This window comes from Xyrauchen texanus, chromosome 12, assembly GCF_025860055.1.
Source record: "Xyrauchen texanus isolate HMW12.3.18 chromosome 12, RBS_HiC_50CHRs, whole genome shotgun sequence".
Classification (NCBI taxonomy): domain Eukaryota; kingdom Metazoa; phylum Chordata; class Actinopteri; order Cypriniformes; family Catostomidae; genus Xyrauchen; species Xyrauchen texanus.
Genome location: NC_068287.1, coordinates 3,027,806 through 3,171,984, shown reverse-complemented (window position 1 = coordinate 3,171,984; position 144,179 = coordinate 3,027,806). Strand labels below are relative to the sequence as shown.

General features: G+C 40.1%; 1 protein-coding gene and 1 non-coding gene across 8 annotated transcripts; one reads left to right on the top strand and one right to left on the bottom strand.

Annotated features, from left to right (window-relative positions):
- The first annotated feature begins 70,610 nt into the window (after positions 1–70,610).
- On the top strand, positions 70,611–129,937 carry LOC127653449 (testis-expressed protein 2-like). Of its 7 annotated transcripts, none has more exons than XM_052140145.1 (12): positions 70,611–70,819; positions 102,865–104,449; positions 108,803–109,003; positions 109,764–110,055; positions 111,118–111,326; positions 111,483–111,626; positions 111,711–111,810; positions 119,268–119,388; positions 122,255–122,365; positions 127,257–127,466; positions 127,629–127,749; positions 128,959–129,937. In XM_052140145.1, the coding sequence occupies exons 2-12, from the start codon at positions 102,890–102,892 to the stop codon at positions 129,091–129,093; spliced, it is 3,204 nt and encodes a 1,067-aa protein (XP_051996105.1). In that variant the 5' UTR covers positions 70,611–70,819; positions 102,865–102,889; the 3' UTR covers positions 129,094–129,937. The 7 variants fall into 7 exon arrangements, with proteins under 7 accessions (XP_051996105.1, XP_051996104.1, XP_051996102.1 ...); XM_052140144.1 differs by having other exon boundaries at positions 111,115–111,326; XM_052140142.1 differs by having other exon boundaries at positions 109,764–110,082; positions 122,261–122,365.
- Positions 129,938–133,434: 3,497 nt separating this feature from the next.
- Positions 133,435–133,568, bottom strand: LOC127653497 (small nucleolar RNA SNORA50). The gene has a single exon (XR_007971816.1). It is a non-coding gene; the product is annotated as a small nucleolar RNA SNORA50 (small nucleolar RNA).
- Between the last annotated feature and the right edge of the window lie 10,611 nt (positions 133,569–144,179).

Here is a 144,179-nt window from a genome sequence, read left to right as displayed (position 1 = left end):
GTTTTTGTTGTCAGAAATGAGGCATCTTCACATCGGCTGTCCTGCGTCAGCTTTGATCACTTCTGCAGTGAAATGTTCGAGGAGAGCGGTGGCTGTGAAAGTTGACTGCGAGGGACCTCAGAGGCAGTGCTGTAATGTGGCACTCTTTTGCAGTAATTAGGATCAGCATGCATTATTCACTTTGTTTGTGTCTGCATCTCCTCTTGTCACCTTAACGGCTTTTCAAACCTCAGCGTGTGTTTGTGAAAGACAGACAGCTACTCAAATCAGCAAGAGCAACAATCAGTGTCTGTCTTCATTGAGTCCACACAGTTAATTACAGTGTGACAACAACAGACATGCCTTGTATACGAATATGCAGTATGCATATTCGTATACAAGGCATGTCTGTTGTTGTCACACTGTAATTAACTGTGTAAACACTATAAACACTCTTATAAATCATCTGTCAAGTTTCGGACATCATTTAGATGTGGTCTGCTACAGGGGGCTCCTCAGCTCTTGTGGCATTATGGGATAGTAAAGTGTCCAGTGAATGCGTACTTTGAAGATTCAGTGGATACAGTAGGTCATCCAGGTGTTTTTGCCGACTTTATCTTTAATTCTTAGTATTCAGACGTACCACTTTTTGCATACTGTAGCAGTGTTTATTGGTTCATTAGATCCTTCAGATGTCTATTCACAAAACTATTTTCAATTAAACTATATGGCTGTTTAGCATTTCTATATTTACATGCAATTAAATGGCAAACCATACATTTCTTATGTTTGATGCATAAAATAACAGAAAAACATTATTAATTAGTTCCCATTTGTTAATCTTAATATTAATCATCATTTGTGTCATGATGTTGTTTAAAACAAAAATAAGTCAATTTTATTTGTATAGCACTTTTCACAATGCACATAATTTCAAAGAAGTTGAATCCCAATGATCTATCTAATTTAAATGTTCTTCAAGCCTATACAGTAGATATAAAAACATTTGGATGGCATGTAATCTCCTTCAGTTAAATACTGATAAAAAAAAAGAGGTTATTATAATTGGTCATGGTTCTAGAAAGAGTCATCACTTAATAGGTGGTCCTGAATATTCAGCAGGTGGTGAGAAATTTGGGAGTCTATTGTGACTAATTTAAATTTTGAATACCATGTCAGGAAGCCAGTTCGATTTTGTTTATATCAGTTAAGGAACATTTCAAAGATTATTGTATAGCGTGGCTGCATTCAGTGCAAAATGTTGCAGCTAGACATTTGACACGAACGAGGTCTTTTAATCATATTACTCCAGTTTGAACTTCTTTGCATTGGTTGCAAATTCATTTTAGGTTTAATTTTAAGATTTTATTAATTACATATAAGGCATTACATGGGTTAGCACCTGAATATTTAGCAGAACTTTCAAGACATTATGAGACACTTAGACCTCTTAGATCTTCTTGTCTTGATCTGTTGGTTGTTCCATGATCCAGACGCAAAAGGTGCAATTATGGAACAGCCTGCCCAGGAATATTAGATCTGCTGAATCTGTGTCTGCTTTTATGTCTTGTTTAATAACTCATTTTTACTTGCTTTTATTACTATGTGAATGTGTTGGGGATTACTGTGTGTGTTTTTGATTTGATGTCTTGTGCTTAATCGCTAAAAGGTGCTACACTGTATACATACAATTATTATTATTATAAGGCTGGGAAAGATGGCAGTTGTTCATCCTCCCATCTCTACCAGTGAAATACTGTAGAACACATTCATAACTCTCCATTTCTTACACCAGACTCAGCAGCAAGGCTGGTTTGACATTCAGCTGAACCTGTCGAGGATGGGCGGATTCTTCAGACATGAATTATTCGTTAAAGAAGACGAAGATGTTTTTGAATACGTTTGCCTCATAACGCAGTAATAAAAAAACACAAAAGCCTACTGATTCCAACAAAGACTGCTACCAAGGATTCGTGTTTTCCAATCCAGTTAAAAGTTTTCAAAAGTACAACACAAAATGCACTGTACAAAACCTTACACTAGATCTACTCAATTAAATTATGGCAACAGATTACAAAGCAATATTTGTAATTAAATACAACTATGCCTAGAATTAAGTAATGATAAATTAATTTAATTAAATGTGACTCAACCAAAATGAGAAAATGCATATAGATCAAGCTAAACAAAACTTTAATTAATTTGATAAACAACAATAAACAAAACAATACTTTTTAAAAACATTTAAATTAATCATGTTCATGGGATTAATACAAATCTTAACTAAATTTTGTTTATTAATTGAATTAAGTTACAATTATTCATATGTAAAATTCAATGGAATCTGATTGTGGCAGGGCGGAGGGCGGGGTCGTGATTCTGCACACCCGGCCCCTAATCAGGCTAATCAAGCTTCAGAGAGGGATAAAGGCTGAATGGAAGCTGCAGTGCGAGAGAGAGATTTACGGACAGCTGTCTGACACCTTTGTGTGTTTGTCTTTTTGTTTCAGTTTTATATTAAAATATTATTTATATTGTCAAGCCGGTACTCACCTCCTCCTTTCCATTAACCCCTTTACACTTGTGCTGAATCCCGGGAAGGAAAGGGATGTGCCATAGTAGAGTCCTCGCCACTACCATCCACCCCAACGGAGCAGCCGTGGACATCCTCCGGAGGACGGGGAGCCTGGCCGCCTGGAAGCAGAGGAACAGCCGCTGACCATGAGGGGAGGAGGGGCTCCCAACCAACCGCCTGGAGCGGTTACCGCTGCCAGGGGCGGGGGAGACCCCTACTGTCCACTCTCTCTCCTCTCTCTCTTCCACTGCTGCTCCGTGTTGGCCTCACTCTCTCTTTTAAAAATGTTTTGTTAATTTGGCACGATCAGCGTTACGGCGTGTAGGGTCCACACATTTATTTATTTTTGTTTCCCTCCCCATGTCATTTCAAATTACTTAAAAATTGCAATTTGTAACGTGATCTAGCAGATTACATTTTTGGGGTAAATTTATCCAATTCCTTTTTGGATAACATCTTGATTACTTGTAACCTATCGCTATTATTTGATGTAACTTGCATTTGATTAGGATAATCTTTTATCATTTTAACAGAAAACTACAAAGAGAGGGGGAAATATTCTCAACTGCTAATAAAAAGAGCCTCACAAAAACTTCTTATGACATAAACTGAGACACCAAGTTCATTATGCATAAAACAATTACACTATGAAAATTAACATTAATGAAACATTATGAACATTAATGAACATAAAAACAACATGAAATGAACAAAAATCAACAGCAATGATGTTGCTAGGTCAAATTTTGTCATCTCAAAACACTGAAACACATACTTTTAACCCTTAGTGCTTATAGTTCATCACCCATTCCAAAGTTGAGGTACAAGATTATTATTTTTTTTTAACAGCAGGATATCCTAAAACAGTAGAATACTCTATTTCAAAACAGCAGTGTTCCACCAAATCACACAAGGAACCATCATGTCAACACAAGTTGTTTTCATGTCAAGTTTCATGCAGTGGAACATTTGACATTGAATCCTTTTCAGTTGACAGGATATTAACCTTTGGAATGCAGAGTTTACATTGCACAGTGACATTTTAGCCCCTTGTTGACTTAAAAGTTCAATTATCTCTGTTCATACAGTTGTCAAATGCTGACCTCTCCATCTTCTCCTGGCTAATGACGAGTATCAGGTCTGTGTGCAATTGCACAAACCACTCTTTCTCCTTCTCTTCCAAAAATACTTGAAGAATTACTGAACGTACACTGCCTGGCCAAAAAAATAAATAAAAAAAAAGCTGCGATTTGGATTGAAATAAGCAGATACTTAAGAGTCTATGATTGGATCATTATTGCAGTGATTAATATGTTTCAGCTGGCATCAATTATTTTAACTGATGCAGTGAGTGATGCAGGCCTCTAATTTCTTAAACAACCATGCCAGAAGACGTATCTCATAGTCATAGAAAAGATGTTACTGTGTTTCAGAAGTGGTAAATTATTAGCTTGTATCAAGCATAGAAAACAACTAAGGAGATTGCTGAAATCACTGGAATTGGGTAAAGAACTGTCCAATGCATTATTAAAACCTGGAATGATAGTGGTAAACCATCAGCTTCACGGAAGAAATGTGATCAGAAAGAAATCTTGAATGATCATGATCGGAGATCACTAAAACGCTTGGTGAAGTCACATAAAAAAATCGACAGTAGAACTCACGGCTATGTTTAATAGTGAAAGTAAGAGCATTTCCACACGCACAATGTGACGAGAACTTACAGGATTAGGACTAAACAGCTGTGAGGCTAATCAGAAAAAAACTACTTCAATTTGCTGGGGAGCATAAAGATTGGACTGTGGAACAATGAAAAAAGGCCATGTGGTCTGATTAGTCCAGATTTACCCTATTCCAAAGCGATGGCCGCATCAAGGTAAGAAGGGAAGTGTATGAAGCAATGCACCCATCATGCATAATGCCCACTGTACAAGCCTCTGGAAGCAGTGTTATGATCTGGGGTTGCTTCAATTGGTCAGGTCTAGGCTCAGCAAGGTTATGCGGAAATAAAATGAATTCAACGGACTACCTGAATGACCAGGTTATACCATCAAAAGATTTGTTCTTCCCTGATGGCACAGGCATATTCCAGGATGACAATGTCAAGATTCATTGCCTCAAATTTTTAAAGAGTGATTCAAGGAGCATGAGGAATCATTTTCAAACATGAATTGGCCACCTCAGAGTTCTGACCTTGTGATGTGCTGGAGAAGATTTTATGGTGTGTTTGGACTCTTCCATCAAGATCTTGGCCAAAAATAAATTTGGTGACATTGCATGAGGTTGTCAAAGACTTTTTTGGCAAGACAGTGCATATGTCATAGGTAGGCTGATTTAGAGTGAAAAATTTAAAAGATAAAAAAAAAGCGAATACAGGGATCAATAAATTATGAACAATTTACTTATGTTGCCAAATACACATGTAATCCACAAAAAGTAACTGTAGTCCAATTATTACAAGTATTCTAAAATGTAATTTAACCCAATTAAAAGTACTTGATTTTTGCAATCTGATTACGTATTCTGGATTACATGTAATGCATTACTACCCAGCACTGCATTTAGGGAGAATTACATACATTTCCATATAACACATTGTCATACACGCTTGTGCATCTCTCCCTTTGTAAGCCATATAAAACATTTCATTGAGTTACAGAGGTCATGAAATGCTCTTTTTTATAGTTTTATTATCTTCCCTGAGGTCCACTAATAATGTTAGTAAATGGTTTTTGCTCCATAACTTAGTAATAATTAATAATTTATAGTAATAATTTTAGTCATAATTTAGTAATATATGATAATTTTCCACACAAATCATCGTATCAAGGACAATTTTATTCCTTATGACATGACCCCTTTAAAATACAATTCAGTAAAAAAATATCTCAATTTCCAAAAACCCTGTAATGACGTTATGCAATGTTGAACCTCAGAACAGATTATGCAACATACAAATCTCTTTTCAAACAAATCTCATTTCAAGGCAGCAATAAAGACTTGAGGGACTACTGTCACGATGCTGGTAAGGACGAAGACGATGACGAAGGAGTGAAGAACCCAAGTGCAGTTTATTTAAATAAACGGGAAACCAAAAACACTAACAATAAACGTGAACTAAACATAAACATGAACTTGACATAACCTTGACATAAACTTGACATGAACTTGACATGAACTTGACATGAACTTGACATGAACTTGACTTGGCATGGCATGAACAAACCAACAAAGGTACATTAACATACATCAGTACTAGACAAAGGACAATGGTAAACATGAGGGCTTAAATACATGACATGGGGGAACATAAACCAATGATCAAACAGAACACGAACAACCTAATTAAACAATAAACCAATGAAAACAAGACATGGATGGAAACATGAAATCACATGACAAGGGAACCACATGACATGAAATAGGAACTAGACTTATCAAAACAAAAGACATGAAATCAAAACATAAACAAAAACAAATCTAAACATGACAACTACAGTCAGTTGCAAGTTAAGAAACCCCTTAGTGACAATATCCTTACACTTATAACTAAGAGTTTTCTTAACTTAAGGGGTTTATTACAACTGGGTCCTGGACTTAAACTCTGAAGCATTCAATTACAATAAAGTTCCTAGAATATCTCAAAATTGTTCTTAATGCTGCTTGGGATAAGAGATTCAGTGCATTGGTCAAACCAAGGATGAAAGCAAGCCCTTGAACCACCTTGAAGACCACCACCGTTAAATGCATTTTCTCATAGGGTAAATTATGCACATCTCCACTGAACAAGACAATGTCATGTGATCTTGTGCATTAAACATTTTAAATAAAGGAACAACATTTCACCACTTCCTAGATACAAAATAAACTGCAATGTCTGTGTGTTTCCCAACTTCAGAACAGATTATACAAATCTGATTTCAAGCCAGCCATGTAAAGTAGAATTGAGGGGCTGGACTGACAACTCTGAAACATTCAAATCCAAGACTGTTTGTGGAATACCTAAAAAAATGTTTTCAGCTGCCTGGATTCATTGCAAATGTTAAACCAAGGATGACAGCAATCCTGGATTCTGATTCGGAAACACCTTGAAGAACTGTTACAACTTTCACCCCCTCAATAAACTGTTAAAAGCTTTTTATCTGGGTAGACTATGTACATTTTGACAGAACAAGATTCTTCAAAATATGTCAAACATGTTCCTGTGAGTCAAAAAATGTCCTCACATTTCCTAAATAAAATGCATTTGCTTTGTTTATACCATTTGTTACAGGGTGAGCAATGTCACACTGTGGTTGTGGCATATGTCCTCAGGGACTTTTTTGTTTTTTTAATAATTAACATAAAATAATATTAAAATATATTATTATAACAGGGAAAATTAAGTGTGAAGGAGAAACTGGTGTTGTCAGTTAAAGGGTTGTGGTGTCCTTGCAATGATTAGGAACGGAAGGAGAGGGCATGATCCAGGTAAGGAGTGGGGTTTGGTAACCGCACACATTCCACTTCTGAATCGGTCGTGTAAGGGGTGGTGATTTCTCTGGTGGGTTGGTTTCCCTTGGCCCGTGATGAAATAGGGCATAGTGGCCAGGACATTGGCCACCATGATAGATAGAAAAGAAAGAGAATAGATAGATTGACAGTCAGACAGATAGTCAGATAAATCATCAGATAGACAGTCAGATCGTCAGAATATTAAAAAAAAAAGCGATAGAAACATATAGAAAAGAGTAATAAAAAAGAAAGTGATAAAAAGCCAGATAGATTGAAAAAATGAAGATAAATAGATAGAAAATTATTAATAGAGATAAATATTAATAGAGATAATTAGATTAAGTAATTGATAGATAGATGGAAGAGTGATAGATCGATTGAGATAAAAAAAAAGATAGTAATGGCATATGCGGAAATCGCGCGGGGGGGGGGGGTTCCAGGACTTGTCCCCCCCTAAAATATCAGTAAAATATGTGTATTGTAAATAATATAATGATATATTCTTAAAATAATTGTTTAAGAAATTAAATAATACAAATGCATACGGGGCAACAACAAAAAAAAACCTTCAAAAATTGCTCTTGAGAATTGTTATGTTTATTGTCCCCCCCAACATTTTGATGAAATTTTCGCCCCTGTGATGGATAGACCATCAGATAGAATGAGTGATAGATAGACAGACGACAGAAAAGACATAGATACAAAGATGGTTAGACAGAAAAGAAAGAATTATAAAAGAGAAAGAGTGATAGAAAATAGAGTGATAGCTCTGGCTGCGATGCCCTCACTTCACCACGGCCCAGGGAAACCAAGCTTCCTGAGAAACCACCAAACCTTTTGCGGCCACCAAACCCAAACCATTACTTGGACCAAACCCTCTCCTTCACTCGACCTTCACAAAGCCCCTAAATCACTGCAAGCCAGCAATTTAGACTTGAGAGATTAAACTTGGTTGACAAATTTGTAGCATACAAAATCCATTAAAAGTTTCTGGTGTACCTCAAACGTATTTTTAAGATTCCCAGGATAACTGAGATTCAGTGGGTACGTCAAACCAAGAAGGACGCAGCAAGCCTTGGGAACACCTTTTAGTCTAGTGAGTCCAGTGTTCTTTGGACTGTCACCTGGAGATACTTCTTCTTGTCTGGTCACAATCACTGCTATCACAAGCTGATCTATCTGTTCTTCATTACCCAATGGGTTAGGTTAAGTCTGGTCTATATTAGCAGTTTTGAAGAAGTGGCATAGGCCGGCACCTGTTTGTGGGCACCAATGGACTCTCGATTATGATGGGTCAGGAATTGATTCCTTATCCCCTTGCCTGCCCTAATTGTTGTTAGAATTATAATACCACAAAATCGTTTCTTCGTTTCCAGTGGCCTCGGGTGTTTCAGCCTTAAACTCAACTAGAAACCCTCCTCTGAGACAGCCTGCCCTAGGGGATCAATCCTAGATGTGTGTCTTACAGACCATTTTCTACCTTCAGTATCCTATCCAGATCCACAATGGGTTTTTGGGTCTGGTTCATCTTCTAAACTTTTAGAGACTCTAATTAAATATTGGGATGGTTATCAAATAAGTCGTTTAAAGAGGTTCTTGGTCAAGGTAGTTTAAGGTGTTCTTAGAATTATCTGAGATTTGACTCACTCTAACACACCTTACATTGTTTTGATGTTATGATTTTGGTGTTTATCTGATTTAAAATAACTTATTAGCTAAAAGGTTTTATTTAAGATTTAAACTATCCTGCCAACCTACATGATACTTGTTTGAATTATTGGAGATTTGACTCACCTTACCTTGTTTTGATCCGGTTTGTTCTGATTAAAAGTTTTGGTGAGATTTTAACCCTAGCCCTAACATTTAGGTCCATATATTGTAAGTAAATTGTGAAGTTCCAAAAAGCACATAGAGTATAAAAGTAATCCATAAGACTCCAGTGGTTAAATCTATATCTTCTGAAACGATCCAATCGGATTTGGGTGAAAAACAGATAAATAGGCAGAAACTGTGCAGAACCGATCACCGGTGATAACCGGCAAGTGCATGCCGGTTAGAAATTTGTCTGACTTGCTGTGATGTCATGATGACGTGTGTTAAAATATGTTCCGTGAGAGCAAGGCAGCCACAGTTGTAGCAGGCAGGCAACACGGTAGCTTTTTCCGAGTTGTGCAAACAGCAAGTACAATGGAAAATGACTCGCTGGTGACACAGCTTAATGCTCATTGGCTTAAACAATCATGATGTTTCATTTTCATTTTTGACTTTTATCATATTTTAGAAATGAACACAACTGATTCAATTGATCTGCTCATTAGTAGATGTGATTTCAGTCGTTCTACTTACACGAGACTGCAGTTGTATTAACCACGCCCCCTCTTTCCAAAATCCGGCACTCCAAAGATAACAAATTTGTTTTATTGATACTGACATCGATCAGAAACAGTTGTTTAAAACAAGTTGATTTGAGGCAGTAAGCTGTTTACAGAGTCTATTGCTGTAACAGAGACTGGTGAGATATCTTATGACACTTATTTCATTAATATCATTTTGCTTTCAATAAAGAATCGCATACAGCACTTTAAATAAGCATGACGTTGTAAACATGCAGTGCTGTGGGTCCCTAAGACTAGGATTGAAACCAATGTTCTATAACATGGGTATTCTTTTCCATTTGGTTTCAACAAAATAATCTTGTGGCCTCAAAATAATATACTGTGGCGTCAATATGCTGTGATGTTCAAATATGATGTGGCCACAACAAAACTAAGTGAACAGAAACCATTCCTTCCCAGGCAACAACTACAGAGCCCCTTAGAGTACAGGACAGGAACTTTTTTCTGAATTTTTTACATTTTTATATTCGTACTAAAACCTAATACTAATATAGGAAAACAAAACCTATGGTATTAAAAATCATAATTTTGTGGATATTTTGACTTTACTACAAATGACATGATATTTGTAGTAAAACTATAATTACCACAAGATTAACCATGGTTAATCTACAGTAAACCCATGGTTGCTATATGGATACAGTAGATTTAATTAAAAACGTGGTTTGCGCAAAAAAAAATTGTTTAATAGTTGCTACAATATTACAAAAGTAAAACCATGGTTTCTGAAAAAACAAACAAACAAAACAAAAACAGTTAGCCTACATCAATCATGTTACTACAATATTATTATAGGAAAAAAAAAAAAAATTCCCTCAAAAACAAATGTTAACATATACAACTTTTCAATTTAAAAACATGTTAGTATATGTTGAAATTAACATTAACCAAGATTAATAAATGCAGTCAAAGATTCATTGTTAGTTCATGTTAACTAATGTTAACAAATGTAGCCTTATTTTAAAGTGTTACCACAATATTACTATAGAAAAACCAAAGTTAAACTTTGGTATATGTAAAAAGCATGATACCCACAAAGCTATGATTTTTATTACCATAATTACAATTTTCCTGTATTATCACTATGGTTTCACTATGATTATCAAGGTTGAAATATGATTACTGTAGTAAAGCCATGGTACAAAATGTTCCCTTGCAAAAATCAAGAGTTCGTGAGTTCGCCGCAAAATGCTTTAAGAATGGAAATGCTTTTCAATTTAAAACTGCTTACTTGGATAGGATAGGATACAGTACAAGTGTGAGTGGGGGAAATGGAATTCGACTGTAAACTAAGATGTTTGGCGAGATTTCAATAACATGGTGCAAAGTCATATTAATTTGAGATTAAAAAAAAAACTGAAAAATGTCTTTAGGTGTGGTAATGGTATAAGCAGAATAATTAACTCCAGCATGTTGAATTATTATTTTTATATATATTTCAATGGTTCGTCGTCAGTTATGCCTTAAATATTTTCTTAAAACAGCAGTGTACCCAGATAACACGTTTGGATAAGGAGCGTTTCATCTGGAAAGCATCACATTTTAATTAATATCTGAAATATCTTTAAAAGAGCAGATTTGCTTACATTCTCAATAATAACGGCGTGACTATTTACACTAGGTGTAAACAGCACATGCCACACTGCGAGAATACTACTTAGAATAATAAATGTAAATTATTTTAAAGATTGATTGCCTCGCAGTGATTTGGTCAAAGTGACGGTTGGGGAATTATTTTGATCAGGGTCAAATTATCCATGGTTTTACTATAGTAATATTGTAGTAACCATGTTTTTTGGCAGAAGCAATAATTTTAATGCAAGTAATCGTGGTGGTACTACTTTATATGGTGTTAATATAGTAACAATGTTAATTTTATGGTTACTATGATTTTACTACAAAACACCATGATGATACTATGGTTACTGTAGTATAACCATGGTACATTTTTGGAAGGTAAGGTTAGGGTTAGGTTTAGGGTTAAGAATTGGTGTAGTGTGTATGTGGGATACATCTTATACACAAACATCAAATTGACGCCTGGTTAATGTATGTGTTATCAGGGAAGTAAGCTACTTTTTTAAAAGAGTAACTTGACTGTAGTTTAAGTACTTTAAGTTATGAGCTATAGTTTCAAAGTAGCTTTACCAACACTGCATTTCACCCTCATCCTCTCTAAATGGGCCAGCACTATTATCTGACATATCTGCTGTCGCAGTCCACCTTCAAGACCTGTTCAAAGCCTTGAGTAACAATTCATGATTCCTCCTTTGAAGTCTGAGAAGATCAGGTGTAAAGTCATTTCCTGTGTTACTCCATCGCTATTAAATACTTGTTGGTTTTGTTACTGTAAACCATGTAAGCATTTAATATGTTTGCCAAGAGATGAAAATGAGAAGATGCATTTCAGAGCTGAAGACACTGGAAAGAGAGGATGGAAAGGTTAGAAACATTATAGTACTAGAGAGAGAGAATGTGTGCTTGAGGCCCCTGTCCAGTACAGCTAATCCTGTGCAGGTGTACGTGAGTGTGTGTTACAGCGAGACGAAAGAGTGTGTGTGTGTGTGTGTGTGTGTGTGTGTGTGTGTGTGTGTGTGTGTGTGTGTGTGTGTGGGTGGGTGTGTTTGTGTCTTAGTTTGAATGTGAGCATGTGTTGAACACATCTGTTTATTATTCATGTGCTCTGTATGCAGTGATGGATTTAGGTTTGCTGAAGGGGGGGTTCGCCCAGGGCACCATACAAGCTAGAACGGCCACTGTCTGTATGCAAAGAACAGCTCTCGCTAAGCGCCTAGTGTCAGCCATCTCTCTCGGGCTCCCTTCAAGACAACGTGAGAATCAACATGTCAATCACTGATCCCATAACATGCCTGTAATGGTTTACAATCCATGTGCATTCATTTATTTCCAAGAGGATAGCAACAGATCTGCATACAAATACAAAAACAAGGTCAAATAAAAATGCTAATTCAAGAGCAATGGTATAGCAATATAGCCAAAGAGGAACTGGCAAAAAGGTGAGTCAGAGACCCAACCCTGGGGAAACCTCTGCCTGAAAAACTTTGATTAATCTCAGGGATTTAAGTCTTTTAAATGTATTCACCAAAAATATATGCTCACTGATTCGTTAAAAATAAGAGCACAATTATACAGGCTCAAATGACTGACTAGTTCAGTAAAGGGCATATTCGTTCAGTGGGTCAAACCAATGAGATGCTCCTTCACAGCCCCCACTTGAATGCTATTGGCTCACGCTTTAGTCTTTGTAGGCAAGAAAAGTCACTTGAAGTTTATGGAAGTGAACGAGAACGATTCGTTCACTTAAAAGATTTGTTTAAAAACAATGATTCATTCACAAAGTAAACTAACTTTAAGTTAAGCTCTTAATCTCATATTTTGATGACTGAAAGCTGTTTCATCTCCATAATTTATGTAAGGAGTGAACATCAAAACATTTGTATCATACATCCCATTTTATGAAATTAAACTAAATTAAAAAAGGTCATACAAGACTAAAAATAATACCATGTGCAAGAAGAGTGAAATATCAGGAGAGATATTTAACATAGTCACAAAGAGGTGCACATATCTGCCAAAACCCATCAATATTTTGATGTACAGTATATCATAAGCAAGTTTTTTTCCAGTGGAAGTCTGGGACATCCACATTATGAAAAAAAGTACCTGAGGGGATGACCAAAGTAACAATACACATTTTTTTTGCCAGATACACCAGTATTAGAAAAAGATGTTTTGCATGGCAGTCAAACACTTTCTCCACCCCATGTTCAATTAAAACAATTCCAGGGTCGTATCAAATTGCAAATTGTTCTTCTATAGTGCTATGTACTTTTTTCCAGAAAGTACATAGTGTTTACAAACCAGAAGAATTTCTATACATTCTCTTTAAGTGCAGTGGTGTGAGATAAATTCTGTTAATTAATTTAGAATTTAGTTTATGAACCCCCAGCGAGGTTCACTTATTCTTGCATACCAGTCGGCATTGTCAATAACATGACCTAGATCCTTTTCCCTACCACTTTTCAAACTCGCTAGAGAAGAAGCACATGTATCAGACATGACATCATATATATATCAACCCCCTATAGAATCGGTTTGTCAAAATCTGTTCAATTCCATTCATTTCAAATCTCATTTTACCTTAATCAGATAAGGATTTTATAAATGATGCATCTGGAGGTACTTATAAAAATTAGATCTTGGTATATCTTATTGATCTGATATCTGCTGGAAAGATTTGAATATATTTTCTGACAAAAGGTGAGATATCTGGGAAATCCCTGCCTTTGACAAGGCTGAAAAACCGATGTTGCACAGGGTAACTGGAAAGTCAGAGTTGGAAGCAAATGAGGATAACAAAGAGAAACATGACTGTATTCTATGATATGACTTTACATCTCTCCACACCAAAAGAATGCTTGAGATAATATAATTTTCCAAAATACACTTGAGCTTCTTAACATTTGTGATAAAGGTTTCGTGGACAACAAAACGGCGCCGCGATATGAAGAAAAGGGCCGCGATGTATTGCTATGTATTTTTGTTTTTCGTACATTTGCTTAGAAAGAAAGAGTAGTTTCTTAATGTGATTCATATGATCTAAATTAAGTTTGGCTCAGGCCTCAAGACCAATTTGTTTGGTTGGGGAATGTACTATGTAAATACTCTAGTCTTTTTTCCTCTTACTCCTGCCTTTTGCTTAACAATGCCTTTTTGCATGCTAAAGTATATGATATAAAGTATATAGTATATGATATTAACAGCGCCCCACAGAGTTGCAGAAGAGACGGGTGAATTTTCATTATCCGTCCAATAATTCTTAAACCATTCCTGTACTGCTTTACAAAATGATAGTTCACTCAATAAAGAAGAGTTAAATCTCCAAACTCTACAAATTTTTGGTCACCCAAAGTCATACTGTATCTATAAACTGAGCCTGATCTGAGAAAACAATTAAGCCAATTCGGCTAGAAGATACAGCATGAAGGCCGTGATTGGGAATTAAGATATAATCTATTCTGGAGTAAGAACCATGAGGATTGGAAAAAAGTTTATTCTTTACTGCCAACATTGAGCTCTCTCCAGACATAAGTGATACTGGTCTTGCTACAAAGTTCTTTAAGTACCAGGGAAGATCTAGGGTTAGTAGAGGTACCCAAAGCTGATTTATCCATTTTCTGGTCCATAATGCAATTAAAATCCCTGGCACAGACTCTGATGTCCTTACAATATTGGTTAAACAGAAGAATGACTTTAGATATAAAGTTAGGTGAGTCCTCATTTGGAGCATATACATTGAGTATAGTGATGTGCTGCCCATATAGTGAACCAGTAATTAGAACATATCTTCCATTTGGGTCATCGATTTGATGTTCTAAAATAAAAGGTAAATGTTTACTAATTAAAATAGCTGTAACCCTCTTCCTTGAATTTGTTAAGCAGGAAGATTAATATACCAAGTCCTACCCAGTCTCATTTCAAAATTAAATGTTCAAGATCTGATAAATTTGTTTCCTGAAGCATTGCTATAGTAATCTTCTCCTTTTTAACAAAGGTCAATATTTTTTTTCTTCTTGATCACATGCCCTAACCCTTTAACATTCCATGTAATAAATCTAACTGAGTTATACATTGCAACAGGATATAGAAAAACAAAAAGTATAGTTAAAGCATGTCTATTATATAGGCAAAACCAACGGACGAGATTTTCACATTTTACCAAACAGAATAAAAACAATTTCACTAGTATTGTTAACGCAACCTCCTCTCTGATTTGATCATAACATCCAGACAGTAAGCAGAACTCCATTTACCTACTAATCATCTCAGTCTCCTCTGAGACACATGGAATATTCTATTTCAGGACATCTTCAGAGAATGATTGTTGGCAAGTTTATTATCGAACACAGAACATGTTCTCAACCGTTTCTCAACTTTCTTTCAAGGTTCTACATCAATTCCACAGATGAACATTATAATTTGGCTCCAACTAGTTCTCTTTTCATCCTGTTGCTTTCATGTGTCGGTCTAAAGGCGAGCAGTCCGACGCGTGGGCCCTGCGGCATACATAAGACAGAGATTTAGACCCAAATCTCAACTCTCCTCTGAAGGAGTAATGAGGTGCTGGTCAAAAAAACAGAAGCTGGTCTACCAGTTCGCACCCCCTGCGGGCTCCTTTGAGATCCACAGGGGTGCCGCTGCTCCGCGGCCCAAGTTTTAATGATTCAATCGCACTTGTTGATTGGACGCTTGAATTGATCACCTGATCTAGAAGTTGTCAATCAAGAGTTGTTTCAAAGACCCTGTGGCAACTTGTTGACTTCCAGGGTTAGTGTACACTTTCTTTCCATCTGTAACCTATCTTTCCTTTTCTCGTCTTCTTCCATTGGCTTTCTTTTGCTCTCAGTGTGAATAATGATTCAAAGCGGGAGATGTCAGATACAAAAACATCTCTCATCTGCCCAAGTCAGATCTTAATGAAGTCTACAAAGGCAGAGATTGCTTTTAAACCAATTACCTTACACTGATATAAGATATAGTGTATATTCAAACATAATCCACACCTCCTCTTTAATTCCATTCTTTTCATCCTATGATTGTGTTCTGATATGACTGTGTTTGTTTTAACATCATGATTTTACTTGACTGCATGAATGAAATATTTTGATCAGAGCAGAATTGAAATGGAAAAGTGAAGGTTAAGAGCATGGCCATTTGCAGGATTTATTCTGAGGGTACGCAGAAAATTTATTAGGAAATCTGCCTAATAAACCTTATATCTAAGGGAGTCTGGGGGCATGAATCACAAATCGATTCAGACCATTTTGCAAGCCTGTTGGGCCAATTCACTGAAAAGTACTGACTCAAAGGAATTATTAATTTCGAAAATTGGGCATTGATAGTTCTTTTAAACAACCAACAGAAATAATGAACACATTTCATGATTGGTGAAATATTCTGAGAGTAAATATTTCTCAGGTCAGTTGGAGCGCTCATGGTATGCACAATGCGTACGGCCGTACAGCTGACGTAAATGTGTGTTTAAAATGATGTCTATCTTTAATTCACGAGTTCTTCTTGAAGCTTTATAGACACAGTAAAAAAAAGAAAAGCATTAGTGACATTATTGCTCAGATCCAAAATCCAGTGAGCCATCTACAAAGGCAGAATTTTAAGGCATCATGAAAGGCAAATTGAAAAGGAATCCCCCGCAAGCATTTCGCCATCTGACCAGTATGGGTCCCCCTTTAACATTTTGTCGGCATATGAGACAGTGGGTCTCATCCACTAATAATTGCGTGCATTTTGCATACTTGAATGAAATAAATTACATTAAACATGTCCTAACCCTCTACTTTTAAAGGAATAGTTAACCCCAAAATGAAAATTCTCTCATCATTTACTCACCCGCATGCCATCCTAGATCCCTTTCTTTCTTCTGCAGAACACAAACAAAGATTTTAAGAAGAATATCTCAGTTCTGTATATCTCACCAGAAAAGGAAACAGCCTTCCGTTATGAATTGTGGAGCAAGGATACGGGACAGTTGACAATCCTAATTAACGTACTATCTCAGCGACACCGCTCGACTACAATTGTTGCGTAAATGCATAGAAATTCATAGGGCAAAATTCTTCACAATAAACAATAAACACAATAAAAGTGTCTAAAATTACTTTGTGCAGGGAGACAATGAACGTTGATGAGATGTGCTTAAAGGCTCAGTTCTACGGGGGTGCATGAGGGGGCTAAGCACACTCAAATGAACCTTAGAGCACCCTCAATAGCAGACCAGGGCAAACTATTGCACACAGGTGCAATATTCTGCTCAAAGAAAAGTGTGATGCAGCCACTGTCGTGGAATATCGCGATGAATCTCTCTAAGTTGTAAGAAAACTCTCGGAGTCTTGAGTTCCAGATGCCAAAATTGTAGTTTATTGAACACCAACAAACATGAGACCGGCCAGCTGTCCGTTCTGACTGTCTTAGTCCAAAACCTCCTCTTCTATACAGTTTGTTATCTGGCATTACCTCATTTCTGTGCCCCTTTGTTATTTTTGTAACCAATGGATACTATTTGCCACCATTATCTCACAGAGCCTTTTGATATCTTTTTACTGGTAGAAACTTGGCTTTAGTCTATCTTCAAGGTCCTTAGTCTCATTATTTTGTTACAGCTGGGTGCTCTTTGTGGCCTCTGCAGCATCAACACTTTTAGTAACCTCATATGCTCTCTCCTGGGTCACACAAAGGCCAGGAAACTCATATAAGTATTTTGATATATAAGAAACATACTAGAATATTGAAAAATATACTATATATTCCCACCTCTGAGACTTAAAAAAGTCTCACACTCTATTTCCTTCAAACCAGAGTGCAGTCACACAAGCTAGCCTGTCCCATTTCATCATGTAGCCAAAGTAGGCCACTCAGTCCACTATCCAATGGCATTTTTATGGGGCTGCACTCTGCAGAACTTGGGACCAAACCTCTCCATCCACACTTAACTAGGAAGGAGTAAAAGATCCCAGTCCTCTAGCTAGCTGTAACGCTTGAGTAACGAGGCAGACGAGGAAATGCGGATCCAAACGCAGTTTGAACTTTATTAGACGAACAAAACAGGAAAACACAAAGGAACAACCCACGATGGGGAAATGAAACATAAAATAGCAAACTAAACACGACGTAAGCAAACAGGGGACTCGAGGAGGAAACACACACACCAGGTTGACACCAAACAACAATCGACGAAGACTGAACAAAGACACAGGGTATAAATACATAAACAAGGGGAAAAGGGGCCAATGAACGAACAGAACTCAAACAAGATAATAAGGTGATTAACAGAAGCAAACGGCAAACTAATGAGGGCAGGTGAAAACAATGACAGGGAACACGAACGCTAACAGAGGACTATGGAGTTACATAAGGGACTAAAGTGAAAACTAAGAAGTGCAAAAGTGACAAGATGGAAAACAAGAGGGCAACAGTGAAACAAGACAGGGTAACCGTTACATAGCCCCCCTCAAGGATCGGATACCAGACGATCCTTGACAACAAACAACAAAAGACAAAAATCCACAAGGACAACATGAGGGCACCAGGGGCAAACAGACAGTACAAGTGGGCACATGGGCAGACAGGCAGACCAGGGGGGCACACTGGGCAGGCAGGAAGTCCGGGGGGCACAGAGGGCAAGACAGGCAGGTCCGGGAGGTGCCAGGGGCAGACAGGAAGTCCGGGGGGGAAATGAGTCAGTCCACGGGGGCACAAGTGGAGATGAGGGTTAGGGGCCCAGGGAGGTATCGACCGGGCAGGGACAGGTTTTGATGGTCTGGGAGCGGGCCACCGGGCTAGGACAGGTTTGGGGAACCTGGGAGGAGGCCACTGGACGGGGACTGGGTCAGGAGTCCAGGAGGGAGGACTCAGGACGGGAACAGGGTCAGGAGGCCTGGGTGGAGGCCACAGGACAGGGACTGGATCAGGGGGCCTGGGAAGAGGCCACGGGACTGGGGCTGGGTCAGGAGGTCTGGGGAGAAGCCACAGGACAGGGACTGGGTCAGGGGGCCTGGGAAGAGGCCACAGGACGGGAACAGGGTCAGAAGCCCTGGGAGGAGGCCACAAGACAGGGGCCGGGTCAGGAGGCCTGGGAGGAGGCCACAGGATAGAGGCCGGCTTTGGTGGCCTGGGAGGTGGTCGTGGACCAAGAGCCGGTTCAGGGGACCTGGGAGAAGACCACAGGACAGAGGCCGGTTTTGGTGGTCTAGGAGATGGAGTGGCCATAGGGGAGGCCGGCGGAGCCGCGTGAGGCAGAGCCAAGGAGGACCTCTGAGGCGGAGCCGAGGGAGGTGATGGCTCGGAAGGCCCAGAAGGCGGAGCTGAGGGAGGCTCAGGAGGTGGAACCGAAGGAGGCTCAGGAGGCGGAGCCAGGGTAGGCGGTGCCGTGGGAGGCTCTAGGAGCGGAGACCAGGAAGACTCTGGAGTCTCTGGGGGCAGAGACGTAGGAGGCTCTGAGGGTGGAGCCGTCGAAGGCTTGAGTGGCTTGAGAGGCGGTGCCGGAGGAGGCTCGGGAGTCGGAGCCATAGGAGGCTCGGGAGGCTCTGAGGGCGGAGCCGTCGAAGGCTTGAGTGGATCGAGAGGCGGAGCCGGAGGAGTCTCGGGAGGCGGAATCATAGGAGGCTCGGGAAGCTCTGAGGGCGGAGCCGTCGAAGGCTTGAGTGGCTCGAGAGGCGGAGCCGTAGGAGGCTCAAGAGGCTCCGGGGGCGGAGCCGTCAAAGGCTTGAGTGGATCGAGAGGCGGAGCAATAGGAGGCTCTGGAGGCGGAGCCGTAGGAGGCTCTGGGGGCGGAGCCGCAGGAGGCCCCATAGGCGGAGCTGCAGGAGGCTCGAGAGGCCCTGGGGGCGGAGCCGTAGGAGGCTCAAGAGGCTCTGGGGGCGGAGCCATATGAGACTCGGGGGCGGAGCCCTGGAAGGCTCGAGAGGCGGAGCCCTGGAAGGCTCGAGAGGTTCAGGAGCCCTGGAAGGCTCGAGAGGTTCGAGAGGCAGAGCCCTGGGGGGCTCGAGAGGCTTGAGGGGCGGAGCCCTGGCAGGCTCGAGAGGCTTGAGGGGCGGAGCCCTGGCAGGCTTGAGAGGCTTGAGGAGCGGAGCCCTGGAAGGCTTGAGAGGCGGAGCTCTGGGAAGCTCAGGGGCGGAGCTCTGGGAAGCTCAGGGGGCGGAGCTCTGGAAAGCTTGGGAGGCTTGAGAGACGGAGCCCTGGAAGACTCGAGAGACTTGAGGGGCGGAGCCCTGGAAGACTCGAGAGACTTGAGAGGCGGAGCCCTGGAAGGCTCGAGGGGCTTGAGGGGCGGAGCCCTGGTAGGCTCGAGGGGGTTGAGAGGCGGAGCCCTGGAGGGCTCGAGAGGCTTGAGAGGCGGAGCTCTGGGAAGCTCGGAGGGCGGAGCTCTGGAAAGCTTGGGAAACTCGGAAGGCGGAGCTCTGGAAAGCTCGGGAAACTCGGATGGCGGAGCTCTGGAAAGCTCGGGAAACTCGGATGGCAGAGCTCTGGAAAGCTCGGGAAACTCGGATGGCGGAGCTCTGGAAAGCTCGGGAAACTTGGATGGTGGAGCTCTGGAAAGCTCGGGAAACTCGGAAGGCGGAGCTCTGGAAAGCTCGGGAAACTCGGATGGCGGAGCTCTGGAAAGCTCGGGAGGAGGAGCCCTGGGAGACTCGAGAGGTGCTGGCTCTTGGACGATCGAGGCTTCTGGTGCTGGCTCTTGGACGGTCATGGCTACTGGCACTGGCTCTTGGACGGTCATGGCTACTGGCACTGGCTCGTGGACGGTCATGGCTTTAGGCACTGGCTCGTGGACGGTCATGGCTACTGGCACTGGCTCTTGGACGGTCATGGCTACTGGCACTGGCTCTTGGACGGTCATGGCTACTGGCACTGGCTCTTGGACGGTCGAGGCTACAGGCGCTGGCTCTGGGACGGTCGAGGCTACAGGCGCTGGCTCTGGGATGGTCGAGGCTACAGGCGCTGGCTCTGGGACGGTCGAGGCTACAGGAGCTGGCTCAGGGACGGTCGAGGCTACAGGCGCTGGCTCACTGACGTCTGAGGCTAACGGCACTGACTCACTGGCGTCTGAGGCTAACGGCACTGGCTCACTGACGTCTGAGGCTACTGGCTCTGGCTGGGTTACCGTGGTATGTGCCGGCTTAGGTTCGCCGGGCGCTGAGGGCTGAGTCAAGGGGGGGTTTAGGGCATGGGGCTGCGGCAGGCGGAGGCTGGAGCACAGAGACCACTCACTTTCTCCTCTTCCTCTGGGCTGATGCGACTGGCGAGGCTGGGATGCTGTTCCTGGTCAGCGTGGGTTCAGGCTCGCTGGCCGTGGTTGACGACGACTCAGGCTTGCTGATGGTAGAGGCCGTAGGCGCTGGTTCGCTCACTGTGACATACGTGGCCGCTGGCTCGCTCACTGTGACATACGTGGCCGCTGGCTCGCTCACTGTGACATGCGTGGCTGCTGGCTCGCTCACTGTGACATGCGTGGCTTCTGGCTCGCTCACTGTGACATGCGTGGCTGCTGGCTCGCTCACTGTGACATGCGTGGCCGCTGGCTCGCTCACTGTGGCAGGCGTGGGTTCTGGCTCGCAGACCGGGGCAGGCGTGGGTTCTGGCTCGCAGACCGGGGCAGGCGTGGGCTCTGGCTTGCAGACCGGGGTAGGTGTGACAGGGGGAGCCCCGGACAGCTGAAGGGTCTCCACAGTGGGTGGAGGGGTAGGGTCCTCCTCCACGACGCCCACAGTGAGCTGTGAGCCGCAAACTAGTAGGGTCGCCTCCAGGAAGTCGCAGAGCGTCCAGCCGTGCGTTGCCTGTGGCAACCGCTCCCTCAGCGCCGCGTTCAGATTGCCCCTAAAGAAGGCCACCAAGGCTGAGTCCGGGAAGTCTGAGACACTCGCCAGGTTCAGGAAATCGTGGATGTGGTCTTCAATGGGGCGGTCCTCTTGCTTTAAGCAGAGCAGATGGTAGTTCGCACGTTGGACTGCTGGATCCATGGGTGGTTCGATCGTTCTGTAACACTTGAGTAACGAGGCAGATGAGGAAATGCGGATCCAAACGCAGCTTGAACTTTATTAGACGAACAAAACAGGAAAACACAAAGGAACAACCCACGATGGGGAAATGAAACATAAAATAGCAAACTAAACACGACGTAAGCAAACAGGGGACTCGAGGAGGAAACACACACACCAGGTTGACACCAAACAACGATCGACGAAGACTGAACAAAGACACAGGGTATAAATACATAAACAAGGGGAAAAGGGGCCAATGAACGAACAGAACTCAAACAAGATAATAAGGTGATTAACAGAAGCAAACGGCAAACTAATGAGGGCAGGTGAAAACAATGACAGGGAACACGAACGCTAACAGAGGACTATGGAGTTACATAAGGGACTAAAGTGAAAACTAAGAAGTGCAAAAGTGACAAGATGGAAAACAAGAGGGCAACAGTGAAACAAGACAGGGTAACCGTTACACTAGCGCTGTGCCTGGGGGTGGGTGACAAAAATCAACTCATTTGTAATAAGCATGTGCATGAAAATGTGAATCCTTGTGTGATGTAGAGTACAATTGATTATCCATTGAGTAGAAGATATATATATATATATGCTTTAACAAAACACTATTAAAAGTAACATAGTAATATTTATCCTTCGTTGCCAGAGGAACTCACAGACAATTCCGGTAGCCTGGAGCGCTATCTGGTGGTGTGTTGGAGCAGACAGCGGGTTTTTAAACCACAAGTTGAGTCTATTTGCTCTTGCAGCCAAGCACTGAGGTGCTCGTCGCTCCTTTCTTCAAATGTCTCCCTCACATGTCTTCTCTTGGCAATTACTTCATAGGTATATTATGCTTGATCATAATCATCAGTAATACTACTTCTATTTGGTTAGATACAGTGTACTAAAGATATACTTCACCAATCATTATAAGTAATAAGTAATTGGTTACATTGATAATAGGGGAATAAAATAAGTCAAAAATAACAAACAAAACACCCTCTTACTCCTTTCTTGAGATGCTACCTATTTTGTTATGTAAAATGAAAGTACAATAGTCATGCTATCTCCCTTTCTATCAAAAACATGAGAAAAGTGTTCAGAAATAAAATTCCCCTTACATTGTTAGTTTCTTGATTGCTTCTCAGTAAATCTCATCAAGTTCATCCAATCCTGGCCCAATGGTATATTGTCTGGTTGCTACACTTGTTTGCGTTGTCATCATTGATACGGCTACCATTTGCTTAGCCTCCGTTCTAGTCATAATTGATCTCAGAATGGGTATAATACAACATAACAATAATGCAAATAAGGTCAGTCCCATAACTACTATTATACCTATTTTCATTAGCCCCAACTTCCATGAACCAAAAAGATCATCAAACCATTGCCCAAACCGCTGATCTCTCACTACATTAGATTTAACTTCCTTTCTCAGGTCATGCAGTTTCCTCATCGCCTGGGTAAAAGTTCCTTCTGGAGATTTATTATTTGGAATGTATGTACAGCAATCTAAACCTAATCGCATTATTATTAAAAAACATTTCATCATCTAAATGCCATATTACTGCACAATTGCCCTTAAATTGTCCTACATTCGTTTTTCCTTTAGTTTTGTTAAAGCATTCATACTCCAGTTGACGATTTATTTTATATGTTAATGTGCTTTCTTTTTTCTCATTATCCACACGTACGTCTAATTTTCTGCCTTGATCTCCCCACCCTATCATCTTATACTATTTATCATATTCCGGATGACCCAAGAATGCCAAACATTCTGCTGGGCAGAACACTGTTCTCCCTGTTTTACCACAATTTTTTGGCATAATACTCAGCGCAATGCTTATAATCATACTGATTTGGGACTACTACAAATTTTTTCAATGGAGTGGGTGAGCACATTAAACAGTTTGTCATTTTTGCTTGCTTAGCTGTATATCTGGCCCATTTATACCAGTCATTTTGATTTGCATATTGTAATAGTTCCTCTGTTCCTGCTGACTCTATGGGTTCCATATCATTTTCTAAATTTATTGGCTTTTTCAGTCTTTGGGTGATTATTTTGACAGGTGTCTTTTGAGGCGGATTCTTCGGTTTGTTCTGCTTAGCCAAATTGCTTATCCAGATTCTTTGCTTTTCGGGTTCACCTTTGTTTAGTGATCCAGGCGTTCGCTTCTTTCTGATTTCTCGTGCTATGTTATCTAGTCTCTGCTTATTAGGGAGAATAATATTGAAGGTCTGAGATGTCAATTGTAGGAAATTCATCATACCATGGTCGTTGTGATGGTCCCTCACCTGGGGAGTCTGGGCCTTCCTGGATTTCCTCTCCGGTAGGCCCTGTATGGGAGGCAATACCTGTCCCAAATATGTTAGTAAGATCATTATCCACACTAGTACCTCCTTGAGCTTCCATTCTTTTCTCCATGTCCCACAACGCTTCATTGAATGACTGCGATTGTTGGCCTGCTTCATGTCCTTCAGTTGTTTCTGTATCTGTTTCAGCAGGACGATCACTTTCTTCTTGTCTTTCTCCTTCTTCACCTTCCTGGTCCTGTTCCTCTGTGACATGTACTTCCGTCTCACTTTCTATGCTTTCCTGCTCTACTGCGGCACTTACTTCAATCCCTCTTTCTGCCACAGCGTGCTCTTCCCCTACTTTCGCTTGTCCCTCTTCTACATCCTCTTCTCTTTCTTCAGATCCTGTAGCCGGTTCCTGTTGATCTTCTTCCTCGGGTTCTTGTTTTTGTGCTTGCTGCTCTTCTTTGTCTAAATCTTGCCTCGTATTCATCGTTGGGAAGTCCATATTCATAGTTTCTTCAATACAGTCCGTCAAGTGCTCTGTACTTTCTGAATTCACTTTCTGGATTATTTAGTTTCAGGTTAGCTTCATTGGAAAGGCCAACCAAGATCTCCAAGGCTGATTGTAGGGAACCCATTCTGCAGTATGCTTTCTTATAATTGTTCATCTGGTGATCCTGGTCCTTCTTGGGACGTTTCTCTGGTAGGCCCCGTCATTGGGGGCAACACTTGTCCCAAGTATGTCAGTAATAACATCCATATTAATATGTCTTTCTTATTCATTGGTATTGTAGGCCGCAATTGTTTTCCACCTTCTCTCCTTCAGCGGGTCATCCTGTCCTAACTTGCTTCAATGATGGCAACAGCATGACTATTTCATTTTATATGCATAAAGAACACTGTAAACACTTCATATGGTTACATGTTTTATATTAACTAACAATCATTACTTTCTGCATTCATTTGATTAATATATTAAATGATTTCCCTTATTAGAGTCATTTGCTACACACACATTTGTTGCATCTCGTTTCTAACACTAAATAACACATGGGTCCTCTGCCTCCTCCAGGCTGGAGCCAGGCATAGCCTGACTTTGTTCCAATTAAAAACATTAGATCATCCCTTTAGTATCTATACACAACATTTTTCAGGGTCATTCACAAAAAGGCTATAATTCTCCACAGAGGAGGTAAACTACCACAGGTGTTCCTTATCTTAAAACTCCCTACTCATTCACTTATCACATACATTTCATTTCCTCCTGTTTCCCAATGACTCTCAATGTCTGTATCACATTAATTAATTTTCCCTGCAAGCTAAGCTTTTTTTCATAGTTTCAGACTATATCAGAGTAATTCAGAGTATTAAATCAATAAAAGAATTATCAAATATATAACATATCATTGGAGGAATCAATTTCCTCCCAGTTTGGTCTTTCTGTTGCATTGGGCCATTTACATTGATCAGTACTTCATCTGGTTTTTTATGTACTTAATGGTAACACACAATATTATATTATTCCCCTCTCACAAATTGTTGTTTCAATTATTATACCAATTGTAGACAACCCTGGACCCTATTTCTTAATTAATTCCATTTATATTGTTACAAACAAACAAGACAAGCAATCACCACCATGTATCTTTTCCATTCTTCATTACTTTTACAATGTACATGAGTTCAATTAAAGCATAAGTAAAAGTAATAAATCATCTTCCAGTCTAAATTCATTATCATACAAACATTCCCATGTTTGTTTAATACTTCTATATAAAGTCAAGCACTCCTTTGTCTGCAACGGTTCTCAAAACTTTACCCCAAAAACCAATCTATAAATAATCCTCTACACAGGGTATGATCCCCTGACAACACAGTGACAGAATGCTTGGTATTTAACACTGTGATAAGTTATTTTAGTAAAGCGGTTATTAAAATGCAGCATTTATCCACCCCTTAAAACCCTTTCAAACCTTCTTGGGCGGTGACGCCATTGTCAAGTCTTAACCGTCATTGGGTCGTCACCTCTTGCCCCTGGTCTTGATACTGCTCAGTCCTCAATCCGTAATAATTTGGTATCAGTAAACAGATATTTTCTTTTTCAGGAGTATCACCAGAGAACCGACACAGCCAATGGAACATCTACAAATGCTTAAATATGGAGACAATTCAAAACATGGTTAAATTCAAAAAGCATTATTAAAAATTCATCAATCTATTAAAATTGTCCAAAGTAAAAGTAAAATATGCTAAAATTGAACTCATTTATAGATAATTAATTTCCATTCAGGTTTTATTTCTGCTACTTCAGCAAATGTTACACAAAACTATGTGGGGACTAACATCAGAACAAAGCCTCTCAAGCTTCTAGGAAGCTTAATTAAAAACATCACCTCAATTCAATAATAGTCTCTAGATAGTTTTTGAACCTACATTTATTCTTTCAGATGAATTTTCAACTTAATCTGTTTTCTTTAGTATAAACCCTTAACTTTAGATTGCCCTCTTAATATATAAAATCTTTAATCATTGATGAGGAGAGCTGTTTAAACTCCTTCATATCACTCTATCTAACATTAGTGTCAAGGCACATCATTTTACATATAAAAATAAAATCAAACCAAAATAAAATGAAATAAAACACTTATGAATATTTCTTCAAATTCTGCTCTTGTGTTTCTGTTTCAAGCAGACACTTATCAATTTTAGACTGAGAGTGAGGAGTGGGGCATTACACTGTTTCACAATAATACATTTAATTTATTCTTCAACAGTAAAAATAGTGATATTTGTAATAACTGATTATATTAACTGCTTTCAAACTTTCTCATTTCACACCATTTAAAAACAAAAACTACTCTCATCAAAAACTACTCTCATCTTACTTTCTTCTGTCCATTCAAACAACATACAAATAACCTTCTAATCTTTAATAAAACAGAACACAATGTCTTTTTCGACATTCTCTATATAATCAATACAACTTATGTTTAGCCTTCTGTTCATGCAGAGCTTTACATTTACAACACCTATCTTATTATTAATATATTATAATCCCTTTTTTATTATTAAGTAATAATTTATTATTACTACTTTCTCCATTTCTTACACTTTCTCAGGTGAAGGAACTTCCATTCTATCTAATAAAATAATATAAATCAAGTTTTTAAACTAACAGAAAAGTAAAAGATTAAACATAATAAAGTCTTAAAGACAAACATATCTAAAAACATATCTCTTTTCTTGTGTTTTGAAATAATTGCTCAGTAAGATACACTACTTACTTTTAATTTCTCATGACTCATTACATTATTTATTTATTTATTTATTTATTTTTTTATCCAAATGTTTCATCATCTTTTAACAGTTATCACTATTATACCTGTATTAACTATGGCAAACTAAAATAGTAGTAATAGAAATAGACACTCAATCAGCACTTTATAGCACACACTAAGCTCCTTTTTTTTTTTTTTTTTTTTTTATTATGAGGGTACTCTCTGGAAAATTTGGGGGAGTAACCCATCCAATAGGTAACTCTATAACTTTGCCACATGTTTGTAATATTTACTCTTCAAATCAATAAATCAGTGGTTAGCTGCTGGATTTAAATTTAGACCCTCAGAACAATTTAGACACGGCATTGAACCCCATTGATGGCATTCTGGAAAATCATAAAGTGATCGTATAAGACTGAAATCAACTTTTCCAGAGAAATTTTAATCCATATTATAAATGGCAAATCAATAATGATTACCAGCAGTAATGAGCGCAGGAAGATCAATCAGATCAATCACATCATTTTCAGTCTTCTTTGTCTCCGGATTTCCTCCTGCAGCATTAGTAACTTCTATAAAATCATCTTTCTCAGCCGTCTGCAATGGTGAGAAACTAGTTCCAGAATGAGTTAGTGAAACAACACACATAATAATAACAAATGAAACACAGAATAGACACATGAATATGAACTTATTAACATTCATATATGAGGAAGTTATGATGTTCAATTTAATCTTAACCTTTCTCTATGGGCTTCACCTGCCCCAAAGACTAATTTTTAAATGATCCAAATCATTCTTAAATTTATTTTCCTTTAATTTTAGTCTCAAATGCAGCTTCTCAGTGTATCCATGATCAACCAAGACCTATTCTGTGTATACCAAACAAAAATAAATAAAATAAAAATAAAATAGCTATCTATCTGCTTTCTATCTTTTTCTAAAGTCGGGCCCCTTTCTGTCTGTCTGAAGACATCAAGAGAGGCCTGTTTCCCCTCAAAGTCATCCTCAATGCCCTCATCAGACAGTTCCTAACAAAAATAAAAAATCTCTGCCTATCTTTTGTTGGTTGATCAAGTTTACACCGATAACGCTGCACTCACATTTAAATTGTTCTCCAGACATTTTTAAAATCATAGAAAATTCAAAAACAACTTTCTTGTGTTTAATTTAATAATGTTAAAATATTATTCTCTCATAAACTGGACCAGACAGAACATAACATGGACACATTAATGTGAAGTTTTCACATTTAAGGTTTAACTGCATAAGATACAAAATATAATTTTCTTATTTTATCATATCTTTGGCTCTAATAATTGTTATATTAAAGCATATCATTTGCTTTAATATAACAACACTTATCTTAAATACAACCTTGGTTTAAAATACAAGAATAAACATTGTCCAGTCCGCTAAGGGTTAACTTTTTGATTTCATGCACATTTTTGTATTAAAGCTATTTGTTTGTTTATACTGTATTATATTTATCCTTATACATACATACATACATATACATATACATACACACATTTACACAGACATACAAATATAATTTTTATCATTGGTTTTAATTCTACAATCATAATATTTATTAAGTGCCCTCTTTGTTTTTAATCATCAGATCTCTTCTGCCTCTTATATTGATGAAAATAGTCTAAACATATTTTCTTTTATGTAAATTGCATACATACTCCTCATTAGTTATGCAGCAAAGGATCAACCTCTCTATCTGGATGGATATTTATAGGGCTCATATAACATACACTTCCATACGCAATCACACTTCAGTCATACTTCCCATACTTTAAAACACAGATTCTCTCACAAACACAGAACCTTTCACAATTTTTACAAACACAAGGCCTTTATAAACACAGAGCTCTCAAAAAATATTATACTAAAACAAACCTATTACTTCTGCCCCTCCTTTTGCTCTCCTCTTTTTATCCCTCTCCTTTATTTCCATTAAAAAACACTCATTATTTACAGTGGTTGATTGCTATATCTGTTACTTCTTTTTATATTAAAACTCATGTACTTCCACCCACAGAGGTCACATCCATTTTGGGTCTCTGTTCAAGACAATTTCTACATTGGTGCTAATTCTCCTTTACTCTCCCTATTAAAAATCACCTTAACATTTTTGACTGTATTTAATTTGTTCATAACTCCAGAAATGATCACTAATTCCCTGTGTTTCTATTATTAATCTTTTTAATTCGATTTCTTTTCTCCTCTCAGTTAGTCTCCTCTCAAATTCAGTAACATCTTATTTCCACATTATGATTTCTGCTTCAGGAGGAAAACTGAGACAAGGAAAAAAAAGTATTGTTCTGTTTCTCTGTGCCTGCTCAAAGCCCTCCCTTTACAGCTCCCTGTTCTCACTCTAGCAGCCCCTCCCTTCTCTCTTTCCCAGCACTCAGTCTCCAGCGTACTGTGAGAGAGAGAGAATGAAAAAATCAACAACTGTGCTCATTTATCCGAGTCTTATCAACTATACTTCTGGATAACATCCAACTAAATAAACAAAATATTTATTACTACTAATACTTATTTATATATTTATTATACTTATTTTTATTTCTTATCTCTTCCCCTTATATTTATTTATTATCTTTTATTTATTTCTTTTTACTCTTTTTGTTATCCTCTTTATTTTCTTAACTTATATTTTCTCTTATTCTTTTATTTTATTATTTGCTTATGTTCCTTCTTTTATTGCTTATATGGTTTCACTTTATTTCTTCTCAAAACCAACTATTTGTTTATTCATGCTTTATGTTTGTTAATATAATCTTATTTTGTGATTTACAAAACCTTTCTTAAAACATGGTTATACCTCACATACTACTTATACATACATCTTGGGTACAAAGTCTAAACTGGATAACATGATTATACATTACTTATTTCTTATACATACAGCATGGTCACAAGTGTTTAAACTAATGCATTCATTTTTCTAATTATTTGCTTATCATGCATTATACTTTCATTTTTGATTACATATTATTTCAACATGAGCAATACATTGCTTTCACATAAGTAATGCATCATTATCTATGTCTATATTAGCAATACACACTTAAGTTTTGCATTCTGCTTTATATCATGCATATCTATGTTTCCCTATCCAAGTCTGCCCTCTTAAAACAACGTTTCCCAATAATGTGCCACTTCAGATTTCAAGTAAGGAATATTCGCCTCCTTGACTGACACTTTCAAATGTCCCCTGTATATATCTATCTCATCTCTATGGCCTGTTTTACAGAGTGTAGTTATGTGATCCACAAATAATTTAGGATCTATGTTCCTAACCACAACATCCAACCAGTTAACAAATGGCCACTCCTGTTCTATTTCTCCTAAATTCACCACTTCAGTTAAGGTTCTCATTAACTCCTTCTTTTTGCAGTTAATTTTCTCTTCTGCCCTGCGTAATCTATGTACTCTGATTCTTTCCAAAAATGATCGCTGATTCCCTTTAACTCTATCAGCTCTTTCCAATTCTCTCTCCCACTCTTCAGATCTGCATTGATCTCCAACTTTACAAAACTTCGCTTGTCTCTGCATTTTTCTCTAGTCTTGTTCACTGTAATGGAAAACTTTTTGCCTTTTCTTTATCTTTTTCCCAGTTATTCTATTTTTTCTCTTCTGAATCTCCCTTCCCTCACTCACAGAGCTGTCCGTTCAGCTGACCAGTGAGTGAGAGCAAGGCAGGGAGATATCAGAGAAGCCGGTGCCATTTTGCGTCTTTATACTTTTTCAACAATTGTTTTATTCAATTCACTGTTTCAATTCATTTTCCACTTTTGCTCTCATTTAGCATTTCCTTTGTGCACCTGATTCTCTGTATTATGCTGCCTCTGCACTCAATACATCATCAACACTGCAATCATGCATTTGAATAAACACAAAAACAGCGCATTTAGTACCGTAAGCACACATGCACCAACAACATAGTTAGTCATGCACATTATTCATTATCTCAAACATGCACATAGTTCAACATTTCCCCGTTTTCTGCACAGTCCGGGTTCCGTCAAACACTTCAATAAATAACTAAATCTAACACCTGGAGGAATTTTACGCGAATTTCAACCACCCGAGTTAGGATTTTCACCTGTACAGGATTTTCTCTGCCACTTCTTGGCCAAACGTTGAATAAATGCACCTAACCGGGAATTTTCACACGTCATCGCTTCTCGACTCACCTCCAGGCCTAGAGTTGCTTCTCAACTCTCTTTAGTCGCTTCTCGACTCTTTAAATATATTTTAGTCGCTTCTCGACTTTTTAAATATCTATTAGTCGCTTCTCGACTTTTTAAATAACCTTCAGTCGCTTCTCGACTTCTTAAATAACACTCAATCGCTTCTCGACTCTTTAAATAACATTCCTTAAATAATCCCACCCCAAGTTTTTGAAATCTGGAACTCGTCTCTATTTTAGCCAATTAGTTCGAATTATTCTATGTCCGGACCGGCAAAAGTCTTAGGAAAGTCACTTACTGGGACTCGCTACCACAGATCACACAAAAACACCTTAAGCAAAGATGCTTACCTCAGTTTCTGGCGCCGGTGTTTCTGTGCGTTTCGTGCAAGCCGTCCCACCAGCGACCTCTGTCCCCTTGACCTCAGTGCCGGCCCCACGAGTTGGGCGCCAAAGTTATGTCGTGGAATATCGCGATGAATCTCTCTAAGTTGTAAGAAAACTCTCGGAGTCTTGAGTTCCAGATGCCAAAATTGTAGTTTATTGAACACCAACAAACATGAGACCGGCCAGCTGTCCGTTCTGACTGTCTTAGTCCAAAACCTCCTCTTCTATACAGTTTGTTATCTGGCATTACCTCATTTCTGTGCCCCTTTGTTATTTTTGTAACCAATGGATACTATTTGCCACCATTATCTCACAGAGCCTTTTGATATCTTTTTACTGGTAGAAACTTGGCTTTAGTCTATCTTCAAGGTCCTTAGTCTCATTATTTTGTTACAGCTGGGTGCTCTTTGTGGCCTCTGCAGCATCAACACTTTTAGTAACCTCATATGCTCTCTCCTGGGTCACACAAAGGCCAGGAAACTCATATAAGTATTTTGATATATAAGAAACATACTAGAATATTGAAAAATATACTATACCACACGTGTCCATTCGTGATGCTGCATGTGCTGTTTAGTGCCAAGTCTATGAGCAAACCTTTCCAGTGATGAACTTTAGTAAAATCCCAATAGATCTTCACATCATTCGCACACGGAGTGGGCACATGAGCAAAACCAAGTGAGAGAGGGATATGTTTGTTCTTTGTGTTGTTTGTGAAATGCTGAAGTCCCTCGCACACCTGTATGTGATTGTTACTCTGGCAGTGATCATTTATCAGTGTCATGTAGTTTGATTCAGTTGTGTGCTGAATGAGGTGCCAAACAATCCATGGTAAAATTTTCCTAAATATGCAGCCATAGCCTAGTGAGCAGTGCTCTGACATATGGTGCAGATGCATCATGGGTGACCCGAGTTTGAGTCCCGTCTTGTGAAATCTTTTCCGATCCAATTCCTACCCTCTCATTTCCTGTATCATCTCTACTCTCCCTGTTTAAAAAGGCCATAAAATAATCTTTGAAAAAAAACTAAAGTACATACCGTCTACTTCTCCGCTCTATAACAACAAGAAAAAACCCACAAAATTATCAGACATTAAAACGTCCAGGTAACATGACAAAACGAGTGCACTACTTGCAATATGGTATTAACGAAGATCCGAGATAAACTAGAGACAATTGACCAAATATTATATTTGCCAACTTATTTTGTGCATTGTTTTGTTCTGTAAGGGAAGTTTTGACCAGCTACTTACTAAATTTGGAAGTTTGCAGCTATACATTAAGTATAATAGTCCAAATACAGCCATCTGTTACACCAATGTTAATAATGATTCCACTGCAACAGTTTACAGAATTTAGCAACTAAGCCATAGTTCATACAATATAATGTAATAAGATTGATTACCTGTAATCTTTAGCGTAGATGACTTGTTGAGCAATTTAAAAACAATGGATTGCATTAATTCATTTTAATGTTTAAATATGTCTTCAAAAACAAGAGTAAAAGCTGTAGACAAACACACTGTGATGTGCCATGTTTGTTTATGTTTGAGGTAGTCACGTGAAACTACCATGTAGACAGACCAGTACCAAAGTGTGTCCGGTTCACGATAGGCTACAGATTGCCCCGGCTGTGAACCAGTGGAGCACAGAATCGGCACAAGGACCATCACAATTTTGGTGGAAAAGGCATTGATTTTGATCTGGAACTGACCTGTGTACTTGTCATTTGCTGCCAGATAAGCTCCAGATGCTCTGCTCACCGTAAAACACACAAAATAGTGCAGGCTTCCACCAACAAAGACATTTTTTATAATTCTGATGTCATTTGGGATAGACTGTCTAATCAATCTATTTACTGTCACGGTTTTTAAATCCTATGTCTCTTCCTTGTCTCATGCTTTGTTTATTACTTGTGTGTGTGTGTGCGTGGATGTGTGGGCGTGACGACTCGTTACCGTGATCAGCGCTCAGCCGCAATCACTCCTCTTCACCAGCTGTTACTCATTTAAATTCCCTTTAAATACTCACCACTTTCTCATCTCCTTGTCAGATCGTTTGTTTGTGATGTCCGGTTGTGTTGATCCCTCTGAGTTCCAGTCCAGTTCCCTCGTTGTCCCTGTTTCGTGTTCAGTTGGCTGTTACCCGGATTCGTCGTGTTTGCGTTACTAAACCTTTACCCCGGACTTTTCCCCAATCTTCACATTTTGACTGTCAATAAACTTATTGTCACTTGCAACTTGCTTCCTAGCTTCATTCGTGACAGAACGATCTGACCACAAGATGGAAGCAGCGAGTAACACTTCAGACAGTCTAGAAGAATTCGTGAACCACTGCAGACTTCGTATGGAGAACCAAGAGAAGAATCTCAATGACACTGTTCAGGCTTTAGTGGTGCAGGTGTCCGGACTCACCCAGCAAATCCAACTTCTGCGAGCTCCCACTGCGCTGCCCGCACCGCTGATTCCTCAACCACCATCAGCGGTCCCCTCCCAGTCGGAGCCCCGCCTACCGGTTCCAGAATTATATTCAGGTGAACCCAGTTTTTGTCGAGCTTTTCTAACACGATGCTCAATGCATTTTTCTCTACAGCCCAGAACATTCTGTGATGAAAGAACCAAGGTCGCCTTTGTCCTGACGCTACTTTCTGGGAGAGCAGCACTATGGGGAACAGCGGTGTGGGAGAACCAGGACGAATGCTGCGCCTCGTTCCAAGCGCTCTCCGCGGAGATGAAGCGGGTTTTTGACCATGCTGTTTCCGGTAGAGAAGCAGCCAGAGTGCTGGCCGACTTGCGTCAGGGAGAGAGATCCGTATCGGACTTTTCTATCGAGTTCCGGACCCTAGCGGCGGAGAGTCAATGGAACGAGGAGGCGCAGTGGGACATGTTCCTGCATGGGCTGGCTGACCTCCAAAAGGAGATATACGCCATGGATCTCCCCACCAAGCTCAACGACTTGATCGCCTTGGCGTTAAGAGTGGACGCGAGGCTGTCCAGAGTGGAACGGCGAGTACAGACCAACCGTCCTTTGGGAGGCCAACGTTCTGGAGGCGGGGACGCGTTCAGCCCCGTCTGTGATCCCGAGCCCATGCAGGTGGGTCGAGCCCGGCTTTCCCGGGAGGAGAAGGAGATCCCAGGGCCTTTGCATGTACTGTGGAGGAGCTGGACATTTCGCCTACAACTGTCCTTTAAAAGGACCTGCCTGATAGTAAGTATGAGGCTACTATCGGGTGGGATCTCCGCCGAGAAGACCTCATCCACATCTACTCTCCTTCCGGTAAGACTCCAATGGTCAACCCACCGTCACGACTGTCGAGCACTTCTGGATTCTGGGGCCGAAGGTAATTTCATGGACTACACTTTTGCACTCAACCACCAAGTTCCCCTCAGGTCTCTCACTCATTGAATTGCTGTACACGCCCTCAATGGCCAGGAACTTCCCACCATTTCCCTAGCCACTGAAGACATCACTCTCGTCACATCAGGCAATCACACCGAGACCATCTCCTTCTACATACTGGACACTCCTCTTGCCCCCATCGTCCTTGGTCATCCCTGGCTCACCCGTCACAACCCTAAAGTGGACTGGCAGTCTAAGTCCATGTCGGCGTGGAGCACTCAATGTCATAAGTCTTGTCTTGTGTCTGCCTGTCCGTCTGTTTCTGTCCCTGTGTTTCAGGAGGAGACTGTGGATTTATCTAACGTGCCTGCGGAGTACCTGGACCTGAAGGAGGTGTTCAGTAAGTCTCAGGCGGCTTCTCTCCCTCCACATCGTCCCTATGACTGTGCCATAGAGTTATTGCCAGGTACGTCTCCTTCTAAGGGCAAGTTATATTCACTCTCGGTTCCAGAGAGGGAGGCTATGGAGAAATATATTTCTGATGCTCTAGCTACAGGATTCATCCGCCCTTCCTCTTCTCCAGCGGGGGTGGGATTCTTTTTTGTGGGGAAGAAAGATGGATCTCTGCGACCTTGTGTTGATTACCGGGAGCTGAACAACATCACGGTAAAGAATACTTATCCTCTACCGTTGATGTCTTCGGCTTTCGAGAGGTTGCAGGGAGCATCTATCTTCACGAAATTGGATTTACGTAATGCATATCATTTGGTCCGCATCAGGGAGGGGGATGAATAGAAGACCGCTTTTAACACCCCCAGGGGGCACTTTGAATACTTGGTCATGCCGTTCAGCCTGTCCAACTCCCCAGCGGTCTTCCAGGCACTAGTTAATGACGTGCTGCGAGACATGGTCGATCAGTTCATATATGTTTACCTGGATGACATATTGATTTTTTCTTCTTCTCTCCAGGAACACATGCAGCACGTCCGACTAGTGCTTCAGAGGTTGCTAGAGAATGGGCTTTTTGTCAAGGCGGAGAAATGCGTTTTTCATGCACAGTCTGTTCCTTTCTTAGGGTACATCGTGTCAGTTGAGGGAATGCGCATGGATCCTGAGAAGAACAAGGCTGTGGTAAATTGGCCAAGCCCAGAGTCCCGTAAGGCCCTACTGAGATTTCTGGGGTTCGCCAATTTCTACCGGCGTTTCATTCGCAATTTCAGTCAACTAGCCGCGCCTCTGACCGCCTTGACCTCCCCCAGAACAACGTTCAGGTGGTCAGACGCAGCTGAGGCTGCGTTTGCCAAACTGAAAGGCTGCTTCATTTCAGCCCCCATCCTGATAACCCCTGATCCGTCACGTCAGTTCGTGGTGGAGGTCGATGCGTCAGAGGTGGTGGTAGGCGTAGTGCTATCCCAGTGTTCTCCTTCAGACGACAAGATACATCCTTGCGCATTTTTTTCTCATCGCTTGTCCTAGGCCGAACGTAATTATGACATTGGTAACAGAGAGTTGTTGGCAGTCAAGTTAGCTTTAGAGGAATGGCGCCACTGGTTGGAGGGTTCGGGGGTACCTTTTATCGTCTGGACCGATCACAAGAACTTGGAATACATTCGCACAGCTAAAAGATTAAACTCCAGGCAGGCTCGGTGGGCTCTTTTTTTCGGTCGTTTTGATTTTACTCTCTCGTACCGCCCGGGTTCCAAGAACATCAAACCTGATTCTTTATCACGTATTTTTGATCGCTCCGAACGCCCGTCCACTCCCGAGTACATTTTACCAGAGACGCTATTCATCTCTACACTCACATGGGAGATCGGATCGAAGGTCAAGACGGCCTTAGAAGGGGTAACGACCCCGGCTCGGTGCCCACCGAACCGTTTGTTTGTGCCGGAGGGGCTATGGTCCAGCATTATTCAGTGGGGACATTGTTCTAATGTGGCTTGTCATCCAGGAGTTAATCGAACTAAGTTTTTAGTCAAGCAACGATTCTGGTGGCCTCTGATGGCTCCTGACGTTCACAGTTTTGTTTTGGCTTGCTCAGTCTGTGCCACTGGTAAGAGTTCCAATCGACCCCCAGACGGGTTACTTCAACCGCTGCCGGTGCCGTCGAGACCCTGGTCCCATATTGCTCTAGATTTTATTACCGCCCTCCCACCCTCCCAGGGGCACACGGTAGTTTTAACCGTGGTGGACCGGTTCTCGAAGGCGGCCCACTTCATTCCCTTGCCCAAATTACCCTCAGCCAAGGAGACAGCGGTGATTGTCATTGACCACATCTTTCGGCTACATGGCCTCCCGACAGATGTTGTCTCTGACAGAGGTCCCCAATTTGTGTCCAAATTTTGGCAAGAATTTTGTAAATTACTGGGAGCGACTGTCAGTCTGTCCTCGGGGTTTCATCCCCAGAGCAATGGTCAATCTGAGCGAGCCAACCAGGACTTGGAGAGAACGTTACGATGTTTGGTATCCAAGAATCCTTCCTCGTGGAGTCAGCAACTGTCTTTGGTTGAGTACGCCCACAACACGTTACTAGTATCATCCACGGGCCTATCTCCGTTTGAGTGTAGTGTAGGTTACCAGCCACCTATTTTTCCTAGTCTGGAATCCGAGGTCGCGGTCCCCTCCGCTCACGCCTTCGTCCAGAGGTGTCACCGCACTTGGACTAGGGCCCGTGAGACTCTACTCCAAGTGGGGTCGCGCACCAAGGCCAAAGCTGATCGCCACCGGTCTAGGCCTCCTGTATACGTCGTTGGTCAAAAAGTGTGGCTTTCTACTAAGAACATTCCTCTCTGCTCCGTATCTAATAAACTTGCACCCAAATTCATTGGCCCGTTCACTGTCACCAAGATTGTTAGTCCGGTGGCAGTCCGCCTCAACCTTCCTCCGGCGTACAGGAGAATTCACCCCATCTTTCATGTATCCAAAATAAAACCCGTCTTTTATTCCCGCATTAATCCGCCGGTTCCAGTCCCCCCCCGCCGCGACTCGTAGATGGGGAACCTACTTATTCGGTCAATCGTATTCTGGACTCAAGACGGAGGGGACGCAGATTTCAGTACCTGGTGGACTGGGAAGGTTACGGTCCAGAGGAGAGAAGTTGGGTACCGGCCAGAGACATTCTGGATCACTCCCTTATCGATAACTACAATCGGCAGGTAAGGGAGCCTGGGAACGCCAGGAGGCGCTCCTGGGGGGGGGGGGTACTGTCACGGTTTTTAAATCCTATGTCTCTTCCTTGTCTCGTGCTTTGTTTATTAATTGTGTGTGTGTGTGTGTGTGTGTCACTCTTCACCAGCTGTTACTCATTTCAATTCCCTTTAAATACTCACCACTTTCTCATCTCCTTGTCAGATCGTTTGTTTGTGATGTCCGGTTTTGTTGATCCCTCTGAGTTCCAGTCCAGTTCCCTCGTAGTCCCTGTTTCGTGTTCAGTTGGCTGTTACCCGGATTCATCGTGTTTGTTCAGCACTCCTCATCACTCTTCTCACCCCATTCATCTGACCATTGGAGCCCCTGCGTTACTAAACCTTCACCCCGGACTTTTCCCCAATCTTCACATTTTGACTGTCAATAAACTTATTGTCACTTGCAACTTGCTTCCTAGCTTCATTCATGACATTTACTGTTTTTCACAGTTTTTCCTGAGAATGTAAACTTATTCCGGCTAACCATTTCTTAAATAATGGTAATTAGAAATCAATGTGAGATTTTCCCCACTTGAATGCAAGCTCTAATTTTAACTTGTAAGTTTTTATACATTTTCATTTTAGATTAAATTTATTAAAAAACAGTTCCCTTATCAAAAGCTGCACTTAATGCTGCGCTTTTAAATTAAATTGACTAGAATTTATAGCCTCTGTTGGTGACATCATCAGAATGCGCCAGATCCAGAACTATAAATAGATGCGCCACAGATGCCTCGTCAGGTCTTTTGTCTTCAGACCACTCTGTGATGTGTTGTGCTTCTCAAGCCTGTCAAATTCTATATTTTCCTCTGATAGGAGTTAGATTCGTAAGGCAGTGTGCAGAAATATTTTCCTCCTCTTTTCTTCTTTCTTCTATCACTTAAGTGTGAAACACAAAGAAAATGAGTGAAAACCAAAACAAACGGTGTGTGTTTCCCTGTCTACGTGGTACTCTTGCGTTGGAGCGAGGTGGGTGTGAGCATTGTGAGCTTCTCACAGTTAAAATGCAGTGCGCTCGCCTCGCTTATTTCCAAGAGCCAGCCCCCACCAGGCCATGGTTGGTGCGAGTGGACAACACAGCGGCAGTCTCTTACATATACCATCAAGGAGGTCTACGGTCACGCCAGGTAATTGAAATTATTCAAAAATTATTTTGTATTTTTTTATGTAATACAACACAATATCCACTAATAGCATACGGTGATGCAAATTAAAACACTATATACCAGAAAAGGAAACAGCCTTACGTTATGACTGCTTTCATGAAAAAGATGGATATGGGACAGTTGGCAATCCTAATTAATGTACTATCTCAGCGACACCGCTCGACTACAATTGTCGCGTAAACGCATAGAAATTCATAGGGCAAAATTCTGCACAATAAACACAATAAAAGTGTCTAAAATTACTTTGTGCAGGGAGACAATGAACGTTGATAAGATGTGCTTGCAGGCCCTGGCACGACAGATTCTCCTTTGGGCCCAGGGCAAACTCCTGTCACTCGGAGCAGTATATATCCTTGGATGCCTGAATGTGGGAGTGGACTTATTGTCCAGACAAAAAATAAAGATGGGAGAATGGAAACTCCACCCCGAGGTAGTGAAACAAATCTAGCTAAGATTTTTCGAAGCAGAAGTAGATCTCTTTGCCTCCTAACAGACAGCGCAATGTCCCCTCTACTTCTTTCTTAGTCATCCAGCCCCACTGGGTCTGGACGCAATGGCACATACATGGCCCAAAATGCACCTGTATGCATACCCTCCAGTTTCTCTGCCCAAGACAGAGTATGGTTCTAGGAGATAATAGCTCTCCTCGACGGTCCGTCTTGGGCAATACTGGTAAGGATGGACCTTCTGTGTCAAGCGCAGGGGACAATATTTCATTCCCGGCCTGAGTTGTGGAACCTTCATGTTTGGCCCCTGAAGGGTACCAACTGAGGTACACTGGGTTTTCACCTGAAGTTATTGAGACCATTCTGAGTGCTAGGGCTCCTTCTACTAGAAGAACTTATGCCAATAAATGCGGTGTCTTTGCAAGGTGGTGTACTGCATGTAATGCAGATCCATTTAACTGCCAGATTGCTTCAGTTCTGCACTTTCTGCAGGAAAAATTATCAGCGGACACATGCCCCACCACTCTCAGGGTTTACGTGGCCGCTCTATCGGCTTGCTACGCCTTGCTCAACGGAGTGCCACTAGCTTTGGTCATGGAGCTAGGCGACTGAGGCCTCCCGTTAGGGCCAGGATCCCTTCATGGGACTTAGCTATAGTCCTTGAGGGTCCGGTTGAGACCCCCTTTTGAACCCCTAGAGTCGGTGTCTGACAAGCTCCTGACTCTAAAGATGTTTTTTCTTATGGCTATTACTTCTTTTAAAAGAATTGGGATTTGTCCTTCTTGCTATCCTGCTTAAACTTGGCCCCAGGAATGCCGAAAACAATATTGCATCCTCATCCTGACTACCTGGCTAAGGTTTCTTTTTCGACCATACATCACTCTTGAAGCCTTCTGTCCTCTGCTGTTTATAACGCCAGATCAGGAGAAATTTCACAGACTGTGTCCAGTCCATGCTCTTCAGGCCTACGTCCACTGCACTAGCCAGTGGCGTAAGTCAGGGCAACTATTAATCTGCCATGGGGGCCGTAACAAGGGGGGGCCGCCACAAAACAGACAATATCACATTGGGTCATGCTATTTCCCTGGCCTATGAGGCGTGCACCAGCAGGCATCAGGGCTCATTTTATCAGAGGGGTCGCTTCTTCTAAAGCTTTGGCGGGGGGTGTCCCTATACAGCACGTTTGTAATGCAGCAGGCTGGTCCTCTCTGCACACATTCATAAGATTTTATAGTTTGTATGTTCATATCACTCCAGGCTCTTATGTCCTTTAGTCAACACCACAAGCTCATGTCTGAGACCTCTCACACTCTTGTGAGCGCAAACAACACAACCGTAAGGGGTCCAGACAACCACCATTCCCAAAGCGCTGAATCAAGCGCAGCATCCATCATTCCCAAAGCGCTGAATCAAGCGCAGCATTAAGTGCAGCTTTTAATAAGGGAACATCTTGGGTTACTTTGCAGTAACCCTTGTTCCCTGAAAAAGTGGAACGAGATGCTGTGCTTCATTGCCGCACTGAGGATGTCCCAGGACTGCTCTTCAGACAAACACCTGATGATGCACCTGTGTGCATTGACGTGTTGCACACATATTCACAGCTGGTCACTCCTAAAAGATGTTCCCAAAGCGCTGAATCAAACGCAACATCTTGTTCTGCTTTTTCAGGGAACAAGGGTTACAGCAAAGTAATCAGAGACGTACTGCATATCTATTTTCAGACATGGAAACACACAAATAATCGATATCGTATCGGTTGTAAAAAATCTATATCAGTCAGTCTCTTCTAAAAAATTGGATGCGAGCACAACAATCAAAGATGTCTGTCTAACACGTTTACATACAAAAACAACTTTAGCTGTTGCGTCCTGCTCTCTAATCAGCGTATTGCATCATAAACAATGCATTTTAAAACACAATTTGAGAAAGCACATGTTGAGATCCCTGTACACGTTCTGTTCCATCCATGTTGCGCTTTATCTAGCATCCTGCAAGGACAGCCCCTATTGCAGCACTGGGCTCAGATTCATACCATTACCAAAGTGAGGTCAAGCCTAAGCCTCAAATACCGCTTCGCAACCGAGTTCAGCTGAATGTCACTACTATCCGGGAGTATTTCTACTGTACATTTAACTGTAATAAATGAAAAACCTTGTGGGACCACCAGATTTATGAAGCTTGAGTCCAAGGTGGTACTGTGGCACCGGTATACTTTGCAACACTTTGATATACTGTAGTTTCTTTTCTCTTTTAACTTTTTTACTGAAGATTTGAGAATAAATACTGGCTAAATCTTGATTTTATAACTTTATGCCCTTTGTTTAAAATGGAATGCATGTTGTTGACAGCCAGGTATATTCTTTGCAAAAAATTAATGATGTTTGCCCCCTCTTGTGGATTTTGGAGAAAATAAGGATTTAAAATGTGGTGATCACTAGCTGCTTTTCAAATATTGGTACAGTGCGAGCCAGGGCTATCAACTGGCCAGCCGGGATCAGTAGCCTCGGACCTCAAGCTGCGAGACTAAAATGTATCTGCATTCCCATCGGGCCAACAGCCCCGCGTTGCCCTAAAACCCACCTGTCATATGCCGCCCTGGTGCCAATGTCACACGACCATGTCACAATAAAGAGGGAAACTCAAGCTAAGGTATCATGTTATCTAGTTATCTAGAATATCAAGTTTATATAGTTTGAAAACATTAGCTAGATAGCAAGTTAAGTTAGCATTGACAACTCAATGACTGTAACTGCCATGGTGTTCCGAGTGGTCTCTCCAGTAACAGTAGGATGATGTCCCATCATACAGTGCATCACACCATGGAAAGTTCCTTCTTTGGGCACTGCTTCCATGCTTTTTTAACAGATTTGTACACTGCCAACAATTTTTACATTTACCATTGTGCGCTGGATACACAAACTGTTATATTGTACTCATTTTGTAAATGCAATTAATTTCCATTTGGCTAATTTTCCAGTTGGTGGTCCAATCTCTCTCTCTCTCTCTCTCTCTCTCTCTCTCTCTCTCTCAGAGAGCAGTTCTTAAATAGTACAGAAAAGAGACGGTAAATAAGAGACAGACAGAATTTGTTAGCAAATAGCTGTAGTGTGTTGGGCCGCTCATTTCATGTAGAGCAGCTATACTGAGCGTTTAGCTTCCTCCAGTGGCCGAGCTAGTCAAAATCGCGCGGCTTTGGGGGTGAAGGGTGGGAGCGTTGTAACCTAGAAACCCCTTCACTCTCCATTTGTTCCATGGGAATTTGCAATGTGTAATCTAATCCCACTTCAGTGGGAAAGTAGCTATTAAAAACAGCTTTTACATCCTTCACTCTACAAGTGGCTTCTGGATGCTTCCGTGGTTGTGAGCTTGTGTACTGAACTCTGGCATGTGGGAATCAACACTGGAGGGATGAAGTATTGACTAAAAAAGACTACAGGGGTCATCATTTTGCCTGGCTATCATGCTAGTAGTCTTAACATAAAATATTCTCCACATTGCAGCTTACTGTATATTTGCCAAGAACTACTCACTTAGGCTACGTCCACTATAACATGTTTTTCAATGAGAACGCATCATTTTCGAAACATTTACGTCCCTCATCCACATTAGAATGCCGTTTTCCTCCACAGAAAATGGAGACTTTCTTAAAACGTTCTCCATTACTGCATACTTTGGAAAACAATGACTTGAAAATGAGTTTTCATACTTAAATAGGTTAGTGTGGAAGTGGCCATAGATATGAAGAAGTCATCTGGCTGACATGTCAACTGACATACCACAGTTTGCTGTTTGTTATGTGAGATTTATGCCACGCTCCAGACTAAATCTGAGATGGGAATACTTGAGTAGAAATGTACCACTTCTGACTTCAATGTGTTCCAGTTCACACATCACGGCACATGTACACAACACAAGATGGCACCATGACTCAATAAGAACATTTTGTGTTCTAATGGCAATTATGACAAAAACATAAAAGTCACAAACAAAATGCTCACATTCTTATATTGCATGTTCATACATTTCGTGTAGCTAAATATTTGAGTTTGCTTGTACAGTTCACAAAACTCAGCTCTGCGTTATGCTCGTTGTTCGCCGCCATCTTGGAAATGCTGTCAAATGACACTTCTCGCTGAGGTCGTGGTAGATCGATCACAAATTTGACTTCACGTGATCAAATTCAAGCACCGTTACAGTTATTTTTATGTAATTCAGAGTTGTCTGATAGGTAGCTTACTAGGTTTTGGAACAGAGCTTCAGTATCTTGTGCAAAAACCTTCATATCTTTCACTGATTTGATGCTTTGAATTCTACAACTGCTTATTAAAATAGACCTTTAAGATGAATTTGTTTTCTGGAACACTGAACCTGTTCAGCCTGAAGGCTCTGATACACTCAAAGTGAAGTTATTTTTTGTTCTTTGCTCAGAGCTAGAGAGAAGGTCGAAACAGCTTAGCAACGGTATAATGTTGACAGGAGAGTGTGTGTTTCATATTTAAATGCTCATCTGAACACTGGGCCCAGCATCATGAGTGGTATCTGAATGTGTGCATGACACTGGGGCCAGCTTTTGGAGCAGAATTTAAATATGAGATACACGCTGTCCTGTCAACATGCTACATGTAGAGCAAGTTTATCAATGACAACATTACTCATTCTATAAAAAAAATCAACACGAGATCAATAAAAGATGCTGTTTTAACTAATCAGTGATGATTTAGAGTAATATATTGTATATGCAGTAGATAATGTGTAATTTGTCCTGTTTACATTCTGAATTCATGGTGCTAACACGCTATACGCGGCCATAATATGTACCGGTTACTTGTATTTTATGATGAATTTTCTAAAAGGAATCGACATAAGATCATAAAAAGGGTTTTTATACTTGTTATTAAAATAAAGGCATTGATACTTCTACAAAAATGGGTGTGTAAAAGGGTGTCAGACAGGTGGGGGAGATTGGGCTGAAGTTACATAAATGAAGCAGCATCTGAAAATGTCTTCATGCCAAAGATCATACAGATGTTATTAAGTTTTCACCAGCTCGGCAACTCTGCACTCCAGTGTGTTCATGTTGACTGATCTTGACTAAGTTAGGAAATTAAATGGAAATATTTTTTTTCTGTCAAAGTCGGTGGAGCATCAGGTCACACCCACAAATGACATGGACCAATGGCAGTAAGGTGTTTAACAGCTGGTATGAATTTTTTTAAGACAGATTTTGTTCGAAATGAAAGAACACCCATTTGTTCTGTGATTTTGCTTGCAGTATATTGAAGAGTTCACTCTTACACAATCTGTCAGCCAATCAGACTGGAGCTTGCTAATTTCATCAATTAGTATACAGGGCAGCAGAAGTGCAAGGGCAGCAGTCTCAGGGTGCGAGTAAGGGCTGATTAACTTGCTGTTGACTTGCTATTTTCACATTATTATTTTATTCTGTTGCAAAAAAAAATTTACAGAGATATTTTGTGCTTTGTTTATCATAAACCAGTAATGATTGAAGTGCTGAGACGTGAGATCTAGGAAGATGAGAAAAGAAGAATATTTCAAAATAAAAATTCAACATAACTTAACGCCCCTTACTGGCAGCTAGGGAAGTCATATATGTGTTACAGAGCTCCCCTTTCAATGAGCATCTTCTGACACCCAAGCAAGACAAACACAAACAATCACTCAAAGTCAAAGAGGGCAGGACAGGCAAGGAGCAGGCACTAGGACCAGTGGTGTGGGACACCACAGGGGATCTGGAGGTGACGGCGAGCCATCAGAAGATCACGGGGGCGCTTGTAGGCACCCAGGTGACCACAAGGTGCCTGAGGACAACCAGGAAACCACTGGGGATCCGGCGGACGATCAGGAGACCACTGGGGATCTGGCAGACAAACAGGAGACCACTGGTTTGGCGGAGGTGTTGGAGACACCAGGTAATCTGGAGATCCAGGTTGTGGCCAAGGTGGCATTGACGGATGTGGGGTGGTGACAACGGTCCAGTGGACTCCAACGATGGCAAGGGTAGGGCAACAAGGGACTCCGTTGGTGGCGAGGTCAAGGCAGCTGAGGACTCAGGCCAGGTCAAGGCAGCTGAGGACTCAGGTGAGGTGAAGTCAGCTGGGGACTCTGGCCATGTCAAGGCAGCTAGGGACTCAGGCCTGGTCAAGGCAGCTGGGGACCCATGCCGGTCAAGGCAGCTGGGGATTCAAGTCGATGCAACAGGGCACTCAGTAGAAGGCAAAGCAACAGGAGACTCAGGCAAAGAAAAAAGGGGCCCAGGTGAATGGAACCTGAGGAAATTCCATCAGGAAAACCGTTGGAACTATAGCAAAGGGCCTTTGTCAAAGGGACTTCCGGGAGTGAGGAAGGAATTCACAACGTCACAACAGGAACGGATGCCTTCCTGCTCAAGCTCACTGCCTACGGCGAGGGAACACTGGGTGCAGCTTTGGGCAAGGAAGTGTTGCTGGGTAAAGAGTCAAAAATATGTTATGTGACGTCTATATATTCCCTTCAAGTGAGGTCTGTAGAGTCAGACAAGCCAATATTGTCATAATAATTTAAACCTATCAAAAAATAAGGTTTGGATTAGCTATTTGGATAAGGCTAGGATCATCCCACTCAAATCTGGCTGAACATTCAGAAATGTTGTTGAAAGTTAATTCATTTATTCAGTTAATCGGGTCTGAGAGAACACATAATATAATGCTACCATGCAGTTTATAGTAATATTAACAAAAAATATATCTGGATAAATAGCCTTGATGTTAATTAAAACATAATTAATTAGTGTATTAATCACATCTCTGACAAATTTTCACTTTTTTTTTTTTGCATTGTTTTATTCAATTGGCATGGAGTTGCTATGTTTTTTTTAAGGTTCCGATCTACTGGCATAACAATCGCACACCATACAAATTATCCTTGTTAAAGTTCCTTGTTACTGATGTACCTTCTTCATTCTGATCGATTAATGCTGATTAAATTATTTTTGTTCGCCGTTGAGTGAAATTGATGCAAATTTGATTATGGTAATTTTTAAAAGCACTAGCTGATTTAACCTGGTATGAGTCCTTCTTAGGGAGCAAGAAGGGGTGCTCCGAACAAGTTGACTGTCACTGGTGCATGCATTCAAATCTACTTGGTTTATGGACTGATAAAAACAAATGAAGATTGGAAATGAGGCTTATAGATTGTATATTTAGAAATAAGGCTTGCATTATAAAACCTCATTGCCTCTGATACAGAAAAGCTGCACCCCTCTGAGAGAAAATAGAAAGCTCACCACCACTTGAGGTGTTCGTAACGTGTCTTATGAGCTTGAGCACGAACAGAAGGTAAAAAAAGTCAAAATGTGTACTGTCAATTAATGCAAGTGGAGCTTATTGATCATAATTAATGTACATTTGAAGCCAGAATTGCAACCTGCCTTGTTGCTTTTGTACCCTGATGAAAGGAACATTAGGCTAAGCCTTACTTATTTTTTATTAAAATTTTTTCATCACAAAAATAATAAATAAATCGGGGCTGTTAACAAAAGATGCGGGGCTTCAGCCCTATCAGCCAGAGTCTGGCCACGTGCCTGCATAAATTAACGAGACATAGAAGGCTACTATAAAACTGTAAAGATGATAATGCAGTATGCAATATATTTTATTAAACACAAAATAATATGCAGTGATAACAATTACAATAACCAAGATGTTTTTTCTTTAAAGTTAAGTTGGTTTTGCAGTAAAGTCATGATGGTGAAATGGCCAACAGCTCCATCTACAGTTAAATACTGTGTTACGAATACAAACCGACACAAACAAGGTGAGATGAACATGTATTCATGGGGAATATTTTAATATGCCCAGTTTCATTTAACCACACTATCTGTGCAAAAACATGTGCATTGCTATGACTGGGATACTGAATGGTCATTCTGAATGGCAAACTGTTGGTTCTACTGGGCTGCAGGTGGATATTTCTAATTTCATAAACCCTTGCCATTTGTGTGTGTGATATACATCAGCTGGTCAGTGAGTCGATTGTGGATGTGCTGTCTTAGGTTCAGACTACCATAAATTACTATTATAAGACTATCATGATAATAAAGCTTGCCATAAAAGAAGCTCTAGGATGCTGCCAGAGTCAATGTTCTTTCTCCATTATTCTTTTTGTTATGTCTCTCATTCCACTTGGGTCCATCCCAAGACATGGGAAATTGTCTCTGTAGCTGCCTGAATACCTGTCAAATCATTAGCTCATTTAGATACAGCAATCGACACCATCTCATGATGTGTGTCAGAGAGTTGACTAGCATTCAAACTGTGTTTGAACTGCAAGCTGTACTGTTTTCGGTGATGCTTGAATGAGGGTGGTCTTTGACAGACCTCACACTCTTACTGCATACTCTATTTGACCCCTGCAAAGCACACAAACATTTTGCTCACACACTGTGAGTTCGCTACTGGGCTTTTCAATTAAAGTCACAACTAAACAAAGAGAAAGTTTCCCTGTAAACTCCAGACAGCCACAAACAGACCCTTCTAAGCTCTGCTCTGTCTCTCTCCCTCTCACATTCTCTCTCTTTCACACCTATTCACCTTTAAACAAGGAGGCCGCAAGGGGATGCTTGGGAGGTATTTTTATAGCCACACTTAAAAATGTATTTTATGACATTCATATTAAGAATGTCATTTCATTAGATAACAAAATTTAAAAGAAAATCTATTTTATAAGATAGCACAAAAAACATTTCACCAAAATAAATAGAGCTCAGAGCAAGTATTGTGTTGATGCACAGATCTGGGGAAGGCTACAAAAAAAAGTTCAGCTGCATTGAATGTTCTCAAGAGCACAGTGGCCTCCATAATTCTTAAATGGAAGTTTGGAACAACCAGTACTTTACTAGAGCTGGCCGCCTTGCCAAACTGAGCAATCGAGAGAGTAATGCCTTGGTAAGAGAGGTGACCAAGAACCTGATGGTCACTCCAGAGATCATATGTGGAGATAGGAGAAACTTGCAGTTGGACAACCATCACTGCAACACTCCACCGATCTTGGCTTTATGAAACCTTCACATGAAAGCGTCCTTGGAATTTGCAAAAAAGCACCTAAAAGACTCTCAGACTGTGAGAAACAAGATTCGATGAAACTAAAATGTAACTATTTGACCTCAATTCCAAGCGTCATGTCTGGAGGAAACCAGGCACCACTCGTCACTTGCGATATACAATCCCAGTGGTGAAGCATGGTGGTGGTAGCATCATGCTGGGGTGTTTTTCACAGCAGGGACAGGGTTCTTGGTCGCCTCTTTTACCAAGGCCCTTCTCCGCCAATTGCTCAGTCTGACTGGGCGGCCAACAAGAATTATGGAGGCCAATGTGCTCTTGGAAACCTTCAATGCAGCCAAAACATTTTTGTAACCTTTCCCAGATCTGTGCCTCGACACAATACTGCTCTGAGCTCTGCAGGCAGTTCCTTTAACCTCTAATAATATATATATATATATATATATATATATATATATATATATATATATATATATATATATATATATATATATATATATATATATATATGTATATATATATATATATATATTTATTTATTTATTTTGTGTGTGTGTGTGTGTGTATTCTATTTGGTACCACAAAGGTGTTTGTTGTGTTATTATAGAAGAATAGATATATTATAGAAGAAATATATACTGATGAGCCAAAACATTATGACCAGCCTAAATGCCTAAATGCTGTTGGTCCTCCACGTGCCTACCTGCTGAGGCATGGACACTACAAGACCCCCTGCAGGTGTCCTGTGGTATATGGCACCAAGACATTAGCAGCAGTTCCTTCAAGTCCAGTGAGTTGCGAAGTGGAGTTGCCGTGGATTGGACTCGTTGCTCCAGCACATCCCGCAGATGTATTGAAATCTGGGAAATTTGGAGGCCAGGGCAACACCTTGAACACTTCATCATGTTCCTCAAACCATTCCTGAACTATGTGTACAGTGTGGCAGCGTGCATTATCCTGCTGAAAGTTGCCACTGCCATCAGGGAATATCATTGCCATGAAGGGGTGTACCTGGTCCACAACTATGTTTAGGTAGATGCCACATGTCAAATTGAATTCCAGATGAATAGCCGGACCCAGGGTTTCCCAGCAGAACATTGCCCAGAGCATCACAATCCCGTCACCAGCTTGCCACAGTGCATCCTGGTGCTATAACCTCCTCAGGTAAACTGCACACACGTACATGGTTGCCACATGAGCACTCTGATCGGTCTGCTGCTATGCAGCCCCATACGCAACAGGGTGTGATGCACTGTGTGTTGTTACACATTCCTCCCGTAACCATCATTAACATTTTATGGGACTTGAGCCACAGTAGACCTTCTGTCGGTTCGGGCCAGACGGGATGGCCTTGGTTGCCCTTCTAACCTCGAACTAACTCAGATTACCACAACAACAGTAATTATAGGCATATGCAAATTAATTTACATAATCTCTTACAAGTACATGTTTCTGATACAGTAGGTGAACAGTAAAGATAATTTTAGAAATATCCAAACATGGTATTCAGTTGCTCTATGCAAAAATTGATATTTAGAGACCAAAACATTTAGTAAGTCTTAGTTGGTCATATGATAAGGGTCAGAGGTGAATAATACATTGAGATTGCTATTCTCCTCAGTTCCTCTGGCTAAGCCACATGACTCTCAAACCCAACCCCGCAAAAAATCTTACAATGACATCATTCAGAACACAACATAGGCTGTCTTTCCCCAAGGTTGAGTCAGCCTCACTAGAACACAGGCCTAATCCAGCTGGAACAAACAATACGTTCAAACACACAAAGCAAAGTTAGGCAGAAATATACTTTAAGTTCTGAATGCTATAAACATATTTGTGTCAGAAATACAAGTGGTATATTATTGATCTAGAACTTAAACACAATAAAAGTCTTACTGTCATCAATGATCAATTAATTAATTGCAACTCGCATGTTTATTTGTTCTCTGGGAGCCAGGCTAAATGAGCAAGCGCAGTTACTGCATTCCTGACAAGGGTCAGACACTCAAATCACCTCTCAACGGTCAAATACACAATTGACCTGTAACATTCATGATTATAACATATCCTGAATAAATTGACATTATTGCACATGCTATTAATTAAGTCATTAACAACAACTAGTTGTTCAGTTCGGATCTGGAAACACTACATGGAATTTATGAACATGTGGTTTGTCACTATCTAAATTTTTCAGCGATTAATGTGGTTGTAGAGTGCAGTTTGTCGTCTCAGCAAATTACTGAACTGTGTGTTTATAGAACAGGATTATGCAATAAATGCAGTGTGTACAGCTCTGCTTTTGTTGACCATGTTTAGAGTACATCCATTCCACAGAATTCCTCAGATTTTCCACATAAATCAACACAGAAAAAGTGGAAGAAGTCTGCAGGTTATATGCAGGCCTACTAATTAGCCAAAGTGGGTTGTGATTTGGGAGCCGTGTAAATACTCTAGAAAAAGGTTAAAAAGGCCTCACAGTCCTGGGATTATAAGATAATATTCAAAGATTTAATTCAGTGAAACTTCACTGGCACTGATCCAAAGAGTCCCACATTCCTCTGGGGTCCATAACGGCTGGCTGTGGCTCCCTGCCACAGTCTCATTCGCTCTTACTAATTTTAGATTTAGTGTTACATTTATTGGGAGGGTTAATGCTGCATTCCATTAAACTCAGAAAGTCCGATTTTCCAACTTCCTCCCAGGAAAAGTGCAATGTAACCCCACTTGAAATTGCAACCAACTTGGAAACTTGTGTGGAAATGTTCAACTCATCGGCAAGATGCAGGTGCGTGACATCACACAAACATGTCGGAACCCAGGGAGATATACAAAGTTAGTGATAAACATTCACTTTAATTGAATTATATCGATCAATGAGTGTTCCTACAGCATTGCTTATCAATAGGGATTCTTGGAGACATCTCTGTTGACAGTCAATCCCCTGCTAAACTAACAAGAGCGTTATAGTTTTGTTTCCTTGCACATCTTCTTCCCAGCATCTGCCAATGGAATGCTCGGAGATCTGAGACATCAAGTCAGAATATCCCACATCCTACTTGAATGGAACGCAGCATAAGGTTAGGGTTAGGTTTAGAAGTAAGTGTAGGGTTTCTGTGGGACTGTAAATAAACACTATTAACACAGTGTGTGAACATCACATGTGACTTGCGAGACTCTGGGCCAACGGGGGGTTACCTTCTAGACACGACCATCACAGCTTGTGTGATCTTGTCCTTGCAAGGAATGCTTGGTCATAATTTCCAAGAAACATAAATTTGCGCTTTGTCAGTCAGAGGCTAGTCTTACATAGCCAGATGTTTTACTATCAGCATAGTCTGCAACACATTGACAATGTGATCACACAGGAACTCGTGTTGCTATTGAAAGTCCCAGTACCCTGACATCGTCCCCATTCTGCCGAGTTCTGATAAGTTACTCCCATTTTTATTACTGTAACATGAAAAACAACAACTACAAAAATAATTTACTCTTCTTTTGTTTAACAAGCACTATTTAAGCACAGGAAATTACATTTTTGGTATATAAAGCACTTCTTGTTGAAATGAGCCTTTTTAATTTAGCATTTTGATGTCACGTAATGTCACTTCAGCTCCCTGGGGCATTGTGGGATATTAAAGTGTCCAGTAGATGCACACTTTAGAATCTGCCCGACTGTAGTAGGTCATCAGGGTTTCTCGCTACTCTTTTATGAATACTGAGGATTTGACACCCTGCTCCATTGGCATGCTGTTTTTGGCAAACTATACAGTGGGGAAGTATGCATATTCAGATGCAGCGTGTGTAGCCAGCCAATCAGATTGGAATGCTTGATTTTAGCCAGCTCTTGACATTTTTGTTTTGATATGAACATACTGTGGGCAGTTAGTTATTAAACATCTGATGCATATTGTACACAAAGCTGGAAAACAAAGTTTACATGAGTGCTTTTGAGGAAGAACTACTCACTTGGTTTTCCACAAGTTGCCAAGTAACTGGCATGAAACCTTTGAAATATATTTTAACTATAGATTGTTTGATTCACTTAGTAGCAAGTAAACTATAAATCTACAGACAACGAGACTTGCCTTTAATTGTAAATTTGTTTCCAAAACTGATTCAGTAGTTCATAATTTAATGTAATCCTGCTTAGAGGATAGTGTAAACATTTGTGGTCCTGGGCGAAGGGTTTAAGGCTTGACCTGAGCACAAATACCCCCCAAAAGATGCCAGAAAATGAGCGGGGGTTGCTAGTGGAGGCAGCCTAAAACTAGGGTGTTAGGAGAATGGAAATTTGTAGCGGTGCTTATTTCATGTTATCGGGCTGTGCAGCGAAGCAAGCTCGAATGCTGAGAGGAGGCGAGGCGAGTTTGCGGGATGATTATGAATGAATTGGGACATGGTGCATGAGCCGATTCTTGCAGAGCCGAATTTGGCTCATGTCTGCTCGGATAGGGTCTGTGTAAAACTGTGGAGTGCTGTGGAATGGTCTGAAAAGAAGTTGTAATAAGAGTATTGGTCGATTGAAAGGAAGATTGCATGATTGCCCCCATGTTCCAAATGGGATAAATCATGCTACGGAGGGCTTATTTGAAGGGAAAACGATCAGGATATTCATGTTAGAAAATTAATGTAGAAGTTCCAACAAGAAGGATGTGGGAGCCAGGGTTTCAGTCCATTTAAGTCTGTTTTTATTCTCAGAACCTTAACACAAGTTTCTTCCCAACAAGGGCTTTTTCTTGTCACACACAGCTTCAATTATAACAATCTGCATAAACTCAATACAACAACATCTTTTGAGCGTGGAGCTTCTGGGTGTGTGGCTCATACTCTTTCTCTCTGTCTATCCTTCCACTGGCCTTTTAAATCCCGTCTCCGCCCTCACCGAAATGAGACACGGGTGTTTAATATCAAAAATCACTAGGTGATGACTTCCTCTCTCCTGCTTCCTCTCTTTCAACTGACAGACACACGACCACGTCCAGCTCCACATACCACCACCACCTGACTCAGTCCGGCCTGCTAACCCCCCTCCATTCCTGGAGAGAAAATCAGCAACAACCATCTGCAGTCCTGGCCTGTGTACCACCTTAAATTTGAATGGGTAAATTGCCAGGTGCCAACTAGTGATCCAACGAGTTGGTATCCTTCATTCAGTGGAGCCGCTGAAGCTGGGCGTGATCTAAGCAGAGAACGAAGGCCACTTACAGCACTGGCCACTCCACCCTCTCCAACTCATTCTCTGATGAATCCGTCTGCAAAATGAAGGGGAGATAGAAGTTAGGAGCATGTAAAAGTGGCCCGGCACAGAGTGCAGATTTCACTCTCATGATAGCCTGTTAGCATGCCTCCGTCCACTGGACCGGATCTGGTGCCCCCTTTTTAGTGAGATTGGTCAAGGGGCTGGTGAAGTCAGAGAAACTAGGCACAAACCTTCGGTAGTAGCAAGACAGCCCCATAAACTGTCTCACCTCCTTTTTTGTCTTGGGATGTGGGCAGGCTGCTATCACCATGTCTTATAAATTTGGGGCTGTACCTGCCCATGATCCAAGTGGAAGCCCAGATACCGTACTTACACCCATCCAATTGCGCAATTTTTCGTGTTTGCCGTGAGCCCCGCCCGCCTCAGCGACCTCAGGATGGCTCTTAGATGCTGCATATGCTTCTGCTGGTCATTGTTGTATATTTTAATACGTTAAATCCAGTGGCAAATAAAATTAAGACGCACCCAACCGATTGAGCAGTTTGTCAATTCGGGCATATGGTTACATTTAGACACTGTGTTGACTTTCCGGTTATCTACACAGAACTGGACTGACCTGTCACTCTTAGGTACAAGAACAACCGGGATGGCCCAATTGCTGTGTAATTGTTCTATTACCCCCATCATGAGTATTAATTCTAATTCGTCCCAAATCACTTTTTTCTTGTGTTCAGGCAAGTGGTACAACTGACTACGCACTACCACTCCCAGTGGGGTCTCGATATGGTATTGTATCAGGTTTGATTGACTGTGTAAAGGTAATCAATGGAAAGGAGGAGGCGAGAACCGGCTTTTCAATATAAATAATAGGTTTAATGATAAACTTAAAAGACAACACAAACACACACGTGACGGACATGTCCGCTAACGATTTCTCTCTCCCGCACGGCCCTCTGCAGTCAGCCTTTAAACCTCACAGAGGCATAATTAGCCTAATACGGGACCAGGTGTGTAGTATCACGACCCGGCCCCGCCCTCCGCCCTGCCACAGACTGGTAAGAGGAGAGAACACGTCCACAAATTCCTTTTGCAACTTGGCCATCCCCGCAGGCTGGGATGGTGAGAGGTGATCTCCACAAGGGTGAATGGATCGGCTTTGAACTTTACATCCGGCCCGAGCTCCGCCCTCTCCAGAACTACCATCGCCATGGACATGGGACAGCCTCTCTCCATAATTTAAGGAGGTTGAGGTGGTAAAATTGTGATCCCCAACTCGCATTGTAACATCAAAGGGTCCTTGCCACTTGGCGAGTAATTTCGAGCTTCACGTGGGTAGTAATACAAGTACTTTGTCTACCAGTGCAAATTCCCATAGCTGGGCACCCCATTATAGAGCTGGCTTTGTCTCTCTTGAGCTTGGAGCAAATTTTTGTGTGACAACAGACCCAGTGTGTCTAGCTTTGCTTGAAGATCAATGGCATACTGAATTTCATTATTCCTTTGGGAAGGTCCCTCATCCCATACCTCCCGTATGACGTCCAGCACCCCACAGGGCTGATGTCCATACAGGAGCTCAAAGGGGGTAAACCCTGTGGAGGTTTATGGGACCTCCCTGACCGCAAATTCTAGGGGTTACAGCCATTTGTCCTAGTTTCTAGCATCTTCGTGTACGAACGTACAAATCATATTTTTCAGGGTCCGATTAAATCGTTCAACCAGTCCATCAGTTTGCGGGTGATAAACGCTGGTGCGTATCGATTTAATCCCCAGCAATTCATAAAGTGTGCACAGTGTATGTGACATAAAGACTGTGCCTTGATTGGTGAGGATTTCCTTCAGAATCCCCACCCGGGAGGTCATTTTGAAGAGTGCCTCTGCAATACTGCAAGCTGAGATGTTGCATAAAGGCACCGCTTCCAGATATCACGTTGCATATTCCAACAGGACTAATACAAACCGATGACTGCGTGCTGACCACTCTAATGGCCATATGAGACCCATGCTAATTCTTTTGAAGGGGGCTTCGATTAACGGTAACTGGTGCAATGACGCTTTTGGGGTGGCCGGTGGATTCACCAACTGATATTTGCGGCATGCACATACCATCTGCGCACATCCAAAAGAATGCCCGCTCATTAAAAGCAGGCAGTGTTCTTTCTTGTCCTAAGTGACCCGCCATAGTATAATGTTTCCTGAAAGGCTCCTCAGGACTATTAGCTGGATTGTATTTTCATGAGTTTGAGTGTTCTGCATCACTCGATACAACTGGTACCTAATAATAGAAAAATAAGGATATGTGCAGGTGACATCTGGCTGGAGCTGCTGGCCATCGATTACTCTCACTCTGTCACAGGTGTGTTTAAGGGTTTTGTCACGTGACTGCTCTAGAGGGAAATCCCCCTTCCGGGAACTCCTTCATTGTGGGAATGACGGAGGATTCAACTCCTGCATCATCCTGATGCTGGGCAAACGTGGCCGGCCCCGGATCTGCCTCACCAGCCATCGCATCACACATCACACACTGAGATTTCAGTTTACAGGACCCATTAACACACAACGCTTTAGTAGCCTATTAAACCCAGGCCAACTGGTCCCCAGAATCAGAGGTTGGTGAGGCGGGAATTAACTGCGGCCTCCACTCTATGCTTTTCCCCGAAATTGAATAACGGCTGTCACTACTGGATATTTGTGAACATGCCCATGCACACACCTCATCATTACCAAGCCATGATAAAACGAGGTTTGATTACAACCAGAATCCACCAGGGCTTGGTATGTATTCCCTTTCATTTTTACCAGTATACGGTGCATCCCTGCTCAATCAGGGGCACTCTGTGGCATGTCGGGGACCCGGATCCAAGTCTCCACCTCCATAACTGGACACCGGTCTTGGACGTGTTTCGGCACCCCGCAAATCCAACAGACCGGCCCAGGCTTCCTGGCTGAACATCAACCTGGTAAGGGCAACGGAGAGGGGTAGGGGAGGGGGCTGGCGCATAATACATCCTGCGGAGGCGAGGCTCCGGTTGGGGTGGTAACACTCCCTGTTTCCGGGGAGCGGATATAGGGCAAGAGGGAGGAGAGATAGGGACAAGAGGGGGAGGAGTAGCAAGAGGGAGAGAGAAATCTGTACTGCTGCTCACCGACTCCGGGTAGGCCACCATCAGCTCGATGAGATCTCCCAAGCCACAGCCTTCCTAGGCTAACACCCATTTCATGGCATCATGGAGCTGCTGGGCAAATGCAAACAGGCAGCAGGCTTCGCTCAGGGTGAGGTATCAGACCCGCTGTTGGTATTGTTCCAGTGTGCATGCCAATCCGTTGCAGGACAGCTGTCTTCAGCTTCATCTATTCCAGGCGGTCCTCAGCTGGTAGTTGTTGCACCACAAGCTGGGCCTCCCCAGAAAGCAGCGGCAGCAGGTGGATAGCCCATTGTGTTCGCGGCCAGCCGGAGGGGGTGGCCAACTGCTCAAATAAACCCACAGATGCCTCCGGATCATCCTGGGGCCCCATCTTTGAGAGCAGCATTATAACAGTCTGCATAAACTCAGCTTTTCAGCGTGGAGCTTCTGAGTGTGTAGCTCGTACTCTTTCTTTCGGTCTGTCGTTCCACTGGCTTTTAAAGCTTGTCTGCCATCACTGAAATGAGACAAAGGTTTTTAATATCGACAATCACCAGGTGATGGCTCTTACCGCTTCCTCTCTCCCCACTGACAGACACACGATCATGTCCCGCTCCACGATGACAAACAAAATCGCTGAATGGATCGCATCCTAAACGAGCTGTGCTCGGTAATGAGGCTCACGGGAATCAACTGTGCAGGAGAACCAAATTGAAACACTGGGGAGTGTTGGAATGATGATTGAATTAAATTTGTATTGTTTTGCTGGGATAGAATTCGAGTAGCATGAGCCGTTTGTGGAAGCAGCTCATGTGATGGACCACCTCAGGTGCAAAGTTTAGATAAGAGAACAAATGAGCAGTCACGCAGAGCTGTTTCACATGTATACAGAGCCAAAGCATCCAGTTTGCGGAAGAAGCTTCATGCAGTCAGCCAATCTGGGTGAGACATTTAGATAGGGGAACATATGAGCAGTCGTAGAGAGCTGTTTCACATGTATACAATGCCAAATGACCATAGGAAGAATGACGTAAAACTGTAACACTTAACGTGTTAGCAGTCAATACTGTTAAAACTAATGAGCTGCTGTGGCACCTACTGTTCGATAACGAGATTGTTTGGATGGAAGAGCTGTTCTGATGAAGGCGAATGCTTTGATCCAAGTCACTGCATGGGTCTGTTCATGGGCAATGGGCATGGCTGAATGCTAGAAGACTCAATGCCATGTAGAGGTAAGCGGCTGTTTATATATGCTCACTCAAGCAATGTGATTGGTCGGATTAAATTACCTTGCTCCTCCCGAAACTTGTTTATTAAAGATTTATTATCGTGGCATAATGTATTCATCTCTTCAGATAAACCTGCCCCCACATGACACAATGAACTGTGCTTGGTCACTTTCTGTCAATGTGGGCAGTTATTCATCTAAATAATCTGCAAACTGGACCAGAATGGATGGTCAAAGAAAATGTCATTGTTTAATACTAGTGAAGAAAAATCCTAAATAACATGCTTATATTATTCCACAAACAACATACTGTAAAGCTTAAATGACTGAAAAAGCATAATGTTACACATGCTGCACATTTTTATTTCTGCCTGGAAAACATGTGGAAGAGAAAGAGTTAGAAAGAACGTGAGCTCATCACTGTGCATTTTCTTTCATATTCATTCTAGCTGTGAACATCAAAGACTTTCAAAGGCAACCAAGAAAAATATTCCTTCACAGCACACCTGATCAGAGCACAAGAGATTTGGATTATGATATGCAAATGGGGCTTTGTTATTATAGCTGACATTCATTATGAAAGCAAGCTTTCTCTCTCTGTCACTGTGCACATCGGCCACCCTTGTGCTCTTATTTAAGATCAAAAGGTTACACACAACAAAGCCAGGCCTTGTTGAAAAATCTTGAGCTCTGAAGCTCTTGGCCCTATGTGTGTGTTTTGCAGGGCTGGCAGTGTTGAGTGGTCAGCTGACAGCACGGCCATACAGGAACACCTGTGACATCAACGCACTGATAAGCTTTGCATCTTAAACATCTTTTTCATATGCCATTATGTTGGTAGAGCTTTTGGTGAAAAATGCAGAAAAAAGCCATTGTCATTACTGTAACGTGAAAATTGTCATTCTCTTTAACGCAATGTAATATAATCTCATTCCCATTACTGTAATGCAAAAAGTCTCATTCTCATGTAATGGTGAAAAAAAACTATTTTCATTACCGTAATGTGAAAAGAATTTGGTTCTCATTACTGCAATCCTTCTCATCGTGCCTTGAGACAGGATTGTAGAATGGCGGAGAGAAAATGGAAAAAGGACAAGCTACAGATTTCATATGAAATATAGATGTGTAGTGTGTGAACAGGTCAGGTTTGGGGAATGTAAAATTAATATTACTGATCGAAATCAATGATTAATCAGAAAGTGTGACCCGAACACCCATACATGTAAAAACGCCTTAAACCTTAAAAGGAAGGCTTATATAGTCCTTTATTCTGCTTCAAGAATATATAGATAATTAAACACAACGAATTATAATTAATTAGGAATATATACTATGCAGACAGGCTATATTAATTTTAATAACCCTGTAATGGAATTGACCGTAGGCTACACGCAACCAGTCAGTTCGATCCACCGAACCACTTTATTTGGAACCTACTTTATCCAATTCTCCAGAGGGGTTATTCCTAGTTATAAGCTAACTCATCAAAAGCACGTTAACTTACTTTGATAATATCAGCTCGTAGCTTAAAATTGCACATTAAAGAGGCTTTGTTTTGTAACCAACACACACAGGCAATCACGCGTATAATTGAGTTTAATACAAGGAACTAGGATATATCACTACACTTAACAAACAAACATTTAACATAGAACAAACATAAAATAAACAAAGTAAAAACGGTAAGGAAAGTAAAGAGAGGGGTAGCAAACTTGTTACAACAGTTAAACCTTAAGAGCCATTACGGAAGTTACACACTTTAACGCATTTGAATTTAGATGAAATAATACTTGCACAATGGACCTTTCTGTGGCTGAACAAGACTGCGTGTTTATTGTGCCCTCGTTAGCGTCCGTGAGATGGAGGATTTCTGTTGGGTGTTCCCGAGTGGGTCAGCTCATGGGAGTTCAAAGCATCTTAGGAGGAACGGTTGTTGTTGCTGAGAGAGAGTCCTTTCACACGGAGGGTATCGGATTGCTCTAGAAATGTAAAGTGTTGAGCTTTGTCCGAAGACAAATAAAAGACTGAGATAAACGGCAAATAAAATAAAAGACATGTCTGACGAAAGTAACACAAAAGAAAAGTAAAGAAAGCTTGAAGAGCTTGAAGAGATACTGAGGGAAGAAGCCAAGAGAGAGATTTAATGCCGGAGCCTAACTTTTAAGGCAGGGAGGTCACACCTCCTCTGGGAGGACTGGCCCAATGAGACTCCTCCGTTTTGGGCGCGAGATTGTTTCTTTGTCCTGTCAAGGCTCATTTACATGTCATTTGCATAATTTATGACCGGGTCAGGATTTTGGGTTTAATCACTCAAAAGACAGTAAAAACATAGCAGAATACATTTTTAACGTAACCATATATTTATATTCAGCTAGGGCAAGTCGTAAGGTTTAATTTGATACCAAGAAACGTGTATTTGGTACACTTAAAAGTGAATATACACTCTTAGACTCTATATATATATCCTCAGAGTTTTACTACACAACTAAACAGTCTTACTAGTTTGATATACAGCAGAAATACCAAAGCCTACGGGGATAAAAACATATTTCCTTAAACATAAGCCCTTCTGGGCTTTAAATGTGAGAAACGTGTGTGTCTCTCAACTTTTCACATTCCTTACTCATCTAAGGAGGGGGGTGCGGGGCGAGTCACATGAGTGGGGGTTTTATGACCCTTCGCAAGAATGTGTGCATTGCATTCAGAATCAATGACTTCATGATTCTCCGTCCATACCCTACAGATGTAAATATATTCTAAATATCAGAAGGCTGTGAGATCAGCCAAGTTTGTGTATCTATCAACTTAAAGACAATAATCATCACAGCCCTAGAGCACTAGTTAATACAATTAATGCTGTGTTAAACCCGGCTGTTTGCATTTATCCTACAGAGTCGGTAGCTATGTGTGAACATTTCTGCAAGTTCTTTATTAATAAGGTAACTGAGATATGGCAGAATATTCACCCTGTTGTTTATGACCCTGCTGTCCCATCAAATTATACTGGTGTTTTTATCTTTTTTTACAACTATTTCTCTTACTCAATTGCATGATGTTGTAAACCAACTAAAACCCACTGGCTCTTCCTTAGATGTTATTCCCCCACGGCTACTTAAACAAGTGTTTGATGTAGTTGGACCTACTCGTCTACATTTGATTAATAATTGCCTTGAATCAGGAGTTGTCCCTGACTATTTGAAGCATGTTTTGGTACAATCCAGACTTAAAAGGCCTAATCTTGATTCCTCAGTTCTATCAAAGTTTAGACCCATTTCTAACCTCTCTTTTTATCTAAAATACTGGAGAAAGTAGTTCTCCACCAAGATCGTTGGTACATTTCAATCAGGAATTAAAAAATCTCATTCTACTGAGACTGCTCTCTTAAAAGTTGAAATTATGTTTTATTAGCCACCAACTCCGGAGATTCTGTAGCAGTAGTACTTTTAGATCTGAGTGCTGTTTTTGACACTGTGGATCATAATGTTCTTTTGTCTCACCTAGAACAGGTTGAGAGCATAAAGGGTTCAGCCTTAAGTTGGTATCAATCATACCTTACAAATAGGAGTTTTTCAGACAATATAGGCCAATTCCACTCTGAGTCTGTTCCTTTGACTTGCGGTGTCCCCCGAGTTTCTACTCTAGCTCCCATACTTTTCTCACTTTATATGCTACCACTAGGTTCTATTTTTAATAAACATGGTATATCTTACCACTGTTATGCAGACGATACACAAATGTATCTCCCACTGACTCAAAAGAGCAATTTAGACCCCTTGGTATCTTGCCTTGTGGATGTTAAAGCATGGATGTCTTTAAATCTTTTAAGTTTAAATTTTGATGTCTTAACACCCTATGTTCAGCCCTACGTAAAAGATCTGGGAGCCCTTTTGGACAGTGCACTAAAACTCGATTGTACCAGCTTGTAAAAGCTAGTTTTTATCAATTGTGAGCCTTGGCAAAAATGAAGTCTTTTCTATCTTTTGAGAAATTTGAAAGGGTGATTCATACTTTAATTTCCACTAGGCTCGATTACTACAACACTCTGGGAATCGCCATTCTTTTTTAGGTTGCCTTCAGATAGTTAAAAATGTGGCTGCAAGAGTTTTAACAGGTTCTCGAAAGTGGGAACATACTGTATAACCCCTATTTTATGGTGTTTACATTGGTTACCTGTTCTCTAAAGAATTTATTTTGAAGTGCTCATATTGGTTTTTAAGTCCCGAAATGGTTTAACACCTTCATTTCTCTCTGACCTGTTTATAGATCAAGGTTCAAGTCTAGGGGTGATCGGGCATTCGCCGTAGCAGCTCCCAAACTTTGGAACAGCCTACCAAGTCAAATTAGAACTGCCCCCACTACCTATTTTTAAATCTGTATTTACTGTATTTGCTCTGTTTTTGTATTATGTGTGACTTTGTGCCTGTCTGATTATATCTGATGGTAATTTATGTTTAATTGTACAGCACATTGGTCAATGGTAGTTGTTTTTAATAGTGCACTATAAATAATAAATTGATTGATTGATTGCGATGTGAAAAAAAGTGTCAGTATTGTAAGGTGAGAAAAAATCTCATTAATGTAATGTGGAAAGAAATCCTATTCTCATTACTGTGACCTAAAAATTTCTCATTCTAATCAACACAATGTAAAAAAGTCTCATTCACATTACTGTAATGCACAAAGTCTCATTCTCATTAACTTAATGCAAAAAACATCCCATTCTCATTATCATAATGTGATAAAAAATAAACGTATTCTTATTACCCAAATGCTAAAATAATCTAATTATCATTACCGTAATGGGAGAAAAAAATCTTATTGTCACTATCAAAATGTGATTTTTTTTTTTATTACCGTAATACGGAAAAAGTCGGATTACTCCAAACTGGAAAAAAAAAATCTTATTCACATTACTTTAATATGAAAACAATTCCATTTGTTATGAAGTGAGGACAAGGCAGACGGAAGGTGCGGATCCAACTGCGGTACTTTATTTACAAGCAAGATTATCAGACAAACACAGGAACAAAATAAAGATCCACGAGGGGAAAAAGGAACTAAAACACGAGATAACATCAAAACATACACGAGAAACTAAAACATGAGATAACATCAAAACATACACGAAGGGCAGGGAAACCACGAACGAATAGACTGACATCCGGGAACATGAACCAGGAACATACATGTGCAGTGCACACATGAACATTGAACAATCAACAGGGAGTGAACAAAAAGCAGGGCTTAAATACACAGGGAGTGATGACTGGATTAGACACAGGTGAGAACCATGATGAGTGCAGGCAGTGAGGGAGGCCGAGAATTGTGGGAAATGTAGTTTTAGACAAGGACAGTGAAACACGGGGCGGACAACAAGGAAAACGTGACATGGAGCGTGAACGGTGACGGGTGAAATGGAAAACACGGAGCAGACAAGGAAACATGACATGAACGTGAATAGTGAGACACAGAACACAGGGTAGACAACAGAGGAACGTGACACCATTCCTAGTACCATAGTATGCATAATATAATTATTATGATTGTAATGCAGAAAAAGTCTCATTCTCACAAACGTAATGTGAAAAAAATATTTTTCTCATTACCATAATGCAATATACAAAAAATATCATTCTTATTACTGTAATGTAAAAAATTTGATTCTAATGACCGTAATGTGCCCGTAAACAGCTTTCATGTGTCCTCCATTCACACACATGCACACATCAGTGTTTCATTTAAAAGCAAGTAAACAGAGGTGACTTTCTGCTTTTGAGTCATCATCTGGCAGAGACGTTTCGCTGATGTAGTCTGACTGAAGTACTCACTTTATTAACTTCATAAAGCCCTGCTATTAGGGTGAGAGGAGGTGTTCAGTAGTTCTGTTTTCAATGCATCAGCAGGAGTCTGTGCGACTTTGATCTTCATCACGGCTAAATGACAGACCTACTGGGAGCACATCCGAATCAATTATTAACTTGCTCTCTCTCCTTCTTTCCATGAAAGTTAATGACAGCAGGTTTGTTTGCTTTCTTCTCTCTGATCCTTAATGAAAGCTCCTAAAATAACATCTATAACATCTATAGTGACAGAAAAAGAGATTCATTTGATTTCAGCACGAAGGATAATGTCACAGTGAACAAAAATTTCTGGAATATTTTTCCTTCAGGTTCTTGAGTTTGATTATGTTTTCAAAGTTTGAATACATCTGATGAAGTACAGTAACATGATGATTTATGCCGAAGCCTTCTGGTCACAAAAAAAACGTCAAAATTGTTGTATGTAACAATTGCTGGCAATGATAGGCAGACAAAGACAATGATGATGTGAAGAACAAAAGTGCAGTTTATTAACATCAACGTGAAATCCAGAAACCATGAACAGAAACAGAAACATGAATTAGACTAGACTAGACTTGACACGACATAACTTAACATCCAACAAAGTTACATTAACAATACTTGACCAAGGACCATGGCAAACATAAGGGTATAAATACAAGGACATGGGTAACCACATGACATAAACAATCCTACATTTTAGATACTAAAACATGAACCAATGACATGACAAGACTGATAATGAGTTAACAAGACAATAAACCACTGAAAACAAGACACATGAACATGGAGGGAAAACAGGACATCACATGACCAGGAAACCACATGACATGAACAGGAACTAAACTTTAAAAATAAAAGATATGAACACAAAACATGACCAAAAAATATAAATGTGAAATATCCCCCACAAGGGGCGGCTCCCCAAAAACTTATGGAGTTCAATATGTAGCTGGGGCGGGGGGACATGAGACCAGGGCGTAGCCAGTGGAAGGTGGAGCCATGAGAGGCCCGAGGGGCAAAACTGGAGAACCGGAACCCGGAGAGGAGCCGAAGACGTGCAGGGCAAGGGTGGAGCCGGAGGCTGGGAGTATCAAGGCAGGTTCACTCGACATGTTAGACGTGATAACATGGCAAGATGAGGTAGGAATGGAAGCATGGCCGCTGAGGCTTGCAACTTTGGCTCGGGGACGGACGAGGTTTGCAACGCAGGGTCGGGTACAGATGAGGCTTGCAATGCTGGGTTGTTGGCCGTGGCAGGCATGGGCGTTGGGTCATTGGCCATGGCAGGTGTGGGCATTGGGCAGCGCTGTTACGTGGCATGGAGCAGATTGAGGCTTGGCTGTGACAGGGCATGGAGCAGACTGAGGCTTGGCTCTGACAGGGCATGGAGCAGACTGAGGCATGGCTGTGACATGGCATAGAGCAGTTTCAGGCGTGGGTGTGACATGGAGCAGGTCAAGGTGTGGCTGTGAGACTCAGGATCTGGGGCAGATGTAGACTCAGGATCTGGGGCAAAAGGTGGTGCAAGCTCTGTGACGAAAACGTGGCACTCTGGCTCAGCGACCAGGATGTGGGACCCTGGCTCGGTGACCATGACGTGGGACGCTGGCTTGACAAACATGAAGTGGGAAAATGGCTCATCTACCATAACGTCTCTAACATTGCAGTCACTGTAGGTGTGTATAGTTCCTCCTCAGCCACTCCTACAGTGAAAAATGAACCATGACATGGGACCCTGGCTTGTCGACCATGACATGGGATGCTGGCTCGGTGACCACGACATGGGACGCTGGCTCGGCAACAACAACGTGGGACCCTGGCTCGGCAACCATGACATGGGCCCCTGGATAGAATACCATGACGGTGGATGGCTCTGACATGGCAGTCACTGTAGGAGTGCATATTTCCTCCTCAACCACTCCTATAGTGAAAGATGAACCATGACATGGGACCCTGGCTCGTTGACCTCGACATGGGACGCTGGCTCAGTGACCACGACGTGGAACACTGGCTCGGTGACAACGACGTGGGATCCTTTCTCAGTGACCACGACGTGGGATCCTGGCTCGGCGACCATGACATGGTTCCCTGGATCGAATGGCAGTCACTGTAGGAGTGCATATTTCCTCCTCAGCCACTCCTACAGTGAAAGATGAACCACTCAATTGTAGGGCTAAATCAGTGAAGTGAGCCAGATTGAGGGTAATTCGACTGTCAGGCATCAGGGAGGAGACCGGCTAATTCAGCCCAAATAGAAAAAATCCTAGAGGGCAATATTATTAAAGTCCACCCTGCAGGCCAGCGTGCAGAAGTCCTCTACATATTCCTCTGGGGACGATTCCCCTGACATAGATGTAGGAGCTGAACTGCTGGATTCATAGTAGGTCAGGTATTCTGTAACAATTGCTGGCAATGATAGGCAGATGAAGACGATGATGATTTGAAGAACCCAAGTTCAGTTTATTTACATCAATGTGAAATCCAAAAACCGTGAACATAAACACAAACTTGACATCCAAACAATGTTACATTAACAATACCTGACCAAGGACCATAGCAAACATGAGGGTTTAAATACAAGGACATGGTAACCACATGACATAAACAACCAATGACGAGACTGAGCTAATAAAATGTAAACTAGATACTAAAACATGAACCAATGACATGACAAGACTTACAATGAGTTAACAAGACAATAAACCAATAAAAAACAAGACACATGAACATGGATGGAAAACTGGACATCATATGACCAGGAAACCACATGACATGAACAGGAACTGAACTTTCAAAAGACATGAACTCAAACATGAACAAAACACATAACATGTGACAGTGTATTTCATGTACATATTTTTTAGTAATGTACATTGTGATCAAACACTGATTCAAGTAATAGTATAAAGCACTGAATTTAACATAACATACTGTATGTATGGTATCAGTACTTTCCTATATAGATGTTAGATGTTTAGTGAAATAAACAATGCTGTGTAGTAATGAATTACATGTTATCTGGATTGCCAAATCAGATTAAAAAATAAATAAATAAATACAGACCTGATACTAGCCACGAGCCATAATGACACTAAAGTTGAAGGGGTACTCCATAAATAAATGTTGAAATAATTGCATGAGTGTGGTATAGTTCATTTTAGTTTTGCTTATTGTTTTGTACTGGGCTTCAAAAGTGTACATGAATGCACTTTTGCTTCTATGACAAATTTTAAGATAAATATAAATGGTCTGATCTGTTACCACATATGGATAGCATTTGTAATGCCAAAATCAGATGTTTATTGTAAATCGGTATATGTCTCATCACAGTCATGACTGTTTTGTTGCTTGGAACTGCCCCCAAGACTTTCACCCACTGTTGCACTTGTGTATATGGTTAATTGACAATAAAGGGATTTGATTTAGCTTTGATTTGAATTGCGAGAGTAAGAACATTTTCAGTGCATTTTTTCTAGAACCATATCACCCTGCCTGGCAAGGTTGATGCTGGAAGAGGTACTAGTGATGCCAGCAGGGGGTGCTCACTCTTCATTCTGTGTGGGTCCTCATGCCCGGTATAGTGACAGGGACACTGTACTGTAAAAAGGCACTGTCTTTTGGATGAGATGTTAAACAAAGGTCCTGACTCTCTGTGGTCATAAAAAATCCCAGGGCATTTATCAACAAGTGTAGAGTTGTAACCCCAGGTCCACTGGCCTCTTTCCCTCATGGCTTCCCTATATGTATGATTTGGCTACATCATTATACTCTCCTCTCCACTATAAGCTGGTGGTCGTTCTGGTGTACTATATGGCTGCTGCACACTGGTGGTGGTTGAGAAGATTCCTCTGCTACTATGTAAGCACTTTGAGTGCCAAGAAAAGTGCTATATAAATGTAAGGAATTAATTAATTTAATCCATTAAGCAAGTTTTATTTGATGCTTTAAGCAACATTAGGTTTTAGATTACCTGGAAAATGTAATCCAAGAGATTGTTACTGTCTACATCTTTAGTTATGTAATTTGTAATCATTTCCCGATTACAAATCAGAAGTAATCTACTCAGCACAGGAAAAAAAACTTCTGAATTAAATGCAGTAGGCCTATGTTCCTTAAAGGATTAGTTCACCCAAAAATGAAAATACAGTCATTGTTTACTCACCCTTTGTTGTTATAACCCTATATGACTGTCTTTCTTTTTCTTAACACAACGGGAGAAATTGTGAAAACATGTTGTGTTCAGTGATGTCATCCAATGGCAGTTTATGGTGACTACCTCTTCAAGCTTCAAAAGAACACAAAAGTATAATTCAGTCTCAGTATACTCTGAAATTAAACAGAAACATACATGCAGGCAGCCACAGTCACCCCATGTCCTAAATCAGAGTTTTTGTCCTAACCAGCCATAACCAGCGGCGGTACATTCTATCAATCGTTTATTTTCTATTTTCTATTTTCGAGTTGCACAGGCAACTCTGTCCACTGTGAAATGGCACAGGTCCAAAAACATTCAAAGAAATAAGGCTGGGCATAGAAATGCATTGTGGACTACAGACTGATGTATAAACATTGCTTATGCACAAATGGGTATTGAAATGTGCGTAAGCAATTTCCCATGAACATATCATGATTTATATATAAAAAATAACTTAGTGTAAATATGTGCGCAACGTCCGGACACTCTTGGCTGTGCGTACGCACTCTTTTACTGGTGTGTGTGAACTGGTGACTCCAGCTGGACAAATAATGAACTGAACAGACTGATTATAAACTCTGATTTTCATTTAATTCACATTTAGAATAAAAAAGGTATATAGTTAAGCACTTAAAATAGAAGTAATAGATATCAAGACAATAGTAGGTTATATTATTTGTATGTAACTAATTGAAAAGGCATTCAACTATAAGCTGTAAAAGGGAAATATTGGTTTGGGATGTGCTGTGTTTGGAGAACTTTCCGGTGTCATCATAGAGAAGGAACATACAGTCACTAAAATGACAGCGAAGATTTCATAGTTTGAGATATTTTCTGGTCTATTACAATCATGATCTGAGATAAGTAGGCTACAGCATTTGAATAAAGATTATCTGTAATGCCATGCGCACTTGACTGACGTGAATAGCTTGGTAAAACGGACAGCAGATTTAAGACAGGCACTGCTCGCCACCTTCAATAGTCGAGTGGTCCATTGGAGATACATGTCTCATCAGAAACAGCATTATACAGCTGCAAACAGGTACAACAATTCACATAAAATGCGCATAAACTGTGCTGCCTGCTCCACTTCATCCTGACCCTCATTGCAATGAAACCCCCGTTCTAGACTAATAAAATAATTATGAAAAGTACATTTGCCATTCAGCTGTTTTTATTATTATTATTTATTTTATTAAAATATCAGTCAGAAATAAAAACGTAGTAATCCAATGATATCAGACAATGCTGCACAAATAATTGTAATAATGTTCGTCTTGTTTCCGGTACTAAATATTTAACTTCTGTGATTTATGCATGCATCAAAGAATTAAACAAATTTTAACTATAATTTAAATTAAATATATTTATATAATATAATATAATATAATATAATATAATATAATATAATATAATATAATATAATATAATATAATATAATATAATATAATATAATATAATATAATATAATATAATAATATATAAACGTGAGTCCCATCTGATCATCCAGCAGGGGGCGACTTTGTCCTGCGCTTTTGTCCAGGTCAGAGCCCTTCCAGTTGGTCACCAAAACAAACACACGCCCATTGTACCAGACATTATAATCAATCACAAAGCGGATTGGATTGAAGAGAGACGTGTATCAGTCGGTCGCACGGAAAAGATTGGGATTGCTCTAGTCTGTATTATTTGGACATTTCCTCCGCTCGCTTCCTTGATTCCTTGTTAGTTAATCATAAACAGATAAGATGAGGTGTACAGGGACACATCCACAGTGGACATATAATTGATACGCAGCAAGACGCTGTGTGTTGTTTGAGAGGAATCTCAGCTTGGTGAAGATGTTTACTGGTAAGTTTGCGCTCACGCCCATCATAATGTATGTGTTGTTGCTATGAATCACATTACTGTCTCCACATAGACGAGTAACATAGCAACCGCGCAGAAATCTGCTCTGTCTGTGATTATATATGAGAAGTGTTTCATTTTATTATCTCGACTGCATCTTTACACTGAAGTAGTCGCGGGTGATTGACAGACAGTTTATGTTTGCCTTTACAGAAAAGTATTGTGGTGGTACCATGGTATAGTGATGTTTTCAGATAATATACGCTGGCAATCTGATCATGAATGATAGTGATATTCATATACCATGGTATTTTCATGGCAGAAGATACAATGTTCAAAATAGTATTAGCATGGTTCTATGTCAATAAACCATACAATGGTACTTTAAGCATATGTTGCTGATGGGTTATTGTCGCCATTAAATACTTCAAAGAATGCTAGGGTATTAAAATGGTAGACCGAGCACAGTTGTAACACTTTTAGCTTTTTGCTATAAGCACAAATACTGGCGAGAATAAACTTTTTTTTTTCTTCACATGAGATGCCTTTATCTGTCTATCAAAAAGCATGACAAAAACCTCCAAACATTGTATATATTTTCGACAATGAGAGCTTTTGTAACAACTGTCCCCATGACAGACACTCATTTGTATTGTGGTAAAAAGGCTATCAGGCCTACAGGTTGATTTATTTTTTTAAATGTAAGTGAAATATACTAACACATTTTATACTCTGGGAGTATAAAATATTTCAAACATTTCTAATGCTTGCATATGTATCGATTCTTTTTTTTATCTTCCCCAATTTGGAATGCTCAAATCTCAATGCGCTCGTGGTGGTGTAGTGACTCACCTCAATCCAGGTGGCGGAGGATGAACCTCAGTTGCCTCCACATCTGAGACCGTCAATCCACACATCTTATCACGTGACTTGAGCGCCATGATTTTCTGTGGTATCAACACACAACTCGCCACATGCCCCACCGAGAGCGAGAACCACGTTATAGTGACCACGAGGAGGTTAACCCATATGACTCTACTCTCCCTAGCAACTGGGACAATTTGGTTGCTTATGCCTCCTACACACTACACGACTTTCAAAGATGTCGGATCGTGATACCGTTCATATTACACAACTGTCTGTCTTGTCACTAAAGTTGTAGCATTTTCAAATTACATGAGGAAGCGGCAATGGGTGTAAACACATTACAAAACATTTCACTATTGACGAATCCCCGACGACTATGCCTGGACTCCAAATTTCCTTTCACAACTGAATACACACGAAAAGTGATACAAAAACAAATGCATGATCATATGTGATGCATTTCAGAATATGATGTGTATGTTTTTAATCATATATTTTATTGGTTACAATATGAAAAAGTACCTCCTACTGAATAATCTACCTATTTGCTTACCTGACTGTCCAAAAGAATTTGCAATTTCTCTCCAAATCTTCTCTTTCTCCACCTTGTTGTGGTACAGTTAAGAGGAAACATCAAATAGGCACTGGTGCTCCTGCCAGTGTTCCACTCGTTTTTCCTCTCCAATGAGACTTTCTTGATACCGCAAACATGCTAGTTGATATGTTGCAGGTACATCAGGACTCCTCCCACTGAAACTTCCCGTGCCCTGTTTCTTGTTCTCTCATTGGCTGTAGGTCAACACTGCAGTTGTATTCAGTCAAAACATATTCCACATTGCACGATTTGGAATCGCAGACAGGTCCAGATATTTAACATGCTAGATCTCTCGCTGACATCGGCGATCTCTCAAATCACGTATTTGATAATTCATACATTGCGAGCTTTGATTTGCCCATGATTTCGGGCTTTTGTCGGCAATCTCCATAAAACAGTCGGCAAGCAAAAATCGGGCTTAAAATCGTGTAGTGTAAACTCTGCATTAGGAGACCTGGCTGGAGTCACTTCGCACTCCCTGGATTTGAACTCGTGACTCCAGGTGTGGTAATCTGAGACAATACTCACTGAGCTACCCAGCCCCCCATATTTATCAGTTCTAACACTTAAGCTGAAACTCTTTTCTTAGTTTTCCTAACCCTGATACGAGGCATCATGTGACATCTATCTACCATCCATCCGTTCATCACCGTATAATATGTCTTTCTATCTGGCTTTCTACCAATTATTTAATTAATTAATTTGTCTTGCTAACTTATCAAGCCTTCCAACTGAATAAAAGCTATCAAAACTCTAGTGGTCCACCTTGCATGTTTGCCTGAACTTGTATTCTAGCATGTCCTAAAATATGGTAAGTAGACAAATCAGTAATTACAACCAGCAAAGTTTATTTTCACTGTCAGACTGGAGTAACAATCTATTCTCACTGAAAGAGGTGTTAAAAAAAGAAGCTAACATCTCAGACATCATATTGTCAGATTTTCACCATGGGAACAATCGTTTTTCCAAAATACCATAGTTCTGTTTTAACTTCTGATCCACCACTGTTGAAACAATGAAATTAATATTGTGAAAGCCTCTTAGAATATTTGAAGGAGATTGCATGTTAATTCATTTGGATTATACAGCAGTGAAAATAACTCTAGAAACTATGGTATTTGGGTAGATACTACAGTTTATGCTACAGTACTACTGTATGGTAAATTTGTTGTTAGGGAAAGTACTTAAAATATGAATATTCAAATACATACGGTAATAAAATAATATAAAATCTTATAAAGTCAAATGGAATGACAGAAAACTCTGTGTTGTTTTATGTATAGAGCTAAGGGAGTTTGTGTTTCTCGCAGCTCTAAAAATAGCACTGATCCCTTTTGCATTACAAATAGATTCAGAAGCAGGAAGGCCGGTGATATGTTAATGACCTGTTTCTGCCGTTATTTAATCATTCTTTTAACAATTTGAATGTGCAAATCATTAAATGTGAGATAAGATACTCTGACTAACCTTCATTTAAAGCATGGCTTACATTTGAAATAGGTTACTTAAGTGTGTTTAGTCAGAGATACTTTAAGACACAGCCAGACTTATCTCACAGTGAAATCGGAAACAATAGGTTGACATTTCTTTAGATAAAATCAGTTTGTGCTTACTGAAATGCAGAACACTGCCCCCAGTGGCCAAAGCAGTAACTGTTGTTGGCCGTATGCAAGTGTATCTGTCTGCTTCCGGCAAGACGACAAGGAACACCCACTCCACGACACGCCCTCCTTGGATCATAAAGTGATTCTGTTGTCTAGAAGAACTATTAAAAATCCTAGGCAATCGCTGTATGTTTCATGTTGTCTTAATTGTGTAAAAATAACTTTTAAATGACTTGTCACATATCATATTATTAAACCAAAGATATAAATGAGGAAATTAAACATTCCTCTGTTCTGCTTTCTCCAGTTAGTTCACAAGCTAGCCAGTTAGCATATTAGGGTAGCATACCGCTGACGACTTCGATTCAGTTTCATCACATTTCTCTTCACAGTCACCACCTAGTGAGACAACGGTCTGATTGTATTCAATAGAACTTTTAAGTTGTGGTATGTTTAATATTTTTTTAATGTTTCAATCTTTACAGACAGGGGCGGACTTGGAAGAGAAAGTTGTTCGTTAACCCAAAAGTTGTTAAGTGGTGTTGCTGGCCCAAAAGTTGTTGGATGGGGGGGGGTATGTTTATCATTTTGCAGCCCTCTTCAGCCAGTCGCAGTCCATTTTAGTTTATCGCTGCACGTTCAGGCCCATTTCGTGGCCAGCCAACTGGGAAAAGTCCCGGTTCTCCTTATGGCCAGTCCGCCCCTGGATACAGACATTGCCTGTCAATCATCGTGAGAACGTGTATGCGCATTAGCAAGCTGGTAAAATGTCCTTTTTTTTTTTTTTGTGTAATCTGAGGTAAAGAAGCACAAATTATGATACCAGTGTTGTCAGATTTTACAGCTGATTTGAAATATGTCCTTTAATCGTGATCTTGACCAACCATTTTGGAGATTTCAGTCTTTCCTCATTCAAGTAGATAGAAGCTGCACTGTCATGACTGGAAATGGCCTCCTGAGAGTGTTTCAAAGATGGCTGACAGTGGACTGACTTGCTAGAAAGACTTTGGGTAGGTGTAGGGTTTTTGCAGGACTCCAAATAAACACAACAAACACAGTGTATGAATGTGACATCCAACGGTTGCAAGACTCAAGCATTTTACTGGTTATTTGAAGGGGACATAACATGCAGTGGGCGTGCCTTGTAGTGGGCATGTGTTGTAGAGTTGGTGGAATAAAAATTTAATGTTAAAGGGAAAAATAAAGCCTCCAAATCAAGCTCGTTGTAATCGCAATTGCTTTCTGGTTTCAACGTGGTAAGAGATGCCGCTTGTCAGTGAGTCAGAATAATATAGCCAATCCTAGGGTACCGGAACACTCGGAAACAACATGCTGACTTTTACTTATGGTCATGTTGACTAGAAATAGTCCCTGACGTGGAAACTAAGCTTAATAGTTGATCTCCACAGGTGCTTCATATTGTTTGACATGCTCTCTCTCTCACACAAATTGAAGTAATTTTATTTTCAGTCATTTGTCCAGTATCTCCTGCAGTGTGGGTGCTGCTCACATATAACTCATTAAATTTGCATGATAGTTTGTCTGTATGTTTGTGTGTGTTGAGTGACAGACAGCAGTTCTGTCAGTGACTTGCACACTTGAACCTGCCATATGTAACATGTCACAACAAACAGCCTGAGCTGCACTAAGAGTGTGTCTGACACTGAAAGATGAGGCTCAAACCATGATGTTTTTAACAGTCGTTAATTTTCATACTGATAGTAAATCACCTAATTTACTGTACAACTGCTTGTTTTTGCAAACAACAGGACATGTAATTGAGTTTCAACAACAATTTAAAGAATGCTGTCTTTTGTTTAGCATGCTTTTGTAATCACGATGTGTGTCTGTGTTGTCCAGGTTGATGATGCCGAATGTATGCACACACGGTTGCAGGTTGAGATTGAATGCGGCTGAGGTCTCGACATGAGTGCTGTGATTTTGAACTGTGTTCGCATTTGTAATGCTCAGCCCTGATGTCATGTTATTCCACATAGGGCTGTGAATTAGCATGATGTAATCGGATATTGACAAGATCTGACAAATACCCCAATGGGGATTCTGTCAAATATATGAAATGGTAGCGCAGTATTTATCATGCACTAAAGTTTTTAGATACTAATCAAATTATTCTAACGTTAAAATCATTTATGGATGTGCCAGACTATATGTTAGGCTACTGCTGCTGCTAATCGGCACTGGAAGTTGTCTGCAATTATTTCCCCGTTAAGCGTTTCAATATTTAATTTAAACATTTACATTTTGGGTTACATTAAGGTTACATTTAATTACTGTCATGTTGATGTTACTTTTTGAAATCTATATGAAGTAAATGAATTGGTTAAAAGGCAGATATCTGTAATTTAGCTATACCTTTCATTTAACATCAGACTGTGCATGCTTTCACTCACAATGAAAAATGTCACTATGCAAGAGGAGCAAAAGTATGGGAATGTGTTCACTTCTGTGGTGGTGCAGGAATACCAGGTCCACCGGTTCTACCGGTTTGCAAGTAACTTCATGCATGTCAGGAATCGAGTTCATGGATTAATTGCCTCATGTCCACGTATACGTGTTCTAAAATGTATGTGTATGGTCTAATGGTGCATTCAGACCAGAGGCATCGAGAGCATCAAATCGACCTGAAGTAATTAAGTTTCTATGGCAGTCAGCGGCGAGAAGCAGCACGCCTTGTCTTTGGCGGTGTGGCCGTCATTATGGTAATGAGCTTTGACATGGTTCGGCGGCAACCTATTGGAGTATAGAAGTGCTCCGCTCTAGAGAACACGACATTGTAAACTTTGGTTCCCACCAAACATTAGTTCCGAAGACAAAATTGAGGAGAAACAGATTAGTGGCGGGTTTTCCCATAATATATGATTTGTCCCTGTTTGCTTACAAGGATATAAATAAAAAATAAAAAAACTATGCGTGGACAAAGGTGTCTGAAATTGTTGGTGTGCCAGGTGAGTTGATGAAGTGGATATTATGGTTTATATAATATTATATTAAAAGATTTCATGAGGATACGTTACTTGTTATACGTCGGCAAAATGATACCGGTCGACATTTCTGGATGTTTTCCTGCACCTTTAAATATAGTTCACAAATCTAAGCATTCCGAACGAACTTTGCCGCCAATTTCAACTACATCAGAGTGTCCACGAATCTTCCATATCATTGTTGGCAGGGCAGCCAGAGCGAATTTTGCCGCTCTCGTCACCGCCTCTGGTCTGAATGCACGGTAAGCAGTAAATGGCTATTGTAGGCAAAATATGCCTATTTGTTTCTACATTATTTTTACCCTGCCATTTCATCAAGTTCATCTTTTATTCTGTGAGTGGGTGTCATGTTTTAGGACAATATATTAGGGTTACATTTCTCATATTCCTATGTTTTTCTATCCTAGTTATTTTTTAACTGTTATTTGCTAACTTTCTTAACTGAACAGCTGTGATATTTTGTAGTAGATTAGGATGTACGTGGCAAAATCTGTTCATCTTTTCAGCTTATTTATAATTTTTTTCCATAGACTTGGCTTACCTGTTAATATTTTCAATAATGTGCTCAATTCTTTAATATGTTAGGTGACTTTAATTTGGTGAATTCCATGTAGAACAGGCCTAGGTTTGCTCTTATTTGTCCTGCAATGAAAATTCATTCAATTGTTTTCAATAAATATAGCAGTTATACCTATAACCTACTCTGTAGACATGATGCTATTGCTTCACAACTAGATAAAAACAGCACATACACTGATGAGCCAAAACATTATGACCACTTACAGGTGAAGTGAATAATGTTGATCATCTCATAACAAGGCCACATGTTAAGGTCTGGGTAGATTAGATGGTAAAGGAACAATCAATTCTCGTAGTCAACATGTTGATGCAGGAGAAACGGGCAGGAGTAAAGACCTGAGCAACTTTGACAAGGGCTAAATTGTTATGGCCAGACGACTGGGTCAGAGCATCTCTGAAACGACAAGGCTTGTGGGGCGCTCCCGGGCAGCAGTGGTGAGTACCTACAGACAGTGGTCCAAGGAGGGACAAACCACATCTAATGGCGACACTGTGTTGGGTGCCCAAGGCTCATCGATGCGCTAGGGCAACGAAGGCTATCCCGTCTGGTCCAAACCAACAGAAGGTCTACTGTGGCACAAGTCACAGAAAACTTAAATTATTTTTACTGGAGGAATTTGTCACATAGGGCTTCCCCTAATAGTAGACCAAATGTTAGTCGTTGAGAAGAGTCTTGGTCGACCATGTTTTGATTTGTCGGTTGGTTACAGAAAATAAAACTCCACAGGAAGGGGCGAAGTCACACGGTCAATGAAGGACAGACATGATCGTTTACACGATTGGTCCATTACATTACACGGTAATTAGTTATGTCGGGCAGGAACTCCAAAGGGTAGGATCATTTATAGAGGGTAAAGGATGACCCCAAGAAGGTGACATGCAAACTCTGCAAGCAAACGTTCGACTCTCATTCATCAACTTCAGACATTGCTTATCATTTGAAACATGTAAGTAGCCTAATGTTAGACATTTAGCATGGCCGCTCACTCTAACTTTAGATAACCTAGATAAATATGCACTATTAGGCTTATCCAAGTGTTCGTGGGGAGTGGGGAAGCTAAATTACTACCTCACTTACTGCATGTTTAACTTAATATGCATTTCTCTCTATAAATTATAAAATATTCAGACTATCTCTTGCTGGTTTTTCTGACACATTCAGAATAATTACCGCTTTTGCCTGTGTCGCTGCAGTGTGTGCGCTTGTAAAATTTATATTTTAAAGGTTCATTATTACGGTTTAGTATTTCTCTGTAATGTAGAACTGCAATGTTAGGTATAACATTATTCCTCAGACCTGGAACTCAAACCATTTTCTGATGCCCCCCCAAAAAATATATATTCAAGTAATTAAATTAATATCATAAGCATGCGACAACTAGTCGATTAGGAAAATCCTTGGTCATGGGCAGCCATAGTGTCACAACCCACAGTTTATCGCACACGAGTATGGGGCTGTGTAGACTCCGGTAGGAGTGCCCATGATGACCCCTGTCCAACGTTGAAAGCACCTACAATGGCACGCGAGCTGGACCATGGAGCAGCGGAAGAAGTTTGCCTGGTCTGGTGAGTCCCGTTTTCTTTTACATAACGTGGACGGCTGTGTATGTGTCTGCCGTTTACCTGGGGAAGTGATGGCACCAGGATGTACTGTGGGAAGACGACAAGTCGTTGGAAGGAGTGTGATGCTTTGGCCAATGTTCTGCTGGGAAGCTCTGGGTCCACAATTAATGTGGACATCAATTTGACATGTGCCACCTACCTAAACATTGTTGCACACCAGGTACACCCCTTCATGCAGCGGTCTTCACTGATGGTAGTGACCTCTTTCAACAGGATAATGTGCCCTGCCACAATGCACATATTGTGTGGGAATGGTTTGAGGATTATTATGAAGAGTTCCTTGGTGTTGCCCTGGCCTCCAAATTCCCCAGATCTCAGTCCGATTGAGCATCTGTGGAAATTGCTGGATCAACATGTCCGATCCATGGCAGCTCACAGGACTTGAAGGATCTGCTGCTAATGTCTTGGTGTCAGATATCACAGGACATCTTCAACAGTCTTATAGAATCTATGCCTCACCAAGTCTGTACTGCTTTTGGTTTTGTTTTTTCTAATATTTTTAATCAAATTTATTTGTATTACTTGGGTTAGGCCTATTACTTGTGTCACGTAGGAATATATTTTCATAACTGGCTCAGCAGTGGAGGCAGGAGGGTTGATGTAATCGGATATCATGTTTTTTTTTTTTTTTATGGAAAAGAGTAGCAGGAACATTCTGCTAAATATCTCCTCTAGTGTTATACAGATTTTTAATGATAGGGTAAAAGGCAGACTTTTCATTTTTAGGTGGATAATTACTTAACATTTGTGTTGTTAAGTGACAATAAATGGAGTAGAGACACTTTGTTCTGAGCGTCTGTTTAAGACTGCTGATTTTACTGTCTGTGTTTGAGGTTTTTGCAGTATATGTTGAAACTCAAGCTTATGAAATGTGTTTCTAATTTTATTTTCCTCTTTCTGTTTATTTTTTATTCCCCCTCATTTCTCTTCATCTTATATTGAATGGAGACTTATGATTGTAAAGACATAAAAAAAACCCTCAGTGAGGACACGGTCCGATGCAGAAGAGCGAGTGCTCTTAAAGCTATTATGGCGCATATTCTTGGTCTCCATATTTCTGTTTGTATGTGTCTGTATCTCTGTGTAAATGTGTATGTGACTCAGCAATAACTGTGCTCACATGGCTCAGATGAGTTGAATTGTATGCACACATAAATCTGGGTACAGGCCAGTACTCTTTAATAAGTAAAGAAACTTCTAACTACACATTATTTCAATATAAATGTATAGCTTATTAAGAAACACTATTATTAACTAGTATACTGGATATAGTAGCAGCAAAATTAACAGTAATTCCACTATAAGTCATCAGGAGAAAATAAGTAGTTTGTTTTTGCAAAATTCTTTTGTGAGGATTCAGATCTCTTTTTGCTCAATTTAATTGTAAGATATCAGCTCACATTTCATTCACACAGTTATTTATTGGAACCCATTCAACTTAAATATTATAATTTTTAAACAAATAATAATATACTAGTAATATATCTCATTCATGCACCTTAAACTTTTGAACCCTCACGCTTTTATTTTGACATTCTGAACTCTCCAGGAAGTCTTGTAAGTGTCTGTTTTTAGGCAAGTTCACAGTAGTTTAATTCACTTCTTTTATAAATGATAAAATGCTCCTCCTGAACCGAACTTTTGAGCATCTACATCTGAGATGTTGTTCGTGAGTAGTGTTCAAATATTGCACACCACGTGAAGATTAAAAGTGTGTGTGTGTGTGTGTGTGTGTGTGTGCGCGTGCATGCGTGCGCACAGAGTACAGAGCAGCGCCATTCACTGACGCTGATTACTTATTTAATCACAGCCTTTTGTGATTCACAGAGCTATCACACATCTTCAAGTGGCTTTGAATAAAATGCACGTGTCATATGAAGTGTTTTTATGGTTCTTTTATGTCATTTTTGGAGCTTGACAGTAACAAACATTACTAACACACCGTATCGGATTTGGATTGGGCCCGTCGAACCGATACCGATCAGTATAAAAGCTTCAGTATCGGATCGGTGCATCCCTAGTTGTTTGAGCTTTTAATGTTATGTAATTTTGTCCTTTCAGCGGTGGGGCTACATTTGTAGGCATATTCAATTCTGGTGTTACTGATGCAATTCCTGTGGGTGGAGTTAGTGCCGTGTGTTTAGTTACATAATTTCCCTTTTTTATGCCCCTTCCGGTATCCTTGTGTGGATGCCAAGCAAAGTAATCGTTCTTTTTGGCTGAACATGACCAGTGATCTTCCAAGCTGATGTTGCTCCCACACAATAGTTTTGCATTACCTCGCAATAGTTTGCGTTCTCTTGCAATAAGCTTCGCTTTACCTTTCAATAGTTTTGCATTCCCTAACATTAGTTTGTTTCCTTGCAATAAGTTTTGCATTACCTCGCAATAGTTTGCATTCTCTTGCAATAAGCTTCGCTTTATCTTTCAATAGTCTTACATTCCCTCAAAGTTATGCGTTCCCACGCAATACGTTTTCTGTTCCCACACAATACGTTTTCTGTTCCCACGCAATAAGTTTCACTTTACCTCGCAATAAGTTTAGCTTTACCTCGCAAGAATTTGCATTCGTTCACAAAGTTTTGCCTTCCCTTGCAATTAGTTTTGTGTTCCCTTGCAATAGTTTGTGTTCTCTCATAATACGCATTTCTCTTTCTCACAATAAGTTTTGCACACAATAGTTTGTTCCTTCGCAGTACTTTGGTCCCTCGCAAACTTGTGGTAGCTCACAATATTTTACGTTCCCTCGCAGTAGTTTGCATTTCTTCACAATAATTTTTGCGTTATCTTGCAATAGATTGTGCTCTCTCGTAATGAGTCTTTCCTTTCTCAAAAGAAGTTTTGCATTACCTCGTTATAATTTGGGTTCTCTTGTAACAAGTTTTTCCTTTCATTGCAATAGTTTGAATTCCCTCGCAATATGTTTTGCTTTACCACGCAGTAAGGTATGGTTTACCTTTCAACGGTTTTGCATCACCTCACAATAGTTCGCGTTCCCTTGCAATTACATTTGGCTTTAACTTTAAAAGAAAATAATAATAAAATATATATTATTATTATTGTATTACAGAAATAAGTACAATTACCAATAATAGTGCATATTTTGTCCCACTGAAATGCTCATTTGACAGTAGGGAATTTTCTTTGAGTTGGAATGCAGATGTAAATGTACTGGTATTAACAACAGGAAGGTTATCTATAACAGTTATTAAGGTAAAACTTTAACACCTAATTTATATAGTGATAAATTATTCTTATTACTCATAAGATGACAGTCAACATACATTTTGCCTAGGGCTTCTTAATAGAATAGGCATTTCTAGAACTGACCCAGCTTAAAACCTTTGATTCTATTTTGCATTTGCCCTTTATGAAAATTTGCCATTTTAATGTTTTATAGTTTAAACGGTGGTTTTTGTTACAATACCATGATGACCACTGGTAAATCCAAGAATGGATTTTCACTACCAGCATTTCCCCTATTGTCACTGCACCACTACTGAATTATGAGCGATGCTGTTGGGATTCACATGGTTCATTTAATATTCTTGATGCAACATAACTCTTGCCAGCCCCAGTCAGTACTTTGTACTCTAAGAAAGAGACCCCACCACTCATTTCAAGTGGCCTGCGATATAATTTCTGAAACGTAGGATGGCAGGTGACCAGAACGTCTCACTGAACAATCAGTTAGCGCTTTCTTCACGAATATAAATGAGACATCCCCTGTTATCTGTATGCTTTGGTGCACATTTTGCTCAATTCAAAAGCAGAATGAAACCACACTACATGGCTGAATCATAGCAGCACGAGGGCAGAGCAGGTGCTGTAATTCGAGGACTGAGATGCAATGCGTGGATTGTGAATCCCGTTTGAATGCGGTAGTCTGTTGAACAGGGTTGTCTGTTGTAAAACTCTTCTGTCTCTGTAATGAAACTAGTTTCAAACAAACAGCCCCTGCATCCTAAACAACACAAACAAAGAAAACAGGAGAAAACGGCTTTTCAATTCAAAGATCGCAACGCTTACAAAAATGTACCATGTATTTACTGTAGTAACACTAACTGTACTGAATGAACTATGGTTGTTGTGGCAGAAAATCTTTCTACATATATTTAGACTGCTGTTTTTTCATTACACAAATGCCAGATTTCTTTATATAGAAACCATAGTTACTAATCGTGGTAGTGAGGAGCCGTAAATGGCTTTACATGATTGCCATGAACAATTACAAATATCATTGTTAAAACTATGAAGAACTATGGTGCTTTTTCATAATTATGGACCAAGCTAACAGTTTTCCATCTGTGTAAAATCTGTTCTCGTATAATGCACTCTGATTGTAGGAAAATGTTGTTTTGTTTACCTTCAGAAATTCCAAGACATGACTGTGTCAGAATATTTCAATTTAGCCATATAAAAAAGAGGTGTTCCATTTTTTTCACACAAATGTTACTGTTGTTAATATCATAAGAGTCATCTGCATCCCAACCTCAAACTCAATGCTGTACTGTCAAATGTGCATGTCAATGCATATAACATGTAATATTATTGCTAATTGCATGGGTGCTACCAAAGCAGGTGATGGTGCCACATTTTCAAAGGGCCCTTTGAGGGCACAAATAAACCCTGATTTTGTGTTTGACACCCCTGTTTTAATCCATTCTTCAACCAACCTGTGTTAATACAGGTCTGGTGTTGTGGACTTGTGGACAGCTGAAAAAAATCCTAGGGGAAACACTGTCTACCATGGTTAGATGTAACGTAATTTTTATAAAACAAACTATTACATTTTTGTAATGAAAAACAGTATCCATAAGCATTAAAACAATTATAAATACAAAACTTAAACATTTTAAAACTACCATAGTGTGCATCCGGAAAGTATTCACAGCGCTTCACTTTTTCCACATTTTTTTATGTTACAGCCTTATTCCAAAATTGATTAAATTCATTATTTTCCTCAAAATTCTACAAACAATACCTCATAATGACAACGTGAAAGAAGTTTGTTTGAAATCTTTGCAAATTTATTACAAATAAAAAAGATCACACACTCAAAATTGAACTCCGTTGCATCCTGTTTCCACTGATCATCCTTGAGATGTTTCTACAATCTGATTGGAGTCCACCTGTGGTAAATTCAGTTGATTGGACATGATTTGGAAAGGCACACCCCAGTCTATATAAGGTCCCACAGTTAACGTGCATGTCAGAGCACAAACCAAGCCATGAAGTCCAAGGAATTGTCTGTAGACCTTCAAGACAGGATTGTATCGAGGCACAGATCTGGGGAAGGGCACAGAAAAATGTCTGCAGCATTGAAGGTCCCAATGAGCACAGTGACCTCTATCATCCGTAAATGGAAGAAGTTTGGAACCACCTGGACTCTTCCTAGTGCTGGCCGCCCAGCCAAACTGAGCGATCGGGGGAGAAGGGCCTTAGTCATGGAGATGACCATGAACCCGATGGTCACTCTGACAGTGCTCCAGCGTTCCTCTGTGGAGAGAGGAGAACCTTCCAGTAGAACAAGCATCTCTGCAGCACTCCACCAATCAGGCCTGTATGGTAGAGTGGCCAGACGGAAGCCACTCCTCAGTAAAAGGCACATGACAGGCACCTGAAAAACTCTCAGACCATGAGAAACAAAATTCTCTGGTCTGATGAACCAAATATTGAACTCTCTGGCCTGAATGGCGAGCGTCATGTCTGGAGGAAACCAGTCACTGCTCATCACCTGGCCAATACCCTACAGTGAAGCATGGTGGTGGCAGCATCATGCTGTGGGGATGTTTTTCAGAGGCAGGAACTGGGAGACTAGTCAGGATCGATGGAAAGATAAATGCAGCAATGTACAGAGACATCCTTGATGAAAACCTGCTCCAGAGCGCTCTGGACCTCAGATTGGGGTGAAGGTTCATCTTCCAACAGGACAATGACCCTAAGCACACAGCCAAGATAACAAAGAAGTGACTATGGGACAACTCTGTGAATGTCCTTGAGTGTCCCAGCCAGAGCCCAGACTTGAACCCGATTGAACATCTCTGGAGAGATCTGAAAATGGCTGTGACTGACACTCCCCATCCAACCTGATGCAGCTTGAGAGGTCCTGCAAAGAAGAATGGGAGAAACTGCACAAAAATAGGTGTGTCAAGCTTGTAGCATCATACAGAAAAAGACTTGAGGCTGTAATTGGTGCCAAAGGTGCTTCAACAAAGTATTGAGCAAAGGCTGTGAATACTTATGTACATTTTAGTTTTTTAGTTTTAATAAATTTGCAAAGAATTCAAACAAACTTATTTCACGTTGTCATTATGGGGGTATTGTTTGTAGAATTTTGAGGAAAATAATGAATTTAATCAATTTTGGAATAAGGCTGAAACATAACAAAATGTGGAAAAAGTGAAGCGCTGTGAATAGTTTCCGGATGCACTGTAGTTGTAACAAAAATGTATGATATTCCCTCACCCCCTCTTGTAGCATAGTATAAATGTAATAGTTTTTTTTTTTTTTTTGCAAGTGTGACCTGCCGATACCGATATTTTAATTTTTTATTTTCTTTCTAAGAACTATTATTGACCGCATATACAAACAAAATCTACCTTTCTTCAATGCAACATTTTATTTTCATAATAAAATAAATTATTAAACATTACAATTTCCCCCAAACTGCACTAAGTTACAGGATCTTCTCTCACTTAAACAACTCTCAAAATAAAGTGCTCTGTAACTGGAAAGAGGTAGAAATAACAATTAACTGCAAATGAGTTGCTTTATATAACAGATGTCATTTTCCACTATTTTTATAAATGGACCTTTTTCTCTTTATTACTCGTCTTACAAAACAATTCCAAAGATCTGAAAAACTGAAGTGTCCAATACGCTCAACTTACGTTAGATGTCGGAACGGCTTGTAACCATATCTGTCAACACTCCCGTTTTTCCCGGGAGTCTCCCGTTTTGTTATTTCTCCCAAAAAAAACTCCCGTAATTTGGATGGCCCAAACCACGTTATATGAATAATCACATCAATATATTATTCCAAGTTGGTCCAGTTGCCAGATCTTGAATGAAATTCATCCTACTCACACAATCGACACATCATACACATTATAAATCATTTATGACCACAATCTGGCAACATACAACCCATTTGCGCTGTTGATCTCTGCACAGGCAGTAGACGCGGAATGTTAAATCAAGCATCACTGGTAGATGGGAGAAGAAGACTCAGCTGGTGCTCCGGTGAAAAAAACAAAATATACATGTACATTTAACAACAGCTGGATGGAAGAATTTAATTTCATATCCCGAAGCCATATTGACAATGCCCACGCATTTTGCAATGTGTGTCGCACTGATTTTAATATCGGACACGGTGGGAAAAATTACGCTACTCGGCACATTAAATCACAACGGCACAATTTCTATAGTATTTAGCCTGCCTCTACCATCCAGCACCCCACTTCCCCTCTCCCGGATTTGTGTACCCAAATGTTGACAGATAACAGGCTGCGTGTGTGACATGACAAGAGATTAAACAACTCTGGCAACGCGACGTCGGAAAGTACCTCCTACTCTGTATCGAGGAAATGTATCCGATTTCTGAACCCTTTGTCCTCAACAATGGAGAACAGCTGGTCATCCAGGGCCATGAATTCCATCATTTTCCTCGTAATTGCTTTGGTATTTTTGCTGCTCATCCCAAGGAATGATAGGAGAGGCTGCTGACTTGTGGCTGGCTCTGTGCTCTGGCTAGCTTTAGCCGCTTTCTCTTTTTAGCTTCTTTTTTAAAATGGGCATTTTCAGCTGGGTGATGGTGTTTTAAATGTCTAATTAGGTGTGTTGTTCCGAAAGTTATTGTGGTGGTTCCCCCACAGTTTACTTTGGCCTTACAATTATTACACATTTCAAACTTTATGCATTCTTCACTCACAGTGAAGATCTTCCACGCCAATGACATGTTTACGTGTGGCTGTGATGTTATTGTCTGCGCCGCTGGCAACAAAATGGACCGGCTTTGAATCGGATAGACGTGAGGCTGACCGGCCGGTCACCGGTCCGCCCGAGCATGCAGAAATCGGCTAATTCCGGTCCCTGGCCGGTCGATCGGTGCATCTCTAATAGTAAATACAGTTAGTGTTACTATAGTAAATACATGGTAATTTTTTTTTTTAAGGGTGGTGATGTATGAAAAGAGTTTTAATTTATTTCTTGACAGTGCTGTTTAGAATGTTGGCTGTTTAATGTGGTTTTGAACTGGTTTACTCACCGAGGTTTTTCATTGAGGTTTGCACCAGAGAATTCTGTTTCAAATTCAAACTAGTTCCGCGACTCGCACTGTGCTTATTGCTGTTTGTGTTTTTGTTTGTTTTTTGGTGGGAATGGTTTTGCTCCATTTCACTTGACATGACCTCAGGTGAAAGATTTTATATAATGATATAAAAAATTTATATAATTCTATGTGGTAATTGACAGCATGTTGCAGATGCTGTCATATATATTTAAGACCTTATGAAATGTCTTGCCTGTATTGACACATTTACTATTGAAGTTTGAAATTAATCAACAGGTTACTTTTAGAAGAAACCCCTCTTACTTTTAACTAAGGATTTAGAAGTGTTTAAACCAGACTTTACATAAAGTTATCATGGAATCAGTTTGTGGTTAATGGGCTCTCCAGACACATACACTTAATGAGCTCATTATATGGAGCACAACCTGTGGGACTCTGAACTCGCACTCCGTCTCTGTATCCATAATTACTGCTGCTCTTTCTTATCCTCTATTCATAATTAACAAAAACATTCATATTCAGAGCACACTTTTGAGGTTTCATCGTTTTAGATGAATCACCTGTGTTAAGGTGGTTTTGTTCTTGCAGTGTATCTGCAGTCAAGTCCAGATTGAGGCTAAAAATATGGAGTCTCATTCACTATAACTGTTCGTACACACCTCTTGTAAATCTGATGGAAATTTAGTGTGAGAATATTTCCACGCACATAAGTATGCAATTATTAGTGAATGAGACCCATCGTTTTGTGCGTTTATTATAATATAAAAGCCAAAATTACAACAAACATAAGCAGATATTAAATATGTTAAAGGGGTCATGACATGAGAAACCAAATTTGCCTTGATCTTTTGGTATATAAGAGGTCTTTGTATCATTAAAACGTCCTGCAAGTTTAATATTTTAAGACGTCCTCCCCATTCTAAACGAATCATTTATTTAATCAAGCTCAAAATAGAGCTCGTTCTATGGCAAGCCCTTTTAACATTTAAAAGCTAGATTGGATATGTGTTGCAGATATCTGTAATTCAGTTTTGCCTAGTCAAAAAGAACATTTCAGATATCCAAAACTACATTCTTCCTATCCATAATTGTCATTTCAGATATCCACAAAGACATTCTTCCTAGGACAAATGACGTCACTTTTGCCATTCATTTGTATGGGGTTTATCATTACAGATATCTACATGATTCATGGTTAGAAGTGACGTGTCGGTTAGAAGTGACGTAACAGCGTTTGCATATGACCGCCTCCAGCACAAGATAACTACGATTTAAGCGCAAGACAACTACGCTCATTTCGTATCGCCGTGCGCCTCACAAGTGTTCAGTCGATGGACAGCGAGCTCTGACAGAGACTACTTGTGCACAGGAAAATTACGATGCCACACAGATGTGCTGTTCCTGGCTGTGGTCAAACAAAACCTCTGAATAAGCTGCCGAAAGATCCAGACGTCAGGGAAAAATGGATGCAGTTTATTTTTTGCGGACGTTCCAGTCACGGCAGTGTTAACTTAAGCGTTTGTTCTGTACATTTTAAGGATGACTGTTTTGAGAACAAATCTCAATATGATGCTGGCTTTGCCAGAAAACTGTTGCTCAAAGATAAGTCCGTGCCGACTATTCTGGGAACATCGACGCAAACTGTAAGTAATCTATTTTAAACTTTAAACTACTTTTTAAAGCGCAATTTCATTCATTATGAATAATCACAGTGTTTTTACTTAGTTTACTTGCATATTGTTCTGGCTGGGGGCGTCAATAATTGATACATAGGCACTGACGTTAGCCAATCATAACAGTGGGCGTTAACACTGAAGTCTTAAATGGAAAACGCCCCCAAAACAGACTGTTTGAATCAGAGGATGAGAAACAGGGTGGGAAAAGGTCATAAATCACTAGATTTTAAAAGTTTTTCTTAAAAAAAAATATATTAATACTATAATTGCACCTAAGGGAACATAATAATACAATAAAAAAAACCATGTCATGACCCCTTTAAAAGAATATATGGTTTATTATTGCTGTGATTTTAAAAAATAATGCGTCACAACTATCCAAGATGTGTCTCTTGCACACTCAACACAACACTGAGGCAGTCAAATCTTTTTTTCAAATGATGTCAATTTTAGTCCACATGAAATCAAAATTTACTGTTTCATTTCTTAATACACATTCCTGCTCTTATTGAGAAAGATTCAGTACGTTATTCCCAAGAAAGCATGTCTGTTTTCATCAAGATGTAGCCTAATAACATTCTCCCCCTTTGAAACAATTTTTATGAACCAATAATATCATAGCAAACATTTCTTGATCCAATCAAATCCTACTGGATAAAACCAAGTCCCACTCTATGTTTTCTCCTGCTGAATGTTCAGTTCTCTGAAATGTGTCACACAAAGGAAGTTAAACGCGTTGCGAATACATTTAATGATTCGGATTTCTGGATATCATCTTTGTTTGGTGTAATAGTCCCACTGGCACCGTCTTGTTAAAAGTAGGTGATTGAGCTCATAATAAGAACATCTCATGACCTTAGACAGAGAGACCAACTGGTGGTAATGCTAATAAACTCATAATCTTGATGACCAAAGTTCAGGCATGAAACTCTGTGGCGCAAGCTAAACTTGTTTGCCAGTTGGATCGCACACAAGTGACATGCTAAGCCAATAGGTCACATGGTGTTTCATGTGTCGTGGCCAAAAGCAGACCTTACCATTTAACTGATAGAAGAAAAAGCCCTTTTGAGCTAAAATAATTTTCAGAAATCCAAACATTGATATGCTAGGTCATTCGATTAAATGAATCCACAAATAGCTAGTCTTGGTCAGTAAGGAAAAAGTAGTAGGATATGATTCAATGTGAGATGCTCCAAAAGCATCTGTCTGAACGGAAATATCCATAAACTGTACACTTATTTTCAATATTTGTTATGTTGACTTTTTAAATGCTAGGCTTAGTTTGCCTTAACTTTGTTAGTTTTAAAGGTTAAAAGTTAGGAGATCATATGTATAGGCAGGTGTATGAACAGTATTCCAATGGATTTTACAACATTGCTAATGCTAGCTTCTTAACTATGTAGAGAGCATGGCTAGCTTTGAATGCTAGAGTTGAAAGCTAAGAAAGACAATAACAGAGTAATAGCCTGCACCATCAATACAGATTTTAATGACTTAAAAAAAAAAACTTAAATGCATAATTTAACAAATTAAACTGTTACGATTTCTATACAAACCATGTATCTATCCAATAGTCAATTAGTGTAATCATGTTACCTCTTCTGCGATGGATTGGCGACCTGTCCAGGGTGTCCCCCGCCTTTCGCCCAATGTTAGCTGGGATAGGCTCCAGCCCCCCCGCGACCCTGTACACAGGATAAGCGGTTGACGATGGATGGATGGATGGATGTTACCTCTTCATCTTGGTTAGTTGGTTAGTTCATTGAACTAGATTGAACACACCCGGTCTTGAAGAGACAGTTCAGTCATCACTTACAAATGAATTGATGTCAGTAAATGTTTCCCAATATAATTAAGTTGTCTTCTGTCTTAAATGTATTATTTAAATGTACCCAATATTTTCTTGACACACTATCACTTTTTACAGTGTAGTTAAATGTGGCTTATTATCATTATGTTTTTGATTTTGATAAATGATGTTGTTTTCTAAATGTTGGTATTTAGTGTAAATGGATCTGTTCAGATGCTGTCACCCTAAAAAAATATATTTCAATGTTAGCTACTTTTTATTAGTAACTTGTAGTGTAGTTACTTCTTCAGTAGGGCAGTTTAACTATAAATTATGAGTTGCTGGTAGCTTTGGAAGCAACTGTTTCTAAGTAGCTAAACCAACTCATTCTGTACAATATACAGTAATACAGAAGCCACATGAACAATTGCTGCAATCAATCATGCAAGCAACAGCTTGTTAGAGTATTTGGCCTTTATGAAGGGTGTGTGAGCGCGTGTGTCAGATTGCTGTCATCAGCTGGAAAACAACAGATGACTTGTAATGCAATGATCAAAACATGACTGTAGAGCTCCACTTATTGATGCCCTGGTTCTCTGTGTGTGTATTTCTGGCTGTGTGCAGCAAAGCAGTTGCGTTTTGCACAGAAAAACAAATAGATAATAGATCTACATTAGAGCTAATGTATGCTGAGAAGCTGAGCATTGCTGCACCTGATCTGTCTCACTGCATTGGTCTCACTTTTCCCCTCTGTCTCTTTTGGTTTCTTCTCAGATTAGTGGTCAGATTATGTTCACACTTCAAATCCTTTACACGTCTGTAGATTCAGCAGCTTTCATTTGTCTGATTTAGTCATATTTTGTGTGGTTTGATAGCAGTGACGTGTCCGTGTCCTAGTTCTACAGCGCGTGGATATTTGTGCAGTTCTCGTGAGGGAAACATTACACTTTATACTCTCATAAACATCTGATCCTAGATGGAAGGTCTGAATGGTGACTGAGCTGTACTGATAGGACCTCACTGTTTCACTTTCCTGAGCAATGACTTGCCTATAAAAAAGCCTAGAGCTGAATGATTTGGACAAAAATCGAATTGCAATTATTTTGAAAATCTGCAATATAATACACATACCCCTCCCCCCACCAAAAAAAACAAAACTATGCAAGTTCTCACTGCTACCATCAGGCAGGCGGTATCGCAGCATCAGGACCCGCACCAGCCGACTACATGACAGCTTCTTCCCCCAAGCAATCAGACTGTTGAACACTTGATCTATCAGGATCAATAATTAGCACTGCACTTTATTCATCTATAATCTCACACTGGACTGTCAACATATTCTCCTCAATACAACTACTATATATATTTCATATACTCTTACTTATTGTATATTGTGTATTCTATATTGTGTGTATTGTCTACTGTACATTGTATATAATTATTGTGTTGTGTAAGTATGTGTACATTTTGATATGTAAATTGTGTTGTGTAAGTATGTTGTTTACTGTAATTGGTATATGTCTCATCACTGCTATGTTGCTCGGAACTGCACACAAGAATTTCACCTACTGTTGCACTTGTGTACATGGTAGTGTGACTAAAGTGATTTGATTTGATTTGAAATGATTCCTTTTAACCATAATCTGCATGTTTGGACTATTTATTTCATTAAATATCAGCCGTTGCGGTCATACTTCTCAATTTTGATTAATCATTCAGCCCTAAAAAGCCTACCTGTTCTAGTTTGATTTCTAGACCCAGATATCAAAGTATTTGAATGACTGCTGGTTAACTTTTTAACCCCTTAAACTCAAAACATATTTTGACTGCAGCCTTCCATTTTTAATACCCAAATTTAAAGGGGTCATGCAATGCTCTCTTTTTTTTTTTATAATGTCATTATCTTCCCTGATGCCCACTGATAATGTTTGTAAAGGTTTTTTGGGGGGGTTTTTTGCACCAAAATAATTACAATTATTTAGTAATATATGATCATTTTCCACCCTCTCTGTAGCCCTCTGTCTGAAACACTCAGTTTTGACCGATGTGCCTCCGTAAATCTTCTATGCAACTGCCCACTGTTATGATTGGCTAACATCATGCAGCCCCTTAAATACAGCCATATTTGAAACCCAGTCGGAAGAGAATGAACCAGCTCAACAAAAACAACGAAACTACTTTTCAGGGTTTACACAACGCACATCCAACACATTGAACTCCTGGTGATGTAGATCACCAAGTATGAGGGAATTATTATGCAAATATACAAATAAGTAAATACAGAAGCACTCTCGTTATAGAATGAGTGGAGCCGGAGTCCTTTAAAGGAAACACATCTTTAATGCAGTTATATTTAATGCGTTATAGCTTCAAACTCTGAAACTGGCATTTCTCTGTGTGTCAGCTATGAGTTGCGCGAACGTCCTGATCTAAGGTGAAGAGGTTGAAACAGCACCCAGCTGAGGCGCAATCTGTCGCGGGGACACTCATCTCTTGAGTGCACATGTTTAGGGCTGGGTATCGTTCAAAAAATTTAAATACCGATATCTTGACTTTGAGACCGGTTCCTAAAAGAAACTTTTTTTTTTTTTATACCAATATTATGAAATCCATTTTATCAAGATTACAAACATTACACATTACCTCAAAAAAAACTTTGGTTTTATTTTTTTTTACAGACTCAAAGACTCATCTCCTGAGCCTTCTGGTCTCCTCATGCCAGGGTCGGCAGGGGCAGAGGCTATAACATTAATGTGAAGAGGGAAAAAACTAAAAAAAACAAGAAAGCTAAACCGTTAATTCAGCCAACCCTAAGGATAAGTACGGTTTAACAAGATAACTAGTTTAATGTGAGTTAAACTTGATCAGTTACTGTCAACATTAATGCATTTTTAGCATCGATTTAGCTAGCTATCTATAGCCATACATCCAAACAATATCTAACGTTAGGTCCCAGTTTATAGGACTATGTCACCGTGCACAGAAACGTTAATTTAACAAGTACACAAGCATGAAACACTACAAGTTATTTGATTTTGTTTGTTGGTTTGTTTGCTAAACATTAACCTTACCTGTCGGTGTCCCAGGCACCGGCTAAGTCTTCTTGCAATCAAAGACGGAGCAACTTTCTGCTCTTAAATTTAAACTTCATCAGATTGTAGTGTTGCCAGTCTTCGCAAATATTGCATTGTGCGCTGTTGGCATTGAGCCTGGTGAAATGTAGCCACACATTTGATCTTTTCCACATCTTTCACATGTATGGGGGTTGGGACTCATACACACTACAGCCTCACTTGTGAGCCGTGACTCTGGGCGTAACCGGTGTAAACTAGTGTTTTTCCTTGATTCCTAAACACCGCCAATCACCGGCACTTTTAGATTTGGGCACATCTAGCTTGCTACATGCTTATCACTGACATTGACTAGATTAACCTCTTAGGTATTGAAATTTGGTACCGAGCGACAAGACATTTTTTGATACTCTATTATTTAGAGGCAATTCGGGCAATGCTTAAAATGTATCGAACTCGATACCCAGCCCTACTCGCTTAATGCAGCTAGTTTATAACGTGATGGTTTGCGATTTATTGAATCATACTACTTGTCTCTCACATTAAAAAGTGCAAAATAGCCATATTTATTTCCAGTATATTCATAGCTAATTGTCTCTGTGACTACATCTCTCAGCATGCAATCAATTTCAAATGCATGCAGGCTTGCTTTATGGTCCTCAGATTTACTGTTCAGCCTATCAGAAAGATGCATCCGTGCCTGGCACGATGACATTTGGTAGGGCTTGGGTCTTATAGAGTGGTTGCTAGGCTGCAGGCTGTCAGGTGCTCAGCATCTCTTCTGATACATCATTACTGCTGTCAGTGTCTCACTCGGAGCACGAGATGAGACTGATGTGAGACGAGCAGCTAGTGGTCATTTTGATTCTTCACATCTGTGGGGCTGTATTCTGTCTTAAGCTTTTGGATCTCAACTGTATATGGAAACAAATCAACTCTACATCTCACACACTTTTCTGATGCTGCTCTGTGCTGGTATATTTGACTGTTATAAGGGTCATTCAGTTCAAATGTTAAATTATTAGCCAAACATTGGTGAAGATTTGATTACTTCTGAATTAAACAATAAAAAAGTGAATCATTTTAAATAACAGTATATGAATTACAGGAATAGTTCTTCCAAATATGATAATTCACTCATTATTCACACACACTTTTGCTGTCTCAAACTAGTATGACTTTCTTTTCTTCTATAATATTTTTTTTTTGTGAGAAACAAATGATAATGTAACTTTTTCACTTTAAATCATGATAAGAAGCTCGATTACACTTTCTCACCCTTGGATTTTTCCCTATAAAATCTGTTTTAAAATATAATTTTTTTGTGTATTCGGTGTTTTAAAGTGTAATTCAATTTTATCATAGAATCAAATTAATTCATTGACTTTAATCAAATGAAAACAGAACATTACTTTTCAACATTACATTGTATTATTTTAATCAAATGACTTTATACAGATACTCACAGCACAATCCAATTTAAAAAAAATAAAAATTCAAATACTGTGATGCACAACAGAGCTTCAGATTATTAATGAAAGCATTGATGAAAACTTATTCAATATAACAGTAGCCTATCCTTGTTTTTGAGATATTGCTTATTATTGATAATAAATACTCATTATTAATAAGAATTACGATAATATTATATTACTACATTGAATATTACATTTTACTATGTAGTGGTAAAATATTTTTTTTGCAAGTGCTTCAATTTTACTTGTCTAGTTAAATGAAGGTTTTAGTTTGGTGGAAAAATGAATGAAGCACTTAAATTTGTATGTTTTAAATGAAAGCTTCTCATCTCTGGATAAGCAGTTCACTATGTAGCTCAATGTGTGTTTAAAACTGCAAAAGGCTGTGATTTTAATTGTATAATTATACAGTAAATAGTCTGCTTAATGAGCACTCTACTTTTTTTTTTTTCTTCATCCTCTTTTCTCCCAATTTGTAATGCCCAATTCCCACTAGTAGTTCCTCGTGTTGGCATGCTACTCCCCTAAATCCGGGTGGCGGAGGACAAGTCTCAGTTGCCTCTGCTTCTGAGACTGTCAATCTGCGCATCTTATCACGTGGCTTGTTTTGCATGAAACCGCGGAGACTCTCAGCATGTGGAAGCTCATGCTACTCCCCGTGATCCATGCACAGCTTATCACGCACCCCATTGAGAGTGGGTTCCACTACTCATGACCACGAGGAGGTTACCCCATGCGACGCTACCCTCCCTAGCAACTGGGCCAATTTGGTTGCTTAAAAGACCTGGCTGGAGTCCCCTAGCATGCTCTGGATTCGAACTCGTGACTCCAGGTGTGGTAGTTGGCGTCAATACATGCTGAGATACCCAGGCCCCCGAGGTCTCTGCTTTTGAGGGGTGGCACAGTACTGGTAAGCAGGAGGTTGCCAGTTTGATACCCACTGCTACCACCTGTGTCCTTGAGCAAGCCACTTAACTGCAGGTAGCTCCGGGGGATTGTCTCTGTAATTAGTTCACTGTAAGTTGCTTTGGATAAAAGCGTCTGCCAAATGCATAAATGTAAATGCTTTATTTCATCTATACCCACAGAGCGCACATTATGCTAATGACGAGGGGTGTTCAGTGTATGAGCACCTAGCTTCACACATTCACTTTGAAATGCACGACACATGGAAACTGGCCTATTTATTTAATTAAATCTCAGCCTTTTGTGGTTTATTTATCACACTAGGACATATCACAAATTTAACTTGATAATTTTGCATTCATACATTCATTTTATCCCAAACATGTCAAATTCCATGACACCCAACATTTTATCGTTTCCATGAGTGAATTCCACAATTCTGTCCAAGTTTTCCACATCACGGAAATCATAGGGCCCTAGATTTTTTGTGAATAAGGGCTTTCATTTTTATCTGTTTTTCTTTCTTTTTCCAGTTGGAGAGGAACATCATCTGGGTAGTCGTAGTGCTGTTCTTCTCATTAATATCACCAACTGTCATAACATTTACATTTCATACAATCATAAACCGTCTTAATGTTTCTGAGTTGTTGCTCTCTTGTCTCTGTTAGTATCTTGTGTCATGTGTTCAGTCTGTCTCAGCAGATTAGAGTCTGAAGTGTGATTACTGATTTAATGATTCTCCATTATGATAATTGCTGAGATGTTGTCAAGTTTTGGTGTTCTCTTTTTTTTTGGACACAGACAAAATATGCTACCAAAAAGACTTGGAGGGCCTGGTATTAGTCTAGGTCTTTTGTCTGGGTCTTCGGTTGTCTATTGTTGGTCTGGGTCTTTAGGGGTTTGTTATTGGTTTGGGTCTCAAGAGGGTCTGATATTTGTCTTGGTCAGGGTTTGGAGGGTCTGCTATTGATCTGGGTCTTAGGCCATGTGTTATTTCTCTGGGTCATGTCCGTAAACACAGAAAAGAAGTACCGGCTCATGTTCTCGTGTTTTGGTTGGGAAAGCTACGACTACCCAGGATGTCTGGTAGCGGTCTGGGTCTTTGGGGGTCTAGTCTTGGTCTGGGTCATTTAGGGTTGTGTATTGGTTTGGGTTTTATTTATATTTATTTTGAAATTACCCCATGCCACATTGTTACGCTGCAGATATATGATAGTACATTTCAATTAACAGAGATGATATTAAATTTTATGGGGAACCACCTTACTGTAACTTGTACCTATAGTGGCTTTTAAAAATCTGCTGAAATGACAATGAAAAATGATAACTTGTGCATTTCTGCGACTGGGGTACAATAAATGATAGAACAGCAACACGCGCACACACACACACACACACACACACACACACACACACACACACACTTTAGGGAACCTCAAAACTACAGCAATGTTATAAAATACTCAGAAGTCAATAATATTAGCAATATTATTAGTTCAACTTCACCAGAAAAGGTAGATACACAGTGTTCGGTAAACACGAGTAATGTTTGATTCATTAAAGCATGACAGCCAAACTAAACTTCAACAATCCCACCAGAAAACGTATCTAAGCAGTATAGCAAGTGAACAACATTGCCAAACAGATAAACATCCATCCATCCAGACTGCTGCGATAATGTGTGACTGACTGAACACAGCGTAACTTGAGCTTCCCCAGCAGAAACATGAGAACATGAGCCGGTACTTCTTTTCTGTGTTTACGGACGTGACGTGAAGACACAAGGATGAAGAATGTCAGCCTGCAATTTTGCTCCAAATCTGACCTGACCCAATTTTCCGTAGTCCAGCTTTAACTAATTGCCAAACCGTTATGTAGGCATTGTTTTAGGCTACTTTTGTAGGTAATGCAGTCTAAATCTTGCCAGTTAATGCAGTAATTTAATTTGGGTTAACTTTTAATGTAATTAAGGTTTGTGCAATAATGGTAAATAACGATAGATATAAAACAAATAAGTAGTGTTACCATTGCAATACATGGAGATCGTGCATAATGTCACCACTTGTGGGCAGGGCTCCGTTGAGTGGTTCATGGAGGAACCCCAAGATTTGCTGTTCACTACTGTTGGAAATGCTGTGGATGGGACAAATCTTCTAAGAAGTGGATGGAAGAGCAGTGGTGTTTCAGGAGGGGAGTAGTGTATTAGAATATTCTGTTTCACTGGGAACATGTCACATTGTGGTTATTAAATGGGTTGCAAATGCCATTTCATGTTCACTTGTCTGATGTTCTGGAATATTTATATGCAAATAAAAGTCTTTAATTTTAGAGTAGCTGTCACTAAAGCAAATCCTTTCGAGTTCAAACCTACACTGTCTGTATTTTGTAAGAATCTGTTCTTGAACAAGACATACTCACCATCTAGGTTCATTATTTAATTGATTTAATTGAAGCACTGTGACTAAATCTTGTTTTAACACTGACTAGGTCCACAAGCCTTTGATCCAGCATCTACGTGTGTAAATGTAATGAATTATAGTTTTGGTCATTTTGGCACAAATTTGGCCCCTGAAATTAGCTAAATTAACTTTTGGACATTTGGAAAAACGTTTTCTCTTAGTAATAGTTTTTGGGACATTGTTAGTCTGACCCAGTAAAGCTTCCATCCTGCATGTCTTTTCTTTAACACAAAGAAGCACAATAATCTTTAGATCAATCTTTTGCTTCATCATTTTAGTGTGAAAGTGAATCAGGAGTCGGAGCGCTGGTCTTATTGCTGAGATTGACACAGACAATTCTGTGCTGAATATATGCCAGAACTGCAAACCAGATCCGCAATGCTTAGACCTCTCTCTCACACTCATTCTTTAAGGGCATGCTGGGAATAGTTCACATCTTAATAATATCCTGTTTCACATCATTCCTTTCATTCACCATTTTTTTTTTTCCAACCAAATTTTTCAGTTTGTTAGGTTAGGAAATTCAAAATATATCAGTAGTTGGCATATGGGACCTGGGTAGCTCAGCGAGTGTTGATGCTGACAGATTGACGGTTAGACGTGGAGGCAACAGAGATTCGTCCCCCACCACCCAGATTGAGGCGAGTTACTACGCCACAACGAGGACTTAAAATGCATCGGGCATTCCAAATTGGGGAGAAAAGGGGAGAAAAAAAATTTATTGCATTATATTGTGATGTGAAGTTGCCTAACCAGCTGTCCATCAGTAAATTAACATGGTAACTCATTACATTAAGGTCCATTTGTTAACATTAGTTCATGCATAAGGTATCATGATCTATTTTTACATCATTTATTTATCTTTGTTAAGATGAGTTAATAAAAATACTATTGTTCATTGTTCGTTCATGTTATCTAATTACCTTTTTGTAAAGTTTTTACCATTTAACACTTTATATTTGGTGTGTTATGGAAACTCAAGTTTACAGCCAGGAACTAAAGTATCCAATATAAGAACTTGGTCTGCCTCTGGAATTACTTTCCTTTTGGGCTAGGTGTGCACCAACACAATATACCTAGTACAGGTATTTACTCTCCAATATCACATCAATGCAAATACTACAGAGTAGTATCACCTAGGCCACAGAAAATAGAGTATATTGGAATATGCAGTATAGACATACCCTTAAACCTAAAGTCAGATATGAGTATGCATTGAGTTCATTTAAAATAAACAGGACTGTGAAAACTAGAGCTGCTTCTGGCAGGGCTCGACATTAAGCATTGCCATGTGCTTGTCCTTAGGACTGGTAAATTCACTTGTCCAAGTAAAGAAGTTACTTGTCTGGAGAGGGGGAAAAAAGACATTTAGGTTATTGTTAAAGGTCATTCTTAAGTTACATGTCAAAATGTCTAAAATTTCAGAAGATGCCCAACCTTAATATACAATCGACTCAATTCTCTGTGACAGAAATGTAAACTGCACTGTGTAGGGGAAGAGGCTATTGTCATATGGTAGTTATATTGTGTTACGGACAGTAATTAAATAAAGAAAATCCTCCATCGCCACCATTTACTGCAGGGATGTTCACAGTTCTGTGGAATGAGATCAAAACACAAACTCATTTGTTAAATATTGTAAAATTTAAGTTCTCAAGTAATTATTCAAGACTAGTAAACAGTCAGTAATAAAATAACAATTTAAAAAACGGCAATGAATATAAATAAATGAAAAATAATAGGAAAAAATACAAATTAAGAAAACGATTAAAAGATTTTGACAGCAGTATCAAGTATTCAAATACATATTCAGAACGAAATGCAACATAAAACTACTACTGGTTTTTACTGTATGATTAGCCTATAATAAATTAAATAAAGCTAAATCTAATTAAGTTATCCAGCCGTTTTCTTGTTGGTTGTTTGATTATGAAAGACACACTAGAAAGCAGCTGGTCTGTTATGCTAAACTTACTCTTAAAAGTCCAACATTTTGATACAAATCTGCTTTTCCCCAATGTTTATGTTCACTCTAGGCATAACTCACTGTGTTAACATGACTACCTCAACAAGACGCCATTCTGATGGAATTTTGAAATATATTTGACCATTCAGTCACGTATCTGCATTCTCAGAGCACTTTAAGCCACCTGTAAATCAAACTGTGCGCCCCGCACAGATAGATCGCTAGCCAATTATAAAATGACGTGCTCTGGATTATTTTCAACAGCAGAATAAGAGGATGAACTTCTAACAGGCCAAGGCTATAACAAATATAGCCGGTTATTTCTTTTGTTATTGGCATTTAAATCAGGCTACTCTTTCAGAGTAGAAATAAAGTAAAATTCCCTTTCACTTGCCCCTTCAAAAATCCACTTGTCCCGGATAAGTGGTCAAGCGTTGATGTCAAGCCCTTTTCTTGCGATGTGCCCTAGTTGAACACACCGTCTCTCAGATACTCTTGATGTGATGTCTCATCTCTTTACTGTCACTCAGTGCTTTACCCTTGACTGCTTTGATTAGCTCTAAATTCAGCATTCTCTTTTGCTTCGTCTTTTTTTCCCTGCTATTAGAATGCTTCAGATGCCACTCTTCCCAATGCAGCTCTTCAAAATCTGTGTTTATTATATACTTTTAATACAGTGCCAGTCAGTACAAAGAGATGATTTGATAGATGTTGAAAACTAACTCAAATTGGTGTAATTAGTGGGATTATGGTGTGATTAATTGCTGTGGTACTTTGATGATGGGAATAAGGCTAAATAATTGCAAAACATTACTTGTGTGTAGCTATGATAGCAGGACGTTGAGACATGATTATTTCAATGTGTTTTGGAATTGTTATAATTTTTAAAATAACCATTAAGTTCTCCTCCCTGTGGATTGGAGGCCAGCTGTCCTTTAGAAGAACTGTTACAGCAATGCTCTCTTGAACTCACTTTAAAACTAAATTAATTTGTCTTTTCACCCTGATGTGGAGAACAGAAAATCAGTTTGTCTGAGAAATAATGTCATAGTTGACCTTAATAAATGAAAGCCTTTGTCTGTACATGGTTGCGCCACATAGAGCTTTGAGAAGAAAAAGTTTATCTGGCTATGTGTTTGGCCCTCATGAGATCTGTTTTAATTAAAATGCTGCAACAGTTGTATGTATCTATAGACAATTGTTTTTTTTTTTTGAGGTTTTTGCTCCTGAAAGAAATGCTAGGACAGTTTGTTCCAGCTTGAAATTTTGGAAAGATGGCCTTAACTGGTTTTAGATGGACAATGCTAGTCTGTTACTGGCATTAGATGGGCAATGCTAGTCTGTTCCTGGCATGTTACAGATAAACAGATAACTACATGAATTTGCTGGTAACCAGTAATAGTTTTAATAAGTCATTTAAGCTGGTCACCAGTTGAACCAGTGTAAGATAAAAAATGTGCTCATGTGTGCTCGACTCCAGTGCTCAAGTTCAAAAGTCATAACTCCTTTCTGTATCTAATCTTTTGAATCATTCTTGAATTAAAAATATGGACAATCCTTCACATTATGTAATGGAGTACCTTCTAACTTGCCTTACAACAACAAAAAAGCTTGTTTTTTATTTTTATTTTACATAGGTAAACACTTGACAGCATAAAATGCTTGAGAAAAACATGAATCAGTCCAAATGCAAAGCCAGCCTTATCTGTTGTGTAGCACGTCTTACATTTTCATTGACCAACACCTTCAGACACTTCTAGAACTTATTACATTACACCATGTCTCCATATAAAACTATATCTGTCTGAATAGAGCATAGGTTTAATATGAGATTCATTGTGCTTACTCTACAGCCTGTGTGAAGTCTCCAATAGAAGTTCAGCTTGCACAGTAGTCAGCCCTCTTTAACAATGATAACAATAGGTTAGACAACATTTCTTTGTTAGCATTCTTGTTTAATTGTTTGAATCTGGTACAAACCGCCCACCCCATTTCATGTAGGGGTACGACCTAATCATGTATGGCACAAATAACAAAACTGCATAAACATCCTTGTTTTAATTTAAAACATGCTCCAATCCACTCATATGCTCTGGTGTATATGAATTGTATGTAACCTGTCTCTTCCTTGTACCCACAGGTTGTAAGCTCTTTTGAGTGGTGCCATGACCAGTCAGGGAGGTGGCCATGCAGACACTCTGAAGCCCCTATCTTCCACCTCTTCTTCTCGGCCCTCCACTGCCCCAAAGTTACAGGTGCAGCGCTCGCTCTCCCGAGATACAATTACCATACACTTTTCTGCCAAAGGAAATGAGGAAGAGGAGGAGGAAGAGGAGCTCTACAGGCTAGCCATTTCCCCTTCCAGCCTGGAAACTGAAGATGAGAGTGTAGTCACAGCTCAGGAGGCCAGCGAAGAACTTATCTTGGAAGGGTTGGTCACAGATATGGGTACAGGGGTGTCATCCCCCCCAGTGTCCCAAACACATAGCTCTGCCCTGGCTATCCAGAACCCCTCCACCAGCCTGTCTTGCTCATCCACTTCTAGTCCCGTTAGCTCCTCATGGCCCTTGGAACAAAAATCAACTCCCCTTGTACCTTCTACCCATTCATCCTCTTCCAGCTCATCCCCAGCCAAGGCTTCTGCCCCACCCTCGAAACCCTTGTTCAGCCTGGTCAAGTCCCTTTCTACTGAGGTGGAATCTCGGGAGGCTCCCATGGTTGCCCCCCAGGCAATGAGGCATCGTCATTTGATGAAGACACTGGTTAAGTCTTTGTCCACTGACACTGCCAGACCTGAACATGAGACTCCGTCTACTCATCGCCCCCCAGAATCCCGACTCAACTTACACCTTTTCAAATCTTTTGCCCAACCTCGTGTTCCAGCTATTAGTGGAGACTCCAAAACTGCTCCCTCATCCCCCCTCTCCTCACCTGAAGGGCGCTCCTTTTTCAAGGTTCAGGAGGTAGAGGCACGTATTGAAGACACAAAGCGCCGCCTGTCAGAGGTCATGTATGAGCCCCTTCAGCTGCTCAGCAAAATCATTGGTGAGGAACCTGGTGTCAACTCAAACACTTACACCTCTACATCAACTGGGGTTTCCTACCGATCCAGAAACCTTTCTTCCAGTGCCTCTGAACTCTCCAACCTGTCTGCTCTCAATGGTCACTCAGAAAGCAACAACAACTACTGCATCAAGGAAGAGGAAGACCTGGAGGGGGAAAGTCCTCTAGATGGGGCAACTGTTGAGTTGCGCCTGCAAAGGACACCCTCTCTGGGCTTAAACAGATATTTCATGTCGACCCTTGCCCGTCATGAAGATGAAGAGTTCTGTGAGCTCAACACTGAAGACTTTGAGCTATGTACTGACACAGAGTTGGATGGAGAAGAGCCTCATTCATCCCAGGTCCGACGAGGAAGTACAGAAGGATGCAGTGAGGAACCAACTGAAGGAGGGGAGGAGGAAGAGGAAGATGATGAGCCTCCAGGGGTACCCCACAATGGACTGATTCTTCTTATATCTATAGTTTACGGTTACTTTGTGTTGCCACTGCCTACCTATGTGCATTGGGTGTTAATGGGAGTGGCAGCAGGTTTCATGCTGGCGATACTGATGGTGTGGTTGTCCACAAGACGCAGACCTTCATGGCGCCATCATGGCAGCTGGAGAAGGAGAGAGCAATGGAACGGGATTCCTCTGGATATCATAGAACCGATCATCTATAAGGTGGGTCTTACCCTGCTAGCAAAGATGATTCTGGTACTGTAGTTAAGGGTACAGTTTCAGGGTTCAGATCTCACACAGATTACCAGTATTTCTTCTCATCAACTGTGCAAGGCTATCATTAAAAACTGCAATAGAAATACTCCCACACAATTCACTGCAAAACCAAGCAATCTCCTTTCGGTCAACAATGTGAATTTGCGAGGTCACCAGACTTGAACCCCTTTATCTTCTTAGAAAAAAAAAATTCTTTATCACCGGAAGGCCATCTGTTTAAAAGTACCAAATTAACCAAACTCAATGCAGAATAATAATACTGAAGACCAAATTAATAATAGTACAGCTTTAGAGAATCAAAGCCTGTCAATAGAAGTCCCCAAGAAACTTTAGAGGATTCCTGACATATTGTACTCTGCATATGCTTGCTTGCTTTTAAAGGGTACACAAAATTACTCACTGTTCCAGATGTTAAGAACTGTTGAAGGTTTGTGACCGCTCCTGTTTGTGCAGTACAGACAAGTCTTTTGAAAGCTGCTTTTTTGATAACAAGGCCCTGTATGTCAATTTAATTTATTGATTAATGTTGCTGTTGTGGAGTTTTCTTAGATAAATGCAGCAGTGTACTTGTACCCTTCTCAACAGAACCAATAACATTGACTCAACCAATGGCTTGAGTTGGGGGTGTTGGTGGTATCTGTTCGATCAATGGCAGAAGGAGATGTATTCTGAAAGATGTTTTAAAAATAATGTTTATTTTTGGAATTCTGTTTGGTGGCGCTAGTGACGCTGAAATTTCATGCTGTCTGAATGTGGTAGAGCCTAGCTAGTACCTTTATCACAAACAAACAAGTGAAAATTCAGTCCTTTTCATTTGAAACTCGATAGATGAGTCATGTCTCCAATTAAATGGTTTGAATGAAAAAGTATGTTCATTTTTTGTAATGTATGATGCAGCTGTGTTGTTACAGGCATCTTGCTGAGCATCTTCATCATTGTGCCTGATCTGTGTAATATTATCAGGCCTGGCTTTTGCATTTGACTATGCATCCTTCAGCCAACAAAGCCAGGACAGTCCTCTCTCTCTCTACTTATTTATATTACAGTGCTGTAATGAATTTGTTCATTTGGGCCTGGCTGTCTGAGCTACTTTAACTAATGGTCCCATCAAGCAATGCACTTCAGGGGTGTTTTTGTCCATTCTGGTTTTTAGGGGCCAAGCACTGAAGGAAATTTGGCACACTGATTGGGGAGGGTCTGACAAGACTCCAGACCAATTTAGGGGTCTGCAGCTCAGACTGTGTAGTGGCACCAACTGCTCAAATTTAATTTCATCAGTTCATTTCATAATTTCATTAATTTTATCAACACTAAAATGACAAAAAAAAAAAACATTTGTCAAAACTATAACTACAAAATCAAACCAACAGGTTAAATGTTAAAAACCACTAACTTTTAATCAAAATCAAATATTTTCAAATCTGCAGTATTTATTATAATCCAATTAAATTGTGTCTTAATATAGCTCTCAAAGCCATTAAATGCACAGATACACTTAACAATCATTACACACTAAGATTTCTCAAAACAATGTGACCATGACCAATATGACAATGGCATAAACGTAATATATTACTGTTATCTACGTAAATTAAAGAATGCAGGTAAAAAGAATACCATCAATTAAAATAAAATCCTGGCTTAGAAGCACAATAATGTTCACAAAGGTTATAGATTTGAAGCCTGCATATGGTAATCCTTAAATAATGGTTTATCTGCTGACAACATCACACTTAGTGCAATGTTATATACACAAATGAGCCAAAACATTACACACCACGTGCCTCTAAAAACACTGCCAACCTGCCAAGGCATGGACTCTATAGGACCCCTGAAATGTTCCTGTAGTATCTGGCACCAAGACTTTAGCAGCAGATCCTTCAAGTCCTGTAAGTTGCAAGGTGGAGCCGCCATGGATCGGACTTGTTCGTCCAGCACATCCCACAAATGCTCAATCAGATTGAGATCTGGGGTATTTGGAGGCCTGGGCAACACCCTGAACTCTTTATCATGTTCCTCAAACCATTCCTGAAACAATGTTTGCAGCATTATCCTGCTGAAAGAGGCCACTGCCATCAGGGAATAGCATTGCCGTGAAGGAGTGTAACAGGGCTGCAATGATGTTTATGGAGGTGGCACGTGTCAAATTGACATCCACATGAATGGCTGCACCCAGGGTTTCCCAGCAGAACATTGTCCAGAGCATCACACTCCCTCCACTGGCTGATCGTCTTCTCACAGTGCATCCTGGTGCCATCACTTCCCCAGGTAAACAGCACACGTATATTGCCATCCACGTGATGTAAAAGAAAACGGGACTCATCATGCCAGGTGACCTTTTCCTTTGTTCCAGTGTCCCAATTCTGACGCTCGCGTAGGTGCTTTCGATGGTTGGCAGGGGGTCATATTGGACACTCTAACCAGTCTGGGGCTACGCAGCCCCATACGCAGCAGGGTGCGATGCACTGTGTGTTGTGACATATTCCTCCTGTAAACATCATTAAAATTTTCTGTGAATTGTGCCACAGTTATCCTTTGGTGGTTTGGACCAGACAGGATAGCCTTCGTTGCCCTCACATATCGAGCCTTAGGTGCCCAACACCCTGTCGCTGGTTTTTCACTCTTCGGACCACTGTTGGTAGGTAATCAACACTGCTGACCGGGAGCATCTCACAAACTTTTCAGTTTCAGAGATACTCTCGTCGACTGGCCATAACAATTTGGCCATCGTTAAAGTGACTCCGGTCTTTACTTCTGCCCATTTCTCCTGCTTTCAACACATTGACTAAGAGAACTGATTGTTCGCTTACCATCTAATCTACAAAGACCTTGACATGTGGCCTTGTTAGGAGATGAGCAACATTTGAGTAAAATATTTGCCTCACTTTCATATACAGTGAGGAAAAGTATTTGATCCCCTGATGATTTTGTATATTTGCCCACTGACAAAGAAATGATTTTTATGGTAGGTTAATTTGAACAGTGAGAGACGCATGTCAAAAATTTTATAAATTGAATTGCATTTTAATGAGGGAAATAAGTATTTGACCTCCTCTCAATCAGAGATTTCTGGCTCCCAGGTGTCTTTTATACAGGTAATGAGCTGAGATTTGGAGCACACTCTTAAAGCGAGTGCTCCTAATCTCATCTTGTTACCTGTATAAAAGACACCTGTTCACAGAATCAATCAATCAGATTCCAAACGCTCCACCATGGCCAAGACCAAAGCGTTGTCCGAAGAAGTCAGGCACAAGATTGTAGATCTACACAAGGCTGGAATTGGCTACAAGACCATCACCAAACAGCTTGGTGAGAAGGTGACAACAGTTGGTGCGACTATTCGCAAATGGAAGAAACTCAACATGTACAGGCCCGTCTGAAGTTTGCCAATGAACATCTGAATGATTCAGAGGAGAATTGGTGAAAGTGTTGTGGTCAGATGAGACCAAAATCGAGCTCTTTGGCATAAACTCAACTCGCCGTGTTTGGAGGAGGAGGAATGCTGCCTATGACCCCAAGAACACCATCCCCACCGTCAAACATGGAGTGGAAACATTATGCTTTGGGGGTGTTTTTCTGCTAAGGGGACAGGACAACTTCACCGCATCAAAGGGACAATGGACGAGGCCATGTACCATCAAATCTTGGGTAAGAACCTCCTTCCCTCAGCCAGGGCATTGAAAATGGGTCGTGGATGGGTATTCCAGCATGACAATGACCCAAAACACACGGCCAAGGCAACAAAGGAGTGGCTCAAGAAGAAGCACATTAAGGTCATGGAGTGGCCTAGCCAGTCTCCAGACCTTAATCCCATAGAAAATCTGTGGAGGGAGCTGAAGGTTTGAGTTGCCAAACGTCAGCCTTGAAACCTTAATGACTTCGAGAAGATCTGCAAAGAGGAGTGGGACAAAATCCCTCCTAAGATTTGTGCAAACCTGGTGGCCAACTACAAGAAACGTCTGACCTCTTGAATGCCAACAAGGGTTTTGCCACCAAGAACTAAGTTATGTTTTGCAGAGGGATCGAATACTTATTTCCCTCATTAAAATGCAATTCAATTTATAACATTTTTGACATGCGTTTTTCTGGATTTTGTTGTTATTCTGTCTCTCACTGTTCAAATTAACCTACCATTAAAATTATAGACTGATCATTTGTTTGTCAGTGGGCAAACGTACAATATCAGCAGGGGATCAAATACTTTTTTCCCCTCACTGTATACTGTATACAGTACATATTTTGCTTGGTTGGGATATATTTTGTTTTAAAATATCTGAATATGTGTTCTTGTGTGCCCAGGGATGGATGAATGAGATTTACAGCTATGACCCAGAGATGTATCACGCCACACTTACTCACTCTGTGTACGTGCGTCTGGAGGGATCCGTCCTGCGACTGTCCAAACCCAACCGCAACATCCCTCGCCGGGAAACCTTCAACGAGCCTAAACCTGATGTCAGCTACATCAGCCAGAAAATATATGACCTCACCAACAGCAAGGTGGGAGATTTCTTTAATATAATTATCTTTTTTTTATATATATATATATATATATAATAAATAAATAAAAAGTTAATATTAGAGGTCGACGATTTATCAGTTTTGCCTATTAATTGGTGCGGATAGCTACCAAGAACTATCGGTTATTGTAAAATTAACCGATAGTAAGTGGGTTAATTAATTCCCATCGTAAGTGGGTTCTGGAGTATGACCGCAGCCTCTGGAGGTGAGATATAAACAATCACTCTTTGTAGCCTCTATATCTATGCCCATCACGGTAAGGACGTTTTCTTAGAAAGAACAACACATTTAATAAATCGATTTTAAAAACTGTTCACCTATTTATCGTTAATCTTCTTTTCCCTCCACATTAGTTATCAGTATCAGCAAAATCAAATATCAGTCGACCTCTAGTTGATATGGTGAGCCTCAAAAGATTCCTTAAAAAAATTATACGCATCCATTGCTGTAATTATTTTGATGAAAATTAGATGATTTGAATAGTATAAAAGACCTTTTATGTAGTTTGCTATATTTTTATATTTGAGCAGCCATGTAGTAAAATATCTATTATTATGTTCTCTGAGCAAGTAGCACAAGTATGAAATTAATTTTTCATCATCCTTATCAGTTTTCAATATGCACAGCTGTGGTCTTCCTTCAAGTCAAATCTGTGTGAAACCTTTACATTTGAATGTATAGACTAGAGTATGAAACATGCTAATTAAGGATATTTTTCAATTCTGCTTTTAAATTACAGATCTACCTGGTGCCTCCCGGCCTGGCCAGGAAACGGGTGTGGAATAAGAAATATCCCATCTGCATTGAGCTCGCCAAGCAGGATGACTTCATGGCCAAAGCCCAGGGAGACAAGACTGAGGCTGTTGAGGAGAAGCCCCCTGCTGCACGAGACAGGACAGAGGCAGAGGTCGCGAGTGAGGAACCAAAGAGAGCGCGCACAGAGCCGGTGCTGTATCTGTTTGGGAGGACAGGAAGAGATAAAGAGGAATGGTTCAGAAGAATGCTGTTTGCATCCAAACTGAAGTCTGAAGGCAAGAAACCCTCAGGCCGGCCTACCAGTAAGAGTGAACGTCAGATGAAGCTCATGTGTGAAATGGCACATGTTCAGTTGTTTCAATAAGATATAGTGTGATTGTACAGATGTACTGTAGACCTTAGCAGAGGTGTATGGGAACGAAGGACAAATGTTTCATTACACCATCAGAAAAATGTGCGAGAATTGTACCTAAAAGGCAAAAGTATACTTCTGTTGTCTGCATAGCTGATTGTCCGCAAACCGTATACGTGACGCAAATTTCGTTATCCGCACAGTCTGAGCAGACTGTCCAGATTTCCTCAAAATGCTGACAGTCCTCGTCTGTGCACATTTTCAGCCCATGCGCCTGCCTTTAACTTTACTGAAGAGTAAACTTCACAACACGGTCGGCCGTGTTGAAATATTGTGTATACTCTGTCCTTTAGGGGTACAACAGCTTGTCACTGGGGAAGTCCCCTCAAAGGTTCACCCACTGCACCCTCTACATGTCAATCAGAATGTATTTGTACCTTGTCTCGCCTTAAAGGGTACATGTTGACCCCGTTTCCACCTGGTATTAAGATTTGTTTCAGGTGATCGATCACATCGAAGCACGGACACCTGTTTTTTTCGTGCTTGCTTTGTCTTTTCGGACTTTGTTGTGCTTTAATATCATGCAGTAACACACTGACATAGTGACTGATGTATGTCATCATGAGACCCTCCCCTCCAAATCTGAACACAAATGGTCACAGGAGATACATTTAAGCAACCAGTTGTAAACGGTGATCTCACCTCAAAACATGTGATCAGATCTTTCAAGACACATTGTAATACCAGGTGGAAACGGGGCCATTAGTACCTTAATGTGTAAAGAGGGTAAAGTAGGTGTAGCTTTGATTGTACTGCCCCGGTGACAAGCTATTTTACCCCTAGAAGCCAAAGTAAACTTCACGCATCCGTGGTGCGGATCATTCCATGCACCGTATGCATGGCGTACATTTTGTCATAATCCAGTCCGCGCGGCGTGACCCTGCATTGTTGCTGTAAACAGCATTATCATCTTCTCTCTCAGCAGGTTGTTTGTCTCATAGTCGCAGCAGCAGTCATGGCAGTCTTGATGAAGTTCTCCAGTCTCATCCCAGACAGAAAGATCTTGGTGCTAGTGTCAAACAGAAAGTTCTTGAATACAACGTCTACATGGCCAAATATGTCAGTCAGTCCACAGGCAGCCCCGTCACAAGCCCTGTGCAGAGTGCTGGGAGCAGCCCGGGAACTGTTAAGAAGGTCCAAAACATCTCACAACATGCATCTTAGTGAAGGATCTAGTCTTTAATTTAAGCCTAATAGCAATTAAACCAACCAGTGTCAAGTAATTGGGTGGTTACAGCATAGCTCGCTAACACTTATTTCTGAAGAATCATTTCCTGTTGTTCCTTATAGTTACCAGCCAGTTGTGTGCAGGAGGCAGTGTCTGAGGCCTGGGTCAATGCACTCTTGGGTCGTGTCTTCTGGGACTTCCTTGGGGAGAAATACTGGGCAGATGTGGTTTCCAAAAAGATCCAGAAGAAGCTGAGTAAGATCAGGGTGAGGACTATCAGATACCTATCAGGCCAGACAGACTGACTGAGTATTCCATTCAAAACAGTAACTTTATGTTTTGATTGACAGCTGCCATACTTCATGAATGAACTGACTCTCACTGAGCTCGACATGGGCATTTCTATTCCTAAGATCCTCAGCTCCTCCAAACCATCTGTAGATCACAGAGGTAAGACCTGGTCCAGGCCCTGGGCTTGCTCCATGCTCCTGCTTTGTGTTTCTGTATTATTAGTGTTGTTTGGAAAGTGAAATATCACTATTACTATTGCTCATATTTATGCTAACTTTAAAACTTTAGCGTGTAACTCGTCCTACAGACATGAGTGATACCTTAACTCGTGTGGCTTGTTGAGGTGTGGTGTACTGTTACTTCTCTGTGCAATGATGTTTGCCAGGCAGACGATAAAACGGCTGTAAAACACATATCTATCAAATAGGTTTTGATAAACCATTTACTTTGAAAATTAAAACATAAGGATCATTTTAACATATCAGGGCTTTTGTTTACAAAAGCTAATGAAAACTAAGTGGAGCATTTAGATCTTCTAAAGCCCATATCTTTGACAATATCAACCTACATTAGAAAACAAAGGCCAATCGGAGGAACAAATTGAGAATGCTGACACACAGCCGTATAGAACCAAACACATTCATGATATATGCATGTGTGCAGGTTCACATTATCACTTTTTACGATCACTACAGACCCTGAACAGATGAGAGACACCTGTTTAACGCTTACAGAATAGTGAATAAAAGCCCATTTTTGTGTGAATTTTCTTTTGAAGATTTGTGTAAAACGGGTTAAGGCAAAGGAGGAGGCGAGAACCGGCTTGGACTCTCCTCCGTCCCTGGCAGCGGCCCTACCACTCCAGGTGGTCGTGGAGTCGCTTCCCTCTTCCCCTCGCGGACGTTGGTCCTCTCGACCCTCCGCATTTCTGGGAGACGGCAGGGCACTCCTCCGCCCCTGGTAGAGGCTCCATCGTTCCAGGCGGTCGGGGAGTCCAGTCCCCACTCGCCTTGCGGACGCCGGCCGTTCCCCACGTCTGGGCGGTCAGGCTACTCCGTCCCCCGGCGGATGCCAGCTGCGCTCCCCTGGGTGGACTACAGTGTCGAAGACTCCGTCCCGGGCATCCCTCGCCCTTCCCGGGTTTCGGCATCAGTGTAAAACGGGTTAAGGGAAAGGAGGCGAGAATCAGATAAAATTGTTTAATTAAAAACTTAACCAAATACACATAAACACACAGAGCAGCTGCATGTGTTGTTCCAGGCCAGCCCCTCCGCTCTACAGTTTGTTTTTCATCACTGATTATTCTTTAATAAGATTGACACTACTTCTGAAACAACTGCTGTGATATTTCTACGTCTGTAGACTCCACACCGCAGCTAAATACATTTGATTGAATGAGACACAATCAAATATGCTCACCTAAACTGCAGGTTCATGTTTTGGAAAGCAGTGTGACTGAACTATTGCAAGAAAAACTTAAACGTCTTGGCCCGGTCTAACCGATGAAAGCTGAATGCTATTGCATGCTGCTGAGTTTTGCACAGAGAGCGCTCTGATAATAAAACTGCAAGACGATTTGATCAAAATCAGGCAGAGGGCCAGATAAAAGTGATTGGCGGGTTGCCTGTTGAGTTTACTTTAGGCATACACTAATTTGAGTTATGTTGATTATTTTACTAAACTTTTTGGCTGGGCTTGATAGAAATGTTTTAGTTTTTCTGCTCTAGATTCATAGGCACAATTCATTTGCATGGCTGAATTTTTCAAAGTAATTAATCGTTGCATAACTGTTCTCGTGATTTAACTGAACAGTCTTTGAGATGCTGGTGCAGGGCTTATATCCACCTCTTGAGCTGCCAGAACAGGTCACATTAATTACTGCAGACAGACACTATCTGAGAGACCCAACAAGCATAATGAATCTTCATTCATCTACTGTGTTGTGATTCAGAGGGTTCCTATGCAGCGTTCACTGCTCCCGACACACTTAACACGGGGTATCTGTAGATTTTCACTTCACTTGACTAAGTTATTTATTTGTATTTTTTTGGAATGTCCTGTAAAGTCAAGTTTTCAAACAAATTAGGGAGTTCAAGTGTGATGATATCACATACTTGTGTATATAAAAAATTGAAAATTACTATACTTTTATATTTATATATACATGAATACACACACCTATATATGGGTGTATCTTTAACTTCTGGCACTGTGACTTCTTGAAGATATAATGTCATAATTATAATTTTGGGATGGTTGCATTTTATTTCACACTTTGTTTATATGATTATAGTTGAATACATGTTATAGTTAATATTTTTAGCATAGATTTTCATAGTTAAATATTGAAAGTTTCGGTCTGGGACAAGGCTAAAACAGTGCAATCTTGACATAACATAAAAGGCATTTTAAAAATACCAAATATAAATGATGACGGTCTGTTAAAAGTATTTCATATTGTGTTCATATAACAAAAAAATATATATTTTGTTAGAAAAAAATCAACCCCTGTGTGATTACCTGCTTCTGTTGCAGTAATGAACTGTAATGCTGCAGTTGTTATTTTAACTCTATTCCTCAGCTGTAGTGTGGTAGTAATCGGCTCCAATCGTGATGCTGCCATACATGCTATCAGAATGAACCTACAAGTATTTCACTCACATTCAAGTGTTTTGTTGTCAGAGAAAAACAGTTTCATTCTTGTATATTTCTTTGGAAACTCTTATTTTGACACAAATATTCTCTCCTCTGTGATGTTGAAAGTTTACATCTTCTCCCAACTTGGAAACTTGGGTGGGTGACCTTAGTTGTAGGGTGGCCAGATTCCTGCTTGTGGAAAATGGGACAGACCCCTCCCAGAAAAAATGTAATTGTCGTATTCTTACCTTGGTGCAGATCAATTCGAATTAGAGAATGCACCCGCATCTGTTGTCACCTTGTACTTTTCGCTGGCAGCAATTTTTCTCAGTGTGCCTTTCAAGAGTTTATAATAAAATGATTGTTACACTGAGTCGAGATTTATCCGGTGTCCATGCGGTGTTCATTTATGAGAACACCCGCTCCACAGATGCAGATGTCCCAGGCAGGCATAAAACAAACTCTACAACCTTGGCTAAGACTCCAATGTTGATGGTCTTGCTCTCCAGCTCATGAAAACGTCTGTCCATCTATCAGACATGACCATATTGTTCATGTTCCACTCAGTGATGCGACGAGTGACAATGATTTTCACGCAAGCCCATTCATCATAGAGTGTGGTTTCTTCAATCAAACAGAGAGCGGGGATTCTGGAGTAGAAGTGTTCGAGGCTACTCTGATTGTCTTTCCACTCTGGGATGTCTCTCAGAAGGGCCCACTCAAGTTTGTCTGTGTTCTTCAATGAGCGGCTCCAATTTTGGAGGTAATCCAACGATGCTGAATAAAAGTTTCTCACTGCACAAAAGAAATCATCCCCTCGCATGTCACCAGCTTCAACCAGGGCATCCAACTGCTTTTTAATGTCAGAGGTTATGAATGATTCCTCCAACCTGGCCTGCAAGACTTTTCTCAGGTCATGAATGTGCAAAGCCACTCCTGAGGCTGATATGTGGTCTTGCTCAACTAATTCCAGTGCAGGGTTAAAAGTGGCTGTTTGCTTGAATGTGAAGCCAATCCAAAGTTCAGTGACAGGATCACTGAAAATGTGTCTTAGAAACTTTGGGCATTTTTCTAGAGAAAGGCAGTATGCATGCAGACCACTGAAACTGTGTAAGATTCTTTCAAGTGCTGGACCAAGAGAGAGGAAATGTGTGTTGCCATGCTGCAGTACCTTCTGATAGTCCAGTTGCACAAGAGCCTCAACTCCTTTTCACCCAGTTTATTTAAGCCAAATTTCATGTAGTACAGATTTAGTAGTAAGCATTAGCAGATGGGTAAGTTTCCCTGTCCTAAGTCAGATGGGAAGAGTGTTGGGGAATCTGTTTATGGTGTAATGATGGAGCATCACCCCTACAGTGAGTGCTCACAGTGTGTGTGTGTGTGTGTGTGTGTGTGTGTGTGTGTGTGTGTGTGTGTGTGTGTGTGTGTGTGTGTGTGTGTGTGTGTGTGTGTGTGTGTGTGTGTGTGTGTCTCTTCATTCTCAAGAACTGACCTTTAACTTGCTCGGGAGGAAGTGTGTGTCGTGACGGCATGGCTTTCAAGAGGGTCAAGGGGTTCATTGCGTCTCCTGCATGAATTAAATCAAGGCAAACTCACATAAGGTGCAGACTACTGACTGTGTGCTGTTGGGATAAAATGAGTAAATCATAAAACAATGTATTGCTTGTCTTCAAATGTGAATAAAATGATTCCCACCAGATAGGTGCATCAACACCCTGGTCTGGTGATGACAAATATTACTACACTAAATGTTATTTTCTGAGAAACACAAAAGAAGACATTAAGGAATGTTCATGCTCTTTTTCATACAATTAAATTAAATGGGCATACAAAAAAAAAGTTATTTTGTTGATGCGCGTTTTGTGTTTATTTGGTAAATGTGTTTCAATCATAGTTTATGCTAATTTCTTCTTATAGAATAAAAAATGTATCCCCCTCAAGCGAGCTAATTCTTTTATGCACATTTTGGAGATATTACTCACATCTTGGTGTTTCCATCAAGCAGTTTTTATGCAATATCTCAATGTGCAAAAGAAACAAGTTGATCGAAAGCCAGCTATTGATTTTCAAATATGGTACGTTGCATCTATATGTGCATGCGTGACTGAAATTTGACTGGAACGGCAGAAGGGAAGTACATTTTATTCCATTTGCTTCTGTTGGCTTACAAAGCATTTGTATGACTTTAAAAGACTTTGAATATAGCATACAAGTAGTATTGAATACATTTATAATATTTCTATGGTGCTTTTTTGTCCTTCTTGGAGCTTAAGATCAACTTTGCGACAGATTTGACGTCAATGAATACCTAACACAATTAGTTCATGCATGTCTAAACCTTTAAACCCTTACTGTCTCACCTGGTGGCCGCGATGAAAGAAAGGTGCCTCTGGTTGTCCCTTGCAGGGTACTCCGCCTAGCAGGCTCCATATGGTTAGGATTAGGGTGGGCTAATCCCCCCACTAGGGTGGGGTTAGGGCATCTGCTGCCTTCCAGGAACAAATTGAGGCCCCTTTGTACTCACTGACGGGTCCAGTGGGAGGGGCCAGTTGTGAGTATAAGCATCAAATGTAAAACTCTTAAGATACATATAGTCATTTGTGGGGTACCATGAAATCATTCTGATTGATGATTCCTAACGTACTGTTTACATGAATGCTACATAAAGTGATGGGATTGATGTGAGCGTATATATGTATCAAGCATCAGAACTGCTATTGTGACATGTGTACATGGTACGATTATACAGCTTTCCCTTTTTTATTATATATAACACTTTTTTATTTCTGACTTCTTTACAAATCAGGACATGATGTTATACACGGCATCTTGTAGATGTAATAATCAAATAACAAAAAATGTTGAATTCAAAATGTTCAAATATACCATCTACTCATAGCAACAATTAAAACATCCAGCTTTGAAAAATACTGCCTTTGAATTGAGCGAAGAGGTCAGTTCTATTGACTGGTTTCATGTGATATCATTATATGATTTACTGTACAGTATATGACCACAATTCCACATACCTTCTGTGTGCTGCATTGTGGGATACGACAACAGTCAGCTAAAGTTTTGTTTCTATTTATAAAGCTTAACAAAGTGATTCTGCTGTTTACATACCAGAGCCAAAGTCATAAAGTCAACCAGTTAAATGTATAATACCATGGCTGTGTAAGATGTGTGACGATTGTAACATATTTAGATTGTATGACCAGTATATATTTAACATTAGGCTATAAAGTTGGGCATTAAAAAACACATACGATTTTGAAGCACAGAATTTATTCAAGCCACCAGACTACAATATAAAAACATGTACACAGCAAGTTGATATGGAAAATGCTGGATTTTTTTTTTAATTAACTACATTAACTATGCTATAAAAGAGACAACATACAAATGATAACATAAATAAAACACAATAGCAATAATTAATCATTTGCATAGGTTTGTTTGCCTCGGTTGCTTTCGGTGTTCTTTTTTTGAGCTAAAAACAGATCTTACTTTCATATAGTCAGGATCACAACAGACGTTTAGTAATATAGTGACTGAATCAGACCAGAAAACAACACGAACATTTGTATCTCCTGAATTAGTTTTTTACAGTGATATACCACTGGGTGGGTGTGCTTGCTGATCACACATCAGACTGTCCGGTTTATGGAGATGAATTGTGAATAAAATATATTTAAATGTCCGTGAAAGTCAAATCTGGCAACATTTCTGCTGCCTTCAAACCTGTACACAATTTTCTTGGCACTTAGATCAAAAGCAACTTTTGGATACTTTTATTGACGTCATTTCACAGGTGTTTCTCCATTCACCGCTGTTGCTTTACGCTGATGGTCACAAAAATGTCCAATGTGATAAGTGTGTCGTTGTGTGTGAAAAGTCATAACTCCATTACTACGTCAGTACTGAACATGCGTAGATTGTTCCAGTTTCACAAAGCAATCCGATCAAGTGTTTACATGGCAAAAATTATCTTTTCAAATGGATTACAAAAGGTTTACACCACCCCTTACAATCCAAATTAAATTTAAATCGGATGTGGCCAATTTAATCCGATTGACGTGGTTACATCGTGGTTTATTAAGATTGAGTTTCTAGTCCAGGGGGTGTTCGCTGTCCTTTTCTGCATATTGCGGCGCCATTTGTTGGTCTGTTTTACATAACGCGGTGACTCATTTTAGCTTACCACGGCCCAGTCGTCACGTTACGTGGCTGACCCACCAGCCCACTCGGTTCTCCCGATGGCCAGTCCGCCCCTGATCGGCCCCATAGTGCGTCGGCCAACCAGGAAAATGCCCGGTATGCCAGATTACCTGTCCAGCCCTGTTTCTAGTCCACTCAGAGATTATTTCATAAAACAGTGGTGAAGGTATTTGGGATCACAAAATATACTTATGCCTTTGGACGAGCACATGGCGTGTTTGAACACCAACTGCATTTTAAATTGGTATATTGTGATTGTAGGTGATGGAGGAAAAATTATTTTCCGAGTACTTACTGCCATCTATTGGAATGAACTAACTGGTTTTTCAGGGACTTAAGGCCGAAACATACTCTACGCTAGTACATGTACACAAAATATTTAAACGCTGCTGAAGCTCAAATCGTATCTGAAAATGTCATATCCAGAGATTGGCGAAACTTTACAAAGCCATTGCATGACTCTCCATTGGGAATGAATGACTCCGGTCTATCGTCTGTCACTTGTCGGATGCAGTGAAAAGGTGGCTTTACACATCTGCACTGCTCTTACACATTAGTTTGGAATGCCATAAACAAGCAGAGTTATGCTTTGAGCTATCAGCACTCTTGGAACGCCTCTCATCCAATCAGATTGGAAGACCAGAAATAACTGTTGTATTATATTTTTCTTTTGTATTGTAAAGTGATATGGCACACATATTCATGATTCTCCTCTTAAAACAGTACTGCTATTAAATCCCAAATTGTACCTTCCTTTGTAGGCCTTTGGTTTGATTTGGAAATCTCCTATAATGGTTCTTTTCTTATGACACTTGAAACCAAGATGAACCTGACCAGGCTTGGAAAGGAGGCAGAAGGTTTTGGTGAACAGGGCAAGGAAGGGTAAGAGTATGAATGTCATTACAGTAGACAAATTAATGTTTTGGATTCTTTATTTCTTGTTTTAAAGATTTAGCACTGTACCAAATGAGATGTCTTCTTCTGCTGAGATGATTCTTCTCTTGTGTTTTTATCATTTCCTCTTTCTCCTGTTTTGTTTGGACTCGTGTCTTTGTGGATGTGAACTTTTAATGGTGAGTTAAATCAGGGCTTTTCTGAAATATCTAATTAAGCCGGCGTCATACTAGCAGAGTTTTCTAATGATTTTCATGTATGAACTTGATTTACATTTTCACTGGCCAGGTAGGAGGAGACTGAGTATGTATTAGCGTATGCTAGCGGTAGGTCGTTAATCCGTTGATCGTTGGGACTCTCTGCTGAGATATTCACTTCACAAACTACTAAACAGCATCCCGCTTGTTAGAAAGTCATGGGGTGACCAAGGCATTGATCAATTAGCTTCAGGCCAAAGTCCAGTTCGTAGATAAAGGTGAAGTAAGGGTTTTACAGAAGGTCAAAAGTTCAATATTGTTCTGCCGATAAAGAATGTCTTCCAATTAAATGCGAGCGTGGACAGCGCATATGGAGGAAAGACTTGTTGCTCTTTGGAGCAAACATGCCTGTTTGTATGACAAATTATATTATATATATTATAATTATTTTATATTTTTATATATTATTTATAATTATATTATAATCTATATTGTTGTTATAGCATTTATGAGAATATACTTAATGATAATTGTACTTCTTATGTAGTTAAAGTAATAATTGATTATAATTGATCAATCGTGGCATCCTACCTTCAAATATTCTTGCATAAGATGGTTTATCTGTAATCAATAGCCGGTCATTACTGCAAAATAAACCTGTCGTTGGCGACATTATGCCTTAACGTTCTGTTAATATCGATTTATGAACTTACACATGTGTAATAAACGTGTGTGGTCTTGTCCAAACCTTTTGCCTTTCTGCTTTTTTCCATTTGCTACTGAAAATGATAAGGCACAAATTGCAAATGTTGCCATGAAACACTGATTGTTGTTCATGGTTATTGTTCGTGTTTACACTGTGCTCTTGCTCTCTGCAAGCTTTGGGTTGATTGGCTGTGAAAATGGGCCGTGATAGTGAAGCATTGAGAAAAGTCTAAGGCACTCATTTAGTGTGACACATATCCTACGTTCTTAATCGGTGAGTGTGACAGGCCCACCCACTGAGGATGGCAAGATTAACAACAATGGTCGCTTAGTGTAACACCCAATAATCGAGTTATTCCAAGTCTGCTAGTATGGTGCTTGCTTTATACTACAATTGCTGCACGCTTTAGTACTTCAGTACTTCACTCAATGCACATATTCACTATTTTGCCCTGCAAAGGCAAAATGCAGTAACTACATATTTAGTCCAAATTTAGTTATGGTTTCTCATATTATGATCTGTCCTATGACAGATGGGTTTGGCGCAACTATGCTCAGATTTAGAACAAAAATGGAGTGTGATTATATTTTGATCCACATTTGGCTAGAGCATTTTAATGACACCATTTTTCTCAGTTTAAATTTAGCTGTAATTACTGCGTTTTCCCGCATAAGGCAGTGTAGCTCTGTTTTTAAACCCTAGTAAGTTGCTTTACAGTCTAAATGGGCAGCTACCGGCAGAATCCTAACTAAAATGGAGTCCGTTAAAGCTGAAGTGTGTCATTTTTGCACCACTAACATCAGTATTAAACATGGTTTTCAACTTACTCTGAATACAAACCCCCACCCCGCCTTCTCCTACACTTGACATAGATTGAGTCAGTATTTTTGTGTCGGGCTGGACAGGCTGCTCAAAACAAACATGGCAATTGCTAAAGCGCCAAAGAGACACAATGTTTAAAATTTTTCGAAGAAAATCAACCTACGAATGGCTTACTTAGGCCTATAGTTGTCTTTGCGTAATAAGCTGGTATAGAAGAAAGTATTTTAACATTAAAAAAGTTAAACATGGGGGCCTGGGTAGTTCAGCGAGGATTGACACTGACTACCATCCCTGGAGTAGCGAGTTCAAATCCAGAGGATTCGTGGATGATGCAGAGAATAGCGTGAAGCCTACACATACCCTATAACTCCACAATAACACGCTCAAGTCACGTGATAAGATGCGCAGATTGGCAGTCTCAGATGCGGATGCAACTGAGATTCATCCCCTGCTACCCGGATTGAGGCGATTCACTACGCCACCACGAGGACTTGGAACGCATTAAGAATTGGGCATTCCAAATTGGGGTGAAAAAATAAATTAATTAATGTTACACACTCCAGCTTTAACACTCAAGTAACAATTCTCACAATTTAAAAGAGTTTAATGTTAGCATGTTGCTAACTAACAGCTTTAAGCTTATCATGAGCACATCAGAACACAAATATTTGGTGAAATTTTAGATTAAGTAATTTTCTATTTATACTTTTCAGGATGAATGAAAAATAATGAAAATTTTGCTCGACTCTGTTGCAATGCATTCTGTGATGTTACCTTGTGTGAATTTTGCCAAAGTTGAGGTAGGCTAATTTTACTGCCTACTGTGTGGGTCAGGAATGCATATAATATGATACCTAAAATATATTGCCTTGTTAGGCATCTACTAGGTTTGAGAACAGAGCTTTTTTATTACCCGATAAAGAAACTCTCTTTTTCTTATGGTCTATTGGCATAGCAAGAGTAAATTACCATGTGTTTATGTGTGCTTTGAGCGTTTTGCACATTTTAATCATATGTTGGATTGTACAATAACATCCTCTATATTCAATTATGTTGTCTTGCGTTCAGAAAACCAGTTTTAGATATGTTGCATGAGCCCTTAATGTGTCTGTATCTGTGCATGTATCAGACCCAGACCACGCACTTACTTCCTGGCAGACAGTGATGAGGAGTCATCCAGTGCGGGATCATCTGATGAGGAGGATACTGCTGAAGTGCCTGAAATTCCAGGAGTTGACAGGTGTGATGGGCAAACCTCCTTTGATTTTAGCCTACTAGTCACCTTTGTGATCAAATGTAGTTCTAAGTCTTGATTTCATGTGATAATTTTACATGGATGGTCCAAAAAGTCACATGACTAGGGAAATTTCATTTCACTGTGCTGCGGTGAAAGATGATGTCTGTGTCAATGCTCCATAAAAGAGAAAGTGAAATTGGGTGATTCTCACGAAAACTAGCCCTGGTCATATTTAACTGCAAATCAATACAAAATAAATATAAAATATACAAGTTTATTTTTTTCATAAATAAAATAAAGCCTACTTTTAGGATTTAAGATTAAAGGCTTGTGGGGTTCTCCCGGTCAGCAGTGGTGAGTATCTACCGACAGTTGTCCGAGGAAGGACAAACCACAAACTGGCAACAGGGTGTTGGGTGCCCAAGAATCATCAATGCAGTAGGGATACGAAGGCTGCTGAAACGACAGAAGATCTACCATGGCACCAATCACATAAAATGTTAATGATGGTTATTGGAGGAATGTGTCGCACCCTGCTGCATATTGGGCTGCGTAGCTGCAGAACAGCCCGAGTGCCCATGATGACCCCTGTCCACCATCGAATGCACCTACAAAATGGGCACGTGAGCGTCGGAACTAGACCTTGGAGCAGTGGAAGTAGGTCGTCTGGTCCAATGAGTCCTGTTGTCTGTACATCACTTGGACGGCCGTGTACACGTGCAGCGTTTACCAGGGGAAGTGATTCCACCAGGATGCACTGTGGGAAGTCGATAAGCCGTTGGAGGGAGTGTGATACTCTGGGCAATGTTCCTCTGGGAAACCCTGGGTCCGGCCATTTATGTGGACGTCAATTTGACATGTGCCACCTCCATAAACATTGTTGCAGACCAGGTACACCCTGTGTGGTATTCCCTGATGGCAGTGGCCTCTTTTAGTTGGATAATGCACCCTGCCACACTGCACACATTGTTCAGGAATGGTTTGAGGAACATGATGAAGATTACAAGGTGTTGCCTTGGCCTCCAGATTCCCCAGACCTCAATACGATTGAGCATCTGTGGGATCTGGATCAACAAGTCCGATCCACGATAACTCCATCTTGCAACTTACAGGACTTGAGGGATTTGCTGCTAATGCCTTTGTGCCAGATACCACAGGACACCTTCAGGAGTCTTGTAGATTCCATGCCTCGGCGGGTCTGCTCTGTTTTGGCAGCACATGGAGTCATAATGTTTTGGCTCATCAGTGTTTGTTTCTTTTGAATTTGGGGTAAAAAGGACCAGGACATTTTCTTGACAGGTTTTGTAAGAATTACGCAATGATACAAATACATCTACTATATTTCATGTATAGAACATTTACTGTAGAGTAAGGTTCGGGAACCTTTTTTCACTAAGGAGCCAATTTTTATATTTTTGATTACCGTAATTTCCGGACTATAAGCCGCAACTTTTTTCCCACGCTTTGAACCTCGCGGCTTAAACAACGACGCGGCTAATATATGGGTTTTTTCCGCTTTCTTTCCCGCTTTCTTTCCCGCTTTTTTTTGGTGGCATGAAGCTTTCATTAGACCAATGAAATTGCCGAACGGGTTAAGGTCAAACAACTTTTTTGTTTACTGTTTAGATTAAATCGAGCGTGCTCAAACTTCCCATCATTCTGATTACGGTAGTCATTTTGTCACCCTCAAGACACGGAGAAATGCATATGATGCAGCTTTCAAGTTGAAGGCGATTGATCTGGCTGTTGGAAAAGGAAATAGAGCTGCTGCACGAGAGACGTTGGAAACAGCAGCGTGATGAATTGACTCAGTGCAAAAAGACAACTAAAGCTGAGGCTATTCTTCTCCGACACTGAAGGAGATGACTTCAGTGGTTTCATGTGCACAAGAGGAGGAAGATAGTGACCAATGACTTTCTTGGTAGGCTACTGTTTACTGCTAATTTTTTATTTTTTGTTACAAGCCGTGTGTGGCAGCGGGGCGTGGTCAAGCGCCCGTCCGGGAGAGAAAAGCGGTAAGGGCGCTTACACCTGAGCTAATGTCTAACACCTGTGTCTAATTTCAGTAAGCGTGGGGAGAGCGGCATAAAAAGGCAGCAGAGAGAGTGTGAGAGAGAGTGTGAGAGAGAGTGTGAGAGAGAGAGTGAGTGAGTGAGTGAGCGAGTGAGTGACAGACAGACAGACAGACAGACAGACAGACAGACAGACATGTCAGTCTAGTGTTGGCGCATAGAAGACCAAGAATTGAGAAACTTTATAAAATTGATTGTAAACATTGCTGTGGCCATTAAAAGCCTTACCTGGAACGTCAAGTGCCCTGCTTCACGTGTCCTTCTTGGGAACACTGTCACACTGGCACCAGCCAGTTTTCAGCACTTGATGTAAGCGCCCTTACCGCTTTTCTCTCCCGGACAGGTGCTTGACCACGCCCCCGCTGCCACACAGTGTATCGTTAAAGCCTATTTATTTTTGTTACAAGCCGTGTTTCGTTAAAGCCTGTGTAAAGTTCATTTGTTTCAATGTACCGGTAGGCACCTGCGGCTTATAGACAGGTGCGGCTTATTTATGTTCAAAATAATAATTTTTTTAAAATTCAGTGGGTGCGGCTTATATTCAGGTGCGCTCAATAGTCCGGAAATTACGGTAATGCATTTTTTCGAAATGAATAATTTACTATTTTCAAAAACAAAGTTTTTCAATAAAATAAAATGTTTATATTGCCCATAGACTACTCAAAAACAAACAAATATGCAAAAATGAATAGGTAATATGTTGCAATATGGAATTGAGTACACGTGTTTGTGCTGGTCTCCATAAAATTCAATTTTATAATTTTTCAGGAAAATTTTTACTTCCCTTTTGGGCTTGGCAATATGTAAAAAATATTAACGATAATTGCCTTGATAATATTGCGATATCCGATTATATGGTCAACCCCCCTTCCAAGGGTCAGTGAATATTTTTGCATTATTCATTTTGCTTTTTAAAATAATTATTGAATCATGAAAAACTTAAACATTTCTAAATTCAAATTGCACTTTAAACAAAATTAAAAAAAAGGAATTAAAATAAAGTGATTAAAGTTATATATATATATATATATATATATATATATATATATATATATATATATATATATATATATATATATATATATATATATATATATATATATATATATATATATATATATATATAAAACCACCTCCCCAAATCCAAACATTTACCATCTCCAATGGAGATTGTTGTCATGGATGCATCTGTCAATGACACCAGGTGAAAAATTGTGAAAGAAAATAAAATGGAACAAAATTTTAGGTTGAAGGTGAAAGTATCTTGTATTACTTTATGATTTAATCATTTTCGTCTTTGTTTCTTTAATACAAATAAACCTGTATATATTACTGAACCCGCAGAGTTGCGTTCACAATGTGGAAGAGTGAACTGCTCCATGGAAATAAAGTGAAACTCATAGCACCTCACGAGATGATCGGAGATCATTTGCAGCATTCTCATAGATTACATTATTCTTACAGTTTTCAGACGAATGAAACTGAGAAAAAGGAGTGATAACTCTTTACATGCTCTTGATCCATGAGACAGGGTCTTGCTGCATGCCTTGGAACAAACAACGAATCAGACACGAGCATTGACTGCTTTTGTTTGTCTGTTCTTGAAAATATAATAAAGTGTGTTTCTCAAAGCGCATTTTTTTGACTACCAGCATTTCTTGTCATGTGTCACTCTGAGACATCTTACAGGTCACCCATCTGTTGCAGGTAGATGAGCAAAATTACTCTGCATGAAATACATTTGGAGGAGGAGCTTGCAACTGGATTGAGCCTTGTCGCATTTTGCGGGTGTCAGGTGCTATTTCACACCCTGGGCGAACATAAAAAATAACAAACGTTCATAAAATCGCTCGTAGAAAATGCTCTTAACAGCTAAAATCAATAGTTATTGGGAAACAAGGCTCAGAACTTTATGTATGTGCGTGTCTCGGAGAAGCAATTTCATTGCACTTGTGAACAGCGGAGCTTACTGCGCACATATATAATCAGACACGCGTCAGCGACTTTTCTTTCATCTGTTCTTCAAAATATAATCCTGTTTTGTCAAATGCACATCTTTGTGTCTAATTTCTTGTAATATATCACTCCGAGAAGTCTTACAGGTTGCCTTCTACAGTGGCCGGTACATCAGCAAAATACTCTGCATGAAAAATCCACATTTGGCGGGTGTTCATTTCAAACCTTGTTCACCAGGAGTAGGCTGTACGTCAAATTTGGGAGAAAGGAAATCAAATTGTGTCATTGACTTCAAGCTTTGCAATCGCACCCACACTTTCTGCTGGAAAATTACCTCTAGAAAGTTTTAAATGATCATGTGTTGGTGAATGGAGAGTCACCCGGCGAGCCACTTGATTTTTAACAAAGATCCACAGGATCCCGACCCCTGCTGTAGAAGCCCCCCCCATATTTAATTATTTCAATATGGGGGGGGGCTTCTACAGCATTAAATAAAACTATTTAATTACGCTACATTAATGTTTGCCTTATTGTTAATCTTATTGACCAACTGAGCAAAATTTCACTTTGTATTTTCCCACTCACATTTGTGACTAAGAATAAAGGATATACTTTTACAAAGTTGTTTAAACCTTTTGTAGTAAAGACATCCAGTTTGTTTCACTATGTTTTCCAAGTAAAATACATGTGGTCATTTATGTGGTATTAAATGTAATCATTCTCAGGCAAATATCTCTAGAGATGTGAGATTTAGTTCCCAACACCCAGAGTGCTGCGATAGGATCTGTAAATGAGTCAAAGTTATTGTGTAGGTTAGTATGATACTGCATGAATAACTGGAACTGGAGCTTCTCTCTTCTTCACAGTTTTGTTGGGGGTCACCGGCCTAGTAAAATCATGCGCTTTGTGGACAAGATCACAAAGTCCAAGTATTTCCAGAAAGCCACAGAGACCGAATTCATCAAGAAGAAGATGGAGGAGGTGTCAAATACCCCTCTGGTCCTGACGGTGGAGGTGCAGGAGTGTCGAGGAACTCTCGCTGTCAACATCCCACCACCTCCAACAGACAGGATATGGTATATCATATGCTGTTGAAATGACTGAATCCAGCACGCCACCTGCTGGCAACTCAATACATGTGTAGTCACATTTCATGTCCATGTACTGTACAAAGATTAAGAATGGAATTGGTTTTAAAATGCATTTAAATCAGAGTTCAGTGAAAACATGTTTTTCAGGTATGGTTTCAGAAGACCTCCTCATCTGGAGCTGAAAGCTCGGCCTAAACTGGGAGAGAGAGAGGTCACATTCGCTCATGTCACAGACTGGATAGAGAAAAAACTAGATCAGGAATTTCAGGTAACCCTGTTTGAAATATAGTTCCATAAGAAGCTCAGCAGTTAAATTTACTTTGCATATGTGATTTATGTTTTCTGTATCAGTCAAATTTTTTGTCACACACAAATTGCACAAAACAAAAGTAATGGTTCATTGTACCCACGCAACATTTTTCCACGATTCACGGAAGCCCGTTTTTGTTTTCCAGTCTCCAGCATTTTCACTCGGACCAGCAAATGCCCTTGAGATGAGATGTTTAGCGTATTAAATTTGTAAAAACTGACAAATAAAAAACATGTGGCTCCATAGCGCCGATATTTTACAGAGTCACAATGTCTGTCTTTTGACAGAACCTCAAGAGACGATGGCCCAAGGTTAGTTAAGTTGATATCATTAACTACTTTGAGTTGTTATGACATCCACCAACTGCACAAGCTGAGACTGGACTCATTTTTACTCAAACTGACACTTAAAATGGTTGTTGTTCTCCATCTGGATCGCTCGTTTTGGTAGTTTTCCGATTTGCTTCTTATGGAGTCCAGAACCAGAAAACAGTCAAATGCAATGAGAATCAGCATGGCGCTGCCCAGTGGTTGGTCAGGAAAACTGTGGATAACACAGAGGTAATGTGTCTGATTGGTTGATACACATTCCAAAGTGTTCATTTTAATTATATGGCTTTGAAGTAGTTATAAGTTTGTTGACTACATTAGTTGCGTATCACTTTACCTCGTACTTACAGACACTTTCAAAATAGGAACTTAGGGATGTTTCTAAGAAAGTACTTAATTGTTAATGAAACACAAAAGCGTTTTTTATGGATGAAAATATGAAAAATGTCTTGAAATGCATCTATGTGAGGTAACTGGTATAAGCAGTCTCAAGACTACTAAATTTTTTGAAACATTTAAGCTAAAGTGTCATTTCAAATAATGATTGTTTGAATAGCTTACACATTTACCTGTACCAATAGTCCTGTACCAAACTCACTTTTCGGGGAAAGTAGCGTTCATGCCTTATAGTTGTCTCAGCATATTAAGCTAAGATAGATTTTTAACACCAACAAAAATATTACACACATCAGCTTTAATACACACACACGGTTACATTGTATTTTCAATAATTCAATGGTCCATTGTCAATTACTCTAATTATTTGTTTGCTGTTTTAAGGGAAGGTTTTTATTTATTTATTCTGTCATTATTTTGTTGCTTCCATTGCCTTCCACAGAAAATATTTGTAATGCCAAACATGGATGACGTCTGGCTACCTATTATGCACTCTGCCACGGACACACGCTCCAATGCCAATGCCTTGAAGGACGAAGAACCTTTGGATCCTGAGGAATCCATTAATGACATGTGAAGAGTCATTGCTACAAAAGATTAAATTCGAAAGTCCCACAAGGGCAAGAAAATACCTGTTCTGACAGGTGCCATATCAGCCATTAAACAGAGCTGTGAATAATTTGAACACATACATAACTACAATAAAGGACAATATTGCTTGCCTGCTTCTGATTTATATTGGGCCATTGTTTTGCCTTCAAGAGGGTCATAAGAGTTGTCATAGGTGACAGAAGAACAGTGTCTCCAAATGCACATGCTATTGACCCTCAAACAGAACAAAGAGATTTTGAGAAAGTATGAAATTGCACTTTGAATCAAAAGCATACATGAAATGGGAGTGAAGCAACTAATGGAGAGGCAGCAGAGAACATAGAGGGGTACATACAGTATGTCTGGGTGAAATGTACACTTCCTCTTTTGATTTACGCCATCTTACCTCAAGTCCTGGGAGACATATGGCAGTCAATGCAAAGAGGTCTACAATACCTGGAGAGAGCTATTCATTACTATTCCTATTGATTATAGTCGTTTGGTTCCATCTTTGCTCATAGGCTGTACACAAAACTACCGTAGCTACCAAGTGATTAATGACGTCATGACAATGCTGATTGACCCCAGAAAGACGTGTATAGTCCCAAAGCAGTCAGGCAGCAGAAAGGGAGTTGATTTCACACTTTTAAGAAGGATAAAAAAAAAAAAAAAACCTGGCCACTGTTAAAGCATCTACTTCAATTCAATGAAATATTTGCAATTTATACATTGCTTGCAAAAACAAATATTTTGGCAGGTTATTTTTAATTGGCTGTCAACGGAGGAAAATGCTTTTTGCACCTACAGGTGAAACTCGAAAAATTAGAATGTCGTGCAAAAGTTCATTAATTTCAGTAATTCAACTTAAAAGGTGAAACTAATATATTATATAGACTCATTACAAGCAAAGTAAGATATTTCAAGCCTTTATTCGATATCATTTTGATGATTATGGCTTACAGCTTATGAAAACCCCAGAATCTCAGAAAATTAGAATATTACATTAAATCAATAAAAAAAAAGGATTTTAAATACAGAAATGTCGGCTCTCTGAAAAGTATAATCATGCATATGTACTCAGTACTTGGTTTGGGCCCCTTTTGCATTAATTACTGCCTCAATGCGGCGTGGCATGGATGCTATCAGCCTGTGGCACTGCTGAGGTGTTATGGAAGACCAAGATGCTTCAATAGCGGCCTTCAGCTCTTCTGCATTGTTTGGTCTCATGTCTCTCATCTTTCTCTTGGCAATGCCCCATAGATTCTCTATGGGGTTCAGGTCAGGCGAGTTTGCTGGCCAATCAAGCACAGTAATACCATGGTCATTGAACCAGGTTTTGGTACTTTTGGCAGTGTGGGCAGGTGCCAAGTCCTGCTGGAAAATGAAGTCAGCATCTCCATAAAGCTTGTCTGCTGAAGGAAGCATGAAGTTCTCTAAAATGTCCCGGTAGACGGCTGCGTTGACTCTGGACTTAATAAAGCACAGTGGACCAACACCAGCCGATGACATGGCTCCCCAAACCAACACAGACTGTGGAAACTTCACACTGGACTTCAAGCATCTTGGATTGTGTGCCTCTCCCTCCAGACTCTGGGATCTTGGTTTCCAAATGAGATGCAAAATTTGCTCTCATCAGAAAAGAGGACTTTGGACCACTGAGCAACAGACCAGTTCTTTTTTTTCTTTAGCCCAGGTAAGACGTTTGACATTTGAAGCCCGTGTCCAGGACCCGTCTGTGTGTGTGGTGGCTCTTGATGCAGTAACTCCAGCCTCAGTCCACTCCTTGTGAAGCTCCCCCACACATTTGAATGGCCTTTTCCTGACAATCCTCTCCAGGCTATGGTCATCCCTGCTGCTTGTGCACCTTTTTCTTCCACACTTTTCCCTTCCACTTAACTTTCTATTAATGTGCTTTGATACAGCACTTTGAGAACATCCAACTTCTTTTGCAATTACCTTTTGAGGCTTTCCCTCCTTGTGGAGGGTGTCAATGATGGTTTTCTGCACAACTGTCAGGTCAGCAGTCTTCCCCATGATTGTGAATTCAACTGAACCAGACTGAGAGACCATTTAAAGGCTCAGGAACCCTTTGCAGGTGTTTAGCTGATTAGAGTGTGACACTTTGAGCCTACAATACTGAACCTTTTCACAATATTCTAATTTTCTGAGATTCTGAATTTGGGGTTTTCATAAGCTGTAAGCCATAATCATCAAAATTATATCAAATAAAGGCTTGAAATATCTTACTTTGCTTGTAATGAGTCTACATAATATATTAGTTTCACCTTTTAAGTTGAATTACTGAAATTAATGAACTTTTGCACGATATTCTAATTTTTCGAGTTTCACCTGTATGATGGTTTAGAACCAGCCAAACCTTAATTCCCTTGATTTAGAGCAAATAATCAATTATCTTTCACGCTTTTACTTCAAATCAAGACTTTTTTTATTTGTATAGCTTCTTACGCAACACACATAATTTCAAAGCAGCTTTACAGAAAAGCATGCATTAACAGAAAATGAAACCGTAATATCTATAAAGTCTTAGAGCCCCCAAATGCTTGGTCTACACATAAAATTTACAGAGGATCTTTGCGGACCATCTTGGAGGGTCTTATATTTGATGTTGTGCATTCTGTAACAGTTATGGATGCATTTGATAATCCTTAATGAACTAGGTCAAAAGCAGGCAGTTCCGAGATTTGAACCCATGTATGATTTCATTGTCATATGCTACTAGCAGAAAAAAGTTTGTTAGACACCACAGACATACTAGTAACATCATCATCATCATCCTCCTACAGTTACTGCTGCCTGAGCCCTCGGTGTGGCGTTGGATTATGCAATTAGATCAATTTCACTGTGTTCAAGAGGGACACCTGCCAATAATCCCTCAGTGTTCCCTACTCAAGCAGACTATACTAGTGGATAGGGTTCAAGAGTTTATGTCTTGCTCCTGCAATGGGCTAGATCAATGGTTTTCAACTAGTGTCGTGACCCAAAAATGGTTTGCCAGTCCGCAGAGAAAATCAATGCTAAATGCAAATAATACAATGCAACTAACCATATAATCATGCATAGAATGGCTAAATTAATAGTCCTGTCAATGTTTAAAGTGGAGGAGAAAGGTTAAAGGAAAATAGAACCCAGACTACACTAGATATGGGTTCACTTACTGACTACAATAGTAATGTTTCCATCCGATACAAATTTATGTGAAAAAATCTGAATATCGCAAAATAGTTTGGCAAAGCAAATTTACTTGCAATTGGTGGCAAATGCCTTGTATCTGGGAACAAAAATGTGCCAGACAGTATATCATTCAAATATTTGAATATAAATACTTTGGCTCACATGACTGGAGGTGTCATGTGTGGGGTTTTTTATGCTGGAGATTTCATTTGGATCTGGACTTTTCCATACAGCTTTAATGGTAAATCCCAAAATTTTTATAAATATAGCTGGAAATCCAAGTGGTGAGATTTGTGGGACGAATCAAAATTCATACTTATGTCTTGTTAATCATTTTAGGTATACACAGTTCATGGTAATATTAATGCATTTCAGTGTTTGATTTTAATGGCATTTTGTTTATTTATGATTAAATCATTTTGGTAGTGTGTTGGGCCTCCATCTGATAAAATTGTTAAATGCTAAATCTGGGCCCTGAAGAAGAACCAGTTGAGAACCAATGATCTAGTGAGCACATTCCATTTCCAACTATGATGTACTCATCTGGAGAAGCTTGTTGAATGTACAAATAATTGCTTAACTGTTTGTCCAACATATTTGGCACCATATTTTGTTTTGTCAAGTATTGATATCTGTGTTGTTAATCATGGTCTTATTTACGGTACAAGCAGCATCATGTTGGTAGTCTTTGTTTGTGGTAAGAAAACTTTTATCAGGTTATGATAAACTAAAATGACATCTAAAATGATGGCCATATCAATGTAAAAACATAATTTAAATTGCAGGTCTGAAATTACAAAGTGTACATACACACGTAAGGAGGTTTGTATCTTAGCGGTTGCCAAGGTGGCCTCTGGTACATGTTTTATTTTAGCCCAAATATCAATATTACATGTGCTTTGATTGCAAAAACATTTGTATTACCATTTATTTTTCAATATTGCATACATAATTGATCTCTGTACTCTCTGCCAATTGCTATTTCATTTGCACCTTGTCAAAATGTTGAATTATGTTCAGCCATATTGTGACAAAATGATTGTTTGTGGAGATTGATAAACAGCTTTTGCAAAAATAATTATTGGGCTAGATATTACTTCCATACCAGTCTGCACAGAAATAGTAATTGAGAAGAAACTGTAGTTTGCTTTTAAAAGAGCAACTTGGAGGGAAATCCAAGAGGCTCCAGTTATAACAAGCCTTTACTTTTGCACTGTTGCTTGGCCCATTGAGCCATGGAAAGGCTTCACAGGTTCAAATACAGTGCTGATACATGTAACACTAACACAAATGGAAGACACAAACATTCAAACTACTCTTTTTATTGATTAATACACCAACACTTACATCTATCCACAGTTTTATTCAAAATGCTTACATTGAAAAAAAAAAATATTGGACAGATTCAAATCTACAAAACACCAAGAAATTAAAGCTATTTATTGGACAAAAAAAAATTCTCTAGTTCTAAACACTTTGGCACGTAATCATGGATTTCTGAAGGACTAGCTTTTTTTCTGCTCGAGTTTCATGAATTTGGTCCAATGTCATTACAATGAACAAGGCATGAGTAATACACAAACAAACCAGGAAATTCAGTCTTCGGGGCTTTCCAGATCCACCTTATGACCCTGTTAAAATAAGTGAATTCAAAATGAATAAACAGCTTTAACAAAGAATTGAAAATGGTTCATTATTAGTCTGGTCAGCGATTTCAGTTGACATCATTAAATATCAGCAGTCTAACGCGTTAGAAACATCATTCCAGATAAACGTAAAAAAATTACGTTTTAAAGGATACAGGCCTGTTCTTACCGTTAGTCACCGAAGCACTCAACTGCAACCATTAGCCATCCTAATGGAGAAAAAAAAATATTATTTTCCATAACCGAGCAAACATGATAAGGCCTTAAGTGCATTTGAAATGAATATTTTCTATAGATATATATACATACTGAAGCTGAGATCAGCCATACTGCAGACACGTGTTCATGAGTGCCACGTGCTCACCACGCATACATTTGAATACAAAAACGCAACAAAACAAACAAATAAAATGCAACAAACATATTTTTGGCGTCGTTCTAATTATTTTAAAGGACCCTAATTTTATTTAATAATTTTAATGTTAGATAAGGTTGTTTGTCTGCAGATATACTCACCTGATTCAGCCTGATAATATAATAAATTCATCGATGTTCAATCGATAATGTTAAATTAATCATCCTCTGAAATGCTCTTTACAGTTCACGGTGCAAAAAGGATCCTTTCATCTAAACGTCTGTCTGTGACTCCACTCACTGTCGTACACGGTCGCATTGAACTTTAAGGACGGGGGAACATAGCTTCCTTGGTGCTTTAATGCGAAGCTCGACTTCCTCAGACGCAACGCAACATGCGCCACCTTCGGTTCAGGCATAATAACTGCAGCCACAATCCACTGCAAACAATAGGTGTTTTCCAAACGTATTTTTTATGTTGTTGTTGCACCCTTTAAGGGAAATGCGGGAAGGGGACGCTACTCGAAAGGTCGATCCAAAGGAAAGTAAGAAAATTATTATAATTATTTTAAGAAGGGCCCTTCCACAAGACTGCTAGCAAAGTGTACAGTAATGCCATGCTCCCTTCAAAGTGTCCACATCAAGTGGTCTGTCCTGTGAAGTGAGTATGACTTCACTTGATGATCACTTTTGGCTGTTCAATCTTGACATCAATTTGAAGGAGACCTGGAAGGCTAATTTGCTTTGAGTTCCCTCGGGATCTGCCTATGGGTTTTTAAAATGTGCTTTTTCAATTTATGAGTAAAATAAAACTGTGCCATTCACGACAATCTCCCATTCATTCTTATGGAAAGTTCTGCAAAGCTTGTCAGAGCAACAGTAAGCAAGGGTGACGTAGCTTACCGAGGGGCCCCAAGTTTGGTAACATAAAATTGATTAAATCAAAGATGTATTAATAATTAAAAATGAGTTCAGCTTTGGGTTTCTTTAGCCAGCACTTGTGCCTTTGAATAGGCACATTGTTGTAAAATACTTTATATCTTCTATTGATTTTATTTCAAATGGTAATATGTTCCAGAGTTGAGAGCCCTTTACAGCAAAAAGCCCGTTGCCCCAGGTGTTGTTCTACAATAGTAAAATATGTGGAGCTTTATTATGCAAAATTAGTTTTATATAACACAAGAATATATAAAAATGTTAACCAAGCAAATTATGTTTAAAAGTGGTGCCATCTATGTGGTTTATTGTCCATGATTTTGACCATAGTAATAATAGGTGAACGAAAACTATGGTAATACAAAATCACAATTTTGTTGTTATTGTGATTTTCCTAGAAAAACCATGGTTTCGCCCAAAAAACAAAACAAAAACATGTTTAGCCTAACAGTCATAGTAACGTCTCGGTAACCTCAGTTCCCTGAGACAAAGGGATCGAGACATTGCATGCTAACGCATATGGAGGAGTTGTCCTTCCACATGACCTAGTTGAAACCTCTCTACAATAACACCAATATTCTAATATTGGCATGTCGTGTTTATGATTTCTGGGGCCCCAAGCAACCGACCAAGCTGGGGCCCCATTTTGAAAATATTTGCTTAAGAAAATACATAAAATTTATTTGAAATCATAATTTTAAATTCATCCTATCAACCGTTGTAGCCAAGTACATTCAAAATGTTTAATGAAATAAAATAATTAATGCATGTTTTCCAGTTTTTCCACAATACAGTAATAAAAAAAGCAATATTTACATACATGAATTCAAACAAAACAATTTTTTTAAACAGGGTGAGCAAAACCTACTACTTCACCCTGTAACATTTTGGAATTCAGTTGTTATTTATTAATTTTATAACCAAACAATTATTAATTTGTGTCCAGTTTGTCATTACAATATGATTCAGTAATACAAAATTCAAGTTTGTATTACTTTGAGGATTTGTTGTATAAAATAGTAACTTTGAACCTGAAGCTTATGTTCTGACACTGAGGCTGTATTTTATTTAAGCACTGTAGGCAACATTCGAAATTAACAATAAACATACAAATCACGGCGGCCCCTCAACACACTAGAGCAGAAGGGAAAACAACATAGTTTATCAAGACACTGAAGAAACAGCGAGACGTGGTGCAGCATTTATAGACGTTCATCCACCACATGTTTACACATTAAAGCAGAGGCATCTAACGTCAGAATGACTACCCAGAACCCCTATGTCACCCCTCAAGCATTCCTACCGAGGCAGGAGCCCTCCCGAAGTCCGGGGCCCCACACAATTGTGTGGTTTGCGTGGTGGATAAAACTGCTACTGAATATTGGCTATGGTGTTTGAGCCCCGCCATTTTAGGCACAAAGCTGTCCACTATAAAAGCCAACGCACAAACACCATTCCTCAGAATTTTCTGACTGAGGGACAAGGAACGCATCGCTCGCACCTCAAAAGAACTCTTGAGTCTAGTAGTGCGGCCAGCATTCACAGTGCCTCGTTCCTTTCGTCTCAGGGAACCGAGGTTACGTACATAACCGAGACGTTCCCTTATGACTCAGTACACTTGACATTGCGTGCTAACGCATATGGGGAACAGAATACCATCATGACGTACTACACAATGTAACCTTCCAGAGAGGAAACATGATGCCACAATCCCGCGGGACAGCGACTGACCCTCATGTTGGGCCAGGAGTAGAGCACTCAGAATGAATATATGAACTATTGTCATAGTATGTTTTAACCCCTTCACGAACCAAGTCGGGAAGGGAGTTGTTTTTTATTTATAATGAAAGTGCTTGTGGCTTTATAGTAAATTACATTGGCCTGAATGCAGGCGGTTGTGTAAATGATGCAGAGTCTGTACTTGTGGGGAGGGGCATAAGTATATGTCTGGCAAACAAAATAGCAAGCGTTCTAAACTAGGGATGCACCGATACCACTTTTTCTCTTCCTATTCCGTAAATATCAGTATCGGCCGATACCGATCCCAATTCGATACCGGTGTTGTTTTCTTGCATAATCAGTTTAGATTATCTTTACATTATTGTGTGGAACTAATTGGGAGTACTCTTTAAAAAGTAAAGAAACACAAACCTCTAACTACACATTATTTCAATATAAATGCATAGCTTATTAAGAAACACTTTATTATTAGCTAGTATACTGGATAATGTAGCAGCAAAATTAACAGTAATTCCACTATAAGTCATCAGGAGAAAAGAAACCAGTGTTTTATTTGTATTAATTTTTTTTTGATGAGTTTGTGTCAACAGAGCAGCACCATTCACTAATGCGTTTGCTCTGCACAGTCTATGTTTACTTATTAAACACAGCCTTTTGTGATTCACACATCTATCGCACATCTTCAAGTGGCTTTGAATAAAATGCTTGAGTCATATTAACTACTTTAATGGTGTTTTTATGTTTTTTTTTTATGTCATTTTTGGAGCCTGACGAACATGACTAACACACAGTATCGGATTTGTATCAGGCTCGTTGGACTGATACAATCCGTCTAAAATCTTCAGTAATGGATCCAATACCGATCCAGGTATGGGATCGTTGCATCCCTACTCTAAATAGAGAGGACATGTGAAGAGAGGGAGACGTTACATCTAGGTTGTAAAACCTTGTGGATGTGTTTTGTGGAGACCATTTTGCTGCAAAACACGTCTTTTAAATACACACCATTCGTCCATGCCTCTAGTTGAGTGTGCTTTAACACCAATTGGGTAAATTTTACCCTGCGACTCCTAAGCCAGGGCAATCGCATCAATGATCCAATGAGAAAATCTTTGCTTGGAGATGGACATTGCTTTTGTGGATCCTCCATAGCACACAAAGAGCTGATCAGACAGTCTGAACTGGCAGGTGTGCTCAATGGATGCGTTTAGTGCCCGCACATGGCATAACAAATTCAAGGATTGTACCTCATCTGAATAAATAGAGGAGGGGAGAAAGCTTAAAGGTAAACCACCTGTGCTCTGAAAGGTATTGTTATAACCTTAGGCACATAGCATTTTTTGGATTTGACAGTGGCTTTTGAAAGACCGGGCCAAACTCCAGACATGAATTGTCAATTGATAGTGCATGAAAGTCTCCAATCTGTTTTACTGAGGACAGAGCCTCATAAGGCACACCGCCTTCAATGCTAGGAATACAGTTAATAGCGCTAGGCGGTTGATGTGCCACGCCCTCCTCGCACCTGTCCTGGTGCCGGAAGCCAGGTGTCCATCGCACACGGCCCCCCAACCTGTGTTGGAAGCATTTGCAGTCACCACTTTTCACCTGATAATCTGCCCCAGCATGACACCTCGACTGATATCCTCAAGTTGGGCAAAACCATTTTCTTCCCCATGATCCACATTAGAGAGGATGTAATCGCTGCACGGGCAAGCTGAATAGGGATTTTGAGCCAGGATTTTGATAGTTTGTTATGAACTTCAGGGAAGATTGGAGCAGATCTATGAGACGCGTTCGCTTGATGTGGTCCGGCTGCAGGAACCATTCATCGAGGTGAGATTGTGTAGGTTCCTCTGGAGGAGACCACTCCAGATCGAGCTCTTCGACTGCCCTTGAGAGGACGCAAAGCATCTCCTTATCAGTGACACGTACATATTCCTCGCCCTCGCTGGGGGGGAGGGGAGGTAGCATCATCCACTGACCACTTGCCTGATGCAGCGAGAGATATGACATCGTCATCATCCCCAGTGTCAGAAACGCTGAACGAGATGAGGCAATGCACTCCTGCAGAGGGCCGGAGCTCATCACGCATATACACTCACCTAAAGGATTATTAGGAACACCATACTAATACTGTGTTTGACCCCCCTTTCGCCTTCAGAACTGCCTTAATTCTACGTGGCATTGATTCAACAAGGTGCTGAAAGCATTCTTTAGAAATGTTGGCCCATATTGATAGGATAGCATCTTGCAGTTGATGGAGATTTGTGGGATGCACATTCAGGGCACGAAGCTTCCGTTCCACCACATCCCAAAGATGCTCTATTGGGTTGAGATCTGGTGACTGTGGGGGCCATTTTAGTACAGTGAACTCATTGTCATGTTCAAGAAACCAATTTGAAATAATTCAAGCTTTGTGACATGGTGCATTATCCTGCTGGAAGTAGCCATCAGATGATGGGTACGTGGTGGCCATAAAGGGATGGACATGGTCAGAAACAATGCTCAGGTAGGCCGTGCCATTTAAATGATGCCCAATTGGCACTAAGGGGCCTAAGTTTGCCAAGAAAACATCCCCCACACCATTACACCACCACCACCAGCCTGCACAGTGGTAACAAGGCATGATGGATCCATCAGTCTTCAACTCTCCAATTTTGGTGAGCTCTTGCAAATTGTAGCCTCTTTTTCCTATTTGTAGTGGAGATGAGTGGTACCCGGTGGGGTCTTCTGTTGTTGTAGCCCATCCGCCTCAAGGTTGTGCATGTTGTGGCTTCACAAATGCTTTGCTGCATACCTCGGTTGTAACGAGTGGTTATTTCAGGCAAAGTTGCTCTTCTATCAGCTTGAATCAGTCGGCTCATTCTCCTCTGACCTCTAGCATCAACAAGGCATTTTCGCCCACAGGACTGCCACATACTGGATGATTTTCCCTTTTCACACCATTCTTTGTAAACCCTAGAAATGGTTGTGCGTGAAAATCCCAGTAACTGAGCAGATTGTGAAATACTCAGACCGGCCCATCTGGCACCAACAACCATGCCACGCTCAAAATTGCTTAAATCACATTTCTTTCAAATTCTGACATTCAGTTTGGAGTTCAGGAGATTGTCTTGACCAGGACCACACCCCTAAATGCATTGAAGCAACTGCCATGTGATTGGTTGATTAGATAATTGCATTAATGAGAAATTGAACAGGTGTTCCTAATAATCCTTTAGGTGAGTGTATTGTATCGGCATAGACGCGTTGCATGGAGATTGAGGTGCTTGTGGGGCATGTGCCGGAACAAGGTCCACCTCAAATTCATCTTGCTTTCTTGCGGCCCCGCTGTGCCTTCTCGTGTGACCCCTCGTGTATCACAGAAGAGGCAGGTGGTAAGGCACGGGAGGGCGAATTGTCCCTCAGAATGAGGGCGATTCGCGAGAGCAGCATCTTGAGAGTCATGCCCTCGCAGTGAGGGCAGTCTGTCTCAATGAGAGCTGACTCTGCGTGGTTGCAACCCAGACAGAGAATGCAGCTCTTATGCTGTTCTGACAGCGGGATGTGTCTCTCGAACAAGAAACATTTACAGAGCATATTTATTTTATATCTATTTTTATTTTCTTTGTTCTTAGACAGTTTTTCAACATTATTTTGGGCATAATAAACAATTTTATCTCAGGTAAGGCACTGTCAAAAAATGGTCATCTCGACTCTTCAGTATCGGCACTTTAAAGCCACATATTTTTGAACATTTTTAAAAATTTAAAATCACATTACTCGCTAAGAATGTACGCCGAAGGAGGTGAAAACACTGGAGACCAGAAATTTAAAACTGGCGAATGGTGGAACACTTCCACTTTCAGGAAAACTCACTTCAACATAAGTCCTGTTTCCGGTGTAACAACATATTCAGTTCCTGAGATATTTGGTTCTAGTGTGCAGAGCATACATGAATATTCATGAATTATCCTGACATGCTTATTGAATGTTTTTATTTTTTTCACATATGTATTGAAGTGGAACTGAAAATGTTAGTGCACCACCATCATGACTCAAGTTCATCTTGCCTGAAGGATTATTTTGAAAAGGTATTTAAGTTTCAGCATTGAACGATGTAAAAACTACAATATTCCGATTTTTGTAACAGTTTGCCATTTATAAGTGCAAAATGTGTTTTGATTAGTTTTGTGTTCCTGAATACAGCATTTACTGAAGAGGATATTAGGAAAAACTTACAGTCTACAGTTATCATGTATTTTTTTCTTTTGTTTCTTTTTTCTTTATTTAGAATTCTGTTAGTTGTCAACAACATTCCAGCAACGTTAACAACAATGACTAAAATAAACCTGCTGAAGTATCTGTGATTTAATAAACTTTTCGTAATCTACCATCACCATTCTTGCTCAGAGAAGAACTTGTGGAGGATATTGGTGAGTCTCCATATTCCCTGTATCTCGATGAAAGCACTGACATATCCGTGTACAAACTTCTTTGCATTTGTGTGAAATACCACTCAAAAAAACACAGCAAGTTTGTCAGTACATATCTTGGACTTGTGGAGCTGACAGATGCTGTTGCTAAAGCCATATCAGACACTGTTGTTGATTTTCTATTAAAGAACGGCCTGCAGATTAAAAACATGATGGGCATTGCCACAGATGGTGCCAGCGTAATGGTTGGAAAAAACCACTCGGTTTTCACCCTACTTAAACAAATACAGCCAAACCTGCAGCTTATTCGCTGTGTTTGCCATTCACTTGACATTGTTGCAAATAAAGCAATGAAGCTTCTTCCGAGCAACATAGAATACATGGTTAGAGAAACCTACAACTGATTCGCTCATTCAGCAAAGCGGCAGTATGAATACAAGAACATATACGAGACTATTAATAACGGGGGCTGCCCCTTGAAATTAATAAGTCCAAGTTGTACCCGTTGGCTTGTGATGGCTGACTGCATTAACCGCATTGTGGATCAAAAAGATGCCCTCACATTGCACTTTAACATGGCTTCAAGTACAGAACACTGTTATACTGCCCGGCTTTTAAAGGAAATGTACAATGACAAAAGTAATCTCCTTTACATGTACTTTCTTCAACCTGTTCTGATGGAAATCAAAGCTGTAAATAAATGCTTTCAATTAGAAACAGGAAACACTCTCGGTGTGTTTAGAGACTTGGAAAGGCTGTACATGACAACTGTTAGACGCATTCTCAAACCGAGCGTCTTGCGTAATCACAAGCAGCTCTGTGAACTTGACCTCACACAGTCTGGCATATTCCTATCCCCTCTGGATGCGGACCTGGGTACCACATTTATGGACAAACTGGAGGAAAGTAGGTTAGCCCCAGACATGAAGGAGAGAATTGCTTCGCGTTGTATGGATTTTCTGAAAGAACTTGTAAAGCAGTACCAATTGCGTTTACCTGCTTCAATGGAATTCCTGCGCAAACTGGAGCTCATCTGCCCGAAATCTGTTATGTCCACTATAAATAGGCCTGGAGTAAAGGACTTGCCAGCTGATCTTTTCTCGTGCCCCATTGGTACATTAGAATCGCAGTGGAGGAATGTGACAACCGCAAGCTTCTCTGATGATCAGGACATTGACAAGTTTTGGCTCGAAGTCGAAACGTTTAAAGATGCAGGGGGGCATAAGTGTTTCCAGGAATTGGCACAAGGTGCCATTAGACTTCTTGTTCTGCCTGTTTCCAATGCCCATGTTGAGCGAGCATTTTCCCTCGTCTCGCTTTTAAAAGATGACACTAGGAATCGTATGGGACTACCGCTACTCTCCAGCATCATGGATGTGCGCACTGGCCTGGTCAGAAATGGCTTTACCTCGGCAACGTTCAAACCTCCCAGGCAGTTGCTGGGGAGATTTGACTCAACGATCTATTAATCTATCTGGTTGTGACTGTACAAAGTTGGTTCTATAATTTCATAGTTCTATAAATGTTCTATAATAGAGACGTTTTCATCAGTTCTGCGGAGATTCTCTACGTTAACTCCATATTACAAGGCAAGCGTGTTTATGCTATTATAGCACACTTTTATTTTGCTGTACAATTCTGATGTCATGTTTGATCATTTCTTAAACCTAATAACATATAGGCTACAGGTAGCTGATGTAGTGTCTAGTGACGATTCAGTGTATCATTCAGTCGTTATTTTATTTAAAATTAAAAGAAGGAAAAAAAACGAGAATTCATCTTGATTCGCCCAGTGGTCTATAAGTTAAATAATAATAATTTTAATAATAATATAAAAAATGTAATTAGTTGTAAATAAAGCACACATTTTTAAGCACTAATGCAAAAAGTAACATGTAATGAAATGATTTGAGAATTGGCCTATTAGAGAAGAACTGTAGTTCTGACAATAGTAGCACAAGAACAATAAAAAATGTTGTCCCCTTCTGAGGTTTCCGATGTAGACCTTGTGTTTTATTAAAATTATTATTTATATTTTAAAAAGATGCACTGGAAATATGCCATGAGCATGGTGCTCTGCGATTTGTTAGTCTGGTTGTTTAATAAGAAAATAAATTCTGTGTGTTTTATTGTATAACAGTTTTAATTACAGTATGTATTTTGGGCTGGTATTTTTTGAAATGGGCAGGTTTTAAACTGTAGTTGGGCTGGAAATCTTTAGTCCAATCTGGCAACACTGACAGTAGGCGCCAGACTTGATTGCATGGAGGGAAGAACGCAGTGTTCAAGATGCCGTCTACCTGCTGTGTTATAAACTGCAATATTCGTTCTCACGATAGAAGTGGCATAAAGCTTAAGAACGGAAAATCCTTTTATCGTTTTCCAGCGTGGAAAAATAATAGTACAAGCCACGTTTCAGAGGTGACAAAAAGGCGACGAATGGCATGGATAGCAGCAGTAAGGAGGCCCAAGATTACCTTCGATAACACTCCACCACACATGATGGTGTATTCAAAGCATTTTCACAAAGGTAAGTTACAATTACTCTCTGTAAATGTTATGTTGTGGGCAAATAACCAGCGTGTTTTGTTTGATTTAACCAGACCATTAGATTTGACGTTAGGCCAATGTTAACTGTTAACTAGCATGAAATGGCTAGAAAATGTTGTACATCTAGGCTACATAGCAATTTATTTGGTGACTGTTTGCAGGCAAACCTGCCTATGAAATGTTGGAGTGTGATCCTGACTGGGCCCCTTCTCTGTACCTCGGCCATACTGAGGTCAAAG

What these genes read in the sequence shown, in the direction of transcription:
- LOC127653449 (XM_052140139.1), top strand. Translation starts at nt 102,890, where the DNA reads ATGACCAGTCAGGGAGGTGGCCATGCAGACACTCTGAAGCCCCTATCT. An exon ending in AGAAGCTGAGTAAGATCAGG is followed by an intron (nt 111,627 to 111,710) that starts GTGAGGACTATC and finishes TTTGATTGACAG; the next exon opens with CTGCCATACTTCATGAATGA. An exon ending in GAAATTCCAGGAGTTGACAG is followed by an intron (nt 122,366 to 127,256) that starts GTGTGATGGGCA and finishes TCTTCTTCACAG; the next exon opens with TTTTGTTGGGGGTCACCGGC.